The following is a 126786-nucleotide window of genomic DNA, read 5'->3' as shown; positions in this document are numbered from 1 at the left end:
AACCCATATTTTAAGCCTTGATATCTTAATGACTACTTCCAGACTACAAAGTAAATTAAATGTCTAAGGATGCTGAGAATGTTTTATTATAACAGTCTTTTTAATGCTTTCCATTTTGAGATAGCAAATCAAAACAAAGTGGTGGTTGTGGGCAGACACAATGGACTGAGGTATCCAAGTACTCCACCAACCTGGGAGCTGTGCATTCAGGTGTGCGAGCTGTGGATTAGTCATAGATATCATCGACTGCTCTGTGCCCTGGCTCACCTGAGGGTGTTTGGCTTGACAAGAGTGTGTTTCCTAGAGAAAAGAATGGATCTTCATGGTGACTTGGCTTTCTAGCAGAAAGCAGTGGACACCCAGAAAGAGGCATGAAGCTCTATGGTTTATATGGGGGATGAACTTGGAGTTCTTCTGATGAAAACTGATGGCTTTTCAAAAGAAAAGCATGAGATGAGGCTGTGTGACTAGAAACCAATGGGAATAAATTGTGAGTCATGTGAGCTGCCAGTATTCGGTCCCTGGTCATGAGCAGATGCTCTTGAGAACAAGAAAAACAGTAAGCATTTCAAATAACTCAAATAAGGTAGAAAATGAATGCTTTTCATATACAAGAATTGCTGTATATTTGATCATTAATACATACATTGCTGTACTTCAGCCATATTTTTATAGCACCAAGGTTCTATCTATAACAGGAAAGGTCACAGTCTTCCAAAGTTAGCCTGTTAGATACTGCTATATGGCTTCTCAGTGATCAAGCTGAAGTAATGTTGTCCTATAGTAGCAATTAGATCAAGATGGATCTTCAGCTTTTTTGCAATGAAGTTTTACAGGACAATTTGATTTACAGGAGATTTGATAGGAAAATTCTTTTTCCTTCTTTTCACGCTTAATGTGCAAGGGGTTTTTGCTCTCTCTTTGGCTGTGGATATGAGAAGGAGGTTTGGGGTTTTTTTAGTTTCTATGTGATGGTATGCATCTAATTCAAATGTATAAAGCCAGAAAGAGTTGCCCTGGCAAGCCTAGTTCATCCACCCATGGCAATGTGTACCTTAGACCACAGTTCAAAGAAAGGTGAATCTATATAAAAATTTGTCAGCAATACTTACATGAGCAAGAGCCTTTGATTATTTCCTTTATAAAGCTCCAAATGTAAAGCAGTTGTGATTGTGGAATTTCAGCTTTTATCAAACCATTTCTTTTCATGGCCTACCTGCCAGCTTGTAGAATGGAAACACTGTCAGTCTCCTCCTGCTTCCAGATCACATTGCAGTTTTGTCTACGTTCCAGAATCTATGCATGGTGCTTTGAACACTTCTCTGACAAGTGCTTTAGACTGACAAGTTTGTGTACGGGTAGGAAAAAGTGAAGATGGACAGAGAAAGGTGTGTCCACCCAAGTCAGCGGTTATGGTACATACAAGTGTTTGCTCAGGTGTTGCCTCTCTGTGCACTATTCAGAGGATGAATATAGACCTAAGAATACCTATGTTCGTCATCCATAATATCTTTAGAGAATCAATTCTCTAAACTGTGGCACAGTTTTATTCTCGGAAACAGCTGTCTAAAAAGTATGTCCTGATCTGGAGTAACATTGCAGAGAAGACTCAGTCCAATATTGACATATTTCTGTATGAGCAGAGCACTTAGACATAAAAGTGCACGATTCAACCTGTCTTACCTTTCAAGTAAGGCCAATCCCCTGGTGCACATGCTATTTGCATTCCTGGAGACCAGTCCTACCTCAGCAGCGGGCATAAAAATGCATTCTGTCTGTCATAGTCTGCTGCTCCTACTAGGTGAAGCCAAATCCCCAAGTGTGCTGCTGATGTGCTTTCTTGGCACACTTATACCCTGGCCTGTCTCTGGTATTGGTGCAGAGATCATCCTCTGTACATCACCTTTGAAGTCTTTTCCACTGATAATGCTGGCTTTCGCTTCCTGTGTAGGGGATTGTTTTGAGCTTTTTAATATGGGGACTCTCATTTATCTTGACTATCAAAATCCCCAAATTTGAACCTTTTAGCCAGTCTAGTACTTTCCTTAAATAATAATCTCTGTGGGTAGCCACGATCCACTTCTCTAACTTATTGAAATCCTGGAATAAGACACACAAAATCCCTGTGTCTTTTTTTGTGTGCTTTGTAGAGCCCTGTATGGCAGTCCCCTTCCAGTGTAACTGCATGAAAGCTAAACAGCCAGGAATTAGATTCAGGGTCTATGACCCGACTACTTTTAGGGAAAGAAAAAGACATAGATTACATAAAGCTGTAATCCATTGCAGCTGAAGTTAGGTGACATATAAAATTGGGGGAAGTTTCATACCTGTTCAACTGAGCAACTGACCTTATCCATCTGCCTATGATATTTATGTCCAAATAAATCTGGATCTGAGTACTTATTCCTGGCATGTGTAGAAGCACTCCTGCACACTTGTGTAATTCTCAAACATAGCATAGAAGCCAGATGTGTCCAGCAAGTATTTCTAATACTTGCTGCCCACTTTCTGGGACACTGATAACAGGATTTTGGAAGCCAGCCCTGGCAACTAGTACATTAACGAATATGTCAAATAAGACTACATAGGAAAACTTTACTTGCAGGAATGCAGAAGTCCTCGGAGGCATGTGTAAACTCCCTGGCTGACTTGGGATATAAACAAATCCTGATCATGGTTTAGGACTAACTGTAGGGCTGGTTGGTATTGTGGATTAATTATCCTAGAGCATATGAGAAAAAGAGGGGGAATTAGAGAAAGTAAAACAGGAGCTGATGAACAGAGCCACTATAGCTCTGGCTGTTCTTTCCTGGACTTTGAGTTGCAGTCCTCCCAGATTAACACTGAGATGAGTAATGGGAAAAGACTATAAAGGAATTTTGATATCTTTTTTCCTATGTTTCTCCTAGTCAACAGCAACATTAACTTTTACAGTAGGCCGTCAGCATGGGCAGCCCTGCACTTTAGTTTGCCTCGGGTCGTTTTGCGGTTTGAGCACAGGCTGTTAAATAGCCTTTTCCATGCCACCTTCTGAGAAGCATAGATTAATTTAGAATATTTCATATCCAGCTACATAATTAGTGTTTTAGAACCTTGCTGGAAGGCCTCTTCAGTATAGGAAAACAAAATGTATGTTATTTTTTTGCTCTATTTCCTTGAGGGTCTGCTGCTGGCCTCCTGGCCTTTAAAGAGCCCTGCTCTTTTCAGTTTTCTTTAAGTCAGGTGAGCAGTATTTCTTTTACTCACATATGCCTGGTTCAGAGCTGCTGTGTTTGCTCTGGTGATGTGGCCTTCCTGGATGCTAATGAGTCCAACCTGTCTGCTGAGGTATCTGGTACCAGCCAGTATTGCAAATGCCAATGCTAATCCCAAAAAAGCATATTGTATGGATTTGGCTGATGCCAACAGTAAAACGAAAATGCCCAGCAGTTGCCTTTCTGCAGAGTTAAGGTGTATATAAAAGACCCAGTACAGGAGGCCAGTAACGTTATTCAGATGCTGGCCTAGAATGCAGTCTCCTGCTCCTGCCACCGCCCCTGGGCACTTGCCACTACTGATTTGTGTGAACATGAAAAAGGAACTTGCTCCTCTCATTTCCCACAAAGACATTGCTGTCTAGTGCATAGTTGTGCAGTGTACCACATACCCTATTTTTCTAAACCCATTCTCTATCTCAGAGTTGGATTGGGTGAGTCTGAGCCAAAGGTAAGTGGAAATTTGACTCTGCAAACATTTTCTACATCAAAGTTTTTTGCTCTCAGGGCTTTGTGTGGTTGCTACTCTGTATGCTAGGCCTTCATACATATGCCTTTCTATGCATGAAGTGAGCTACTGGTGACTTGTGAGTTAATCAAAGCCATTTAAGCTGTATATGCTAGACCTAAAAAGAATTCAACCAACTGGGCAGCAAATGAGTGTCCTGTGTCCCCTGTACGTAGCCACGCTACAGAACTTGCCTCTGAATACAATGACTGCCATCAAATTGTATTCGTCATTAGGCTGACAGAAGCCTGGAGAGCCTGTTTGACTTCTCGGGAGTTTCTTCATGCAGGCTGCAGTGCATGAAATAACTCTCACTCCCTCTCACATGGATGACATTTGTTGTTGAGGGTGCACAGTCACAGCCTGGGAGGCTGAACGTGCTGGCCCTTCTCCACAAGAGCGAGAACACAGTATCTTTCAGGCTCTGGCATTAATACCTGCAAGGTATTAAGGAGCATTCATTTTGTCAATGCTGTCCTGGGACGATGATAGACATGTGATATAACTATAGAAATCACCAGGGTTTATTAAAGAAAAGCCACGTGCTTTTCTTGTATAAATATGCATGTTTGTTGTATTGAAAGTGACCTGACCTTAGCTAGTATGTTTTGAGAGTCTATTCTCATCTTCTGTGAAAGGACAGGAAATTCAGTGGTGCTGCTTGATTTACAGCTGGAGTATTGTGATGATATCACTGTATCATGGATAGTTTGAACCTTGCCTTCATTTATTTGAACAAAGAAAAGAAAATTAATGAATCAGAATTAAGGGACAGTTTAATTCCTCTTCTCTGTATGGTTTATTCTTCATTTGAAAACGAGATGTCCTTGAGACAGGCTACAATAATAGCTCCTATTATAATTATTTTGTAATGAAAATATCAGGGAGCTCTACTGAATATCAGGAATCCATTATTATGTATCTTTATTCATAAAACACATGGGTTTGCATAATTGCTTTTTATAAAATGTAGATTTTGTTGACATCTATATCTGTGTACTGTATTTCAGTTGTGTTTCAATTAATTGTTCAATTACTTGTCAAGATTAAATGACTTTGCTTTGCTTAGAGATTTAAATCTGCTTTGCATTTTCACCTTTTTTTTTTTTAATACAGTTTTTTTATTCCTACTGACAAGGGCGCTTTAAACTGATACTGAATACTGGGTCTGGAAGGAAAGATGTATTTAATGTTTTTCTCCTTTAAATACTCCTCCAGAATAAACTATTGGTATGCCTAAAATGCTTTGCATTTTCCAAATGTTCTTGTGACTCTTCTGCATCAGTGTCTTAACATTTAAACTCTGAGTATGAGGTGTCTAAATTAGCTTCTTGCAAAGTGTGTATGGAAGAGAGGAGTAGGACAGGATCTACTGATATCTAAGACCCCTTTAATTTTAAAAACATAGACACTATAGGCTGACTTTACCTTTCTCTGTAAGTCTGCCATGAGGGTCTTCTGTGCACCAAGCGATCATACTTGTTTCTTGAACTAAGAATGCTGATTCTCAGGCCTTATTTCTCATCATGAACTCACATTCTTGTGATAAAATCAGGAATAGAACCTAAAAATAGTTCCTAAAATTCTGTCGGTATCTTAGAATTTCTTATGCAACTCTGTGGAGAAACATCCTGTGTCTCTCAGTACCTAAGCCATTCAGATGCAGGCTACTGCTTCTGGCAGTTACTCGTCTCTCTCAAGATGTAAAAATACAGAAGAGAGATGTAATTTGCTGCTCAATATAATTAACAAGGGCTTGAAAATGAACATTGATATTACTGCACATCTACCTGCAGATTGCCTCAGCTAGAGACATCTGGCTTGCCTTTGAATAAGAGTTGGCACCATTAAACATGACAGCAAAAAGGGTTCATTCTAATGATTCAGATACATCTGATGTTGGGAGAATTGAGAGCAACAGAGTATAGAGTGAGTTTTGTTTTGTGTGCTTTGAATGAACCCGAACAGGACTACAGATCAGGCCATGCCAAGTGCCTGCTTTTTGGGAAGGCACGTAGTTGTGGCAGATGAGCACAAAGAGGAAGTTCCCTCTTTACACGCTATTTTCAGCAAGGACTCTGCCATCTGAAGTTGAGTTCACATAATATTTGCTTCTAGATCCCATTTCTTACTGACTGTAGAAAATTAGCAGAGGTCATGCAAATGAAATTGCATTAAGAGCAGAATTTTGTGCTGAGGCTTGGATTCAGCATCAGGGAAAATAATTTGTAGTAACAGCTGCAGGTTTCACTCTATGACCAACCAAGACAACAATATGCATCAATAGCAACTATTGCTATCATAAATAACAATACTGCTGCTTCTTGCTGATCATACATGATAACCTAACCATGGTTATCTTGGTCTAGCTGAAAAGGGATCATCCAGCAGTTGATAACGGGACTTAGGTGGCAATACTGTTCCCGAGCCATTAACCTTCATATGACCTTATGTCTGCCCTGTTCTATTTATGCATGGACTGAATACAGTCTTTGTGATCAGATCCACACCTCCCTCGGTGTACAGGATGAACAGGATGTTTTTCAAGCAAGATTGTTACCTTCCTTTTTATCTTTGGTGTTTCATATAAGGCACTATTGTTTGATGCAGATGCTATATATGCTGTGCTGAATATAGATTGGTGTTCACACTAGCAGGAATCAATGCAGCTATAAAAAAAACAGTGGCCTATGAAAAAGGCTGGTATGTTATTTCCATTTAAAGATAGGTTGCAAAAAATTGCAAAGGATCCACTGATGACTGGATGCTCAGCTTAAAAAAACTTGCCTTTAATCTTTTTATTTCTTTTCAAGTTTAGAGCAGCTAGACTAGCATGCTTATTTGCAGTGGATCCTAAATGTTGAAGTAGGAACCCTGGCAGTCATACTAAGTTAAGGGTCATCTGAAAAACGTGATGTAAATGGATTTGCTCATACATACACGTACACACACACTCACACAATAAATATATAAATATTAATATGAAAGTGGTGGAGCGAGGATAAAGATCTCCTGGTACACAGTCCACTGTTAATTACAAAGCCATTCCAGCATCATTTGTTATATACCTGTTAGTTCCTACAAAAAATGATGTAGGTGCCCTACAAATCTACTTTCTTCTTTTTAGGAGTGTTAGTCTGTTTTGTTACTAATTTATCATTTTTAGAGCAAAGATGTGGGAAAAAGATCTATTTCCTACTGTGAGGAGTGGCTGTTTTATAGAGGCTTATGCACAGTAAGTTACACTAAAAAGTTGTATCAGTCTCTTGCCTGTATTTTCTTTTACAGTTGGAATCACTTAAAATGAAGGATTTGCTGTCCTTAAAGTAGGCTTACTTTACTTCAGTCAGTAGACTGACTTAAGTGCAGAGTGACTGTAGGGAACCAGCCCACAGAACTGAGTATCTGAACCAGAGAATGATTTGGGCTGGAAGGGATCTTTGGAGGCTGTCTAATTCAACATCCCACTGAAAACAGGGTTAACTTCAGGGTTGGATAAGGTTGCTCAGGGCCTTGTCCAGCTGAGACTAGGCAGTCTCTGCGGTTGAGGAATCCAAAGCCTCTTTGGACCACCTATTCCAGTCTTTAACCAATCTGTTCCAGTGGTTAGTCAAATCTGATAGTATAGAGTCATACAATGAAATGAATGAATTCAAGGTTTGCATTCCACTGTGGGATTAATAGTGCTATGCTATTTTTTAAGTTTCTCAGCATTATGAGAGTTAATACTATTATTTTTAAAATGTTTTAATATTTTTTCTTCAGTTTTTCTGAATATTTATATTACTACTGGTAAATGATGTCATATTTTATAAAGCTGCATTATTTTATGTTGTTACTATGTAGTGACTTATGGCTAAGCTCTTTCATGATTCCTTTTGACAGCTAAGCTTTTTGAGAGCTTTTGCAAAGTCAGTACTGTACATTATATTTTGAAAACCCTGACAACTACTGTGTAAAAAGATGTCGTCTTGACCTGACAATTTTTAGTCTAATAATCAGCATCAGCCAGCTGAAATATTAATTCACCCCACCCCCAAAAAACCAAAAATATTAACAACATGCTTTGGGGTTGATCATCCCACATTATCCTAGTTGTAAAGAAAAAATTGAAAACAGGTAGAAAAATTACCACTGCATGCAAACAAGGTGTTGCTTCACATTGTTTTTGACATATCATAAGATGGAGCCAGAGATAGCTGTCACATAAATAGAATTTAAAACAAATTGCATTCTATATTTAGTTTAGTCAACAGCTGAAATAAATTGATTTGGGGAGTTCAGAATCAGATTTCATCATAAGTCTGTTGACAGAAAATGCATTAGGATTTAATCAGTCTCTCCTTACATGCCTCATTTAAGACTGTTTAAGTTTTCACATGTTATATCAAGTGCTGGTGCTTGATACAAGTTCTCAGATCACCTAGATTAATTACTTCAGTACACATACAAGTGTGTGTAAAATGCAAGCTGAAAAAAAGCTCTTTAGATCCAAGTGTGTATGTGGTGACTAGACCCATGTTGTGCAAACATGTCATTGCTGAGAGAAACTTTGTGCTCCATTGAGTGGCTTCAAGATGCATTCTGGTGTCAGATTGTTGGCAGTGTGAAAAACACAGTAGTTTTTTCATTGTTTATAGACTAAAAATAATTTTTTTTTAGTGAACTGTTCCCATGTGCTAACAGACTTTAGGGCCAATTTTTAAAGTTTGTGATAGACATTTTAAGAAAGAATAGAAATGTGCCTAACTTCTGAGACTAATATTAAACATCATTTTACTACAGGAACTTCAAATCTGGAACTAAATGTGGAAGTTCTCTTGCATTTATTTGGAAAGAAACGTGTGCTGTGATGGAAATTCTTAGACTGAGACTTTTGCCATTGAAATCATGGTAGAAATCCTTCTCTTGGTTTCAAAAGAGAAATGATTTGAACTTTGGATTAAAGGAGAGACCCTAAACCAAGGTGTTTTGGTAAAAATGTCATGGGTAAGGAAGCCAGTGTATGATTTTCAGTAATGGTGTTCCCTCTGCAGTTTCAGCTGGTGGAGTTTACTGATGTACTTGTGCCATGGTTTAACCCCAGCTGGCAACTAAGCACCACACAGCCACTCACTCACTCCCCCCACAATGGGATGGGGGAGACAATCAGAAGAGTAAAAGTGAGAACACTCATGGGTTGAGATAAAGACCATTTAATAGGTAAAACAAAAGCCGTGGCTGCAAGCAAAGCAAACCAAGGAATTCATTCACTACTCCCCATCAGCAGGCAGGTTCAGCCATCTCCGGGACAGGAGAGCTGCGTAATGCATAACAGTTACTTGGGAAGACAAATGCCATCACTCTGAACATGCCCCCCTTCCTTCTTCTTCCTCCCAGCTTTATATGCTGAGCATCACGTCATATGGCATGGAATACCCCTTTGGTCAGTTGGGGTCAGCTGTCCCAGCTGTGTCCCCTCCCAATGACTTGTACCCCCCAGCCCACTCGCTGGTGGGGTGGGGTGAGAGGCAGAAAAGGCCTTGACTCTGTGTCAGTGATGCTCAGCAGTAACTAGAACATCCCTCTGGTATCAACACTGTTTTCAGCACAAATCCAAAACATAGTCCCATACAAGCTGCTGTGAAGAAAATTAAAGCTATCCCAGCCAAAACCAGCACAGCTTGCATCATTTCGTGTCCTAAACAGATTTGTTTCTGCTTTAGAATGTCTAGAAGTTGTTGCTTTCCTTACTAATGATGGAAGAATTTAATTTCAATAATGTTTGTATCTTGTCCATTCCTTTACCAGCCCTATGTTAGGAAACCATTATGCGAGGACATTTCCAAATCAAATTTCCATGAATAAATGTATTGCAGCCCTAGTTGCTGTCTGCATTGTGAAAATTACATGTTAATTGTCTTTCCAATAGAGTGCCTGATTCTTTCAGTGCCCAGAATGAATGTTTACCAAATGAATACAATTCCTATGATTATCAAGGTGTAATTTATCTTGCAGAAACAAGACAAATTAATGTCTGTAATATTTAATTTCATACACATATAATTGTTTTATTTTCATTTCAACTATTGTAGTTTATCAGTCAGTACTAAAAGAAAATATATGGATTTGTATTTACCAAGTTTAGAATAAAACTTGCTTTTAAAATGGTTACAGTATTGGATGATGCTTCAACATAGGACATGATTTTAATTAAAAAATGCATTTTTTTCTCTTCAAACCATGTTGGCTAAAACATTTTGAAATTGTCAGAGTTTTTGGAGGTACAGCATAATGTAGTTGAGGCTTGTTGCTCTTTAGTTCATAATTTTCCAGCACCTTCATATGAAGATATCTCCTTCTGTGACCGTACCCTGTATGTGCTCCCATCTTGTATTTCCCAGACTCTTCTGTGTTGAGGAGAGATGTGAAGAAATCAATAACTATTATTCAGTGCCATTTTCTTAACCTTAATTGGTTCCTTTGCTCTTGATGATGCAGTAGACCTACTGTTTATTGTCAAGGCTTCCTACTTCTAATGTTACTTTAAAAAAATAATCATGTCTCTATTGTTGATTTAATATCTTAGTCCTTTAAAATTTCTTAATAACTTGCATCTTATGTGTTGGCTGATATGGTACAAAATCTCTCATTAAATTTGCCATTTTCTGAAGGAGAATTAACTCAAATAGTGTTTGAGTTTGCAATGTTGTCTTTTTTCCTTGACTTCTTATTTTTATTCAGTAGTGAACAGGCCTTTGTGATCCGTAGTGTTTGCCTCAGTGCTATTAAATAGTAGCAGGTAATTGTCATTACTTTCTCTCATAAATATGTTTCTTAGCTTTGCAAAATATTATTTTCAGACATTGTGTTCTCATAATAGACTGAGACCTTTTCATCCCCGAGGATGTTGAAATTAATGTTGTCACTGTTGCTCATCTGTTTCATATTATATAATTACTACTTGAACCAGCTACTCTGTATTACCTAGGACTTAACAGAGAATAATCCCTCATCTTGTGTGCTCTGGAATTAGCTGTTCCAAGAGCATTTGTTTAAGAAATCACTTCTTTAAGCCTTGTTCCATTTAGCAGAACATGAGATACATTGTAAATATATTTACAGTGTGCTAGGAAGTACATAATCTTACAAGTATGTGTTGTGAGACATTAAAATACCACTTATTTGATTTTATTTAGAGAAGTGGTGTAGTTGTGTCACTGTATACTGAGGAAGCATTAATTTGCAGTGATGTACCTGACATCATAGGAAAGGTATAAAACCCATCGTAGGCAGCTGAGGCAAACCAGCTAAACACCACGTTTTACTTGTAAAATACCTTACTGGCAGCACATAAAATGTCTTATTTGGCTAAAAGCTCTTTTATTTCCCACTAGAACCATAGTCTGACAAAGCATACCTGTCCTCTCCCCGGGCATAGCGCCTGGCCTCCCGGGCGCCGCCCGGCGCGGAGATCAGCACCGCGGACAGCGCCCCGCCCGCCGGCCCGGCCCGCCGCGCGCACCCCGCGGGGGCGGCGGGAGCTCGGGGGCCGCAGGCCCCGGCGGGGCGGGAGGCGGTCTGGGTGCCCAGCAAGGCAGAGAGCGGCGGCGGCGGCCTGGTCTGAGTCTCGCTCTGCATGTGCAGCCGCTACAAGGGCATAACGCTGACGGGGGGACGTCCTCGGTGCCGGTGGCTCCCGAAGCGACGACGGCCCGGTACCAGTGGTGCTGCGTGGGGACGTCCAGGCTGAGAGAGGCCAAAGGAATTATGCGTGTCAGAGCTGAGTGGGAGCGCTAGACCCTAGAGTAAGGCTAGAGGAAGAGGTTGTGATACTACACTGCTTCCTGTTCCTGGCAAAAATAGATGCTGAGTGTGTGAAATTTCACTTGCACCCCTTACGCATAGACATAAGATCAGCAACCTACGACAATGAATAGTTTTCCTCTCGGAATTTTCTCTCAGGCATTGCCTTATCTTAAAGATGGTAATCAATTCCGGAACAATCAAAAGGAAATATTGGCTGTTTGTGTGGTGTGTGACATGCAGCTGTGCCCACCCTCCTTGCACTGCATTTTTCTGACCACCTTTTTTGGTTCTGCCATTCATTACAGGAAATATGATCTGTGACTTCCTGTCAGAGCCAGTGTCATTACATATTAAAGTTTCTTCCTGACTGCTGTTTTCACTTTTCAGTTTTAGCAACAGTGGTTTTGGAACAAGTGGCTGAAAACAGCCTATCCACTTTCACTAACCAAATTCTCTCTTGTTCTAATTTCTGAGTTGTGAGAAGGACCACAAGATTAAAACTTTAGCTCCATTGAAGTTAATACCACACATTAGTACTGATCTCAAAAGGTCCAGAATTTCACTTTAAGAAATAACCCAACAAAATTATATATTTATACAGAGTAGGAGAAAGTAGAGACACCATAATTATGTATTTTTCGACATTGGTTTTTAAATATGCAATAAATGTGCAGTAAAGAGAAAATTAATATATTCTTAACTTATACCACAGAAATACTCCCACTTTCAAATGAGCTTTTACAACAGCAGAAGTCAAATATGTATCAAATGCCTATGCTGCTGATCATCCAATTAACATTTAAAAGCTTGAAACAAGTTTTTCAGTCATCAGGAACATTCAGTATTTTTCGAACCTACTTTCTCATAACCTTTGGCTTATGAAGGGAACAGTCTTGCAGTTGTAATCTTATTTTTAGCCTCCTTATATTTGTAACTTGATGGAACTGCACAAAAGCTTACTAGCAGTTTGATTAAATGTATATCGACATTCAAAACATTCTGTGGAATTCAAGGGGAATCAATGCAGAAATGCAAATGTTTTCAGGTTTTGTTTTTCAAAACCCAGTGTTCATTTCTGTTCCATATTATTTCTAGTAAAAGACTCAGCATCATTGTTATAGACTTTTTCTGTAAACACCTTTCCCATGAAAAAAGCTGGGATAGCAACACAGAACAGCCATGCAGAGTTAACATCAATATTAGGGAGAATAATACCTTTTGCACTTTTAAGACGAGCTAGTTGGGAATTTTCCAGCCTGCTTCCCTGGCTAGTTGCCCATCTTGGGGACTCCTGGAAAACTGCGGCTACCCAAGTTCCAAGGTGCTCTGGCTGTTTAGGAAGCAAACAGAAGGGAAAAAGACTGTTTATGCTTTCTATGGAAGTAACATTTGCTTGATCTGTTGGTGAATATGTTCAACTCTTTGTCCTGATTAGGGATAAAAGCCCTTTTCTTTCTTTCAAAAAAATTTAAATTTTTCATGGAAGGTGAAGTTTCCCTGGCTGTATATTTGAGTTCAGTTTCAGGCTGCATGAATCTCTCTGCAGACTTCTGTAGGTGCCTTGTGTTGTTTTCAGAGAATGTGTGGGGCTGAAAGCTGCATCTGATCCTGGTGTCATGAAAATCGTGACTGTCAGAGCTTGAGAAAAATACCGTCTCTCAGCATTCCAGATGGTGAAAGTAAGTTAATATAAAGCTAATTTACTAGAATGCTTAAATGCATGTTTTTACAAAAGAATTATTTTTCTAAAACAATGAAGGGAATAATATAAGTTTACTCAAGAAAGATTTAAGAGGAAAAACTCCCACTAATTAAAACATAAATAGAGTAGCATGGAAAAATGTCTCCAACATGAAGTAACTAGATAGAAGTAAATGTTTTGTGGAAGAAATGTAAATATGACTAATGAAATAGTAGAAGAGAAATAGAAGTTAAAGAAATGGATATTGAAAAGTAAATCCTGACAAAATACATACACTTGGAAAGCCAAATCTGCGCTGAAAGTAATTGGAAAATGTTAATGTCTTATTTTCAATTATCAAACCAGGCTAGTTGTCCAGGAGCTTTTAGAAGTATTCAAGTTTATAGTGCAAAACTGTTTGCATGATAGTGTAATGTACATTTGTTTAGCCAGCTAGGTAGTCTATAGTGTGACAAAGCTGGGAAGAGGCATGTTCTGACCAAAATGTTCCCCTGCACCGCTGCTTCCTGCAGCACAGAGAAATCACTTCCCATCGTGAAACTGGAAAATGGTGACTTCCCCATGTAAAACGCTTTGAGATCTAAGGATGAAAAGTTGTGTCACGCGGAAACCAAGGCATGGATGGGGAAGTGACTTTTCTGTGGTGTATGAGGCAGGCGGTGGGGTTAAAGGGTTTGATATTAGTCACACACACACACGCGGCTGAGAAGGGACTCCTCCGGCCCCAGCGGCTGCCGAGAACCGGGCGCAGTCCGGGCTGGCGGAGAGGCAGGGCACCGCCGGTGTATTCCCCGACGGGCACTAAAAAGATAAAGCTACACTTGGGACGGGTGAGAAAACGCAGTCTCCCTTAAAATGAAAAAAAAAAAAAAAGGGGGGGGGGAAAGGGGGAGAAAATTGTAAATAAAATAAAAAAAGAAGGCGCGCCGGTGATGCCCGCTCCCCCCTGCCCGCCCGCTCCCCGCGGCGCCTCGCCGCTCGCGCCCTTCCCGCCGCCAGCCGCGCAGGCCCGCCCCGCCGCCTGACGGCGCTGCCCCTGGCGCAGGCGCAGGCCGGGGGACGGGGGAGGGGGTGGGGCTGGAGCGGCGCAGCGCCGCACCCTCGCGCCGCGTCCCGGGCGGTGTCTCAGTGCAGCCATGTCTGGCGGCGCGAGGCGGCGGGGCGGGCTCGGTCGGCGGCGCCCTCTGTGAGGCGGCGGCGGACGAGCGGCGGCGGCGGGCATTCATGTCGGCGGCCAGGGATTAGCGCGGCGGACACCGAGCCGAGGGAGGGGGCGGCCGACCCGTCGCCCCTTTCCCGCGGGGTCTCCGGCGGGAGAGAGCCGTACCCGGCTGACGGGGGCGGGGGGACATGGCTGACCGGAGCGCGCCGAGCTGCCACCTGCGGCTGGAGTGGGTCTACGGTTACCGGGGTCACCAGTGCCGCAACAACCTCTACTACACCGCGGCCAAGGAGATCGTCTACTTCGTTGCTGGGGTCGGCGTGGTCTACAGCCCCCGGGAGCACCGGCAGAAATTCTACCTGGGGCACCAGGACGACATCATCAGGTACCGCCGCGGGCTGCCGGGCCGCATCCCGCCGCCCCGGCCCCAGCCCGGCTCGTCCCCCGTCCGCTGCTCCTGCCCCGCTGCAGCGGGACACCAGGACCACCCCACCTCCCCACCCCCCCCGCCGCCTGCCCCACTGCCGTCCCAGCCTGCGCCGGCCGCCCGCGCCCGGTGCGCGCTGTGGTGAGCCGGGGAGCGGACGGAACGCATCAAAGGCAGCAGCGCTTCCTCGCCCCCACCCCCGGCCCCCGGCCGGCCTTCGCCAGGGGTAGAAACAGCCTGGAAACGGCCTTTGGCTGCCGGGTTTAATGGGCCGTGCTGTCGGGCCGCCGGTGCGCAGTGCCGAAACTTACACGGGCGTTTGTGCGCCGGGCGGGCGGCGCTCGGCTCGGCTCGGCTCGGCACGGCAGGGCAGCCTGAGGCGCGCTGCTCGGTCCTCGGCCGCCCGGGAATGTCAGAGGGCCGGCGGGAGGAGAAGGAGTAATCTCGTGTGCGCCCTGGAACGCTTGGGCAGCGGAGGAGGTTAATCTGCCGCAGGTAGACGTTCTGCACACGTTTAAAAGGGGACGATTATGCGGGGAATTAGTGGCCTGCCTGTAACTCGTGCAACTTTTAGGGTGATCTTAAAAGATCAGGCTTTCTTGCAAAATTGAGGCTTCTCCTGTAGCTCAGCAGTTCACTTGGCAGTGAATGTTATCAGGTGCTGAAGTTCATATAAAAAAATTACGAACTGATGTTGCGGAAGAAATGTGCTGGTGTTATTTCTTAAATATATTTTCACTCTAAGGATTCTTCTATAAGCCTAGTCGTGTTGTGAGATTCATGAGAGAATTTGGGGAGTATGAAGGGCAGATGTGAGCCTGAGTCATCAGTCCATTCCCTTCCAGTAGGTGTCATTGCGGATGGATTTTAAATTCTGATTTCCTTTGCTCTTCCTGTTGGGATGAGAGCTAGAAGTAGGCAATTTACAGAACAAAACTTGTTCTGATGATGCTTAGTGCTGCAAGACATACCTTCTGTATGCGTTACTCACAGGAGTAACAGGTATTGTGGAGAGCAGAATAGATTTATGTAATTGATTTAAGCTTTTAGACACAGTAGAAAACTTGCTCATAATGGCCACTTTTTTTTGCTTTGTTCAAACCTTCATCTTGAAGAAATTTAAGTAGTTTTGAAGTATGGCAGTGAATGTCCCTTGGAAGTGTGTCATGTCTATAGTGTATTTCTCCTTGGTGCTGAAAACGTGAAGACAAAAGTAGACAGACAATGTACCATTATAGACCATTGTACTACAGGTGGTGAATCAGAAGTTTGAATCACTGTTATTTGCATCATTTACATTCTCATTTTAATCGAGGAAGGAGTGTTTCTTAAGAACTGCTAGCTGTGTCTGATGTCAGGTGTTGTGGGAAATCCAGATCCATAACTTCCCATCGTGCTGAGGAAGCAGTGGTTTATTGCTTGTTTGAATCTAAGGTCTGAGGTTGCTGTAGTGTAACATTACATATTTAATACCATGTATTTATGAGTGCTTCGGAATGACACCGTTTGTTTCAGTAGGACTTTTTATACTATAATAATTATGTGGTTTGAGCTACAACTGGGGAAGCTGTTTACGTTTTCCTGGGGTAACAGTATTTTGCTCACTCTTTCTCAGTTTTGGTACATTGTGCTACATTTGTCTAAAATGTGACAGAAATCATTATTCAGAATAGTATTAAGCCAAAAAAAAATCTGTCAAAGGTCAGCAAACCAGAGAGAAAAAATATAACGACTTTACCTGATTTCTATGGGGATGTACTTTGATTTGTATGGGACCGTGACCTGGCATGCTGGAGTTTCTCCTGCTTTGAATTGTGCTGATGTTGAGGGAATATAAATCTAAATATGTTAAAGGATTGCTGTTTTACACGGTTAGAATTTTGCATGCCTCTTAAATGCAAAAGCTATACAGAAATGTTAGTTCGCTTAAAGAAGAATGCTCCATTTTAAAAGCAACATGGCTATTTCTAATAGTAAGATTAGACTTGCAGTGATCAGTGTTTCACTTGCTGCTTTTTCTAAAAGCAACATGGTACCATTTAAATGTCATAATCCTGTACTTTTCCTGACTAAACTTGGGTACCTAGACATGTTAGTTCTCAATATTTAAAGCAGTCATGTTAGGAAGGTCAAGTATGAAGAAAATGGATCTTTAAAATACCAGAAAACAGGTGCAAAAATGGGATTATATAATACAGTAATTGGTGTTACTAAATTTTCTCTCTGAAGATTGCAAACTCAACTCTTGTATTGCAAAAAAAAATCATATGTTTTGTGTTTTAATAGCCTCAGCAAGTACCATCCAAATGCTGAGGCATTTGTGATGTTTTAGCAAACGCAATGGGAAGATCGAGTGTCTTTTTACAAGTATGGGATCTCATTTGTGAAAACAAGTCTGGTGTCTGAAAATCGTACATATTTAAAGAACCAAAATTCCGTGAGCACAGCTCCATAGCTACAAAGACTAAGTGGTATATATTGCATGCTACATGGTGATATTATTAGTACTCTTCATTATGGGAACTTTTATATCATTAGCATGCTTTGGATAACATTCTAATTTTAAGCATCAGTCAGGAAGAGGGGAATTGTAATTCTTAAGTCAGAGACCAGTTCTTTATCTTTAATAACAGAAAACAGTATTAGATTAACAGACAGCTAGAGGATATTCTCCTTTGGAAAATTCTTTCTAGCACTAGAAGTTAGTTTGCTGTCTGCTGTGAAATTTTACCTCCTTTTATTAAACAAAAACCTATATTATATTATTTTAAAACCCTATAAACCTGCTGTAAGGTTGTTGATACGATTAGATATTTCAACATAATTTATTTCCAGTATAAATGTCTAGTCTTAATTTTAATCAGCGTCCACTGCCCGCCCCCCCAAGCCTCAGTTAACTGTGCACTGAAAGTATGAGAGCTCTGTTTCAGTGTTTTGTCCCTCAGCTCTATCGAACAGCCTTTTGGAATGGATGAGGGTAATTAGGATCACTTGGGGCCTCTTCTATTAGTCTGGTTTTTGAATTGAGCAATCTCAGTCATTCAGCTTCGGTCTGTCTCTAAAAAGGACTTCTCTTGCTTTCTGGTAAGCTTTTGTTTTTTATCTTTTGGTTTTTCTCTCTTCTGAGAATTATTTGCCAGAAATTAACCCACTATTCTGGAGCATAGAGAGTATGATGTTTTCAATCTTATTTATCTCCCGTTTCTTATGCATCTGCATGTTTTTATTGTTGAGGTCCTGGGTGTGTGTGGGCACTTGTGGAACATGTCATTTAAATGCAGAAGTGCTTTGGAAATTTGAGTCTTTTGTGGGTGCTGATAACTAAGTTTTTTTTCTTACGATTTTAGGAGTGAACAGGGAGGAAAATCTTGTATGTGAAATCTTGGGTGACTTGCTTTGGTAGTGCTATCCATTGCCAGCAGCATAACTTGGACATCTGCTGTGTTTGCAGAAGATAAGATGCCCTATCTAGCCTGGGCTGTGTATATCTAGGAGATACTAATTTTGAATTAACGTGTGAATTATTCCTGCAAAGTTACTGATTTAAGATGTGTGTTCTGTAGGATTTCATAAATCACCAAACTAGCTTCTGAGGTGTAGATTGGTTTGCTTTATGGTAGAGGAGGAAGAAGCAATGTCTTGGTGTGTTTAGGTTAGATCTTTCCTTTGATCTTTCTCTCTTCATAATATTAGTGGTTTAGAGAAACATGGGTTATTTAATGTACACTGCCCTTCCCTTGTCTGAGGGGGAGACCTTGGGGGGATTATATTTAATCCTGATCTGTACAAAAATTTCAGAAGATGCCCCCTCAGAGTATTAACTGGTCATACTGGAAGCTGATGCTCATGTCGAGGCTCCTTATTTGTCTAGGCTAGCTAAAGCGTGTTTGTGTACTTACTTTCTCTGATGGAAGGTGAGAAAATGGGAAACCCTGAACTCATCCACCTTTTTAAATGGTTGTCTGCTTGCAAAAGCCTTTGATGTTACCAGGACTATTCTGTGCTGATATGCTTCACAGAGACTTTTAGAATAATGTTTCCTTTTGATGCATTTTTTCCCTTTTTTTTTTTCTTTCTTCTTTTTCTGAGACCATGTTTTTTCTGAGCTTCAAATTTTACTGGGAATTAACTTTTCACCTGGCATTGATGATGCTACTGAAAAGCAAAACCTAAGGTCAGACAAGTGCATCTTTTTGAAGTCTTCAGTAGATTGGGCAAAAATGCATATTTTGCTTTCCATGACGTCTGTTCTTCAGTTCAAACTTTAGCACTCATTTATAGGTCTGTTCTTGTGCGCCATTATCTCTGTGCTGGTGTAAAACAACCGCACAGCCATGCAGGTCAAGTAAAGAAGAGGAACTGTGTTTCTCTGTCACAGGGAGACAAATTAGGAAGAGTCGTTATCCCTCTCCTACTTTTTTAGCATCCATCATCTGAGTTAGCTGGCAAATAGTGCTGCTGTATATTCTTCCTAGAACATGATCACCAGTAAACCGTGACTACTTAACTAAGATGCCTGTGATACATTTAGGCTTTGTAGCTAAAGGTAGCTAAAGCTAGAAAAAACACTTCAATTTCTGTTGATAATGCCACCTCTAGCGCTGAAGAGCAACCACAGTCTGTGTCTAATAGTTCATTTCCCTACTTGTCTAGAAATCTATGTATCTTTCCTTGTATCAGACTAAGTTGGGGGAAAGAAATCATGCATTGTCTGCCCTAGGACTCATGTGGAGTTCTGTTTTTTAGGGCAGACATAACCTAAAACTTATTCACAAAACACTAAAATTCTTACTGATAGGAGTTCTAGTACCAGAAACTAACATCCCCTGCTGCAAAGACAGAGGAGAAAGAAATTGGTACTACCTTCAGTTTGTTTAAAAGCATCTGGTTCTTTCCTGCTTTGTGCCCCTATGTATCCAAGACTGTAGAGAGGTAAACTGCATGCCTGTAGAAAGCAGAGGTCTGTGCAGGACAGGTAGAAAGAATGACAAAGCATTTCTTCATATTCTGACAGAGATGGGGTTTGGCCGTTGTCAACAAAATAGTTTACTTGTCTAAATCACAGCTTTTGTTAAGACAATTTTTCCTATTTGTTGCTGTGATCTCTATAGAAATCATCTTGGACTTTGTTTCATAAGCAACAAAAAGCAGCAGCCAAAACTCTGGCCACTCTGAATGGTGGTCTTTCTGGGAGCTTTATTTAGGACTGTCATCTTCTTAAGTTTCAGAATTTGGCTCAACCTACAAGAGATTGCCCTGCCTGAGATTCTGTGATCTTGCTCCTGTATTCCAAGGCAAAATAAACCATTTCTTTCTACTGTCAACATTTCTGAGGTTCTAGTGAAAATCAAAATCACTAAAATAATGTCTGCTTCCTGGTGTTCATGCTGTCCACCAGCTCTGTTTGAAGTAGATTTTTCTACCTATTGTTGCACCCTCAACATTAGTCTTAGATGCTGATGGTTAGAAATTGTTGGACTCTCAGCTGCTTTCTAAGACTGCTATTAGATAATGCTCTCCAGGGGCAGGTCCAGGCTTCCTCTGTGTGGCTGTCAGCTGTGGTTTGCAAACAGAAGTTCTAGCAATGTAGTCATTAGTCAGTTTTGAATGACAACTCTGATCTTTTCCTCATCCTATCTTTTTGTTAACTGTGCATTGCTATGACTTTGGATGACTAGCAGTTGGACTTTTTCTGGAAAGATGCTGTGTATTTCTACCACCTCTTTGTATCATTCCGCCTCTGTTCCCTTTTCATTAGATCCATGCCGTGAGAAAACCTTATGAAAGAAAAGAATTTATTTTCTCAGAAAAAGAGCCAAACAGAAGGTTTTTCAAGAATGTAGAGGGAAATTATTTTACTTCCATCTTCTCTATTCCTTCAGTAGGCTGGCACCCTAAGATCTGTCCTAGTTTTCAAAAACCTCAACAACTAATTCAAGTAATTGAAGGTTAGGGTATCTGCTGTCAGGTTTATTATCTTGTTCTTTTTTGGAATAAATGGTGTATGTCTCTGACCTAACTCCAGGTGACAGTCAAGCACAAATGTTAAGCAATAGATATTATGTATGGCTACAAAACTTTATCAGGCGTAATTCTGTCAGTTAGTTTGGCAATGATCTATGAAGTTTCACCAGGAATTTCATGGTTAGTTGTGTTTTTTGGATTCCAGGGAATGTAACTGAACGAATACCACAGTTGCCACGTAAGGAGAATTTTCTTAATTATCCATTACATGTGCAACCTCTTCCGTCTTTTGAATTACTAATGTCAGAGAGGAAAACAAGCTTCAGCGTGTTCTGGTGAGGAATTCTTTGTATGCCCTTGAATTCTATGTAGTTGAGATCTTTCTTTCTAGACGAGAACTTGGTTGGTTTTTTATTTGCAGAAATGTAATCTCCCAAATTATTTCAACAATCATAGCCTTTGAAGAAGGCCAGTTATCCCCTTTGGAGCCTTTAAAAACTTTACTGGCGGAAAACAGGAGTAAAATCCACCCTACAGTTATCCCTCAAATGCATAGAAACACCTCAAATGTTGCTTGTGTAAGATTTTAACTTCAAAATCAAGTCTTCTCTTTAGTTTATTCTTAGGCTTATATGGTGCCATGTTTGTTTTGTTTATACCAAAGATAAGTCCATCTACTCACACTTTGTCACCTCCAGATATTCTATAAGGGCATAATCAGTTAATTTCCTTCCATTAAAGAACTCATGACTTAATGGGACCTAAATTATGTCATAATTAAACAAATCAGTCCTCCTATGAGCCTCTACCTCAAGTATCTTTTGACTGTCTATCAGTCAAAATGGCATTTCTTGCAGCAGAAGTAATTGCTAGGACAAGGAGTGAGGCAATTGTTCTGCTGACCTGTCCATTTTATGCTATGGTTCACAAGGACAAAGTCCCAGTTAAGCTCTGTTAAGCTTTTCATGTTGAGTGATCTCAAATTGTAAAATGTGTAAAAGTCTAGAGGGAATAGTTGTGTTCATGTCATAAACAAATTAGAGGGAGAGAGAATTATGTACTTTTTCCTTGAGGAAACCAAGTTTTTGGTGTACTTCTAGAGCTGTTCTGGAACACATGTTGTAGCAGGCTGCAAGATATTCTTTGAGGAATTTATTGTTGAATCTCATTACAAGTTCCCTCCACCCGCCCTGACAGCTTTGTGTGTCTTCTTTTTAAAACATCTTTTGCTTAGACTTGGCTTGATAAAATGAAAATATTTTAGGAATACAGAATAAAGTATTTCCTGGATTAATTTTTGCAATGGGACTAGAGTGCGCCTGTTGTTTATTATGCCTGCATACCATTGAAAAATTTATTTTTGCTAATTAAAACTATGTGAATAGAAATACCAAAGATATCCAGCCAGAATTGCATGTCTAAAACCTACTAGAGGTTGACTAAGGTAGATCGACACAGCAAGGAGCTACAGGCTTACGAGCTTGCCTTCATGCATCATGCTTTTCATAGCCAGCAGTCACATCACCTTCTGATCTGATTCTGTCAGCACTCACAGGCAGGGTCAGATCAGGTCAATACTTAAATGAGAAAGCATCTTGGTGCTGTAGAAAATGCTTTTCTTGATTTGGTAGTTGGCTCTTTTTGTCAAAACTAACGCAACAACATGAGGCTCTGGGGCAATGTCAGAGAAGAACAGGAAATATAATCAAAGGCTTAATAATGTTTGATCAGTACAAATTTTAAGGGATTTTCTGCAGAAATTTTGAGGTCTGCCCTAATCTTTCAGCTTTTCGAAATTGCAGTCAAAGAAATTACATTTCTGTTTACCTGTGTTTTCGATGTTTTAATTTGTCAGTCATCCTCTTGATATAGGAAGGAAAGCAGATTATATGTTCCCGGCTGATTTTTTTTTAACAGCATTATGAAGTTAACTTATTACTGTGTTCACAATGTTATTGTGATGGTGACAGGCAGTAGCTTATTATTTTTGAATAAAATAATTGTTTTAAGGGTTTGTATGAAGTCAAATGTTTGGGTTTTTTAATGTAAAATTTAAAGTTTCCATTAAGACATAAAATAAACTTCAGTTAATTATTTAAGAGTCAACTTATTCCCCCCCGTAAGTGTTTTAGATTGAAAAACATAGTATGCTAGTTCTGTCTGACATATCAAAAAATGAGTTCAGGTTTTACTGTAATTATTAACAAAAGCACTGTAGGCTTTTTAAAAAACATACATCACTTGAAATAAAACCTCCCCCAAACAACAAAAATTATCAAAAGTTATTTCTAGTTTTATGTTATCTACAATTTTGGGTTTTTAAAGTTTAAGCTGACATTGACATAATGCTAAAAAAGCCAGAGTTTAGTTTTACATTTTATAATATCTCGAGGGATTTTTTTACTTCAAAATATAGTTTACCCAGTTCTTCAAAATATTATTATATCACTCAGTTACGTTTGTTATTTAGGATAGCGCTTTTGTCTAGCATCAAGGACTTTCAAAGAAAAATAATTCATTATTCATAAAAGTGGCAAAGCTGTCTAATCTGGACTGATAAGGATCAGTCATATGCTCAATTTAAAATTTAGATTTCTTAAGATACACTTAGAATTATAATGCTGTTATAGTATTATCGAGGAAATTGGTTTATTCACAGTATATTTATTTGACTTGGAATAATGTGTTGCTTTTGGTACTTTGACACGGTAGGCAAAGTTACTGAGCACTCAAAATAACTTGAAAAGAAAAATAAAGTTATAATAGTCCTTGAACTTGGGTGGCAGAGTGTGGAAGTTCCCCTGGTCATCTTAATAATTCAGTTGAATGTTTAATCTAGATGCTAGTGAATGTTCTCTTCAAAATACAGTCAGGATTTTCTACACAGTGAGATTCTGGTGTGAGTGCCATCTGGTGCAGTACGAATTTGCCATGAGGCATCAGTGAAGCACCTTACAGATTGTTATAGATACATACAAATTAACTCGCATTAGGGCACAGATCACACTGATTACTCCAGTGGCTACAAAAGACCATTTCTGTGAGAAATAACCAATATAATTATTTGTATTGCTGTTGTAGCTGTTGCAATAGCAATAGGCTTTCAAAATGCAGTGCTTGATTTGCATAAAAAAGGTTAGAGTCGGCCGAGATTACCTTAACTCTTGGTAGCAAAGGATATGATTGATTTTTTTAAGCTGGGCTTATGATACCAATCAGTTATATATTGCAAAAGGTGGAAACTGCAAAGAATTCCAGGGTGAACACCATCTCATGATAAAAGCCTGGAATGTTTTTGGTGTTGACCACCTTTACTTTCAAGTTTTTGTCTTTCTGCTTCAGTTTTGGTCATGAAAATGCAAAAGTGATGTCCTCTTTCTTAGTAATGCTGACAACTTTGATATTCATTAGTAGCTGATACCCGAGTTGAGCAAAATCACTTTTGGATACATCTTCATCAGCCTGTGAATTCAAAGAAAATCTGACCTTTGAAGGCCCCATCCTGACATACTTATTACTTTGGTGATAGGTGAGATATTCCACTTCTACCCTGCATTTAGAGCAAGATGTCTTTGTGTGACCATTTCTGCTAGGAAAGCAGTTTTTCTTGTTATTTTACCTAGCTGCTAGAGGATACCTGTATTATTAAATCTCTAGAGAAATATTACATCTCTTCTTCAGAATAGTTTTCCTCAGCCTAGTGGGAAAAAATCCTTATTACTGTTGAGAGGCTTTCTGGTAGACTCCTCTTCTTTTGAATAGATTCTCTAAGATGGTGCCTGATGCTTATCCTTCTGTGAAAGCCCTGGGTATTTAGATATTACTTCAGAAGACACAGTGGACAGTCCTTCCAGCTGTTTTTCACAGTTTTCTAGTTTCACGTCACTGCTTGATCTTCCGAGCTTTTTCAGGGGAGTTATCCTTATACTGCCTATTGCTTTGGCCTGCAGACAGGATGGCTCAAGGCCCATATCTGTATGCCCAGATCAGACTGATTCTTTTGCTTTAAAAACACATTACTTCCTCTCATTTTAGCCAGCCACCCCTGCCCTTATTTTAACTCCCATCCTAACAGCGATGTCCAACTTCTTATTGCTTAAATATTCATGGAGTCATCTTTGACAAATATTTTGGGGGGCTCACTTTTTTGTAGGTATCTTGGTATGTTTATCTGTGGATTAGCATTGTTTTGCATGAGAATGATGTTCCTATGCTGAAAAGCAGTGGATTCATACAGTGGGAGTAATAACTCCTCCTGAGCTGTGAATTGAAATGCCTTTTTTTCTGAGCTGCGGTAAGCCAGTTTGTTCACAGGATTTTTTTTACTTTAGACCATGCAAATATAAACAGAATTAGTAGGTTTTCATATAGGTATGTGGAAATAAATGAATCTTAAACATATGCTTTAGATCAGTTCCATGAGATTTCTCTGCAGTAGATTCAGTTAACAAACTGCTGGGATGCATGTCCAGTCTCAGAACCAGGACCATACGCATCATTTTCGAACAACCTGTGCCTCATCAGTGGATAGCGGGTAGGGTTTCTGGCTGGCACAGGAGGACGCCTGAGCAGACCCTGGCATTCTGTTTAGATTTTAAATCTCCTGCTTCACAAGGATTGCTGTGACTTGCTGTGGATATTTCTTGGGAGTTTGAATTCAAGAGCCAAGAGAAATGTGTCTGAAGAGTTAGTGCCGTAGCTTTGGAGAGAATAATGTAATTTTGAACAAAGTGATCAGCTTTATAGGTACCACAAGTGGTAGTGCCACTGATGACATACAGGAAATTTTTTATTTGCCTTTTACATTGTGTTGGCTATAGGATGGATTACAATTTGAACTTCCTTTGGCTTCGTACAAGGTGTATTGATTAGATATTTGACATAAAATTATATGTAAATAAAATGCTTGGTTTAAGTGAAGAATTCAGCTGAACAGAAGAGAAACAAAACTGAGGCAAAGGACCAGACCTAATAGCAGAGCAAATGTGTCCAGGCTGAAAATTATGCTCATGAAGTGCTCATAGTTATAGTAGAGTCATTATATTCTCACCTCTACTCGCACTTTTCACTCCTGATTACTTATTGTATGTTTTTCTTTACCAGAACTGGAGAACAAAACTTGTAGATGTGACGTAGTTTTATAGCAATGCTCTAAAAGACTAGATGAAAAGAATTGTTTTACTGCTTTGCTTCTTTCTATTTATGTGGTACATATCCAACTAGATTTAGTCACAAGAAATAATGTTAAAAATAACAGTAACCCTTCAATTTTCTGAATTATAGGGTAGCTTGTTTGAACAATAAAGCTCCTGAAAATAATGTCAGACTGCGATGTAGGTGCATGCAAACATTATACATACATACAATTGGGAAAAAAACCCCAAACATACTTAATGGTCGAAGTCACTTAAAAACATTTATGCGTTTTAGTCATTTAAGGTGAGTAGTGGTGAGATGTCTCCATTTTATCGAGACAGAATGTACACAGAATGAGTGGATTAATTCTGTGTTTTGGTTAGCTGACAACTGTATAAACCTTCTCCTGACTTTTAGAACTCTGTTAATCCTTCTCCCCTGCTTTTAATCCCTCTGCAAGAGCAAGCAAGGTGAATGATGCTTTATCTTAGATCAAGACAAGTTATCTGAAAGCATTTGGAAATTTCCTGAAGATTTATTGTGGTGAGTGTGACATTTTAAGCTAAATAGTCTTCCAGAGTACTTGGGGAAATAACAGGAAAGTTTGAAGAACTGGTAAATGTTTGATTTGCTGGGTTTTTTTTAGATAGAGGTTGCATTTAGATGATATTTGCATTTTTAGTTACAGGTTTCTCTTTTACTTACTGCTTTACCTATTGCTGTTTCCTCTACCATAGAAATTAATACCATAAAAATGAATAGCAGTTAGAATGCTATTCAGTAATAAATTTATAAATAATTGTGATGTTACCTTTTTCAGGTTGCAGCATATGCTTATGATAATGAGTATACATTATATTACCTGATGGGGAATAGTCAACTACATCAGCATTCTTGAGATAAACATAATTTTAGAGCAGAAGAGTTGTATTTTCTTGAAAGTGTTGCTCATGAATTCTCATAATCCATCTTCTCCTTTTTAGTGTTTTTTTAGTAATTAAGTTTGTAGGCCTACATGTACAACAGCTTCCATTGCTTACCAATTACTTGGTAAGTATTCTTGCATTTTCCTATGCTGCTTTTCTGTTCTGTTCAGGTTTCTGGTACATGTGGGTGTTTTGTTTGTTTTAGCAGACAGTCGTTCATTTAAATGCTTCTCTTCTGTGGCCTCTGTCACATTTTAATAGTTTCTTTACATGGTGATTCAGATGATGTCTCAAGTTTAAGTGGTATCTTGGCTCATTTCACCTTTCTGGGCATGAAGTTAGATGTTGGGATGGTAAATTTGAGACAAGTGTTACAGATGTCCTTGGCCTTTCCTTTTCCGTAGGAAAACTCATCTGACTAACACCTACAGAACATGTGTAGGGCTGGTGTTCTCAAGAGCTCCAGAAGAAATATAATGTATCTGCAGTCTGTAGGGTTGGCAAGATAAAGATTGTCTTAGTGCTCTCTTCTGCTCTAAACCTTCTTTGGTTGGTAATGAAATACAGCCCATTGACGCACAGAATATTGTGCTTATCTCAGCTTATTTCACTAGCAGCTCTGCCGCTGCCTTCTTCCCACCATTCCTTATTTTAAGGCAACTGCTAATTTTATCAGGGTGACCTTTTTGTATAAAAGAAAAACCTTTCAAAAGTTGTCACTAATTATTCTGTGACTCCACTCTTGAATATTCAGATGATAAATTCTCACATATTCAGATAAGTTTTTTCATAATATATGCCATAGGAGAAGACTGAATTGCTGTTTAATCTACTTGTTCAGAAATATGAAAGAAAATTACACAATCTGTGATTTTTTTCAATGTAATACTTAGAAGACCTAGCATAAATTTCAAAAATATAGAGGGAAGATTAATCTAGTAGTTAAAAACTGCTGTAAATCTCTTATGGAGAAGCAGCAAACGGTAATGAGTGGACGAAGGGTTGTTTGAAGGATTTTACCGTGATAGTAAAAGACTTAGAAACAAGAAAATTTTGTACCTCAAGCAAGTTTATTTAGTTAACTTGTGAGGTTAGAAGCACCCAAAATAACCTTTTTCTGGAAAGAAATTTTTGAAATTTTCCTGGCTAAAAGATTTGGAGTAAATGCTTCTTTGACCTTAAATAATTTATTCTGTATATTTCTAATTCAGCAAACAGTGCAATGAGTGTTCATGCACTGAAATATGAGAGTGATTATAACTGTTACAAGAATTTTTGTCATTCAGTTTCCCTTTCTAGCCTGTATTTCATTGCAAACTTGATTTGAAATTAAATCTGTTCTGATTTTATAGCCATACTTTTCTCAGTGTCCACATAATTGTCTACAGCATAGTAATCTTCACTTATGCTAATGTAATGCTAAAGTAGTTTCTTTAGTTTATAAACTGGTTAGAATGAGAAATCAGTATTTCCACTTTAATTTTAGGCTGCCTCAGTTTTTTAATCTATTATGTCTCTGTAGGTTTGTATACTTTTCACTTGTATACAGGAGTGAAGAACTGGTTTGTAACTTTGTGACAGACAGATCCTAACCAAATCACTTAACAGTACTGAGTTGTTAAGAGACCTCTTGGGTCATCAAATGTAATGACCCAAAGGAGCTGAATAGCTGGACTGCCTCTCTCAAGTTATTGACAGCAGATAGCAGTACCTCCTCTTTCAGCAGATCTTGCTTTTCTGTATTTTTTTCCCTTTTTTTTCCTGCCTTTTTTTTTTTCCTACTGGTACTGGGGGGGTTATATTTGACAGCTTATATCTAATAATGGTTTAAAGAATGAATCTTAAGTCCTTGCATTGTCTCTTGAGGAAAGATGGAAGTTGAATATTTTTTAGGTGGGATTCCATTCCTTGGTTACCTTCAGGCTTTAGTATGTCACATTATTGTACCACCAGTTATTATAATCAGAATTACTTCTTTCATATGTATAGCTAGTAAAAGATAATAGGACATTGTCTTAACAAATTTATCTCCAGATCATTTTGGAGTATATGATATTTCTGACTTTTCTGTGAGAAGAAATTTCTGCTAGGAAAATGCAAGTAATTTTGCTGCCGCCTTCTTCAAGGGGCACGTTAGAAAAGAAACTTTCCTCAGATAGTCAAAACCTGGTGATGAAAGTGTCAAGATTATGTAGAATTTGGAAAAAAAACAGCACCCCCCACTCAGTCAAAACATGAGTTCTCCAACTGGTGCAGTAAAAATCATTCCTATTTGAAAAGGGGAATATCTTTATTTTTAATCTCTTTTCCAGAGATGACAACTCTTTTACTAGAAAGCTTAAGCCAATCCCTCCCTTAGCAGTGGAGGACGTGACACTGCAAGGCAAAAGTGGGCATCTGTGTAAAGTTGCGTATAGTTCCCAGAATTTTTCCTGAGTTTTCATATTTGATGAGTTGGGAACTTTTTGCATCAGTGTTACTGTACACAGGCTTTAACTCTTCCCTTCTCTTTGAAGTTTGTCTGGATTTTTTTTTTCCCTCCTTCTTCTGAGTGTTGGAACAGATAGGAGCCCAAAGTGATTTTTAGGATTCTCTAGTTGCTTATAAGCATTTCTTGTTAATCTAAAAACATTCAGATTCGAGAGGGGAGAATATGGAATGGTAATGAGATAAACTGCAACCGGGAAAAATCAATGTACAGTTTTCGTCCACCCTCCATGTCTCCACTTCAGACTCTTACTTTGAAGTTGGATGCTTGTACAATTTAAGGGATCTTCAGAAAGCTATATTTGACATTACTGGTGTTACAACAATAACTCTATGGGAGACCCAGCAGTGATGCTCCAAGATGAGTACTGCTTTGTTTTGTCTATGGGAAGTAAGTGTGCTCTGACTTGATCTGAGAGGTGTTTGCTGATCACATCTTTTTCTGCTTTAACAACTTAAATAGTGTGACACAAATGGTATGTAATTTCTCCTGTCATTCTTTCTCGGGAAATATGGATAAATGGCAGCAAATACGAAAATATCCACAACTATGTAAAATGTCTGTAAACATACAGTGAAAATATTTTCTGTATTTACTCATAGAAACAATTTCACACTTGAAATTAACTCTTAATTAATAGATAACTGAGATGTTATTTTACTGCAGTATTATTTTGTGCATTTTTACTGGTGCCCTAGTTTTGTGAAGCTCAGGAGTAGTCACATGAATATATTCTTGGGTTTTCATCCAATATTGTTGCTAAGGAAACATCATCTTTAATACTGTATCCTTGTCTGCAGCTTGTCTGTATTAATCAATGCCTGTTAACACTCAGCACAAACCATGTAAAGATGGAAACATCTTAATTTCTTTTTTTAATAGAATAGTTTATTATAGACTGTTCTCCTTCAGGATCCTCTGCCACTGTAAACCTCACACTAATTGGAGGGTCACATCCATGTCTCTATCATCCCAAACAGACACAGTATGGATATGGGTATTGTACAGTGTGTGGATCTGGTCAAAATGGTAGGAATGCTTACATGCTGCTTTAAAAGGGAGAAAGAACTTGGATATGCTAAACTGAGAAACATAACCCTTTTCAGTTATGCTGTTAAAATGGTGATACTGTATTTCAGCCTGCTTTGAATATTTCCCTAGGAAAAGACCTGTCAGAGAGATCAGTGGAAGTTTCAGTTCTCTACATGTTCAGCTATTTTGTTTTGTTGGAATAGTGACAGGCAGGTTTTTCAGATTTTCTACTTCTGAACACTTCTGAGAAGAATCAAATTTTATAGACAATTTGGAAATTAATTTGACTTAGCAGAAATTAGGCTAACAAACCGCTATGTTTCATGGTCACAAATTGCCTTTTGGACATTTTCCTTAATATCTGCCTCTTCAGAGACACTATGTTAGATCTAACATCTGTTCTTGAAAAGCTCATGTCAGAAAGGCCAGAGACAAGCAGGAAGGCCTGAAGAACTTGTCTTGTTAGGAATATTTGTTTCCTTTTTTGGACAAACAGCGATATCTCATTCATCAGCTTAGTCATCCTTCAAGGAAGAGGAAAGAAATCAGGCACAAGTTTACAGTCTAGCTGTGTGGGCTAGATACAAGCACAGTTTTAGCAGTCTAACCTGGATAGGTCATCCCAGCTTTCATTACCAGGGTGTTAAAAGGAACACGAGTTCTCTCCTTCTGAATGCAGAGCTTCTCATTTGACTAAGCAATCTCTTCCCTAGGAGAAAAAATGCAAGAAAATCTGTGTGAGGGGTCAATGTGCTTAAGTCCACAGAGCCCACACCAACAGTTCTAGAAGCTGTCTTAAGAGCTGAGCGAAACTCATGCTTTTCTGCCTGTGGTCAGGAACTGACTGGACAGCAAGCAGCTACTTCAAATACTATCCCAGTAATTGTACACTAGTAACACCTCTGTAGAGGGGACTTGGAGATCTTACCTGTGGTATCCAGAGGCAACTCACACTCATTTGATCCTGTTTACTGCATCATGCCCATGAGTCAACATAGTCCCTGTATAGCAAATGTTTATGGTTATCCATTTACAGGCATCCGTTTTAGTAATATTTTTTCTTTCTGAACTAAGAAGCTATTTATTGCTCAGGACTGTTTTAATAATGAAAGTTCCTGAATGTGTGAGTTGTATCAATGCTTTTACTCTAGAGGTTAGACCGAGATACTATATTTTTTGTATTAATTGCTATGCCTGTAAGGATTGGATTGCTTAATCACTCATAGTCCAATGAGAGAACTGAAAATGGTCTCCACATTGCATAAAACTGGAGTCTAATTCTTGAGTTTTGAGGTTCAAAATGTAAAATCTGGAATTCTGCATGGTGCCCCATGGGTGTAATAATAGCCAAGACTTGAATATTAAGGAAAAACATATTCTTATCATTCATGGTTCATATGAAAATCATGTAAATAAGCGAGGCAGTTCCTTTTCTTAGTGTTGGTAAGAGAAGTAGCAGTCCCTTGACTCTTTCCATGCTTCCTTTTTCCATCTGTCCTGGTAGCCAGTGAGATAAAATACATGCAAGTAGTACTTTAACCTATCCTTCACTCCTTGGTCTGGAAGAAATGGTGGGGGAAGGTGTTTCCAAGTAAGTATTTCTTCAGCAACTGCCAACAGCTCTGCTGCTCAGTTTCCCTGAAATCCTTTCGTATTGCCATTTTTAGTGAAAGCTTGTTGTTTTAAAATATTTATTGTATATTTATTTCCTTCTGCTTTCAATGACTGTCTAGAAAGGTTGTTAGCAATATACTATAGAGACTGAAGTGATAGGGGAAGGACCTTAGTAACTCCACAGTGTTGTCTATTGTGATTAAAATACAGGCTGTGGATCATAATTTGTGCTGCATTATTCCATATCAAGGCAGAATTTGAGCTCAGTTGCTTAAGCTAATATTTTATATCATGTAATAGAAGGAACTAACACTGTGAGATTACTATTAGTTATTATTTGCCATTTACTAATTGGATAGAGGGGAAACATTCTCTATATTAACCTAATATGCTTTGAGTGGAATTAGTTGGCACACCTGGGCTAGAATGATGTTCTCTTGGCCCTTGGTAGTGCCTTTACCATTGTCCTGTCTCTGATGCGTTGCATTTGTCGCTTCTGTCTTTAGTTAAAAACATGCGAAGCTAATTTTTGGTTGCTGGAAAGTGTTTTGTAAGGTGCGGTGTGGGGATGCTTTTGTGTGTGTGTGTGTCCAGGGGTGTGCCTGAGCATTTTTCAGAGTTGCAGTTGTTGGGTGATTCTCACTTGCCTGAACCTGCACAATGCACTAATAGCAGAGCTAAGTACGGGATTCAAGAGGTTGTGAATTAGTCAGGCTGCTGTGTTTTTACTTTTGCTCTTAGTCTCTGTCTTCCCCCCTTCCTCCACCCTTGCTTATTCGTTTTCTTTCTCTTCTTGAATTTCATTATTGTCCATGTGATCTTATCTCTCTCTCCCTCTCTATGGTGTCATTGTAAAAATTAGATAATTTCAAATGCAGCGTTTTCTCCCCTCCAGATGCTTTTCCTTTTTCCCCATGCATACACCATCTGCCTGTGTGTGCTCTGGGAGATGTGCAGGTGTTGGTCAGGATTAGGTGGCAGAACTCAAGTGAAATGTGATAAGTTTTGCCTGCCAGCTCCTTTCTGCATAGTTTTTTAAATTATGAAGTTGCTCTGTCAAATAAAGAAGGAAGGGAAGAACCAGAGAAATAACTCTGGAATTGAAGAGAAGCAAAGTGGGGAAATGTTGGTTGCTTGACCCTGGTGCTGAGGATAAAGTGGAGTAGCAAGGAAGAGGAATTCCCTTAGAAAAGTTGAAAGGTACAGAGGCTTTTTCCCTTTTGTAGAAACTTTGAAGTTAAAGGTTCCTCTCAGAGTTGCACATGTAGAACTTGTCAAGCAATATCAACCAACTGAAATGCTATATTAAAATAGAAAAAAATACATAAGTGTATCATCAGTAGTGTAGTATGACTTCATGAAATATTAACTTCTAACTTCCAACTTCTAACATGGTTTTCTCTTTCTCTCTTTGTACATAGAAAATGTATACATTTTTTGAGTTAGATCTTTTTTTCTGGTGCCTTCCTGATTAGCTTTATCCTGGCATTTCTTCTATGTTTATAGACTCCTCTTGTCCCCACCCTTTGAACTTCATTTATCAAAATCTGTGTTCAGGTGTACTCAGCTTTTTCCTCTTTTCAAGTGATGTTGAGAACATAAATACATTTAGTATATGTTGTTAGTGGTTCTGTCCACCAGCCTCTCAAGATCATTACTCTATGATTAGTTAGGGGAGGAATTTTTTCAGCCAAATTAAATAGCCAACTTTGAAATTTTATCTTCCTGACTCCCATGTGGTATTTCTCACATCATAGTGGACTGTCTGTGTAGAATGTCATCAGGTAGCTTGTTTGGGTTTCTATTAAATATGTTCTTTCTTTTCTGTACTATTGAATAGACTCTTCAGACCTCATGTCCTCCCTTGCAGCTTGCTTTCATAAACAAACCAAACTATCTTGCTGACTAGCATGCTTTCTAGCTTGGTCCCAGATTTGGCCAAACAGTTGTGACAATCCTCTGTGGACTTTGAAGGACTCTGAAATAGGAACTACAAGAAATTCTCTGCAATGTTAGAAATGTGGAAAGTTAAGAATTATTTAAAATCAGCTGTTCCAAATTGTTCTATATTAAAATTTACATGTAAGATAATCTTTGTCTCTCTTCAGTTTAGTCATCTGAAGTCTAGTCATAACATCTAGTCTAAGCTAGTCATGCTTTGGCTTGCTGTACGATCAGCGGAGAGATAGCTTCAGAAGGTTATTCAATCCTCTCATAAAAAGGAAGTCAAATAGTACATGGAATGAAGTACTTCTGGAGATGCGTATCTACATTGATGATAGATGTGTAGTTAGCGAAACACTAACACTTTTTGTCCATCCTTTGTGTTTTTAAATGTTAAGAAATAGAAAGAAAGGGAAAAACAGGTATTTTTTTTAGTGCATGAAAATCTGACCTCATTTAATAAACGCTGTATTTTGGAACAGAAGATTAATGACTCTTCTACAGTTAGTTTAATTGGAGAAGGCTTGAAGGTTCAAATTCAAGAATGGTGATGGCACGTATTGTACAAAGGGGATTTTACAGTTATTGTGGAATCTGTGATACAAAAATGACTTGTTAATATCTATCAGTGGAAAAACAATGTAAAGTAATTTTTAAGGAAAAATATTAATGCAACCAAATAGGCAAATGTAAAAGTTTCACCCAAAAATATTTTATCTTTTTCTTTGGCAGCCTTGCTTTGCATCCTGAACGTGTGTTGGTGGCAACAGGTCAAGTTGGAAAAGAACCATACATCTGCGTGTGGGACTCGTACACTGTGCAAACTGTATCTGTTCTGAAAGATGTTCACACGCATGGTATAGCTTGCTTGGCTTTTGATTTAGATGGTCAGGTATGTAATTAGTATTCTTTTTTCAAACACTTGATTTGTTTATCTGTCAGAAAACTTGTTATGTAGCTTTTTGGTTTTTTAAGGAAGTGTATTGACTCAGGTATTATCTGCTTATTCTGAAGTTGAGGAAAAAAAGTTGGCATTAGTAGTGACTGACCAATATACACATTTGGCAAGAAAAGTGCAAATTCGAAATAATTCTGAATGAAGATGAAGTGGTAGGGAGGTTCTTGTGGACTATGGGCCACACTAGGGTTCAGAGTTACACCAAATGGTTGGAGATAGTGGACCTTCCCTGTGCGGGGGCGTTTTGTGCACAAAGTGATGGCAATCCCATTGTGTTACTCATCTGGGACTCTGAATGTCTTCAGGCAGTATCTCCTTCTCTGTCACCCATTTTACATGCATTGGTGTGTCTCCACATTTTGATTGATTGTTCAAATTCATGTATCCTGTATCTAAAAGTCAAGAGAGAGGTTTTATTGGATTATAATTTTGTTACTTTAAAGCATTAACTCAGTAGCAAATTGGTTCTCAGAGCTGCTGCTTACAAAGGAGATAATATTTATCAGACGCTGCTCCTGTGAGTGAAGAGGCTTTCTTGATTGATGTATTAGAAATAAAAAATACACATTAGGTAGCAGCAGAAGAGGTAATAGCCATGAAAGTCCTTTCTGCAGTTGTGGTTTCCTGGTCTTATGCAGCACTTCTTCCCTTCCTACTTAGCCTTGCAATGTGATATTCAGGTTTAGTTATATTCTCAGTTCCTTTTACTTGCTAAAAAGGTCAATATCTGTTACTTACCTCTACTTTCTCAAGTTAGGATGTGTTGTAGAGACCAGTTGCTGTCCTTATTAAGACAATATCAAATGAAGGTCTATTGAACGTAAATAGAGGAAAGCCTAGCTGTAGCTTGTTTCTGTTAAAACATGCTGTAATTGTTGTAGGGAGGTTTTGAGTTTGTTGGAAGGATCTACAGATTTGATCATTTAGGTTTCTCATTGCTTAGAAAGTCAACTTCTTGAGTCAGCTTTTTTCTAGAACATCATTTTTACCTGACAACAATATATTTTCTCTGTGTTGTTCTTGTCTGTGTAAACTCATGCCACTTACTATGTCTTACTAATATAAGGTCAAAATGTGTTTAATTAGGATTAAGGTCCCCTAACTCTTTTTTAGAGTGTGGTTATGCATCCCCTGTGTGTATTGGAGAGATTTGAATGTAGATCTGTGATTTGTTCTAGGAGTACCCAGTACTGATTCATATGTTTAAATCCATAAACAGTCAGAATTTAGATTGTCTACTTTTCTCAGCATTTCCATATGATCACCTTTTTCGTGGCATTTTTTATAATTCTGTGGTCTCCGAAGGAAAGTTGGATACAGGTTTTTCAAGATCTGCGTCTCCAGAATTGTCTCCATATGGAAATATAGTAAAACACAAATCCAGTTCAGAAAGATCTGCAAAATATGTTTGTTTACATCTTGCCTATCCTTTTAAATTCAAATTTGTCAGGGTCCCTGACCAGATTCTTTTAGAGCATTTAACGTTGGATATTAAACCAATTATTTATGTATTTGGTGTTATATGGGGTTTTGATTTAGTAGAGTGATACAGCAGTATACTGAAATCACAGCACAAGCAATTGCAATATGTAGATGAATCACAAGAAAAACCTGGTTCCTATTAGTGGTCTCTGTATGGTCACTGTCATGATGCTGGGCATCTGCAGTCACTGGGAAGGAATATGCAGGTTGAGGTGAGGTCAAGCCCATTGCCCTCTTCAATGTTTGTTTTATTAGTTGTTCAGTTTTTATACTTTGTGTTGGGCTGTGCCACATACACACTGTCCTCCCCACCCCCAACTGGTCTGGCTAGCTTGGGAAGACTTTACTTATCCTTTGTGTATTATCCTTTGTTAATTGTCTTGGTGAACTTGACGATTCACTGGTGCAGCTGTGTTACCTAAAAGCAAGGTTACCCTCCAGTCTCCCTGGAGTTGAGAGAAGTTCAGCTTGCTTTATGGTATATTCTTCCCTGAGCTTGCTGGATTTTTTGTTGTTCTTCTGCAAAGCTTTCATTTATCAAAATTAAGATGTCACAATTCATACATAAACTGAACAAAAAAACCTCATTTTCTGTAAAAGCAAAACTTGGAGTCACTTTAATTTTATCCAATCTTTAATACTGTTAGCCTTTCTGATGAGAATTTCTATAGGAAAAATAACATTTTGACTGGTTAACAGATGTAGTAAAATTGGACTGTTGGCTAATATGGTCAATGATATGCGTCAAGAAATCTGTGCAGAGTATCTTTATGGTTGAAGACAAGACAGGCTGGGGACCATAGGAGGCTCTCAAACTTTTCTGTATATTCTTGGAACAATCTTTATGTCCTTCCTGGTCTTAAAATTTAACAGGCGTCAGACTCTTTCTGCATATTAAAGACTTAATGAAATTTGTATGCTCAGAGTCTTGTTGGAATCTGGTTTGAGAAAGGATTCAGAAAGGAATAGTTACTCATGCATGTTTTGAAGAATCAGACAAAAGACTCTTAAAGCTTTTAACTGTTTGTAATCTTTTGTTTGTTTCAAAGAAGACTGAAGAAAATATTTTTTCTTTGTATCTCTTGAACTTGTAAAACAAATATTTAAATTCTGCAAGTTATATGTAATTAAAGGTAACCACATGTAGTTTCATTAACTTCAGTGAGACTATTCCTTTTTGCATATACCTCCTGACTGCTGCTTGCCATGTGTGCTACATATGGTTATATATATATTAAACATTATAAGTCAGAAATATGTTGTTATCCAAGAAGATCTTACTTTTTCATGATCATGATGTTGTAACTGAAGAGACGCATCCGTGGAAGCTTTAGCATAGGATGTTGTATCTTTAGTTTTCTTCTATATTGAACTGTAGCTAATGCTTCTAACTCAAATATCTTAGGAATTTGTTATTATTCAAAATGATTACTCTAGCTTTCATTAATATATTAAGTTATTTTTCTTTCTTTAATTTGGACACTTTTAGCGTTTGGTCTCGGTTGGTTTGGATTCGAAAAACACAGTTTGTGTATGGGACTGGAGAAGAGGAAAATTGTTATCAATGGCTCCTGGTCATACAGACAGAGTAAGTATGACTAAAGACTCTTAGTGTCAGTGTAATTTTACTCTGTTAAACCTTGTCCGTGTGTACATACTAGAGCTATGTCTGGACAAAAACCACTGTTTTAGAAATTGAATTTGCATAAAGCTTGGATATGTATTAAGATATGTGAAGGTATTTAAGATATGTACATCTGTTTCTAAAATACACTGTGTAACTCACAGTTTACTTGTGTATGGTTTGTTGAGACTGTAAGCATGTAGGGGAAGTACAGAATTAACACACGTCCTAGACCCTAATCCCCATATGGGAAATCAAAATGCAAATAATCCCTTAAATTTTTCTAGTCTGTAAATGAACCTTTATTTTGTTTTATCAAGTGTTGTACTTACTCTAAGAAGAAAACCTGGACAGAACTAATAATGAGCTCTAGATTGCAATTTCAATATTAAATGAGGGGATAAAAAAGTAATTCCAATAGTTCAATTTAAAGCATTTCAGACTCTCTGTTAATTTGCTACAAGTTTTTACTGTTTTAACTGTCTCATGCTAGAAAGGCCATCTCTCCTGACATTCTGTGGGTTTTTTTTTATGCAGATATTTGATATTTCTTGGGATTTGTACCAGCCAAACAAGCTCGTCAGCTGTGGCGTAAAACACATCAAGGTAATGAAATAAATGTTAATTCATAAAATATTTCAGCTGCAGTAGTTTATATACTATTAAATATATAAAAATAGAATCTAAAAGGAATATATAATTGTAATATGAAAGGTGCTCTGTAAGAATGATATTACTTCTTAGGAACTGCAATCACGGATCACGCCTAACTGCAGTAGGCATTTTACAAGATATATATAGCGGGAAACAGCATCTCTGCTGTAAAGAGTTCATGCCCTGACAGGAGGAATGCAGAAGCAATGAAACAGTTGTCAGTAGCATTGTATGTAATGATTGTAATATAATTTAAAATTTAGGTTGTCTAAAACATACTATTTGTAATCCTGGGTAGTGTTAAGACAGGATGACAGGATTAAGGTGAGTCCAGGTACTCAAGTTTCTGATTCTTGTACAATTAATGAATTGTTACACTGAACAGTTGAAATGAGTTGAAAAACCATTTCTTACCATTGGAAAGAGTATGGGGATACAGTGGAAAGAGAAAGGAAAATGCTTGATCTTTCTTTTAATTCTTTTCTTTTCCCTGCTGTTATTCCTACCTTTGTCATTTTGAACACTCTGTACCTGTTACAGGATTCATAATTTGGACAGTTCATGTCTTTTTCAAGCAGAGTTTCTATGAAACACTCTGCTTTGATCCATGTATGAACTGCCACGCAGAAACAGCTTCTTTTTCAGGTTTAACTCTGTCAGAAGGATTATCAATGCTTGACTGCCATCAAATACGTTTCCTAAAGTTACTGCCTTCTCCCATCTCTGTCTTCTGTGTTACCGCGTAACAGCAGTAGATGGCAGCTTGGAAGTTCTGTATTGCTCTTATGTGTAGGTTCCTATGGTGGGAAAAATGTGTTGCTTTCTATGCAGTGAACTTCTAGATTAATACATTTTAATGGTTTATTGGAAAAAGTGTTCAATGTGTTGGCTAGATTGCATATGTATTTGATTTAGCATAGTGTTTAGCATGTCATTTACAGCATGAGCTTGATTAATAATGAACTCTCTTCTACTTTAAGATCTAAAAGGACCGTTATGTCTGTAGTGAGCCAATATCTGCCAGCAGTGATTTAGTATATTTAAGGTGGCTTTATGATGTCAAAATGTATCTATTTAGATAGCAAAAATTTGTGAGCAACTTTTAAGGCTCTTTGAAGCCTTTTAAAATAACAATAGCATTTTAAAAATAATAGGTGTTTCCTTTGAGAAAACATGAACAAAAAATCTGAGTCCCAGATATTTATAGGCATTTGGATCAGGCAAGAGATTTTTGTTCATGTGTGTTTTTCTTAAACCATCCCTTCTTGTTCTTTCAGATACCAGCAATTACTTCCATGTTTGTAATTTTATCATATTTTTTCCTTACCTAATATCTTATGCAAATCATAATACTACTTAAGTTATGTAGATAATTCCAGGTGAACTAGTATTAGCAATTACTTTTCTGAGATATGTTACCTACTTCCATATTGGAGCAAGGCATTTGATTTATGCAGTGATTGTGCTGTTACTTCTCAAGCAACAACATAATCTGTGACCTGTGTACTTAGGTTAAAGAAATACTAATTAAGATACTGGGATTTGTCTAATCAGTATATGGTTAATTCTTAATTACAGTATTGCTGGTACAAAAATCTGTTCATTGTAGCTGCTTCCATTATCTTGTATTACTTGAAGTCTCTGCTCAGAATTTTGAATAGATTATTGGTAACAGAGACACCTGCTGTGAAATACAGTTTTTGTAAACATGTATACAGGGAACATGCTGAAACAATATAAGAGTAACCTGTCAGCAGCGATGAAATAAATGCTTTCACATTTTGCACTGGATTACTCCAGCAGCTTGTTGACTTTCCAGTGTACATTTACATGTTTGGCCAGGAGGGTTTGAAGGGAATATGTGAGTGCTGCTTGTTTGCAGAGATCTCGGAAACTAGAGTGTAGCTGGAGATTTTGTCAGCAAGTGTTGTCCTCTGACAAAAGACTTTGCGTGTCTTTTAGTTTAGAATCCATTAGTACATGTTGGATCACCTAGGAGGAAATTCACTCTCATGTGATTGCTGTAATCGCGTGCTAAGGGTCTATTAGAAAGTTCTCAAAAATGTCCGCCTTAGATGGCTGCTTTGTGTGATCAGTGGTTCTGATGAGAAGTGGTAACCAGCTGCTTTCAGAGCAAATGGCAACCTTATCAGAAATGTATATGCTTAGACTGCATCTTTACATGTCTAAAGGGACATAAAGTGCAAAGGCAGCATTTGCAAAGTGGAAGTCTTACATCAAAGAAAGATCAGATAATTCTGTTTATAAAACCTTTTCCAAAAATGACTGAAAATACAACTGACTTACAAATAATAATTTGAAAGAATTTCAGTTTTATTTGATACTGATACCCCAAAACTCCTTCCCAACTGGTCTGTTATGCTGATTTTATAGAAAGATAAAGTTGGTTAATAAGATAAAAAGTTGTTAACCAACTGGAGAACTAAAGCAGAGAAAAAGATACGAATGGTGATGTCTTTTGGACGTAAGGTACTTCTCTTTCAGATGTATGTATTGAATTCTAGGATATTAGCGAAATATCCATATTTCCAAACCACTTTATGTTGCAGTTCTGGAGCTTGTGTGGCAATTCATTGACACCAAAACGTGGTGTTTTTGGCAAAACTGGTGATCTCCAAACTATATTGTGCCTAGCCTGTGCAAGGGATGAAGTGACATATTCTGGTGCACTGAATGGAGATATATATGTATGGAAAGGAATCAACCTTGTACGGACAATACAGGGAGCGCATGCTGTGAGTATATCTCTTTAAAGTAATATAAAATGTTAAATAGATATTTGGAGAGCTGGAAAGAGCAGTGCAAGATCACCTGGACCGTGTTCCTAAATAATTTCAATGATAGAGATAAAGTATGTCTAATTTGAAAATACTTCTTTTTCCTCTCCTTTCTTTCTGTTGCTTAAGATTGCTGCTATGGTAGAAAGTGAATACCAGATTGAGAAATACATTTAGGTGTCTATTTATGTCCTGTCTCCCATTATCATTGATGGGGGACTTAGTAATGAATAGAGCCTGGAATGCATGTAAGTTTACCCTTAAGTAGACGCGTATTACTCTGTTCAGTTACCTATGCATGGGTGTATATATAGGGACATTTATATACTGGAGTTGAGTATATAGCTAGCTCTCCCAAAGAATATGGATCTGCTTTATTTGACTTTCTTTTGTGGATGTCTCATAAATCCAAAAGCGTCTCAGAAGGCCTGGACTCCTATATTTCGGCAATTGGTGTTGAAACGAAAAAACAAGTTCCCAGAGGGGCTGAGGAGTCTCCATCCACAACTCTGTCCATTTGGAGGTACAACACGGCTGGACGCAGCCCTGGACAACCTGCTATTTTCGGACCCTGCTTTGAGCAGGTGTTTGGACTAGGGTCTCTGCCAAGTTTTCCCCCAACATCAGCTATCCTGTCATTCTGTGAATTGAGTCCTACTGGCTGGTTGTCTGATAGCTTTCTAGAGTCCATTGATTCTATGAACTGTAATGTAAGACCAAACACCTAGATCGCTTTGTAGACGTGTATGTTTAGTCGTTTCAGCCTGAATTTTCCTTGTCCTATGTTGCTGCCTTTTTACTGTATTCTTTCAGCTTTTTAGAACAGTGTACAGCTTTGAAAAGTGAACATGTATCAGTGAAAGTTTAAAATTTTTCGAAAGTGCTTGGTAAGGTTTTCTTTTAATCAAAATGTGTAATATGAATATGAAGTGATATTTTTGCAATATAAGTTTTCATTCTATTTTCCATATTCTTTGAACGCATCTGGTTTTATGATTATAGCAAGCAGCAAAAAACCACTTAGTGGTTTGCAATTGAATTTGTGCCAAGCTATGAAAGTCCTCATTTCCTTTCATGGTACTAAGTCATATACAGTAATATAATGCAAGATTCAACTTCTGACTTTGTTTAAAAACAAAGCAGATCAATTTCTGGTTGTTTTAACCTATGAGGCTTGAAACCGCTACAGTAATTTTATGAAGCTATATTTGCTGGTGGAAGGTTCATTTTCATTTCAGAAAGCATTGTACTTTCTAGATAGTATATTAAGTTCACTTATTAACATTTTAAAATAGTGTGAAAATACAAGCGTATGAGTTCCTATGTTTCAGCATTGAAATTCTAGGTAAAAATCAGTATCAGTTAATTAATCTTTCTTATGTTTGTTTTAACTGGCAGTATGGGACTGGGTGGGATGATGTATGTAACTGAAGTATTAATATAACTTTTTATCATTTTATCAGGTAGAACGGAGGAGACAAAGTGATGAATGATATATATGTGGGAGAGGTTGCAGTCAGTCTGTAGTAAGGAGACTCTTGGTTTGCTGATGATTTGGAAATGTACATTCAGGACGGTTGCAGCTTGTTGAATTAACTAATAGTTTAAAAGTGATTGGACTGCTTATTCAGACAGCTGTATAGTGACAGTGTATCTGATTATGAACAAAAACAAAATTATGAAGAGCATAAGTGTGGAAAAGATAGACTATATTTTGCATTTGATATTTCTTTATTTGGGTATAAGTGTATGTATATAAAAAAAATAAAAATGTATATGCACATACCTTCCTGTATACTTCTTGGTTTATAATTTGGGCCTTCTTGAATACATTTGACATTTCTGTAGAAGTATGAGGATATATTTTAGCCTTCAGATATTCCCTGATTCTTACTCAATACCTTCAAATCTGGTTTTAGTGTTCATATTTAGTGTTCAATAGTGTTCTGTTCTATTTTGTATTTTCCTAAGGTGATGTAAACATTTACTTTTTGATGTTGAAGTTAGTGAAATGAAAGTTCTAAAATGCTTATATTGCATATGCAGACCTGGATTCCCAGAGGAAAGAGTGCACTTTGTCTCCTGTCCAACACTGATCAGGAAAATACCCTCCCATTCTGTTTGGTGCTGTAGGAGACACCTGTCCTGTATATTCACATATTTGTTGCTTGGAGTATTTAGAATTGCAACAGTTTATTTCTCAGAATAATGCAGTGCTTTTCAGCTGTTCCAGCATGAAATGGCACAACTGATAAACGTAGGATGGTGAGAGCTTACTGCTCCATTACCTTATGTGCTGTGTTAGTTCTTTGTTGACCACAAGATCAAATTAGAAGTGTTCTTCTCCTTATCTTTAGTAGTGTCAGTGGATGGAGCTCAGGTGACCTTGGAGTAGGTCTCATCTAGTCTTCTGTTTTTGGTTCTGTCCTTTAGGCTCAATGGAATTGTACTTTGCAGTACTGAAAATTAAGTAGGGGCACTAGTCCATGGTTTTGGAATTAATTTTCACAAGAGATTAGAGTCACTACAAATCTCACCAATTTCAGGGGAAAAATGACCCAATAAAATGTCTTCTGGAAGCTTGCTTTCCAATAAAATGAAACCTTGTTTTTCAATAAAATACTACCTTAAAGGATAATATTGTCAGACTACTGTAAGCACAATATAGAGCATCTTGGAATAAGAGTGCCTCTTCAGCCACACAAAACTATTACCATGATGTTTTACAGTTATTTTGTACTTAAAGTTACAAATTATGTCCTCATCCATTGTTTAAAAAGAAAATGCAAGTATAAAAGATAACATTTCTGATGTGCATATGTTGTTAAAAGCCCAGTGTGCACGTAGTAGGGAATTGATATAAATTTCCATTCAGTATGCTAGTGTTAGGATTGTCATCCCTGCGTGCCTGTTTATCATCCCACATCGTTACTTCTCAACAAGCTTGAATTAAACTGAAAATTTATTCAAGGAAAACATGTCTCATTATTTGCATAAGGTGCCATGTATTCCTTTCTTGCAGTATAAACAGTAGGTATCAGAGATGCAGGAAAATATTTTCTAAAGCACATTAGTGATGTGGGGATGTAGCCCATCTAGCTGGCAGTGGTATGCATTAATACAGAAAACAGGTTCTTTTCAAAGGTTGACTGTCTTTGTTACAGTTACCCTAGCTGAAAAGACATTTTTATTTTAAGAGTACTTCAATGTGAAAAATAAACCATGCAGTCCCAGTATAAGCAACCGAGGAAACAGATAGTAACTTTAACACTAGCAAGCAAAATAAGAATTCACAGCTAAGCCAGATTGTCGTCTTTCACAGCAATACTAAGAACTGTAGACAGCGGAAAGAAAAGTTTCTGGCAAATTGAGTAGAAACAAAAAGTTGAAAGCAAATATGTTTGGATGACTTGAGAATTAGTTGGAAGAGGACTGGAGAGTTCACTTAATGTAGAACTAGGAATGAAAAGTAGGAAAAGATGGAAATGAGCAGGGATTAAAAGCACAGACTTCATGTGCAGAGAACACTGGATGGCACTAGGAAACTAAAATTCTAGTTCTGCTGATCTTTCCTAAATAACACTAATAATGAAAGTTTTAAATGGAAGAAAGAAAAGAGCAACATGAAAGCATATGTATGTTCACTGGCACTGGTAGTACTTCAGGAGGTTATTTGTAGGCAGTGCATCTGATTCTGGAAAACTTTCATTAACATTAACTAATGTATACCTTGACTAAAAAAAAAAGAAAAATGTTTTAAGTGTCTCATTTTTGTACCAGTGCAAAGAACAGGCTAGACTCTTCTATTATTTTATCCTCTTACATGTTCTAAATTCAAGGTAGACTATGACTTTTAACATATATATATACAAGATACTGCCCAGGAATTAAAATAAAATAGTACGCTTATTTGTTTTACTGTAGGTTTTAGAGATTCTTGTGTGCTATGGCTTTGCCTTGCATAGTAAATATACATAAGATGCTCTCTCAGCAGCTGAATAATTTATTTTGAGGTAGTCTTTCAGAGGTACACATTAAAGTTGTGCGGATTGATGTCAGAAACTGAGGTTAAATAACAGGCTTGAGGTTAAATAACAGGCACTCTGTTAAAACCATTGCATGCCTATGTTAGTTGGCTTGAATACTAATTAAATATAGATGGAAACAATATAATGAACTTAAATGAATGGTGTTAAGCTGGTGTCATGTAGCAACACATTAAGTCATGCAGTATTTTTCTCTTACTGCTTAGACTAGTCATGGATTTGAAAGTTAACTGTCCATTTATTTCAGCCAATGAAAGGCATATAGGCAGCTGTTGTAATTTTTTTTTAATTGTAATATGCTCTTTTTTTTTAACTGTTCTATGGGTGATTTGTTAGGGAGATTGAATTGCACAGTAGTGGCTCTCCGCTCTAAACTTAGTGACACCAACCTTAAACGTCTGCAATCCATTTCTTTGCTATGCAGTATATATTGAGAGAGACGGTATCTTAGAATAAGTGCCCAACATGTGTGTTGCTTTACATGTTAGCATCTATATCCTCAATTGTATCTAGGAGTAAAGAGGAGGGACTGGAGATCTTACTGAAACTGGTATGTCTCTCTTCTCCATATTGGTCAGTAGTAGTCAGTTGCTTCTGAAGTTTCCATATGATCTTTCAAGTTTGGTCCTAATTATAGTTAACTGCAGTCATGTGTTTTAGGAATTGCATAGTCAGAGTTAGTGTTGTGGATTTTATATTAACAACTGCATTCAGATAAATTAACACTAGATTTTTGTCCATTGGAGGCAAGATAGGTCCAGCAGCAATAGGAAACCTGAGACTACCTTGCTATTGGAAGCTTCTTGGATACAAGCAGTAGCAAAATATTCATGTAGTAGAGACCATCTTTATCAAGTTCTTCCTGTACTTCTCCAGCTTTTAACTATCATTTCTGGCAGATCTGGGCATTTATTTCTTTATCTGCTCTCATTCAACTGTTGGTTTTTTTTTTTCCCCCAAATTTGAAGGAACACAGATGTGACACCAGCTGGTTATAGTGGAAAAATAAGAAATATTCTGCATTCTGAGAAGACTGCTGATCAGTTTGAGATGTTATTTCCAGAATTTTCCGATTCATTAGGAAGTCTAATGAAAAGCTGTAATAGAAGAATGCAGTCCGTATGCCAAACTTCGTAACTTTTAAAATGGAAGAGTTTGATCTGCACCTTTTATTTTGATTCGGGAACACAGTCTTTGTTGCTCACATTATTGACTTGATTCAAACAGTCGATGCAATTGTTCGTGTCTCATTACTGCTAGAAGGTTACTGACCATCAAGAATCAAATTATGTTAATGACAGTTTCAGGCTGAAGGATTAAGAGAAGCAAGAGGACTCCAAAGTTGATTTGCCTTAACAGTGTTGACAGTTTCTAAAAGGAAAGAATTACAACTGGCCAAGCTACCAGGGTAAAGAATCTGTCTTTTCCCCGTTAAGCGTGGGCCTAACAATTAAATGAAGAGTAGCTAAGCTGAGCTTCTTCCATTAGGTACTTAGTCCCCATTAATAAGGGACCTTTTTTCTAGTTTTCATCTAATTCTTCTGTTCCAGTGGCACATAGACTGAAATGAGAATGTCCTGTTGCATTTCAAGAAATTGAGCAAGCACATCTGCCAAATCTCCTTGGCAACCAGTATGTCCTTTTCAAGATAAGGATATTCTGTGAAATGGAAAACAGATTAATCCTGGATCCACTTGATCTTATCTTCAGAACATTCAGCCAGCTTCCCACATCGCCAAATGTCTGATTCTTTTTTTAATACTGACTAATTAAATCATGGATTTCGGAAGGAGTTAATTAGAGAAAAGAGAATAATTGTATTATCATGGTTACACTCCAAAAAGAGCTTTAAAAGATATAAATATGCCAGAACTTGGGGAGAATTCAGTATATGGTACAAAATGAGCCAAAATTCCTCTAGCCTCTTATTTGCTCAATGATGGTAAAAGGTTAATGCAGTAAGACAGACAGACACACACAGAGAGAAACAAATACAGTTTGGGTTGTATTTTCAAAAGTCTCTAGACTCCTAAAGAAACAGAAGGAGGATTTTCAGGATGTTAGAGATAATGGGAGTTAGCCTTCTAATCTGCTTATGACTTAAAAATTCCACTACATTTCTGGTTAGGCACGTACTACTGAAAATATGGCTTGTCTTAGAAGTCTATATCCTGAGGATGGACAGGACACGTTGAAAAATTTGAGTTCTCTCACCCTGGTCTTTCAGTTTTGATTGTCATTTGACATTCTAGTAATACTATGCTTTTTTGGTGAAAGCTGAGAGATTTCTTTTTTTTCTCAAGTTGAAAAATGATATCGTTGTTACCTGATGGTAGAAAAGCAAACACAGTCCATATTTCATTATGATCAGTCCATTATGATATTTTTCTCAGTTATAGTTTAAGAAGAAAAAAACCAGCTTGGTAGGAGAGAATAGTCATAAGTACCTGGGAATTCTCAGAAGCCACAACACTGGATGCTGATTTGTTCTGTAAGTGCATAGCTTTATTTTCCCCCCAAATTGCTTTCACGTTTGGGGTTAATGTACTTCATTACTGTAAAGCCCAGACCCCCAACCAAGGAAACTGTTGGAACTTTACATTTTACTTCTTTACAAAACTGAAATTACAGAACAATATTATAGACAATATATATGTCCGTTATTGGCTGTTCTACGTTCTTTTGGACGGGAGTTAGAGGCAGATTTTCCCTTCCATTGTTTTTAATGCTCTCCTGTTTACTTTTCTCATAGGTGAATGTTAAATATTTTCGATAAATATAGAACAGTTCTTTTTCACTTCTCATGGCCTTATTAGCCAAAGTTGCCCTGTCAGTAGCTTTGCTTACTGAAATGGGTGAGCTACTTCTGAAAAGACGACCAATGAGTTATGTATTTAAATAATGCTTTTTTTTTTAAATACCTAATGTATCATGTTTACATCAAATAGAGTGGCTATGTGAATACAGTATACTTATTTTAATAACAGGCATATCATCTTTGCCTCTTTGTTTTCCTGAAGAAAACATGTATCAAATAAGTTAAAATATTTTAGGTTTTGTTTCCTGATGTCGACCTTTAAAATAAGAGCTTATATTATGTATTTTCAAATGGTGTAAAGTGATAAATGTTTTTCTTGTATTTTGGTTCTAAACTTAAATTTTAAATCAATCTTCCTTGGCTCAGAATGTTAAAATATCCCAGATGCTTTTTGCCTGGTTGCATGGAAGCTGAGTAATAGCAACAAAGGCCCTGAATGAAGCCTAATGGAGATCTGTGGAAATCTTTCTGCTGATGTTTGTGAGAGTTGGACCAGGCCCTAAGGCAGGAGGATATGAAACTGAACTCTTTCTAGGGATAAGAAGCAGCATCACTGTGATCATCATCAGGATGAAAGCAGTATTGCAACAGTTCTTACTTCACTGTTTGTCACAGAACGTGAATTCTGCTCGCTTTGAGTTTGTTTCCATTTCTGACTTTCATATTTAAAGCATGTATTAGTTGCATATGTTTATATGATTTTCAACAGTGTAACAGGTAGGAAGACAGGAAGACAATCAATACTGGCAGGGACAAGAGTTCCACTTTCCATATTGGTATCTCTAATCTGTGTATATTGTTAAAAATACCTTTCTTCTCTCTTTAGGCAGGAATTTTCAGCATGAATGCATGTGAAGAGGGATTTGCCACTGGTGGCAGGGATGGCTGTGTTCGCTTGTGGGACTTAAATTTTAAACCAATTACTGTGATTGATCTCAGGGAAACAGACCAGGGATATAAAGGTAAAAAGAAGTTTGACACTTTTGATATACCAATAAAGTAGGAAAATTACCAGTGTTTTGAACAAGAGACTTAAAATAATTAGAAAGGTTGTTTCACGTATGTCACTGTGAACTATTTGCTGGAAAAGAAGTTTGATCATGCCCATCAGTATGAAGGTCATGTATTCCTTCAAACATCCTGTAAAACATACTATGAAGTCATAGACAGAGATTTAACTTTTTTTCTTTTAAACTAACAAAATGCACATCTTTTCTATAGCACAGAAGTTTTTAACAAGGAACAATAATGCTTTAAGAGAACTTAGAAGAGTAAGTGATATCTACAACATAAAACAGTGGAGTACAGAAATTGCATTTGCTGGTTATCCAAATTTTCATAAAAACTATCTGGAAGTAATCTACAGTTTCGTAGTAATTAGAAGACTGCTTACGTATACCTGTGACTTCAGTTACAGTTTATGTCATGCTAAGATTTTACATCTAGCAGTCTATAGTATGTTTTGTCAGTGTTTTAGGTATTGGTGCTGTAGTAATTCAAGAAAAGAATACAAATGTATGCTGAAGCATGAATGTCACAATATTGCTTTTGCTGGCATTTGGTTTTCTTTGCCCCCAGTCACTTTGTTACTTTCTGATATCTTGCCAAGAATTTGACAATGTGGTAGAACGTCTGATGGCAATCAGATACTCAGGGTCAGTAAATAACTGATTACAAATTAAATCTTTGTATTCTATAATTGACTTGGCATTCCCACCAAGGTTGTGAAATATTGCAACAAGATGGAATCCATTTTAAATGCCCTGTGGTACAGCAACTGTTATAAATTTAAATTTACTCAGCTGCTGTTTCTCAGCTCTGTTGCATCTAGTTGAAAGCTATATTTCATTCCCCATTCCATTCTTTCAAACTTGTTCTCCACCCCAGATGGCCTCTGTTTCTTTTGATGGAACAGACTCTTGCTATGAACTCTTTTGGTTCTCTTGATCACTTGCATTAACTCCATCCTCATCTTTTTGACTTGTCAAATACCTATGATAGAGCTAATAGCTTTTTAAAAATCCTATCTTTAACACAGTCAGTTTCCTTAATCTTTTCCCTTCAGTCTTTTTCTCACTGTATCCTTTTGAGGATTGTCTTTATGACCTGTCCTTCCACTCGTTTTCTTAATTGCATTTTCTGCTGCTCCTATACCTCACCTCTTGGTAATTCTATCTGTGAACACAAACTTAAGTTCTGTATCCCTGTGAATGGCTTGCAGAGCAATTAGTTGACTCTAGATATATCTCGAAGTAGTTAAAATGTTTTTCAAAATATCTCTCTCCACTGTAAGAAGTTCCAAATTACTAAAACAGATGTCTTAATTATCCTTCATCAAAGATTCTGGTTGGTTTTTTCCTTATTTTTTAATCACTGTAGGCAATATAGCCATATAATGCCTAGATTATAGGGCTGAACGGTAAGGTTAACTAGTGCAGCACAGTAGGAACAAATCTGTGAAGGAAAACAGGTGGCGTGGAGGGCTGAAGTAGCACTGTAGATATGTGTTTTGAGGGGTGTTTGGGAGGCATTAGCTCTAGTCTGGTTCAGTGGACTGAACATTGTATTGCAGTTGGAGTCCACTGAGTGCACTCCTGGAGCACATCTTTCAGTTCTGTTTCATATGGATGGAGTGTTATTTGTGCTTCTGAAGCCTATCATGTAATGCAAAGCATGGTAAGTAGGCACGATCAGGAGCTTTGCTTTGAAAGCTAGCTTTGTCAGAATTAAAACATCAGTGCAGATGCACCAGACTGGCGTGCCAACCCACCTGTTCATTGTTTCCAAGTCTTGCAGTATTTTTCCCCAATGTAAATTTAATAACATAAGGCTCCTCTTTTCCCTCTAGATAGTTAAAAATACGTTTCAGAAGCACAGCAACTTATACCATTACAATATTCCATTCTCTCATCTGATAGATACAATTTTATATCACATGTTAATTCAGAGTAGTTCTCACAGATCATTCTTGAGCTATTCTCTAAAAGTCAGCAGTTAGGCAGAGTGAATTAAGTTAGGCATCACCACCATCTGGTTACCTACACCTGAAACTGGCAAAATTGAGTTGCACTGTCAGAATGTAGTAAACACAGCTGTTTTAAAGGGTGCGTATTCTTAAAATTGGGCACCTAAGACAGGGAGGGTTCTCAGTGTACAATTGTCCCGACTTGCATTTTGTTATTCCCAACCTTATCTACAAACAAGTGCAGCCTGTGAGTGCTCACCTCTACTGTAAGCCTCGAAACGAATTCAGTTGCTAGAAATGCATGTTAAATTCCATCATAAACCCTTTTAATCACTTTATATGTTGATTCAGTTTGATTTATTTTTATCTTCTATTTAGTGGGAAAAATACTCCCAGACACTATTAAGATGATACAAAGATTTGCTTTAGGGGGAACATCTCAGAAACAAGCTGGGAAGAACTCTTTGACTGTCTTAGATATAATGCATGTTCCACTGATGCTTCTTTCACTTATATAATTTAGGTTCATCTAGCTAGTACTAAGGTCCATGGTTTGATCAGAAATTGTGATTTATATTGTCTGCTACCTTTATGGAAATTTAAAGACGTTAAATGCATAATTTCAGATGCAAATGTCAGAATTACCTTTCTCTGTCAGAGAGCTTGTAATACAATTGGCTATGTGTCCTTTGTTAAAATAAGACTCGTATTTTATTTTAGAATTTTTGTAATACTAAGCTTGAAAAGTTAACGTTGCAATATGTGTTACATGGAATAGCTGAAAAGAGTAAATGGAGGAATAAGAGAAGGTATATGGATACTTCTTGATGTTTTCTTGCTTTTATGTTTTGTCAAGTGCTACATTACCTTTGTTTCACAAATTCTCAGGATGTATCTCTCAGTAACAATCTCTTCTACAGGTCTGTCTGTAAGAAGTGTTTGCTGGAGAGGAGACCATATACTCGTCGGGACACAAGATAGTGAAATTTTTGAAATTGTAGTGCATGAGCGTAATAAGCCTTTCCTGATAATGCAGGGGCACTGTGAAGGAGAGCTGTGGGCTTTGGCTGTCCATCCTACAAAACCACTAGCAATGACTGGAAGTGATGATCGATCAGTCAGGTTAAATCTTGTTTGTTTGTTTGTTTGTTTAACTGCATACAGTTTATACAAACACCTCATTTTGTAGATAACCTAATTGAAATGTATACATTATTTTAAAGGTGTTAAAATGTGGCATTAAAGTGCTTCTGAATCAGTTAAGTTATGCATGAAATTAATGCTCTCCAGTAATAAAATGTAGTGGAAACGTATATTTCATAAAAATGAAATGTACAAAATTTGAACAAATGTCATTTAGCCTAACATTAAGCACTCATACTCCAGTATCCTGTAAGTGTTTCCTTTTGAGGAGTTACGTTAGACATTCTCAGGTTACAATGAGAAAAATTGTAATAAAAACTTGAAATTTTTACTCTTGCCATATTCACTTTTTCACATGCTGCAAATTAACTTTTAGCTTGGGAGTTTCATCAAACAACACATGCGTAGTAAACAGAATCTGTTTTCTGAGAAAACTCAGTAAACCTTTTACAAGTTCATCCTTTTATGTCAAAAACACCTTTTATCTTTCTTAAATTAAATGTGTTGGCATTTTTGTTAAATATCTTCAGTGTAGTGTGGTTAAGCAAAACAGTAGTTGAATTATGAATACTAAAATAATGCTCTAAAATTCCATTTATTTAGTAAATGATAGAAGTTGTATCTTGTAGTAAAAACTTACATGTTATAATTTTATCTAGTTATATATAAGGAGTAATAATGTAATAATGACATGTTAATAGGAAAGGATATGTTTACTGAAAAAGTCTGCAATTGTTCTTTGATGATCAGCTTGGCTAAAGTGATCAACAAAATAGTGGAATTTTCAGAGTGTGGTGTAAAAGTAACTATAGTCATGTTGTCGTTCTTTTTATATTCAGAAGGTTGAACAAAACTAATCTACACCTGCATTTTGTCATTGGAGATTTTCTTGCTATTTTAAATACAAGAATATTCTACGCTGTATGCAAAATTCACACTTTTGTCTTAGATTTTCCTTGTGAAAATTATTTTAAAGTAGGACATTACCATGTCCAGCATTCTGCATAAATTGCAGGCTTCATCCTCTTTGTGACACAGCTACAAACCATTCCTTACATTTGTAATTATTACTTTATTTTAGAATTTGGAGTTTAATAGACCATGCTCTGATTGCCCGGTGCAATATGGAGGAACCCATTCGTTGTGCTGCGGTTAGTACTGATGGAATTCATCTTGCTCTTGGAATGAAGGATGGCTCTTTCACTGTGCTTCGAGTCAGGTATATTACAAAAATTAAAAATAGATACGTTATTAACTCTTTCAAGCATGTTATCTAACTGCTTTTATAAATAGTATGTATATTAACACTGTAGTGACTGTACATGAGGAAATCACTTACATTTCTCTTTTAAATTACTGATCTTGAGGGTGCTCAGATTTTGTAAATGTGTGCACTACATGTGTTCAGGTTGTTCCATAACAACGCATTTGAAAAAGTATATTGGTCTATTTGCAAAGAATGGCAGTGTTCTAGGAAGTGTTTTACTTTAGGCTTTAGCTTTACGTTTAGGCTTTAGCTTTATTAAGAAGAGAAGACTGAGGGGGTGATCTTATCAATACCTATAAATATCTAAAGGATGGGTGTCAAGAGGATGGTGCCAGACATTTCAGTGGTGCCCAACAGTAGGACAAGGGGCAATGGGCACAAGTTGGAACAGGAGGTTCCACCTCAATATGAGAGAAATATTCTTTCCTGTGAGGGTGCCAGAGCAGTGGAACAGGCTGCCCAGAGAGGTTGTGGAGTCCCTTCCCTGGAGACATTCAAAACCCACCTGGACGTTGTCCTGTGCCCCCTGCTGTAGATGTAGCTGCTCAAGCAGGAGGGTTAGACAAGATGATCTCCAGAGGCCCCTTCCAACTTCTACCATCCTGTGATTCTGTGAATTATTAAGAAATAAGTTTTCATTACTTCCTAAATCATTTATATGTGTTGGAATGCTGCTGCAAGTACATCATGCATATAAAACCAGTGCTGCCTTGTTGGTGTGATCCCACAGTTTTAAAGGGAAAATGAGATCTGTGTCTCATGTCAGTGAAGTTTTTTTCCCTGAGTGAATAAAGACCTGATAATCTGCCCAACTAATTTTGTTATGTGGACCCAGCTTGAACAGTTCCTTTTGTTCGCTCTTCCTCAGCCCAGGGCAGCACCTTCTTGTGTCACTGTTCCCTTCTCTTTTTTTTTGGCCATGAAGCCCTCCCCAACGCTAAAAATAGCAGTGTTGTATTTGCACATCTGGTAGTAAAGATCACTTCATCATTTCACAATTTTGTCTGTTTTTTTAAAACTGGTAACTTGGCAGTATGATAAGGCTCCTCTATATTTATGACGTGCTTTCTTTCATACTACAGAGATATGACTGAGGTTGTTCATATCAAAGACAGGAAAGAAGCTATTCATGAACTGAAATATTCACCAGATGGGAATTTCCTAGCTGTTGGTTCCAATGACAGCTCTGTGGATATATATGGTGTTGTTCAGCGATACAAGAAAGTTGGGGAATGTATCGGATCATTAAGTTTCATCACCCATATGGATTGGTCTTCAGACAGTAAATACTTACAGACCAATGATGGCAATGGGAAAAGACTTTTTTACAGGATGCCAAGTAAGATTCTGAGTTGCCTTTATGATATTTGTTACTTATAACAGAAAGAATGTATAGTAGTTTTGTAAAAACATCCAAATATAGGTCCTGGTTCAAAGCATTGGGTAATAGAGAATTTTTTTTTCTAAGTTCATATAAATATTGGCTATATTTGAACAAGTACAGCATTTTCTGGCAAAGCTGGTTAAATATATTTATCCTTATGATTACTCTGATTTATAAGGTATCTTTTCATGGTAGAGATGCTGGCATATAATTTATTTCTCAAAACAAAATCTTTGATCCTACTTTTTTAGAAAAAGAAAAATGTTGCATTCCAATTCAATTTTGCAATAGCTTAAAGGCTTTGTACTTATCGAGCTTGGATATTAAATGGATTATTATTTGCTTGCACTGTATGTTTTTCAAAATTGTGTGGAAAAATCGGTATGTTGCATCTCAGAAGAGTCATCTAATTTTCTAGAACTATGTTTGCAGCAGAGCTGAGGAATTTAACTTAAAAGAGCTTTTACAGTGAGAAATTTGTAATAGAAACAACCAGAATGCAAAGGAATTTGGAAGTATAATGGGATTAGGTAACTGCAGAGAAAATAAAAGTACCTGATATAAGGATGCCAGAATGTTAGGAATTACTGGAAACAAAAGAAATATTGAAGCTGTGATACCTATGATTCAGTCATGCAACCTTCAACATGAATAAAAATATCAAAATGAAATGTAGCTGTGCAGTCTACTAATAACGCAAGCTCAAATGTGTCTTTTCTCTTTTATGGCAGGGGACTATTAAAGAAAATTAGTATATTAAATAATATTAATAATATAGTTTTCAGATTCAACGTTTGTGACAACCCCATTATTGTAAATATTTTCGAGACAACACTGTCTTGAAAACTTGACTGAACTGTCCCATACTCTTGACACAATTTTCATCAAGACAATTCCCTCTGCAGAGGACATGTGCTCATAGTACGTATATCTTAAAGCTTCAAATTTAAGTAGTCCTGATTACAGTGTGTCAAGGGCAGTGTTTGTCACAAGGTTTGACTTTTCTTCTGTGTGTATATACTTCACATAATATCACTATATTTTTCCCACTCATTGTATTTGTAGTAAGTATTTATTATCATCACCACTTACTATATTGTCCCTTCATTTGTTATACAATATTTATGCTTTTCAGTGTACATTATTCATAGTTCCATGGAGCTTTTTGTGACTCTGCTGAAGCATCTAATTCATTCTATGCACAAATATGATTTTGTGCACTGAGACAGAAGATACCTAAGAAAAGATAGTAAGTGAGAATTTAATTAGAGTCTAACAGGAGGAGCAATTTGATGTTAGATGGGCAGCCTTCAGCTTCGAGTTCCTTGCTATATTAGATTGTGGGATTGTGAAAGCTTGTTCTTGAGAGAAGTCAGTGAAGTTAGAAGAATCTCCTAGATATTTTAAAATAATGATCAGAATCACACTTGAAACACTTGAAATTCCACTGTAAATGAGTAAGGAACTTAACAGTTGCCTAATACAAGATCTGTAGGACTTAGTCTTGGATATAACCAGTATTAGTAGTCATCATTTACATGGATTAGCGATTGAAAGAGATTACAAGGTAAACCTTGTCAAAGGGTGCAGTTATTCCATCAGAGCTGAAGGATATTCAAACTGGCCACCTGAGTTCCTTTCCAGTTTTTGGAGGGGTATATAGTAGTTGAACTTTTCCGGGAGTATTGGGTTTTTGGTGGTTTTGTTGGTTGATTTTTGGGGGGGGCGGGGTGTTTGGTGTTTTTTGGGTTGGTTTTTTTGTGGGTGGGTTTTTTTTTTTTTTTTTGAAATATTCTTTCAGATTTATTTGCCATTTTGCTTTATCTTTTCTCTGTGGCTGTTCTTTACTCTGTTTATCCCAGTCCAGTTGAGTTCTCCCTTGCCTCTATTGAAAACTTACCTCCTCATAGTACCTGAGGCTGCTCCCTGCTAAATCCCCTCCCCTCCCACTAGTCAGAATCCTATTAACAATAAGAAAACGGGGAAAAAAAAAACCAGCCCAGTTGCCTTTGATTTTGTTCCCACTGAAGGCTGAGAGGTGAATTGTTGGCAGTGTCCTGCTCAGGTTCTGCAGTTGCGCACTCAGTCTGACTCACAACTTTTACATTTGCTTGCATTGTTCTTGTGTTGCTCCTGCACTCTGCTTCTGGCCGTTCCTGAAGACACAGTATTTATTAAATGGGCCTTTGGTCTGACTCAGTACTTAAGCTCTTGTGTGAAACTCTGTGAGACTGGAACATTCTTATTACAGATAGAACTTGATGTGAAATAATGTAGCAGGGATCTAAGCATAAAATTGGTATTTTCAGTAATTTACATTGGCCAGGTCTAAGTGAGTTCTTCAGTTTTTGCTCTGAATAATCTAGGCTTCTAGAATAGTTAAGCCATAGAATTTTTCCAAACTTTATCTTAGAATGGCTACATGTATTTTTTTGCTAAGCACTTAAAAATAACACAGTCTCAAGCAGATATCAAGAAATAATAAAAACTGTAAAGTACCAAATCCGTGATCTTCTGTTAAGTAGCCTCGAGAAGCCTTGCTACTGATACTGTTGGTCATAATAGAGAATATTAGATCAGGACAGTTTTAGAAGTCAGTTTTTAATTCTGACTCACTTGGATTTGATCTCTGGAGAATTTTTTAAAAATTTACATTCTTTAAAATTGCATAAGTGGATATTGAAATGTAGCTTTTTATTTTTGTTCCTAGGTGGAAAAGAAGTAACAAACAAGGAGGAATTAAAAGGCGTTCAGTGGGCATCATGGACCTGTGTTTCTGGCCTTGAAGTCAATGGAATCTGGCCCAAATATTCAGATGTAAATGATATAAATTCTGTGGATGCAAATTTTATTGGGCAAGTTATGGTTACAGCTGATGATTATGGAATAGTAAAGCTCTTTCGATACCCGTGTCTAAGGAAAGGTAGTACCTCTTAAGTTCAATTACAAATGTATTCAGAATAATTCAAAACGTATTAAATTCAAAAAATTGAATTCTGGTTATTCAAGAAAAAGGTTTTAGAAAACTGGCTTTTTGAAAATTATATAAACGGCCAAAATGGCCAATATTTATTCTTAGAAGTTTAGTTTTGGCTTAAAGGTGGAAAACAGTAACAGGATGGTGTGTTGACAACTGTAATAGTAACAGTATTTTATTTGCATTTGGAATAGGATAGCCAAAACTTTTACATATATTTTATTTTGTAAAGTAGTTCCCTTTGTTTTTTGTTACTTTTTGATAGAATTTCATGAGGTGATGCGATATGTACCCTTTTATAAGATAAATATATTTAAGTATTATGCCTTGATCTTCAAGGAGTTTTCTTCCTCTGGATCTGTGATGGAGATTTGGGCTAGGAACTAGATACTAAATGATGAGAGGCAATAAATAAGTGAACAGCAAATTGGTCCTGTAATCAGACCACTGTATGTTATGTGAAGTTTAAAAACTCTTCCAACACATTTTCCTTAAAATTTTACTAGCAATAATGACAAATTTCATGTGAAATTTTTAAAACCAGAGCCTAAAGTGAGGTATAGAGTTTTCAAGTTTACTGTTCACGACTGAGTGAACAGAGTGGAGATGAGAAATGCTTCATTTTTTCACAGCTGTTTGAAGAACTCTATTCTAGACACCATTCAAGTTGAACTATAACAAATAATCAACAGCAGAATCTCTGTCTTCAGGCTGGTAACATGATGGTGTTCAGAGAAAGCCTGTGAAATGTTCCCTAGCCTTTAAGAAGAGTCCTCTTAGCCTAAAAAGTTTGCCTGGGACCTAGATCACGTCTCTGCGTTTTCAAAGGGGAAACAAAAAGTTGCACCGTTGCATCATTGCAATTTGCAGCATTGAATGTTTAATGCTGGCCACAACCACATGATCCTCGTGATGGTTCTTAGGGTATGTCTTCAAGCAATATGTGCTTGAAGAAATGAGGTGGTTTGGTAGCTGGTTTTTTGTTGTTGTTGGTTTATTTTTTTGGTGGTGTTTTTTGGGTTTTGTGTTTTCTGGTTTTTTAATGACTGATATACCCCTGTAGTTTTTTCAACTCTTTGTAAAAGGTGATACGAAAAAGCATTTCATCTCAATCTTTCCAATTTTATTTTTAAAGTGATAAGGCTTTTAATGGTACTTGAGGTAATCCAGAAATATGTTCTTGAAAACAGTCTTCTGTCCATTTGAAGGGAGCTGAATTTTGATCCCTGTTTATCCCCTATTTTGCACTAGAATTACAAAACCAAAGAAAAGGCACAAGAATCTGTTTAATGGAATGCTGTTAGGAACTTCTTTTTAGTAACTGATCCAATGATTGTTTTGTAATTATGTAGTAGTCAGTAAGTGTTAACTTAATGTAGTTATGCTGCCGATAAAGGAGCGAGGATATGAATTGCTAGAAGTGCTTAGCACTCAGATTGCACAAAGAGCGGGAACCAGTGCTGTGAGCACACGTATGGGGGTGTTCTCACAGAGTGAAATATACATCATTTAACACTTAAATAACTCCATCTTTTCAACGTAGCAATAATAATTGGCAAAATCTTTGTTTGTGAAAAGTAAAATTAATACAGTAAGATTTTTTAAAATCTTCCTTTAATACACCTTATCCAGCTCATATGTCTTCTCTCTGTGTTTGACTTGTTAAAGATGATATATCCTGGAATCCAAATTTTAAAATTTATCTTAAAGACATTAAAATTTGGGACTGCTGCAGAAAGGTGCTGCCATTAATTGAAACATCACTAGTAATTAGAATATCTTAATTAAACTGTTACTTTTCATAAAAGTTCCTTGATATGTTTTCCTAAGGTGCTTCTGAAACATTTATTGCATATACATTGAAATAGATTCTTATTCTTGTCCTAGGGGCCAAGTTTAAAAAATACCTTGGTCATTCTGCTCACGTGACAAATGTCAGATGGTCGCACGATCACCAGTGGGTTGTTTCCATTGGGGGAGCTGATCATTCTGTCTTTCAGTGGAAGTTTGTTCCTGACCGGAAGTTGAAGGATTCACTTCATATAGCACCCCAAGGCAAGTAACTTTTTTTTAAAAAAATAAAGGGTGGGAGGAGGGGAGGGTAAAAGAGAAGTAAAATTGTTTGCAAGTATAGAAATAAATATTCAGAATTGTCAGTCTGCACAAAATTAACGTTCTTTAAACTCTGCAGCTGCTTGCGGTACCTGATAGCATTGCCTAAGATTTGCCTGTACCTTGTATACTCAGTCTATCAAGACTGTGAAAAAAATTCATCACTGTTCCCTGTGCAAAGGGAAAATTTACAAGTTCAGATCATAGATATGAATCTACGAATTCTGTACATAGTCCTTTACTAAATTGACAAGTGGATGCCTAGATGTCACTGAAAAAAAAAAGATATATGTACTCATTTGATTAAAATTTTGAAGTATTTAGATGATAATTTAAGCATTATAATTGCCTTTTTTTTTTAAAAAAGTGCAGACTATAGGCATTTAATATTTGGGAAAAAATGTAGATCATGTTACCACCAGTGACTAGTATAGCAATTTTTCTCATGACTGAGTTTCTCAAAATCAAACAATTAACCAAGTGCCTCACTTGGAAATTCCTAAAGGAATTTAGCGAGTCCTTTGGGGAAATAAGTATATAGAGTTACAATTAAATAGGCTGTTTCACCCTTTAATTGTTAAGATCAGATGAAGATGTATCAGGGTGGACCCAGCTAATAGGTAGATGAATGCTGATTCAGTGCCGGCCTTGTCAGCGCCAAATGCAGAAAGAAGCAATAGTTCTGTTCATCTTTGTGATGAAGCCTCCAAAAAAGCTTTTAACTGGTTTGATCCTTCATGGTATGAATTCATTTTCAACTAATTATTTCTCATGACCCAAATGTCTCATTAGCTACTCCTTCCCAAAATAAAATTTCTATATATTAAGTGTTGTTTAGATTCCTTGTTCCTGGATATATAACTTGTGGCTATCTGACAGTATGTGCAACATACATCTGTTTTGTCACACTATTGATAATTGTCCTGTTAATGGCTTTTCTAACTCTGTAATCTGCTGTCTTTATCGGTATCAATATTGTTTTTCTCTAGATCACTGATAAAAATGTTAAATAGTACAGCTCCAAAGATTGCTTTTTATTGCATATTTCTAGAAACATTTCTTACTGAGTGGTGATTCTCTTTGCAATTACATTTTGGATTTTTTTTTTTTTAAATGCATTTGTGTTCTAGACTGATTTTGTGTCTGGTTTCTTAATCAAAAAATGTGCAATGTTCAATCAAAGGCTGCAGAAAGATCCAAATATGTCATCATTTATCAGACAGTCCATTCTTTTCAGTTTGTGTTGGAATGAAGCTCTGTGCTACAACATTATCTGGCTTTCCCTAAATGTAAAACAGAAACATTAAATGACCATTCTCCACAGTACCAAAAATTTTACCGCTTCCTTCACATGTATGATTTTTTTTTTTTCTTCTTCCTAATCTACATGAAGAATTGCTACTTACCTCAATGGCTCACCTAATTATAACCTTCTCTTTGGAGCCCTTTTCTTCTCTTGTTAGTTCTCTGCAAGTCTTTGTTCCTGCTTTATACTTATTACTTCATTCTCTTTTTTCTTCCCTTCCTCCTAGCATTAATGGTGATGAAATAATTCTAGTGAATGAAAACTAACTTGCTACAAAAAACAAACAAAAATTATCATACTTACACAAGTTGAGTTATTTCTACTGTATCAGCAGAATTGATCCTGTCAGCCTGTCAATTATTAGCAGTTTATGTTTTATGTTTATTAGCAGCATTGATTATCAAATCAGAAACATTAAGCAGTTACTTTAAACACTTTCTGGTTTGTAGTTTAGGTTGCTTCATTTTCTGTTTCTGTTTTCTTGGTGGCAGAGAGTCTGGTTGATTCTAATAGCGATGAATCAGATTCAGATCAGTCTGATGTTCCAGAGCTGGACTCTGAAATTGAACAAGAGACACAGATCACCTATCGTCGACAGGTAAAGATTTTAGTTTTAATAGCAATTGGAATGCTTCCCAGTGTTTAAGTTGGACTTTTATGAAGACCTGTTGAAATCTGAAAAATGGGGAGACTGAGAGCTGAGCAGGAACTGACCAAAGCCTTTAGAATTGTTACTATCTGATGCATTCAAAATATTAAGATGAAATAGAGGGGAAAAAAAGTGATTACATGTATTCCTAGTATGTTCATTAGAGTTTGGTTGTAACTTGAAACCAAATTATACTACACAATAACCAGCTACAGTTATTGGAGATATTTTTTGATGAGGTCAGTATAACATTTTTGTGGGTGATAACTGGCTGATTTCTCAGAAACACGCTTTTCTTATGAGTCTCTTAACTTATAAGTGTGCCCTTTCTTAAAGGTTTACAAAGAAGATCTACCTCAACTTAAAGAGCAATGCAAAGAAAAAAGAAGAAGTGCAGCTTCTAAGCGACGAGAGCGAGCTCCAGGGAACAGTATAAGATTACATTTTGTTCACGGGTATGAAACCTAAGACTCTTTAAAATATACAAGACGACTGTTTTGTTTTGTAGATTGGTGTTAATAATTTAATTATATGATTAAAGTCTTTTAGGTCAGTTGCTTTGTGATTTACTGTTCTTGTTTCTTTCTGTAAAACTAAATTTACACTACAATTAATAGAAAGCTTTGATGCCAAGCTAGACTAGTTCTGAACATGAATTCTGAAGGGAATTTGCACTGAAACGTTAGCTGATACTTATTATTTGGATAGAGTTGACTAAATATAATATTTGGCTATCACCCATATTTTTCAGTATCTGGAAAGTGAGAGTTCTCTTTGGTGTGTTATTTTGGAAGCTGCAACAGAAACTTGGTGTATACGAAGATGACTGGGTTCTGTACTAAGTAGTGTTTTATAAACTGTGCCTAATCTGAAAAAATTTACATGTTCCTCTTTTAGTTAGGAGTTAAATTTAATTCTTAATAGGTCCTGAGTTAAAATTCAGTTTCATTTTGGTGCTAGTTTGGGTAACAAAATGACTCTCTCATGCATCCCTGAAATCTTAGGAGTTTGTTTTTAGGATTGGTAGCCTCCTGTAACTCTTCATAAGTGAAGACTTTTTCATCAGGATGAAGATGCGGCATTTTAAAGCCAACTGGCAGTAGAAGTTACTAAATTAGAATAATGATCAGAAATATAAATTCCCTTGATACAAAGCAAACCCAAAGCCTTTATTAAATTAAGGCTTTGGAAATCAAGTAATATTGTGTTTTCTTTTCAAAAGATACCTCTTGCAGGAATACAGCTTCTTTTTAGAGATAACTAAATGCACAGATAAGTTACCGATACTGTCTATCTTTGTAATGACACTTAAACAGTTTTAGAAGGGCTCTACATGGAAAGCTTAATAAATTAATTGGCTAAGAACAGTTAATCATTCAACTCAGCAATTTTGTCTGTAGAAGACATAGAGTCTGAAGAATAGCTTGGGAATAATGACAACTGGGAAGCTTGGTACAGAGCTGGGTTTTTATTTCTATTTTTGGTGCTCCAGAATTCTCAGTTGAAGATTTTTATATCTGTGTAGAAAATGCATTAAGGTGGGTAGTTGTACGTAGTCTTTAAAATTTGGTCTAAGAATCAAACCAAATGATCCTGAAGAAGATGTAGCAGAAGCAAGGGCCCTGGATCTTTGGGATTATTGTTATTTCCTTCACAACAGAAGTGAAGCTTGACCAGAATATCCAGGAATGACCAGAAGTAGAATGTCCAGTTGAGTTCTGTCTGGTTACCCAATGGGCATCAAGGAAACTAATGAAGAATCCATGCTGAACAACAGATTTTTCTCAATGTCCAGGCTGTTAACTTTAAAGTGACCCACATCCAAGTGAGTAATAGGCATATTCTCTGATTCAGGAAGTCTGCTTTGCTTCATCTTTCTTTAGCTGCAATGGAAATGTCTTGGATGTTCCTTGAAAGTGTAAAAAGTGGTGCTTTTTTGACCCTGGGGAATAAGAAACTAATTTTCCTTTCTTTGTTTTTGAGCACGTTGGGTTTGTGTTTTAAATTTGTCAACTGCCTTGATAGATGAACTTTTAAAAATCTCTTCGTATCCAGTAAAAAATCTTCTAAACCTCTGGTTACTTCCTGTCTTGGAAGGGAATAAAAGCAATAATGCTGAGTATGTGAGCCAGCCACTGACTAATACAGATGAGAAAGCAACTTCTGTTAACAGGTTAATCTTTAAGTACATCTTTCTCTAAGAGATCTGATGCGGTCATGATTAGAAACATGTTATTAAAGTGGTGTACTAGTTTGGCCTCTTTTTGACTGTTCGTCTTTTCTTTCTTCCACTTTCTGTCTTTGACAGTGGTGGTGGTTCAGAAACATAAAAAGGATATGTGCCTTTTGAGATATTCAGAGGAACCCCTTTCTCAGACTCAATGCTTATAATACCTTCTTTTTGCTGGCAGGGTATAAGGATGCGAATATACTTACGTCATGTATTCTTTTAAAGCTATGCTATTGATCTCACGAGAATGATAAGGGGTTTTTAATATTCAAAGGGTTTAAACAAAATCTAGTTTGAGTGTCAGGATATTCATTAAACTGACCTTATCATAAGATGAAATTTGGTTACGGTTTCAAGATGACGTGGGATTTCTTATGCTCTTAAATGAGAGTTTTATGACACCTTGCATGGATTCCTACCAGAGAGCTACAAATACCTACAAATAACATCTGAAGGGAGTAGGCTGTGAGTGGGTCCTGTTGAGAAAACACCGCTGCCATGCAAAAAATCACATGTAGTGTGGTTTGTTGGTGTTTTTTTTTTTTCCATTAAATTTAAAAAAAATATTTCTACCTTTGTGCTAAAGACTCTGACCTCAACCGTATTTATTTTGACATTTGGTTCTTCTGGACATTTTTGGGGGATGGCTGCACTACATTCCGAAATTTCCAATGTATACTTTGAAGGGTAACATATGGATTTTGAAACACAGTATCAGACTATAGACATTGACTCTTTTCCCAGAGCGGATGCTGCTTGTGATTTTGCCCCTTAGTTGGCTGTAGATGTGTAACTTGCAACTGTGGGTAGGATCCATCTTCGGGTTAAAGAATTTACAGTTGTGTGCCTAAAAGTAGGTGGGTTTATGTGTGTATCTAAACTTCCATTGTAGTCAATGAAGATCCAGTCAGTAGTCTGTGGGGCGTAAGAAGTGATTTGGCTCAAGTAAAATTAAATGCTGACTGGTTGGTCAGCTGAGTAGCTGTGCAGGTTCCATTGACTGTATTGACTAGAACACCGTTGATTAAAATACAGGTGTTAATATCTCTACTACACATGTGAACACCTATTTTTACATGTGTTAATCTCAAACTGAATCCAGTCCCTGCTCTTCATTACCTTGGTAATGGCAAAATTTTTTTCCTACATAGTATTGAGGTAGCTATCTTTCCTTCTGAAAGTTACTGTCACATTAATTTGAATCAGTCCTAGACTGATGGCTTGATTAGCTGTTGCTGAAGGCCACTTGAAAACGTCAACTACTGCAAATGCAGTGTTACGTTTGTTCTACCTTGTTATATATTATCCAGTAACTACAATACAAAATTTCTTTCATTATTATTTAGTTTCCAGTTGCTAGTCAAGATGCTTTGGAAATTACTTCTGTGTTTTGTTTTTCTCCACGTGAAAAATTGTTTCTCTTCGTGCGTCTTCTGAGATTATTAGCTAATAATCTCAGTTCTAAATTGGTTTAATAACATGGAGATACAAGTATTATGGAACTGTGTGGTATGTTCTCAGGGAATGACCTTGTGCACTGAAACATGATTCTTTTCATCTCTGCTTGGACTGTCTAAGCCCATCACTTTATCATTCTGGTGAAAAGTACCTGTACAGTCAGGGAGTTAGTAAACTGGCATGTGGAAAGACCAGATGTGTTTAACTGGGTTACAAAATGTCTTTGTTTGCAGTGCTTGGTATTTTGGCAAAATACATCTTGTTTTATTTGTAAACAACTGATTATACACCTTTTGGTTTTTGTTTTTAAATAACTGGAGGAAGTGAACTAAAATCCAAACTTCTCATCATAAAAAGTTATGGGTGTGAGTAGTAAAAATTATTTTTCCTGCACCCTAGATATATTTTGGATGTTTTGGGTAATCCTGTGATATATGACATTAATGTACTTGGTTTCACTGTGCTTAACTTAGGGTAAACAGGCAATTGTTGTGACAAGAGCTGGGAAAATTCTAAACTTCTGGGTTGCATGTAGAAGGATCTGAGGCCCTTTTGCTGTCTTAACGTTTTTTACCTTTATTAGGTGACTGCTAAGCTTGTAAGATATCGCTGAATGTCCAGTATTTCTAAAGCATTATTTCTTTCAGCATACCTATTTTCGTAGATGCTTTTAAAAATATTCTCATTTAGCGTGCGTATTCAGCTTTTTTTGGTTGTTGTTATTCTGCGCTTACAAAAGAAATCCAGTATTTTTAACAGAGCACAGTGCAGAGTGAAACACAGAAAAATGATGGCTGAGCAAGGATAGGTCCAGGCGTCGTCTTTGGCACCGTGCCTGCCTTTGTAATCCCTGCCCGTCACTGAATGTTGTCAAGTCCTTAAAATGTTGATGTTGCATATTGTGATAGGTTATTTTTGTTTTCTTTCTTCATAGTTGCTATAGGTGATTGTATATTATGTTCCTTTAAAAACCAGTGGCTGGGCATGAAAGAAGGGTGCAGCCAGGGAGGGCAAGCAGGCAGCGCTTTGGATCAGGCAGAAATCAGCTTTATAACTTCCAAGTGAAAGCAGACTGTGGCCTGCACTCTGCTGCCAGAGGGACTGAGAAAAATGCATTAGCAATATCAGTTGTGGCATACCACCTGGCTGCCTTTGACTCCAGTTCGTATTGAAGTTCTAGCATGTCTGGCACAGCAGCACTCAACGGCAGAGTGACTTCATTCAGGCCACGATAGTCTACTGTTAGCCTCCACTCTCCATTAGACTTCCGCACTGGCCATACGGGACTGTTAAAGGGTGAGTGGGTCTTACTGATGACTCCTTGGCTCTCCAGTCGGTGAATGAGCTCATGGATGGGAATCAGAGAGTCTCAGTTGGTGCGGTATTGCCGCTGGTGCACTGTTGTGGTGGCGATCAGCACCTTTGTTCTTTGACCCTCAGCAACCCCCAAGCAGAACCCCTGCTTCTTCGAGACCAGGTGAAGTAGGGAGCTGTTTAATTTCCTCTGTCTCCAAGGCAGCTGTACCAAAAGCCCACTGGTACCCTTTTCACAGAATCGCAGGATGCCACGGGTTGGAAGGGATTTCTGGAGATCATCTTGTCCTGCTTGAGCAGGTAAACCTAGAGCAGGGTGCACAGGACTGTGTCCAGGTGGGTTTTGAATGTTTCCAGGGAAAAGGAACCTTTTGGGTCCTTGAAATACCCTCTCCTGAGACAGTCTATGCCAAGGATGCACAGAGCCTCGGGGCCAGTCACGATGGGGTGCTTTTGCCACTCATTCCCGGTTAGGCTCGCTTTGGCCTCCAATACAGTTAGCTCTTGGGATCCCCCTGTCACTCCACCAACGCTGATGGGTTCTGCCCCTGTATAGCTTGATGGCATTAGGGTGCACTGTGCACCGGTGTCCACTAGAGCTTTATACTCGTGTGGGTCAGATGTGCCAGGCCGTCGGATCCACACAGTCCAGTAAACCTGGTTATCCCTTTCCTCCACCTGGCTGGAGGCAGGGCCCCTCTAGTCCTGATCACGGCATTCACAACTCACTTCTTATAAATAATGAATCAGAAGTCTCTTCATTAAGATCAGGAATAAGATTAGCCTTTCTACTCTGTCTGGGGAACTGCCCACTGGAAACTGGAGCAGCAATTTTCCTGGAAGGACCCCCTTTTGTGATTGTTTTTCATTGCAACTCACATACCTGTGCCTCTAGGGTCGAGGTCCACGTTCTTGAGGAAACTTTTGATGCCTGATTTTTGAGCAGTAGGAGAGAGAAAATGTCCGAAGTATTAGTTTTAGCTATTTAATTTAATTACACGTTGCATCCCCAAATTTTACATGTGGTCTGGAAAAATTACTAGCTATTACTTCCTCTTCTAAACTAGTTGTGGAGAGTAACTATGAAATAGCACTTTCAAACTAACGCTAGTAATACTGATGTCTGAGTAGTAAATGGAATTTATAAATCAGTATTCCTTTGTGAAAATATGTTAATAATCTTAAAACACCAAAAGAGTAATTGGTAAGTGACCTGAGTTTTTACATGTGCAAAATGCATCTTGCATAATTTTATCTCAAAGTTTAAGTATATGTGGTTATGACCTTGATGAAAAAACTTCTTTTCTTTAGTTACAGAGGTTACGACTGCCGAAGCAATTTATTTTACACTCAGACGGGTGAAATTGTATACCATGTTGCAGCGGTGGGAGTGGTGTACAATCGACAGCAGAACACACAGCACTTTTATCTAGGTCATGATGATGACATTCTTTGCCTTGCTATTCATCCCTTAAAGGACTATGTGGCAACAGGCCAGGTAGGATGCGTGTTTATCTGCAATAAGAATCTGAAGTTATTACTACTGAATTTAGAAAAGTCTGTTTTGGAGGAAGGACATCCAGTCTTCATTTATTCAGGTGAAGGACTGCATTCTGTTGCAGATGGAATCATGTTAAAAAACTGCAACAAAATTGTTTTTTCCAGTTCTTTATATTAATTCTGGTAAGACTTTTTAGTTGATAGGTTTTTTTGAACCTTTTTTAAAATTCAAGAATAGATTTATATTTTTTATCCAGCGTTATGTTGCTTCTTTGTAACAAGTGGAGGAAATGTGCAATTAAAATATATATTTTTAGTATCTTAGTTGTGAAGTTAGCTGTGTTATTATTACATTTAGGTATTGTCACATAACATGAAGGTAGCAGTTATTATTACATTCTGGCCTTTGTTTCATGCATTATGTTTTTGTCTGTCACCTGTAGCCAAACTGTTCACTGTCTGTACATGCAACACAGGTATGCATGTTGCTAAAATATTTGTAATAGTTAAAATTGCTGTCTGGCAAAAGATAAAAATTGGGTACATTTTTCCACTCATGTTTTCTGACAAACATAATTTGCCATAAATGTTAATACACCAGGACTTGAAGGTTTGATTTGACGTTTCCGGGGTTGTGGTTTTTTTTGTTGTTGTTGTTATTATTATATAAATTAGAGAACCTGTGAACTGACATTTTTAACAGAAATAAATTTTGTTTATAAGGACCTTAATTTGTGTAAAAATGTTCGAGATTAACATAAATTAGCAGGTCAGTTTTGAGATTAAAGCCCTAAATATGAGAATTGATCATATTTGATTTTGGAGTAGTAAAGGCTATGAATAAAACTGTGCCTGGATACTATACTTTAAAATACCTTATGCTATCAACAGAAAGATATACTCCAGTATATACTGTTTAATATATACACATTATAGATTGTTGTATTCTACATTAACTGCATATTTTAGATAATGCAGTAATAAAATTCCCCATGCAAACCTGGTTCAGATTTTCATGATAGCGGATGTTACAAAAAGCTTTGCAAACTTGACATGTTAAGTTTGTGGCAAAACCAGAAATTGATCGTAGTTTTCTTGAGTCCTGCCCCTGTTCTTAAACACAGGAGAGTGTTCTGGTTTTGCAGACCTCTTTTGTGTACTGAGGTGCAAAACCTTTGGAATAGGATATGTTCTTGTAAATACTGACTAATAATGCTTGTACATAGTTGAAAAGGATAAGCTATATTCCATTCCTTACCAAGTTCTAGTTACGTGCATTACTGCCATTGCAGCTGAGATGACTCCGCAGGTATCAGTGCATTAGAATCTGACTCGTAGGCACTAGTAATGACACCAGAAAGCTACGGAAGTCACCTTGATTCCTCAGCCATAGAGTAGCTTACATACTAGCAATAAAAATAACCTGTTATTTTTAGACAGGGACTGATTAATAGAGAATTGATGGAATAAATATGCTACAGTGCAATCAATGAAGAGCTTTTTTCTGCCCCAGCTCTGCCAAGGGGACTCTACTTAATTGTGATTAATGCATCTAAGTTCTTTGGAGGGGAAAAAAGAGCCAGCTAGGTAGTGGTATTCGTAAAGCAGAAGAAGGAATTATATACTGCTAGCCAGACAGAAGAAATACCAAGAGAATTTTATCACGAAATGTTTTCAAATACTTTTAAAAGCATTTGACAATAGTATACATCTAAACTACTGTGTGCGATAACGGAGAAATGAAAAAAAAAAAGGTAATAAATATGTATACTTTCAGGTTGGTCGAGATTCCTCAGTACACATTTGGGATACAGAAACAGTAAAACCACTCTCAGTATTAAAGGGCTATCACCAGTACGGTGTTTGTGCTGTTGATTTTTCAGGTAATAAGTATTTATTTATTTATTTATTTATATACAGTTTTCCTTTTCTGTATGAAAATACAAGCTAATCAGTTGTAATGAGGAATTGGGAATTCCTTTACACTGAAGATTTTGTATTAAAAATATTCTCCAGTGATGAATGTTAAATGAGAGAGGCTGTCTTAAAATGATCATTCATTCAAAAGAGCTCCTGCGGAGTCTTGCACATCAGGAAGAGCGAGATCAGGTTCTGTGCCGTTTAATAGCTGAGCTGATCACTTTGGAATTTCTTTTGGTTTTATGAGGCAGGTGCACAGACCTCGAGTGTTGCGCCGGTGTTACAACTGTGTAAGCCAATGTTTGAGCAAATTGATCAGGTGTGTACTTTTTAAATTTAGGTTCTGCAAGCCAGTTGGGTACAACACTGATAAATTCAGAAAGTCCAGTTATGGAGTTCTGGGCAGAAACCCAGCTTCTTTCTCCACCTTTTAGTAACATAAGAGACTATCAGTTAAGTCTTTTGAGATTTTTTGCACTCCATACATTGAATTCATGTACCAAAGTTAATTTTCCTCTTCTCTACTGGCTTCTATTCATTCTTTAATGGTTTGGATTTACTAGGTAGGATTTCCAACCTCATGGTGAAGACGTGTGATCACAAAGATGAGTAGTTTGGGATCTTTGATGCTTCTTACCTTTCTTTGGTTCTCCTTTTTCAAGACAAATCTCATTTCCCAAATTCTGGCATGGATGCATAGCGATTTCAAACATGGATACGTGTCAGAAAGTCGTTGATCACACATGAGCACAAATAACTTCTTTCTTGGAGATTAATGTGGGATATATGTGTCAGAGCTTCTCAAAGACTTCCCACTATTACTAAGTTTTGTAAACTTCATGATGTTGCTTGAATGCTTTCCTGTTTAGAAATGAACAAGGATTTTCAGAGTGAATGGAAGATCTCACAGTGCAGCCTGTGATGAAGGTTTTTGTGCAACTGTGTCAGCAACTAGCTGAACAAAGGATTTAATACAGAGGATCTAAGTGCAGTTTTTAGACAGAGCAACTTAAAAGTCCTAAACTCCATCCAACTGGCTAATGAAGTTTAAAAGCAAACGGATGAGAGACATGCCTCTAAGCACACATCCTATCTTTATTTACCTGTTTTTTGTACATTCTTATAATATTTGTGAAGTTATAATATTCTTTAATATGGTTTCTTATTGTTGCAATGTAATGTTATCTATCTACTCTCTTAATCATAAATGTATATTTCTAGCGGATGGGAAACGATTAGCTTCTGTTGGAATAGATGACAATCACACTATTGTACTCTGGGATTGGAAGAAAGGAGAAAAGCTTTCAGCAGTAAGGTAGGAATTTAACTTTGTTTTAAAACTTGTACCTAGATTTACTCTCACATTACAGTAAGCGAACTATATTTGTTAAAGAATAATAGTTTTCTAATAAATGAGCAGTTTCTATCAATTAAATTATGTAAGTGATAACATTTAGCACAGCCTTAAAACTTTATTTGGAAGAAAATACTGAAGCTCTGATAAAGTCAAGAAGAACTATTAGAATGACAGCTCAACTGGTGAAGAAAGACGACATAGAAGAATAAACATAAACTTTTTTGATGTGTTCTGAAATAATTTCATGTATGCTCTGATTTTCAGATCTTTTTCATCAGAGGTCATGTCTGTCTTGGGATAGTAATTTGCAGTTGTTTTGCTCAGTTCTCTTCTTCAAGGTTCTTTCCTTTTCCTTTCTGAGTCCTGACCAGCCTGATCTAACTTTGAAGTTAGCTGTGTTTTGAATAGGAAGTTAGACTAAATAACCTCCAAAGGTTAAATATTTTGGAAGTTTCTTTGATTCTGCGCAGGTTATTTCATACATTTTTATTAATTAGGGTTTTGATCTACAAGATATAATCTTATTTCTAATGCTAAGTAATGTTTTGGAAACCTTTGTTTCTCAGGACCTGTTGCTTTAAACAGAGCAGTAGTGTGAGTGGGTTTTCCCCCACCCTGTCTGGATTCAGTATGTACGCTCTAAATATTGTTTTAGGTAGGTTTGAAAGGGATTTATTATTCTCTGCAGATACAACTTGAAAAGTATCAACTTCCATTTTATCCAGTAAGTTCATTATTGCTCTTCAGTGCATTTGCTCTCGTTTTCTTTTTAAACACACTTTGAGTTTCTTATCCACTGAGGAATGAAAATCCTGAATAGATGATGTGGATAAAGAAGAGTACTCCCTTTTCGGTTATTTGTCAGAAGCCCAGTTAGCTTGGCTTCTCTGAAGATACTAGTTTGGGTATTTCCTTTTGCTTTTTATGTTTGGTGGTTTGAGGGTTTTTTGGGTGTGGGTCCCGTCCCGTCCCCCCAGTTGCCCCTACTCTCTGAACCTGGCAACCTCACTTAATTTTTTTTTTTTTTTTTTTAATCAAACTTCAAACAGTTTATACTGGATTTAGTTTCTGATATGTTTTCCTTCTTACCTACTCAGAGGAGCTGGATAGAGTTTTTGAGATCATTGCCTATACTTTGAAGATTACAGTGTGAGTTTGGGAAGAAACTGGTTCATGCTTTTTGCAGCTAGTTTATTTTCTAGTCTGAAATAACAGAAGGTAAAAGATAATTGCCACCCTTGAACAGGGAGCAAAAAATTAGGGATTAGAGGCTCTTTGGCATTTTAAAGAAAAAAAACCTACTAATAAGCATTTGCTTTCCTTGTGTAGGTAGCAAATATAGTTGAAAGCTGTTAGTCAAACTGTATGACTGAAGGAAAGCATTGGTTTTATAGAAGCATAGTAAGATATCTAAAACACACAACAGGTTTTACTGTTTTTAGGAGCAACTGAAATTTCCATTAAAAATTAATATAGCAGCATATGTTTTATTCTAATAAGAAAAATAGAAGAATCAATTAAAAGATGGATGAGAATGGGAGTTTATTTTCAAAACAAGAGACTTCTAAATACCATTTACAACCTTACACCTTTAGGTTTCATTATGAGCTGTCAGAGGTCTAAATGCCATATACCTAAACTTAATGCTATCTGGACTTCTCCAAGGCCTTTGATACGGTCCCCCACAGTCTCCTCCTGGAAAAATTGACACGTTATGGCCTAGGCAAGGGGTCTGTGCAGTGGGTGGGGAACTGGCTGACAGGCCGCACCCAAAGGGTGGTGGTAAATAGCTCTTTCTCAAACTGGCAGCCTGTCACTAGTGGAGCTCCCCAGGGATCGATATTGGGCCCAATGTTATTCAATATCTTTATAAACGATCTGGATAACGGCATCAAGTGTAGCCTGATGAAGTTTGCTGATGACACCAAGTTGAGTGGGGAAGTAGGCACTCCAGAAGGGAGAGCTGCTCTGCAGGGAGATCTGGATAGGCTGGAAGAGTGGGCCAGCAAGAACCTTATGAAGTTCAACAAGGAGAAGTGTAAGATCTTGCACCTGGTAAAACATAATCCGGGAGTGCAGCACAGACTGGGATCCACCTGGCTGGAGAGCAGCTCTGTGGAAAGGGACCGGGGGGTGCTGGTGGACAGAAAGCTCAACATGAGCGAACAGCGTGCTGCTGCAGCCAAGAAGGCCAACAGGATGCTGGGTTGCATCAAAAAGGCCATCGCCAGCAGAGATAAAGCAGTCATTATCCCGCTCTACTCAGCGCTTGTCAGGCCACACCTGGCGGACTGTGTACAGTTCTGGTCCCCGCTATACGAAAAGGATGTGGACAGGCTGGAAGGGGTCCAGAGAAGGGCCACCAAGATGATCCAAGGACTGGGAAGCCTGGCATATGAGGATAGGCTGGGAGAGCTGGGTTTGTTCAGCCTTGAGAAAAGGAGGCTCAGAGGGGATCTCATCACCATGTACCAGACCTTAAGGGGTAGCTACAAAGAAGATGGAGACTCCCTTTTTACAAGGAGTCACATGGAGAGGACAAGGGGGAATGGACACAAGTTGCTCTTGGGGAGATTCCGATTGGACACGAGAGGGAAATTTTTCACAGTGAGGACAGTCACCCATTGGAATAATCTCCCCAGGGAAGTGGTTGACTCGGCCACGTTGGACACCTTCAAGAGTCGCCTGGTCAGGGTGCTGGGCCATCTTGTCTAGACTGTGCTCTTCCCAGAAAGGTTGGACTAGATGATCCCTGAGGTCCCTTCCAACCTGAGATTCTGTGATTCTGTGATACGTTCTTTTGCAAAGAAAATGCCACCTATTGGATTTCTGAAGTAACATAATTACTTACCTGTTTGGAAACTGAAGCGTAATGAAGATAGAACAGGACTCTGTATGTTAGCTCTTTAGCTTTCTTCCTCCTCATAATAAATTATTTTTAGTGATTTGGAAGTAAATGTTTGCATGATAGAGATGGTAGACATTAGCCAAAATAACCCTCCATACCAAAACCTACGTAAAAATATAAATAGTTATGTTTTTATTTAAAATATTTTGCTTTGCATTTCAGGGGAAGCAAAGATAAGATTTTTGTTGTTAAGATTAATCCTTATATGCCCGATAAATTGATTACAGTTGGAATTAAACACATGAAATTCTGGCGTAGAGCAGGTAAGAAAACTTCTCAGGATTATAGCATTTTCTGTTCCTTAAAGTATAAACGTTGCATTTCTTATAGTATGTTTCATACATGAAAGGCAAACATTTTTTCTGTATGTCTCTCTACGTTAGCTTTGCCCTAGTAGAAATAATGTTAATTGGCATTGTGGCAGTAGTGGGAATTCCTTTTAAAATCAATTTGCCATGGAGCTAGAGCTACACAAGTAGACAGGACCCTGGATTTCCTAATGTCTGTTTCTATATTTAATAATAATACAGCACATCTGGAAATGTTACAGAACTGCTTTAAAATCATAGAACAGTTTTTGGAAGAAGTACCTTTAGAACATATATGTTATAAAGAGTCACAACTATAAATAAATGTAAGGTTATAAAAATCCACATACAAAAATTCAGAAGAAGTACTTGAAGAGGATACGTGTGCCACTTGAGACCTGTTCATTTAGGTACCTCTGTTGAACTTGACAATTGAAACCCAAGGTAAAGCAGCCTGCTTTATCTGCTTGAAAAATTTTGAAGAGTGAAAAATCCATTCCCTGATATTAGTGTGAACTTAATTGTTTCAAACATCAAAATGTATATAAAGACATATGTGCTACAGAACACTAGCTTATCTGCTAAGAATGTTCTAACTATTCATGCAGAATTTGTGCATATCAACTCACATGAGTCCCTGATAAAGATCAATGTGGAGGCAAAAGTCTGTGACTAAAAAAAAATTACACTAGTTTTCTCAGTTCTGACTGCAGCAGAAATTAATCAAGATTGCCTGAGAGCAAGCTGTTGAAGTCTATATAAATTATTAATTTTAACAATTGTGCTTGCTATCTATAGAAAGACAAAAGTGTGTCAGAATATTTACTGAATGAATGACTATAAATTCTTTAGAAACAAATCTTAACTATGATAAAAACCTGGAGATAGTGATCTTGAATAAAGAAATGAGGTTGTTTAAAATGCATCTCTTCTCTGGCATTGCTGAGTCAGCAGGAATCTAATTTCTCTAATGCTACAGCCCATCTGTGCAAAACTGCAATGGCACACTGGCAAAGCAGTCACCGTGAAACACACGTAGTAGTGTTAATGTGAGGAGCAGGGTATCAGTGCACCTTAAAAAATGCCAAGTCTCTGAAATCTGCACTAAAGCAGGTGCACTTGGTGTGACAAGTGAGAGCCAAGTAGATGTTTTGGACTAAATTTCCATCAGTGCCAAGTGATGGTGGAGATGTTCTGAGGCCTTGCCTCTCTAACATGAGAACAATATGATGAGTCAGATTCTGAGAGGCTTCTGTGTTACACCACATGGAGATTCTGAGAGGGCTGTGAAAATATGAATCTGACTTTCTAGGAAAAACTTACTACATATTATACCAGTCAAATTATTTTAGGTATGGTATTTTAAAGAATTTCAAAGATTTATCTAGCTGCAACATTTCTATTATCCAGAGGCCAACGTACCAAACCTCAAAAATAAAATCAGAAACCCTGTCACTGAAAACATGTCGTGAAAAGGATGGGACGTCAAGATTGAAAGTTCTTGTTAATTTCATTGGGAATTTCTATGAACTGTGTGGTAGATGTTTTTTGTGTAGATGCAAGTTTACAAATGCACTTTCTCTTTGCATATCTATGTGGGTATATGTACATATTCAAATCCAGATTCAGGTAGTAAGTTAAAAGTAAGGGTTGGGGTCGGGGGTTTGCCTTTTTTTTTCCCTTGAAAGATGCCAAATAGTACAAAGATTTTATTTTGTGAGAACTCTTCTCAGGCTCAGTTTTTTGGGGAGCATGGGTGAAACAGAAGAAAAGGACTTGTTGTTCTGGGTATAGTTTTCGGAAAATAATTCTAAGCAAATATCTGATGACTTATTTTTGGTTTGAACCAGGTGGAGGACTAATTGGGAGAAAGGGCTGCATAGGTGCACTGGGAAGAACTGATACAATGATGTGTGCAGTGTATGGCTGGACTGAAGAGATGGCGTTCTCTGGAACTTCCACAGGGGATGTGTGTATTTGGAGAGATGTGTTTCTCATAAAAACTGTCAAAGCACATGATGGTCCTGTGTTCAGCATGCACGCATTGGAAAAAGTAAATAAACTGCTCATTGTTTTTTGATGTCTGGACAAAAAACTCTTAAGTTAGGCCTTTCCCAAACTCAGGAATCCGTGTCTTTATTTCCATTACAGAAAAGCCTTGTGAGGTCCAGATTCAAAATAGTCTTTTGTGCATGTCTGTAATTCTTGTTATGTAGCATGCTGTTTCTCAAACCCTTGTGGTCCAGTGACATCGTATTCAGTAATTTTCATGACCTCTTACTAAAGAAATAACAGTAACTTATGATAAGTGAAAGTATTTTTTTGATTTAAGCATTCATAAGTTTAATGGAATATGTGAGCTTTTGAGAGAGGAAGATGATCTTATTCTTACTATTTTGGGCTGTAATTATAATCTACTAGTAGGAGCATTCAATCTGTAGATTGCTAAGTACTCTGTCCTGATTGTCAACTTCCTCTGACTCAGGGAAGTCTTTAAGCATGTGCTTAAATGTGAATGGGTGTGCCAGTTAGATTACTTGTATGTTTGAAGTTATGTATATGTTTGTGTTTTGCTAGGTCAGACCAAGTTAGTCCACCTTCTAATATTTGAGTTTCAGTATAGTAGCTTCGGACAAAGCATGTTATTCATATTGCAAGAACTAAGGTCTCCAAAGGAAGGTACTAATGATTTCAGTATTAAGTATACCTGTTGCTTCATTAAATAGCTGTAAATAATTTTTGAAGACAAAATGGCACAAATATGCATATATTTTAAGAAATTAAGCACTAATCAAATTTTTGAGTGGTACTGTTTGGCTTGGAGTAATGAGGTGAAATGCCAAAGGAATATTGAAGCTAAATACCATGAAAATCATTTCAGTATGTCAGTTAAATTATTTGAATTATTTTTTTTAGTATGGTAGAAGCTTATTGGTTAGAACTTTTAGATCCAGCCTGTGTGTGTGGACTGTACAGAACTGTGCTGCTTTCATCAGGAGGAGAATTAAATCATGTTGTTGCTCCTGATCTGTAGTTCTGTGCATTACAGTGTTGTATATAATCCATTTGCAGTATTGGCAGAAATCACTGAAAATTAAGGAAAGATAATAATTGACTATAACTCGTGATTTCCTCCTCCTGCCCAGGGATTTGTCACTGGAGGAAAGGACGGGGTAGTAGCTCTCTGGGATGATACCTTTGAACGCTGTCTCAAAACCTATGCCATCAAAAGGGCTGCTTTGGCCCCTGGGTCTAAAGGTAACACAGACTTCATCCTATTTTGTATTCTATTTAAAATAACTTTTTTTAGAAATTTTTTTCTGTGGAACTGCTTTCCCCAATAGAGGGAAATCTGCATTTGACACAATGAATACTAAAAAAAAATTATTTTTTTTAAGCTTTATTGTTTCTAAATAAGTTACTTTTCCATTGGGAGGGAATGGTGTTTTGCAGTGTCTGTGTGCACATTTGGTGGGTGCAGATGATATTTACCTTATTACATGCCTGAATTAATTGATTTAACCTTGAGTCTCTTGCCATGCAGGTGATTTTTTTTTTTTTTTCTTTAAAGTGGTAAGCAAAAATCCTATAATATTTCTAATCATGAAGTATCTTGTCTGATCTTTTTTGTTTTGCTGGAGGAATGGAATTCAGAATTGTGGTTAGTTTTGCAAGGTATTAGTACATTTTATGACTTAATTTTCTGTAAATGCATATATCTTTTGAAATTATTTAATAACATTTTCATTCCTGTTATCCCTATTTCTTCCATTTTTTTTTTTTCTTGATCTTAGTGCTGATTTTACAATTTTCCCTGACATTCTGGATAGCCTTCCCCACTGGCCCTCGGCCTTCAAATTACATTTGAAGTGTTCTAATATATATGGTTTGATTTTCAAAAATCACTAATGGAAACACCCATTAACTAAAACATTCTGCTACAGTATCTCATTCTCATATCTGTTTAATAAAAAGCTATATTTGAAGGTACCATAAATGCTATCAATATAGTGTATAGTTGATACTTCCCATGCACGTGTTTGCACTAAGATGCCAGTAAGTCAGTTTGATTAAGCTTCAGAGATACTCACTTGAGAAGAAGGATTAGTGTCAGTTGGGTAATTGCTAAATACTCCCAAATAATTCCAAACATGTAAGTTCTTCCATGCAGGAATATGTTTTTCTTGTTTACTACTGAGTATCTTTTTCTACAGTGAAAGTGTAATGTGTATATGTGTGAAAAATCCTCTTTAAGGCATACTTGAGAATCTTCTGTCTTCTAACATTTTAATGTTCTAGGTCTCCTCTTAGAAGATAATCCTTCTATACGTGCCATATCTTTAGGACATGGTCATATTTTAGTGGGCACGAAGAATGGTGAAATATTGGAGGTGGATAAAAGTGGACCTATAACTCTGCTGGTTCAGGTACAAGTTAAATGTCAGTCAAATATTCCATACCACAAACACCCTTTTGTTTTTCAGGTAAAGACTGTTGTGAAATAACAAGCGTTTCAATTACTACTGAAGTTAGTGAATTACTATCACTTCGTAGATTGTTTTTTAATGCTAGGCTAGACTGTTATGACTCTTCAATGAGCAAAATAGATCACAGAATTTCATGTACTAAATTGTTCAACAAGTTTGTCCTTTCAAACAGGCCAAGATTATATTTCTGTTTAAAAAAAAGAAAAAAAGTGTGTGAAACAGTGGATCCTCCACGAAATTCCTTATTAACTTCTTCTGAGTACTAATTACTCTTCTTATTTTCAAAAGTTGTCTCCTTGAGGTTTATTTTTAGATTTTTTTTATTTATGTAAAAAAACATTTCAGTTTTCTTTGCCATGCCAAACAGGCTGCATTTCTTCAAGCCTGACTACAAAACAGATTTCTTACATCGTATCATCATATGATTTACTTAAATAAAAATCTGTGGATCTTTAACTCACACTTCTGAGTGGCTAATGCAATATGTAAAGAACTAGACTTTTTAAAGAATACATTAGAACCTAAGGTAAATTAAAAACCTAGATCACAGAATCATAGAATAGTTTGGGTAGGAAGGGACCTTTTAAAGGTCATCCAGTCCAAACCCCCCCTGCAACAAGCAGGGACAGCTTCAACTAGATCAGGTTGCTCAGAGCCCCATCCAACCTGACTTTGATGTTTTCAGGGACAGGGCATCTACCACCTCTCTGGGCAACCTGTGCCAGTGCTCCACCACCCTCATCGCAAAAAATGTCTACCTTATATCTTGTCTGAACCTACCCTCCTTTATTTTAAAACTCTTACCCCTTGTCCTATCACAACACGCCCTGCCAAGAAGTTTGTCCTCATCTTTCTTATAAGCCCCCTTTAGGTACTGAAAGGCTGCAATAAGGTCTCCCCACAGCCTTCTGTTCTCCAGGCTGAACAACCCCAACTCCCTCAGCCTGTCTCGTAGGAGAGGTGCTCCAGCCCTCGGATCATTTTTGTGGCCTCCTCTGGACCCGGTCTGACAGGTCCCTGTCTTTCCTGTACTGAGGACTCCAGAGCTGGACACAGCGCTCCAGTTTGGGTCTCACCAGAGCAGAGTAGAGGGGCAGAATCACCTCCCTTGACCTGCTGGCCATGCTTCTTTTTGATGCAGCCCAGGATACAGCTGGCTTTCTGGGCTGTGAGTGTACCTTGTTGGCTCATGTCCAGCTTTTCATTGACCAGTACCCCCAAGTCCTCCTCAGCAGGGCTGCTCTCAATCCCTTTGTCCCCCAGCCTGTATTGATATTGGGGGTTACCCCAACCCAGGTGCATGACCTTGCATGAGGTTCACATGGGCCCACTTCTCAAGTTTGTCCAGGTCCCTCTGGATGACATCCCGTCCCTTAGCTGTGTCAACTGCACCTCTCAGCTTGGTGTCATCTGCAAACCTGGTGAGGGTGCACTCGATCCCACTGTCTGTCATTGACATAGATGTGTGAGGATTACTTCTCAGCGAGAATTTTTCTCTAGTACTAATTAGTATGATTTGCACTTTTACTGTAAGCGGCAGGGTGAGGTTTTTTCAGGTGTTCTCTGTTTCTATTCAGATCTTTCTTATCCTCTACAGATATATATGTTCTCTCTGTTGTTTTTTTTTTTAACTTAAATATATTATCCGTATTTCAGTTTTAAATACAAAGTAACGTGATTCATTGTGTTTTTTTCAGGGTCACATGGAGGGCGAAGTTTGGGGTCTAGCTACTCACCCTCATTTACCTATTTGTGCCACTGTAAGTGATGACAAAACCTTAAGAATATGGGATTTATCTCCTAGCCATTGTATGTTAGCTGTTCGCAAATTGAAGAAGGGTAAGATGTTTAGTATGAAAAAATATTTAACTGAATTCAGTCAACACGTACTAGCTTTGTGAATCTTTCAAAAGCAAGACTGAATAAATTCCTTTGCTCAAATTATTTTATTGATGCTATGTTCACAAGTTATGTAGCCCTTAAGCTAATGCACCTGTACAAAAGATTTCTGTGTAATACTGTTCTGAAGATAATTTGCACTTGTAACACATTTAAGTCAGTGAATTTACAATAAAAGTTGAGCCAATTACATAAATCTGCCATGTTGTTTATAATATTGCAAGCTTTTTTGAACAATGGAGGACTTTGAATCTAGAAATTTTTGGAATAAATCTTAGAAGTAATGTTGATTTTTCTCTGTGAACAGTAGAAGAATTTGGAATGTCAAAGAAAGAGAAGAGTCATAAAATTCTTACTCCTTGTATACTATGTAACTAGATTCAATGTTGACAGATGGAAAATCAATTGTAAGTGACATCATATTAGGAGACTTCTTTTAGGATTAAACCAGACTGGCCTCAAAAAGCTTTTAATGATACTTATGCTTCGCTAGACACAGGAATACAGTAGCCTTTATCTGTTTGGCGTTCACAAAGCATTTTGATCAAACCTTGTAGGAAGCTTAGTTCAAGATGATTGGGATCGATAAAGTAAATGTAGGAAGAGTAGTGAGCTGGCACAAGCAGGAATTAAAGTTTCAAGTTGGTGAAGACTGCTCAAGTCTTCAAGCTGATATTTCCTAATATCTTTAAGAGTAGTTTTGGCAGAAAAATAAGGACTGATGATGAGACACACTTTGAGATGCTTTGACGATCTTAAAAAGCAACTGCGTACTGTACTGCAGAGCTGGATGCTTCTACAGACTGCAGTAATGGAAATGAGATAATACTTGGTAATTTAAAAAGGCAGGACTTGATGACTGTATAAAAAATGTCTACGTAGCTGGGGAGTAACTGAGGAGCAGAAGGCTTAGGATGTTCTAGCTGATTACAGGATGACAATTATGTGTGATAGTGTGGTATTTTTCCCAGGACATATTGAATTGTTCATGTAATTTATGAGGGACTAATCAGAATATTTTTGGTGTACACTTGTCATCTGTGTTCAGCTGAATGAAATTAAACTGAAGATTGAGTATGCAGAAAGAGGAGCTATAGGATAATGAATGAGAAGCTTTGTGGTAGTCACCTAAATAAAGGATTACTGCCTACAAGTTAATCAGAGGAACAAATAGTAGGGAAAAATATTTACGCTAATGGAAAATTCTGGCATGGAAACAAATCTATATAAGCTGACTATAAATAAATTTAGACTGGAAAATAAACTGTTTTTCAAATGAAACTTGACATGCATGTTTATTAAAAAGATTATATGAGATAGTGAGCATTATAGCAGACAACTGGATTCTGTGAGTCCAGGTCTTCTCCAGCTGTGTTCTCCTTACCAGAGCAAATGGTAGCAAACAGCTGGCACCAGATACTAAGGAGGAGAGCAAATTAAAAATATAGAGACAATAGTGATTAATCTGTATTACTGTTATAGCACATATGTCAATTAATATGCAAATGTAATCTAAGATTCTGGGGTTGTATACTTGTCAGTTTGTCAGTAGCTTCTGTGTGCTGTCACAGAAGTAGAGCTTGGAAATTATCTTGGCAGCACCTAAAAAAATCAATTAGACTATATACTATAGGATTAGCTTTCCTTTACTACTGGAAAAATAAATCTGAAGGAGCGATTATGCACTGTAAATGTACCTGAATGCCATTTCTGTATTCCTCATAGGAGGTAGATGTTGCTGCTTTTCTCCTGATGGAAAAGCATTAGCCGTCGGTCTCAACGATGGAAGTTTTTTGATAGTTAATGCAGATACTCTGGAGGATCTAGTCTCTTTCCAGCACAGGAAAGATGTTATTTCGGAGATCCGATTTTCTCCTGGTAAGTAATTTGAAATGAAGATTTTTATATCAAGGCTGTTCCAGCAAGCTTTATAACCTTTAAAAGATGAAAGAAGTAGAGATTTGTAGTACTCTTTTACATGTAACAAGTCAGCAAGACTAATATTAACATTTTGAAAAATACTGGGTGTGAAGTCCTGTGTTGCTTATTTAAGAATGAGATTATTGGAACAGGTTTGCTCATAGTAACCTCCTGAATGCAACAGTCAGTTTTAAATCAAGAACATCCAGCATCCTCCCTAGGTCCGTACGGTTCCGCTTTACAAGCTGTGTAAGTTTGGCTCTTCACTGAGGTTACCGTTAGCTAATGAGAATTTGACACATCACTTTCAAGCAAACTTCTGGTGTCATCGCTTTTCCTCTTCCCCCCCGCCCCCCAGCTTAGCATGCCCAGTGAGGCTAGTGTTTTGGTTTGGTGTTTGGTTTGGTTTTTGTTTTTTCTTGTTTTAAACTGTATAGCTCTTAGAAACTCAAACATATGGCCTAAACTACTGATATCTGATACCATTTCTCATGCAACATTGCTTTCTGGTTACCTAAGCCATACCACTCTCTGAATGCAATAAATATTTAAAAGTTCATCAAATGGTTTTTATTGATTGAAGATGTAATGCTGCAATGGTTGTATATTTCATATTAATTCTGATTATGTGATATGAACATTAGTCTGTAGGGGACTATGTATAAATCAGCAAGCTCATTTCAAAGAAATCTGAGTTGCGTATAGCTAAATTCCAGAATGTACTTGTGTACTACAGAACACTACAATTTTTCAAAATGTCGTGTGCTTCTACTGGTGTGTTTTAGGGGCTGGAAAGTACCTAGCTGTGGCATCCTGTGACAACTTTGTAGATATTTACAATGTGATGAGCAGTAAACGAGTAGGAATCTGCAAGGGAGCCTCCAGCTATATCACACACATGGACTGGGACATAAGAGGTAAGTAACATTCATTCTAAAAAGCTACTGGAAGACTGATTACATTATAGACAAAATACAGTACATCTACAGTATGAATTTATGGCTTCACTGACAGATTTGTTCAGTTTTTGAATATGCTCACAGCATCTGAATAAATATACAAACATTTTAACTATCATTTATGTATTTAGAAGTTGTGCAATTTGAAGTAATATACATAGTCTCTATAGATTGGTTTGTTTGGGTGGGTTTTTTTACATCTTCTGTGTTTATTCTTTGACTTCTACTTCTTGGATAATGTACTGCATAATGCAGTTGCATCTGTAGCTCAGGAATATGTATCCTTGTCAAAAATAGCAGAAAGATTGGATTTCCTGTCTTCCTGGATCATAACATGTGATTAATCTAAATACTAACTTTAGTCCTGTTTCATACAAAACAAAGGCAACGCAATTTTGCAGTCTCTTAGTTCCTGCTGTTATTCCTCTACATAATCACTTTTGAAACGGTCCAATTTAATTTGAGAGTTTTATAAGTTAGCTTCCTCTGAGAATTTTGAAAACAAGAAGAGGACAGAAACATTAATGAGAATTTCCCTCAGAAAAGTAGTAGTGTAAAGGCAAGCAGAAGTCAGCTGCTTGGAAGCGGCCATTGGCCAGGCAGCATAAATGCTTCTCAGTCCCAGAAGCACACACATATGGTCAGCCAGTTGTCACAAACAAGCTCTGAATTAGACCCAGTACATTTTGTCTACCATCTGATGGGACAACCATAAACAGGAGTGAAAAGTGATGCATTCTTACAGTTTTCAAAGAGCAGAGGGAGGACTGTGAATTTAAGGGGTCAAAGGAGTCAGATATTCAGAAGCCTGTACTTCCAGATGCACTGTTTATGTATGCAGCTTTGTCTGATGGAAACACATGATCTGTGTAATGCTGTTAGCAACAAAAATTTTAAAAAATTATTTTTTTTCTAAAATGGAATCTTTCATTTATTTAATATTAACATACAATATGTAATATGTTTTATAGGGAAGCTCTTGCAAGTCAACACTGGTGCTAAAGAGCAGTTGTTTTTTGAAGCTCCTCGTGGGAAAAAACAAACAATTCCTAGCTTGGAGGTGAGGAAATAGACTGTCATCTTAACTTGTTTGCAAATTAGAGTTATGATACAACTGTGTATACCACCTAAGAGGGAATGATGTATAAAACTACAATTTTAACTGGTCTGTTGAAAAAGCTTCTGTTTAGGCATTTGCTGTCCTTTATCCTTTTTTGCAGCCTGTTCAATTAGGTAATGTAATCAGAATGATAAAATACACAGGGGATATCCCATTTGTCTCTTCTGTTAAGAAATGAACATTTGGCTGACTTACATACTCATGAAAATCTCACTGCACTTCTGTATGCCTCTTTTGGTACCTAAACACCTTTCAAAACCCATTGCAGACTACTTAGCCCTAACCTTGCTGTGGAAGACCTCATGTCTGTCTTTATATAACAACTCAATATAGTATACATAATGTACGTAGGCAAGTGTAGTATGTTGTATCTATAATATTGTTTTGTTTTCTCAGGCATAGAGCATTGTCATAGGGCAGAGAGTGAAAATGGATAATTTTCAAATAATATTTTCTATGAGATTTGAAAGGCAGTGTTGAAAAATGTAATTTGTTTTCTCTAGCCTGGAAGGGCAGGTAAGGTCAAAATTTTTTAAGTACTTCTAGAGATTTTGGAGGTGGAAGTTAATAGAAGTAAAATTAAGGGTCTCATGAAATCCAGAATAGTCACAAAATACACGGTTATATGTTAAAATATTACCTTTTAGATGTGACATATCTTTCAGTGCAAGGACTTATTGAAATCAGGTATGGAATAAACTTCCTGGGAAGAAGCACGCTCTGTCTCAAACAGGTTGTTTTTGTAGGTAGAAAAGATTGGCTGGGCATCATGGACAAGTGTTTTGGGTTCTTGCTGTGAAGGAATCTGGCCAATAATTGGTGAAGTCACGGATGTAACTGCTTCATGCCTCACTAGTGATAGTAAAGTATTAGCCACAGGAGATGATTTTGGATTTGTGAAACTGTTTCGATACCCTGCTAAGGTAAGTAATTACCAGCTGCTCATGGAGAAGATTGATTAATAAAACTGCCTTTTTGAAACTGTAAAAATTAATCACTCGAAACAAAATAGTGCTTTTGTACTTTTGTCCTTACAATCAAAGGAGGCATTCAATATTACACTGCAATTTGCACTGCATTAAACTTTCAGTTAGAATGACCATTCCAGGTCAGACTAAAGAGCCATCTCATGTAGTGTCCTATCACTGACAGTGGCAAATGCATAGGAAAAATTGTAAGAGTGGGAATGGCACTGTCTAATAATATCTTAGGCATTAATATCCTCAGTGTGGTTTTAATCTGTGTCATTTTTAGCCTCTTAAGCTCTTGTTTTGTAAGAAAACGTTTCTTCCTCACCTTCATTTCTTCATGACTTTATAGATCTTCATTCTGTCCAACCTCAGTCATTCTTCTCTAAGATGAAAAACATTATTTTTTAATCATTTATCATAGAAAGCCATTCCAGAAGCACATTATATTTTTCCTACTCTTCTAGAACCTTCCTAGTTTTCCTGTATATTTATCAGTAAATATGTTTTTTATTTTTAATATTTTGCCATGCTAGGGATGATAACAATGCACAACTATTGACTCAAAATATTCTATGTGCATTTTATTCTTAACCTGTTAGATTATTTACTCCCTTAGGAAAAATGATCCAGTGTTTATTGTGGGAATCTGTTCATAAAGAAATCCTTTCACGCTTGGTATGGAAATACGATGTAGCAGACTGGTTAAATTTGATATGTGTCTTTTTCTTCTCTGTTCTTAGGGAAAGTTTGGAAAATTTAAGAGGTATGTTGCTCACAGTACCCATGTAACAAATGTCCGTTGGACCTATGACGACAGTTTGTTGGTCACTGTTGGAGGAGCGGACACCTCTTTAATGCTGTGGACTTACGAGATGGAAGGACATCGGGATAGCAGGCAGTGTGACAGTGAAGAGTCTGATCTAGATTCTGAAGAAGATGGAGGTCAGTAATAATTTATAAAACTAGCTGGATTACGCCATCTCAAGAGAACTTTATTAATGGAAAATTGCTAATTTAGAAATAATCAAGTTTTATATATGATTGCTTTAAGTAGTGAAGATGCTTCAAAAACGTTAAGTAAAGTGTCTTTTTGGGGAAAGGACTGATACACTGTTGTGAAGAAAATGATAATGAAGTGTTTGACTTACTGCTTTGAGTCAGAGTATATAAAGAGACTCTTGATAACTTTTAAATTAAAAAATACTAAGTGCCAAATATAGGTAACTTCCAAAAATCTGTTTAGAAAAATACATTCATCACAGTTTAGATTTGGGCACTAATTCTAATGGAATTATGTTGAAATCTGTATAATGTGAGATCATAGTTATCTCAGTATTACAGCATCTGTGTCCATAATGTGAAAGCATAGTAGACTGAGGTTAGACTGATGTTCATATATGGAACAATCTATTGCAAGATCATAATGTCAATAGGTATAAACTGTTAATTACATTTTGTAGAACTAACTTCCATTGGTTTTGCCATACTTAATGTTTTCCTTTTCATGTTATAATTCCAAGGGGTCATGAGCCTCCAAACTTGTTCTGTCTTGCTTCCATGTGCAATTTTTGCTCCTTGTCAATTCCTCAGTCTTTAAGCATTTTTAAACTCACTGCTACTCTTTAAACAGTTCTGTGTAATAAATGAACTTCAGTTTTCACTAAAATCTAAATGACCAAAGAGACACTTCAAGTATGAGAGGCATATTAAACATTCATTGGAAAAGAATTTTTATACACTGTCTTTTCTGCTTAAAAATATTGAAGACTACATCTGCGAAGTAATTTAATTGCCTACAGGGGGACTTGGTCAACTTCAGCTTTCCGAATTAAAAATTGCAATCTTCAGAGTTTTTGTTCAGCTTCTACCTGTAACCTGTTAGCATGTCTTTGCCCAGTAACCTTCCCTGGGCTCTGGTGATTTACACAGAACCCTCTTAAGCAACATGTTAAAAAATACCCTAAAAAAAAGAGGTCTGTTAAGCTTTACAAGAAAAGACATTGACATCTTTTCCCACAAAAGTTTTTCTTGATCGGGTCCTATTAATTTTAGTTAGAGTTAAGAACTATTCATAAAGTTGGGATTAGCAGTTTTGATCTTTGAAAGAAGTGGAGGGTCAGTAACAACCCTGTCACTGTTTAGCGTTTTTGCCATGTTTACTATAGTAAACATCATCTTGATGTGCCTGACTGCCCTAACCATTGCGTAGGAACCCAGTACAGACTGATAGATTCCATCCTAATGGATGGATCCTGAAATTGAGAACAACCTGGCGCTAAATCTTCCAGAACTTAATGGCAGGTGTCATGGAGCGAGGTCCTTTGGCCTTAACTCAGGGTCACTAACAACCAAGCAGAAATGGGGTAGTTTTGACTGTCCCTTGAATCTTTGTTAGTAGTTTTTTTCCACAAAGTTAATGTAGAGATTTTTTTTCTTAGAATGTCTTTTATTAACAATGTTCATTATTCCCAGCTACTTTCTTTCCGTTGTATATTTATGTTACTAATAATACATGGTATAATTGTTCTTGTAGTTCACTACATTGTTGAAAGCTGTACAAATTATGATTTAAATTTTTTCCTGGTATATTATTTTGATACTGTTCACTCTGACTTTGTTAGGTTATGACAGTGATGTGACAAGGGAAAATGAAATTAATTACACCATCAAAGCCTTATCAACAAACATTAGACCAATGTTTGGAATTAAGCCTCATCTGCAACAAAAGGAGCCAACCTTAGATGAAAGGTAATTGCTAAATTACAATTCTAGCCAAGGAAGCAATTTGAAAAGATGATTAATAGTAAAACACCATTGTATTGGAATATATCTACATCTTAAAAGGGTATGTATAAGAAAAGTGGAAATATTTCTTTGGAGAAAAAAAAAAGCCCACAACTTAAGAAAAGTCTTGCTTAAGGACTAGGCTTGCACCTCTTTTTCAGAAAGCACAAAAGATTACAAATTATGTATGCATATTATTAGGTTTGGGGAGTTTCTTGAGATAACTGAGTTATTTGTTGTTGTTTGATAATATGTTCTTTTTGAAACTTAAATACTGAGTGGTATCTAGTGATGGCACTATAGACATGAACCTGTACAATTGTTTTATTAAAAGACAGCTTTGAATTTTTTGTTTTTGACAACAAAGTAATCTGACTAATTCAGTTGTAATTTCTCCTTGCATTGTTTCTGTCTCCAGAGAGCTTCTACCTTTCTTTGAAAAATTCTGTCCACAGTGGTTCTGCAGACTGTATTAATGAGTCTTGGAAAATGAAGTTGACTGCTTTGCTGTGTTAGTTGCATTGCTTGGTCCAGTGTCATACGCTTTAGAACAGATGGGGGTGGGGAGCAGAGTAGAATAAGACCAGCAGGTAAAGTAGATGTGAAATAAGAAAAAGAATTTATAATCACTAGAACATTATCTGTTGTTGAATCTGCAGCTGAGCACAGGTCCCTGAAAGTTGTTGTTTGCTGTCAGCAAAATCGATATGGGTGGTGTGTGTGAGGGAGAAGGAAGGAGGGATTCCTAACATGATGCAGTGGCGATTGAGGAATGCTAGTATTAGAGAAGGTAGTGAGGAAAGCACAACACAGTATAATTAGGAGTAAGTATAGAGAGAAATAGCAGACTGGAAACTTCCTGCAGGAATGTGAGGAGTTATGTTACAATGCACATTCCTCTTTCCCCAGTGAAGCTGACGGATGTGTGATACCCTTGTTGAGGAATGCAGCCTCACGTTTGTGGGAGTTTTGGTGTTGTCTTTTGTTTTCAAGTTGTGTTGCTGAAGGAGAGAATGGATGCCTACAGAGAAAGCGGTGGCTCCCTGTCTTGCATTTAAACTGGAAAATGGTCTTTCTGTTTATTAATCAGATGTATTTTGATGTGGAAATCTAAAAGAATTGAAGTGCATGGTGTCAGTATTTTGGATTTATATTTACTCTTGTTAATGAAAGCTGTGATTGAAGATATTTTTTTTCAATGAAATTTTAAACCTCTTCTATTTCTTTCCATAATTGTTTCTGGAAGCTGAGTTGTGTTTTTCCGTTTCAAACAAAATACTACAGAATTAATTTAATTTAATAAGGTAACTAGGTTCTGATTTAAAATGCATGAAAATTCATGGAAGGATTCAATTGTCTGCATTGTTTAAAAGTTGGGGGCCCTAAAACTTCAGAGAGAAGTTTTTTGTGAAGAACAAAAACAATATGGTTACTGTATGCATTTTAACTTCTGTTCTGCTGAAGTGAATATAGTGTAAGATTGATAAATGTTTTAGTAAGTCTGCTTTCATAGATATTAATTTTTATTTTATCTTTCTTTCCCTTTCCTTTTGCTTCCTGTGAAGGCAGGGGGTAGTGAGGTAAGTTAATTTACACAAAGTCCAGGATCAAACGCATTTTAATAACTTAAGCTGCTTGGGAAAGTAGTTATACTTTGAGATAGAACTGAAGGCTTTAACTCTTTACTATTAAGTGGTAGCTTGTTAATTGGTAGAAAAGGGATAAGGGACAAAGAATAAGCCCAGTTCTCAGTCTGAAGAGAGATTTGTGGGTGCTAAATAAAGTATTTGGCAGAAGATGATCAAATCTCATCCTCTTGTCCTCAGTACTTCTGAGTGCCTAAGGAATGGCTTGACTTAAGCAGTTATAGTCAGAGAGCTTGCCTAACTGCAACAGGGTATTTGGGTGTACTGCTCAGAGTGTAGGTAGTACACCTGTGACATTCCATGTTATACATAGGCTTGTTATATTGACTGCCAACCGTTTCTTATAGTAACACTTTATTGGAATCTGTGTATTCTCAGGATCACAGGTGCACACCAGTGTAGAATGTGATTCTGAGAACATCTTTCAAGTAATTTTGATTTTGTGTATAAAGCAGATTCCTTATTGGAAAGTATCTCAACCTGTTTTACTCTTGAGCATAGGAAGAGTTTAATTCTCTGTGGGAGAAGATGGAGATAAATACTACCAGATAATTGACCTCTAAGGCTATGAGGAAAAACTTTAAAGACCATACCGAAAATGTACTTACTACTTAACATTTTTGACCTGACAGCTGAAGTTGAATTCATAAACCGTAGCTGAGTAGTGAAGTTCCCTCAGTGTAGAAAGAATATGATTTTTAGTATCCAGAGTATTAAATGAGGTAAACAATAAGAGAACACTAAAGGAAGAAGCATATCTGAAGTCTCATCTGTTTCCTACTTCACACAAAAGCATATTTGCAAGGCCAGGAGTTGTAGTCTGACACCGTGGCTTGGATATAGAGTCAGAAATTACTCAACTGGGTACCAGAAATTGAATTATTTTGATTCTAATGTTATTAGAAAGGTTAAGTTGATCTCACCTTTTATGCTGTAATTAGTAGGATGACATAGGAGACCAGAGTTTTAGGGCATTTAGTCTACCAGAAATTCAAATACACATCCCCAGGTGAGTCGAAAGAGTGTCACTCCATTTTGCTAAAGCTCTGCAGAAAGGAATGAAAAAGTCCCTTGGGTCAGAGAGGGAGAATAAGCAAAAGAGGCTGCAAAGCACTTGCAGTCTGGTGGGTAGGTAACTTCTCTGTGAAGTATGGAACATGGGATTCTGCTTCTGTTGTGGAATAATCATTTTCTAAATGTACAGTTGAAGAAAATACATGTTGTAAAGAAGGATTTAGAATTGAATGGAAGAAATAGTTTGCTGCACACAAAATGACAGCTTTCAGGCATAACTGTGTGCTGTTTTATTGCATAATTCCCATAATTAAAAAGCAGCTGGTTTAGTGGGCTCTAGTAGTAGAGAACACACATGACCAGAAGATGCAAGCTATAAAAGAATACAGCTGGCAGTAAGTTATTCCAATATGTCCCACTGATGCTGAGAAAGAAGGGAAATGGTAGCATGGTCCTGGTAGTGTTCAATCTTTGTTTTGGGACAGTAAGGAGAAATGAAGACCTACAAGACTGCATTAACTTCAAAGCTATTTCAGCTTGCTTTTGATTGTGTATTTGAAAACCATTATTTTTATTTGCTCTTGTAGGTTCCCATACAGGAATCTTCATGTTTTTTGGTAGTTCTGAAATTAAAATGAGATTGCTTTAGACACTTTCTTTTGAAATCTTAACTCAGCATTACCTCCATTACATGATATAATCATTTGAAAACATCAGCAGACAGTTGGCTACAGTTAATAAGTCTGAATGTTACCTTTAGCTTTCTTTTAGAAGTTAGTGGGACAGGTATTTTTTGAATATAAGAGGTGCTAGTGCTGTAAAAGTTGAATTATGTTAAAACCTTAAATTTCAGGTATGTGTTTTGAAAAACTATGGATGCTAGAACTCAAGATTTGATTCAGATTCAATTGGTTTAAGGTCTGCTTGCAGTGTAGTTTAAGGCTACTCCTACTAATGATATGCCATTCTCTAGTAGTAAAATTACTATAATATATCCTTGACGCTAGAATACTTATTTTAACTTCTGTTGAAAACACAAAATTGCATTGGCTGTGAAGTAGCACGTACGTCTGTAATTTAAAATATTTATAAGTCCTGAATAATAATGTAAAAATATAATATTTTAATGTGAAAAGATGTCTACTGTGTGTCTAATAGGATTGAGTAATATCTTTATGATATTCAGCAGCACAAAATAAATTGGAGAACTGCTTCCATCCTTTACTAAAAGTTCTCTACTAGTATGTGTTTGTGCTAGGTAAATGGCTTGGAAGAAAAATCCATCATGGATGGTTAATTTTGAAAACACTTCTGGCTCAGCTACTCCCTGAACTGCAAATCACTGGAGGTTGAGAGAATAATCTGGAGAATATTCCTCCATTCTTACTCTGTTCTTATACTCCCTGAAGAGTTCACTATTGTCACTGTCAGAGGGAGGATGCTGTGATTAATGTACCTTAGATAAGAATGGCTGTACCAAGAGATCTCAAAACTAAACAACCAGGAATACTGGTTTAATTTTTCACCATAAATTTACCACACTAAAGATCTGCAAGCAACTAAAACCTCTGAAGGAGTCTGACTCTCATAGTCACTGTACTGTTTTCTTAATACACATCATTACTCAGTCCATGTGCTGAGGCCTCTTGGACGGGAAGATCCCAATGTTTTATACCTCTTGAAAAATCTTCAGATGCTCTGCATCTACTCCCAGATGCAATTAAAAAACAGACATTGTGGCAAAATTGCTTTCAGTTTTTTATTTGGTCTTGAGGAATTTGTGTGTGTGTAGGACATATGCAAAAATACATAATCTGTTTTAGATCCTTGTGTATTCATAATAGGAAGGGAACTAACAAACTATTTACAAACTAGTCCTTTACTGACCCAGAAGTGAAGAATTTTTTTTACCTGATACAGACAGTAAATAAACTTAAATTGTACTTCCAAGGGGGTAAGAGACAGAGGAAGCTACTAAAATGAGGCTTCCTGTATCTGAACCTCACAATTATCACCTTGTAATTGCCACTGAAATTCAAATATTTTATACAAACTTATTCCATATGATTTGGATAAATTGATGGAATGCAATTATGTTTTTCTGCTTGCCAGTCTAGTGATTTGTGATATGAGTGTAAACAGCGCAAATTCAAAGTTGTTCTTGTAAAAAATCATCTTTGTCTTCTCCTTTAGTGCTGTCAACTTGCGTGATCTGGGAGAGGGGAGAAGCCAGGAATCAAAATGAAAAAATTAAAGCAAGGGGCTTCCTATTAGCAGCTGCTTCTTCTCTCTGTTCACCCTGTTTGCAGAATAAATTAGGTGACAGGAAAGTTTGAATTCTGACTTAATTTTTTTTTAACAGTTTCAGCAGAAGTAGGTCTTTTTGAAGCTCACCATTCTGTGAATCAGTTTCTGCACATTGGAGTGTACATTAGTGCAGTGCATTAACCTTCAGATTTAAACCCCTGAAATTTTTGGAGATTTCATTGGTCAGAAGCAAGAAGTTCATTATCATTAGTTACTTGTATTACTGTGTCTCTGAGCCCTAGTGATAGATTAGAACAACATTACGGTAAGGAATGGTCTCCCTTTACCAGATGGAGGTAATTATTTTTTCCTTCCAAAGCTGACCTGACTCATGTCTTTGAGGAAATCAAAAAGCCAATTACTGAAGTAACAACATGTCATGGTTCAGCCTTAGTCAGCAACTAAACACCACGCAGCCGCTCGCTCACTCCCCCCACCCCTGTGGGACGGGGGAGAGAATTGGAAGAGCAAAAGAACTTGTGGGTTGAGATAAGCACAGTTTAATAATTACAATAAGAATAATAATTATAATAATAATGATTATGATAATAATAAAAATAATTATGGTATAATAAAATGGAAAAGGGAAAAGAAAAAAAAAAAACCAGAAACATAAGTGATACAACCGCTCACCACCCGCCAACCAATGCTGCCCGTCCCCGAGCTGCGATTGCTTCCTCCCTCCCCTGGCCAGCCCCTCCCAGGTAACATACTCGGCATGACGCTACATGATATGGAATATCCCTTTGGCCAGTTTGAATCCGCTCTCTTAGCTGTGCCCCCTCCCCTCCCGGCTTCTTGTGCACCTGGCAGAGCATGGGAAGCTAGAAAAGTCCTTGACTCTAGTACAAGCGCTACCCAGCAACAACTAAAACATCGTAGTGTTATCAACATTGTTTTCATACTAAGTCCGAAGCACAGCACTATGCCAGCTGCAGTGAAGACAATTAACTCTATCCCAGCTAAAACCATGACACAAGGTTTACCAAATCATCTCGGGTTTTGAATGCAAAGAAAAAAACCCTATTTATTTAGTAACTAAGATAATCAGATACAACCAGGAAAGAAATGTCTAGAGTAACGATTGCATGGGCTAGCAATGAATGTTGCAAGATTTATATTTGGGTTATGATCTGTGTAGACTGACTTTACCAACAGAAGCTAAAAAGTTATGTGAGCAATATGTATTTATTGAAGATCTCAAGAAAAGGGTAACTGAAACACAGGCATATTGCTAGATAGGCTGAATACAGCTCCAGAAGTCTTGCGTATTTCAGAGATGAAGACAGAACAAAAGCCTTTTATGAAATCTGCTTTGTACCAATTAGGCATCCCATAGTATCTCCATGTATGTAAATATTTACCAGCTAACAGCTGGATACGTCACATGTGATCCATGTGGAAGATCTTGTTCCCTACTGAAATAATGAGATTTAAAAAATAGAACTGGAGACTAAAGAATTGAAACTGCCAAATGAAAGCTAAAAATTTTCCTCTGACTGTATGAATGTTTGGTTCGGCATACTCAGGAAAACTGTAAGAGAAAACTGCTCCATTCCTGGAGAAACTCCCATTTCCTCTACATAGTACTTATTCTGAAAAATAGCTGAAGATATTTGAATTCTGTAGTCCTTGAAGAGTGATGTATTACTGACTGTAACACCTGCTCGTGGTGCATTTGAATTTTATTGGGAGAAATGTTTTGGCTGTTGCCTGTATGAAGAAATAGTGCATCAGTGTTGCATTGCAGAATAAAGTTGGAACTACTTAGAAGAGCTTTAGTAAAACAAATCATTTTCATTGGGGGGAAAAATCCATTTGTAAGTTGGTAACACTGCTTTCTTAATTTTCTGGAAAGTTTTCCCTAACAGATGAGGGAAAGATAGTTTTGTTTCACCTATAAGTGAAAAAGACCGATAACTAGTGTCTTTGCAGTGGAATGGCTTGGTAGTTCTTAAAAGAAAAGCAAATCAAACCAAAGAAAGTAGATCTCCTGATCAGACTAATGTAAAGTGCCCATGCATAGTACAAATATTAGGAAGTAATCTCTACATGCCCATATATTCTGATGGTTAATAATAATTTTTTTGATAGTCAAAGTACAGGAGTATGCATCATACGTGACTAGAAAACCGATCCAGTGAAATGAAGTTGTGAAACAGAGGCCCAAGTATTTTCAGTCAACTTTATCTGAGTTAAATTATCATGAAAAAACAGTATATATCAGCAGTGCTCAGTACCCCACACGTTTTGACTAGCTGAGGTAATTGTATTTTAGTATAACAGTGTATTTTTATTAGTGAACTTGAACACTTCTACAGAGAGTTGACTGTTCTAGCCATCAGCTCATTTTGGGACATTAAACCTGCAAAACCTTTCTTTGAGTAATTCAGGTGGTGTGTTTGCCAGCTCTTTAAACACTTGACATACTTAAGAGGTTTTTGGGTCTGCTTCTCCTTTCTTTGTTTACAGTAGGAATCACTCCTAAGAATTATATTCTCATGCCAACACATGTTTATAGTTCCCATTTAAGTGAATGGGAGTTTTCTGAACAAATACTAGATCTACATAGCCCATGAAGTTGTGAATAATGCCCTTGTTGTAAAAAAACAAAACAGTCAATAATTCTTTGTACGAATAATTCACTGATACCTAACTTTCAGCAAAACTTGTATAAGTAATCCTTTTCTCTTTCCCGCCTGCTGCTGAAAAGAGGTTCCAGGTAATGCTTTTACTTTGCTATCTAGTCCATATTTTACTGTCATCTACCATTTTCCTTAAAAAGCCATCTGTCACGTTGGGTGCTATACCATGCTCCTCTCACTCTTCAGAATATTGCTGTATTACAAATTTTAAACTTACGTGTGTTCACTGTATTTCTGTTCCCTACAATAAGCTAGAAATTTATTTGCCTACCAATATAAAATTAACTACATGGACCATTAAACTTGCCTGTGTTTTACAAGTAATATAGACAATAATATTCATGAAATTATAGGGACTAACACTCTTTCCTGTCCCTAGTGGACAGCTGTCTGCCTCAGAGGTGGATTGTTTTGCATTTGATGGGACAGTTACACTTGATATGTCAAGGTGTATGTGTTGCTAAATTATTTAGGTATTAGATGGCCTATATCCACATTAGTGCATACAAAGTGGCACTTACTACTTATTGGACATGTGAAAATAATTATGACTAGTCATTGTCAAGAAGCAGTATTTAAAAACAACTAGGTTTCATTATCTTCTAATGGAAATCAAACCTCTAAAGTTTCACAAGTGACTGAAAATCTTACCAAGAATGAATGGAAATAACTCCTCCTTACTTTTAAAATTAATTCTCTACTTCATGCTTGCCAGCACCTTTTGGGTAGAGCAGTGAAAGGTGCTTCATGCTGAAGGCTAGTGCAACAGCAACTGCTAAGTTCTCTGCAAGTCCCCCAAAGTATGAGGTGCAGCTGTGGTGACCCTCACAGGAAGGGACATTGTCTTTTGTACCAACAGCTATAATTTGCTGTATGAAATCATGTCCAAAGTAACATCTGAATTTTTAAAACAGAAATAAAATATTATCATTGACATCGTCATAAGTTACCATGGAACTCAAAGAATTGTCGGCAGTTTATATTAACCACAGAAGACCATCCCTGGTTCTGTTAATAACTTTAGAAACTCAGTAGAAGTAATAAAATAGGGACCGAAATACAACATCATACAAGACAACATGGATAAGAGTATCAGTAATATTGAAACTATATCTAAAACAATGAAAAAGGGATTTATTTGTTTCAAAAACTACTTCTGAATGCTTGTATTCCATTTTTATGGTCTCATGACAAGAAATAATAAAATATATATACCGATTGGACTTGATGATCCTAGAGGTCTGTTCCAACCTTAATGATTCTATGATTCTATTTTCATGTTGAAAATTAAGTGCCAATATTAAGGTATTTATTTCCCCTGTGATAGATGGCTGGAACCTTCCTTCCACATGTTCAAACCGACCCCATCTATATGTACATTCACCCCAAAATGTTATTCATGCTTTCCTTCCCATCTTTTGCACACAGTTTTTGAGCATGCAGGCAGTGATCCATGCAGGTGTATGACCACTGAGTTGTATATGCCATTAGTCGCTTTCCTGCACATTAAACAGCAAATGAAAAATATCTTCAGCTTTTGTACATTTAAAAAAAAAAGCACTTGGAAAATGTATTCTGGTGTCCCTCAACATTCCTGCTTTTAAATGCACAAGTTGTTGTCTTGAAACATAATTGGGAAAAAATACATGCATGCTTGTAATTTGCATTCCCGTTCCACTGCTCTGAATCAATGCAGAGTTAGTCTGTCATAAATGAGTACTTGTATAAACTGTTTAGGTGAGCTGTGAGATAAAATAACTTAGTATAAATTGTCAAGAAGTTTTATTGACCAATGTACAGTCACTTTATTCTTTTGTATGCTAATGTACAAACGTAAATGTACTCTAATGATGGCCTAAGGATGGATATCAACCTATATTTGTACCTGTTTATCTGTACAGCCTTTAAATATGGATGGTCTTTTCAAATGGTTGTATAATGTGAGTTTGTTTTACCTCTTCTCCCATTCTGTCACAAGGATTAGGAAAGAGTAAATGTTATACGAATGCCACATTGTACATCTAAGCAGCAGAGAAATCTTCACTTCCAGTCGGTTCAGTTAACATAAACCTGTGTCAGCACCATGTCCTTTCAAGTTTTTACTGCTTTCATGAAACTTTAGAGCAGGAGAACATATCTGATTAATTTTTCCACTTTTCTTCCTCTTTCAGGTACATAAATGAAATAAGGGAGGGGGAGGGGAGGGAGAAAAGCTAGCTTGTGTGTTCTGTGATAAATGCGAGGGTGGTGAGTAGAAGAAGGGCTCTTTATGCTGTGTTTTATCAGTTTCTAGAGCAACAGTAATAACACTGTTGCTGGATTGTCCACAAGTCTGAAATTAAAAATATGACATCTTTGGAAGCATTATGGAGTGAGCAGGGTGGGGATTGGGCAGTTTTGCCTAATCTTCCCCTACCACCATCTGTAAAGCAGAACTGACATCCAGTGATGGAGCCTACAGCCCTTGCATGCTGCCTGCATGCTCAGCACTGGTGTTCTCACCCACTTCTACTCCAGAGCTGCCTGGATACCTGTGGTCATCAAGTTTCCTACTGCTGTTAAGCTTGGTTTTGGCCTTTTTTTTTTTTCTTTTCTTCTTCCAGGGAAAAACCTGTTGAACTTACTTTTCATTTTCTTTACCTCAAATATGTAACTACAGGGTTTTCCTCTGCTGTTTTAGATGTATCCTTTTTATTTCCTTGAATCTCCCCTGACCTATGCAGTCCTTTCTGTCTCTGATTTTTATGTATCTTTGCAACAGCAGTCAAACAGCAGTAGCCTCTGACATCTGGGAAATGTACACTGTTCCTCCTAAATAACAGTGTTTCTGGGAATGCCTGTTTTTTTTCTTAGAAACTCTAAATTGAGATGGGCGTAAAAATATTCTTATGGATAGATTGTTAGGAATTGTCCTAAGAGAATTGGACTCAGTTCCGTACAGTTTGGAGTTCTTGCTTTAGATCAGGTGGGTTTTTCTGTTGGTAATGCATAGTAGTCTCTTGCCTTGGATCCAAAATCTTAATTTCCGCTTCACAGATTTTTTTTTTTTTTTTAAAGTGGCATTAGTTACTGATATGCTGCTTACTCTGCTGTTCAAGGGAGTAGAGAAATTTATGCAAAATTACTAGATCTAGAATCTGACATTCTTGTTGCATGTGCTGGCTGCAATGTAGCCTAAAGGAAGCTACACTTAAAGATTTCCTTGCTATCTGAAAAACCATCAAAAATTATGCTTCTTTCTCAGCTAGGATGACTCTTTGGAACTGTAAGAGGAGTGTATCTTTTTCTACTTTCCTTTCTTCAAGAAGGTTAGGATTTTTCTGCTGGTGTGTGTGTGTAGGCTGGCAGTCATATCTTGGGTGTTGGTACTTCACAGCTGAGGAAGGTAGCATTGTGATTTCCTTTTTAGTCCTTATATGTCATTGACAGCTGGATTTCTTTTCCTCCAGAAGCCTTTTGAGTTCTACAACATGCCAGTAGAAGCAGCATGCACAACAAACAGCATGCCAGTCTCACATTTCTCCAATACTCTCTACTGGACTTGCTGTTTGATTTTAACAGCTGCTGCATGGGATGAGAGAAGAAGTAACATGACAGTGGAAAACTCATGAACATTGATACTCTTTATTATAGGTTCCTCTTTTTTTCCCCCCTCTCTGATTCTCAGGGAAGCTAATGTTTAGGACCAACAGAATCCCTGGTATACAATCTTTCAACTTCCAGCATTTCAGCATTGTTCCTGGTTTCCATGTTTAAAAAGAGAAAGGTGTATGTTGTGTTTGCTTAATTTAAAAAGGGATTAAAGTCAACATTCTGTAAGTGTTTTTTAAGGAACCACTTTTATATAAGTGTTTTTTGAGGTGGTACTTGCATTTATAAGTGTGCTCCTAGTTACCTAATAAATGAGCAGCAATTATGGAGCTATCAAAGGAATTAAGGAACTTAGTTTATTACTTTGAATTATAATCAATGGGTTGGAAAACGTTGGTTAGCAACTCTTAATGTCATTAACCTGTAACACAAATCAGGTATTAAATGTATTTCAATAACTATAATTCTTAGCCATAAAATAACAGAATATGTAGAATCATGAGTACGTGCAATTCATTTGTTAACCCTGTTCATTCTTCAAAGACTTTTGATTGCACAGGCAGAGAACTGGTTGTTATTTCGCCATTTAACTTCAGAGATTGTAAGTACTAGAATCTGTTCAATTTTAAGCAGTACTTATATTCATATTAAAAAACAATCAAACAAACAAAGCTTTATTTGTTAATATTTTGGGAGGTCAGTGGTGAGTGTGACCATTTTGAAAAAGATACTGGAAAAAAAAGTTCTTCTATATGAGAGAAATCTTCATGTAAATTTACCTCAGATATTTGATGAAGCTGTCTGATTCCTGCTCTTCACCCCCCAGCAAATTTTAATTGAATCCAGGCTGTATTATTTTCTCTCTTTCTGTCTCTTCATTTACTTGAAAGAATAGGGCAGGTTTTTATTGTCTGTATCACTGAAGTGCTTTCAGAAAGCCCATTCCCCAAGTTGAATATGTGCCTTTCAATTTTTGTTCATGAATTTCAGTAGTTTTACTTGATTGAATTTGATTCAATTTGAGTAGCACACAGTGATAAGCAGGTTTATATGGCACTGGGAGATACCTGTTACCTCTTGATCAGTGAATTTGTGGCTGAAATTGCTCATCTACTATGAAGGTAGGGAACAAATATGGTGAAAGATTATTTTCCTTTGCAAAACTTTAGATGACCTCCATATATACTTAATATGATAAACTTTAAACTTTGTGGCCTATTGGGAGCATTTTATGTTGAAACTTCTAAATAAAAGTGTAGTTTCTTTATTTTTTTTAAATTAAAAATGATAATTTTATTGTACTTAGTGATACTATTGTAATATGACAGGCTAGATGGGAGGATGCTAGGAGTCAGTGATGATAGGGCAGAAGAGAAGAAAGGACTTGGAAAATAGCTGGGAAGGCTGGGAATTTCGCATCCAGTATAAGACCTGGGAAGAGCTGGTTGAGAGACAGTAGTAATTCAACAGTGGTCCTGAAATGGGATGTTGGGATTGTTGACAGAAATCAGGTGTATTCCTTGCTTCCTGTACTGGCCAACACACATGTGTAGATAATGAGGGCAGCCCAGACCATGCTTGCTTTGCTTTTCTTCCTCTTTTCCAAATGTTAGGAGAACACTCTTTCACCTTCACAGACTAAGGGGCAGGATGCTATGGCTGTGAGCTAGGTTCAGGCTATAACTGAAAAAGAAATTCAAATGCCTTGCTTTCCTGTCTCGAGGTAATGTGAATTCCTTCTAACCAGGGACCTCAGAGAGGAAAAAAAGATCTGTAACTGAGGACCTTTGAGACTGAAGTCTGGGGGTACATTCCTACCAGACATATCTCAAGCAGGACTGAAAGAGTATATTTAAATGTTGCAGTCTTTTAATATCTGTCTCTGAACAAGGTGACCTTTAGTGAATATCCACATTGGACTCCTTTTCTGACTGCATTGCTATATATGCTAGCTGTCCCCAGATTTTGCCTTTACTGCTGGTTTACTTGAAGTCTGTTTTCCAAGACTAAGAATTTTAGAGTAGCAAAAAACAAGTGTTAGACTAGCATTCTTTGTGAAATTATACAAGTCTTTCTCCATACTTTAATTAGTGTTCTCTGTTTTAATTAGCACTTATTTATGAATGAATATGAAATATGAGCCTTAGTTATTTTCCTTCATGCCTTGAATTTTCTGTTTAACTTTATTATTGCATACTTTGGTAAGGATTTGTTTAATACAGCCCATATTCCCTCCCTGTAAAAAGACTCATTAACTATCCAATGTAAAGTAGCAATATTTCTTTTTAGAACTGGATTTGGATTTTCGGTTGTAAAGATTTTACATTTCGTAAATGTACAAATCTTTTGGTGATGGGACATTAAATTGTACTAAAATTAGGCAAGGAAAATGGAGGAATAAAGCTCAGAAGATGGTATTTTATTTTAATAACTGAAAAAATACTTTCAAATGTAGTTCAAAATATACAGCATACAAACGAATCATATTCTATTCATCTTAGAAAAGACACGGTGATTATTTTACATCAAAATCATCATTTAAGAGCAGAGACGGCATTAAAAAGTACTTCATACTAAAAAGGGAATATGAAAGAGAGCTCACCTGTTGCTTTATGTGTAATATTAGTTTGTCATGCTACCTACTGTATTAAATAATCTGGACTTCATTGAATCAGGATGCAGTATTTATTTTTAAATGAATCGTACATCTTACGGGTCAAACCTACGGATTTCTTTTTGTGGCCACATATGCTGTGTATACAGAATCAATAACCAATGCTCCTGCAAATTCCTGAAAATAACTGCATAATTTTGATAAACAAAATATATTTGTTTATATTTTTCTTTATGTATGAACAATTGAACATGGTCTGAAAGATAGGTTACAGGTCCTTATCAAACACATCTAGTTGAGATTTCTTAAATCTGGACTATTCAGAGCAGTGGAACATAAGTTATAGCTAACATTCATGCATTTGCATGGTGCTGGTTTACTTCCAACTAAGTGCTGATCAATAACCTGTTTCTGTTGATGTGAGAGTGAATGGGCAGGAGTGCCTGGGATTCTTCACAAACTATTACAAAAATAAGAAAAGGTAGGGCCTGCTGAAGGCATTTGGGAACAGGAATTGTTGTCTCAAGTATTTAGGTTAATCAGGTATGCCTTTAAAGTTTATCCAATAAAAATTGCTACAGAGAAGAAGAAAGTACTTTAACAATGTAACATGAAAAAGCTGAGAATATTATATCAGTGGTCATTAGTTGTAAAACAAGCTTTTGCATTAACCTCATTGATTTTTGAAGAATTGTTGGAAAACCTAATGTGTTAAACAAAGGTGGGGTTTTTGGTATGTGTGTTTTGGTTTTTTTTCCTTTTATAGAGTTATTTTATAGATGAATACAAATGCCAGTTAAGCAGGATAGGGCTATGTTTTCCGTATGCAGTACAGGTTGGAAGGTACTGTGTTAGTATGGAATGGGTGACGGACAGCCTTCTCTTATTCACAGTTCTTTATTTCAGACCACCAGTTAGTAGGGCATTGCCACAGCCTGAGAAACTTCAGACAAATAATGTTGGGAAAAAAAAGAGACCTATAGAGGTAAGACAAACACTGATCTCCCCTTCTTCTCCTAGAATTTTTTTTTGGCAAGAAATTGACACAGTTGTGGGCACACTAAATGTTTGTTTCATTTTAAATGTATGAAAGTTGGAAATATTGAATAGTGAGTAAATAGACATGCAAAAGAAGTGGAAATTTTTTTTCATAAATCTAAAAAAGCCTCATATTACTTTTACCTGCAAATTAAATGGAACACAACTTAATTCTTATTAATAATAAATGTTTTTAAATGCAGTGTGTAGAAAGCATTATGTCCTGTTTAGATAACTGGATTGTTAATGGGTGTATTATCGCTAATAAAACTAAACACCTTTTGCTGCAAATCTTTTTAAAATTTCTTTTAAATCTTAATTTAAAATTCACCATTGTTAACAGTCTTAAATGCAATAATTTTTAAAAGTCTGTTAATGATGCCTTTAGCTTGGGCACGGGGTGGGGGTGGGGGTCATTACATGGCCAAAGCAAATAAATATACTCACTTTTGATTAATCTGAAATGGAAATTTCCTCTGATATGAAACAAAATGTTTGGTATAGCATAATAAACAGCCTTTTGCCATCAGTGTTCTAGAAGTTTTAGACTGTAATTCAGCTTTCTTAATTGCCAGCTGGTATTAAATTGTAGACCAATGTTTGTAATTCTTTGTTTCTTAGTATCTTCTGCATCAGAAGAGCTGTATTCTTCTTGGCTCACTTTTTGATTTATATGCATGTGTATGAGTATTTCTTTCTGTGTATATATACACGTGTGTGTGTCTATACACATATAAATCTTGTACAGCATCCACCGAACAGAGATGGTAGCATGGCATGACTGTGTACGGCAAGAATGAGCACCAATGTAAGCTGACAGGGAAGACAGGATTTCAGTTTCTGTTGGTCTGAGACATCATTAAACTCCTTTTCCTTTTCCTTTACTGCATGAGGACATATTTGAAAAATAAAATCCAGGAAAAGATTGTGAAGTTCCTAATTGCTTTAAGGTTTTGAGCATCTAATAGATGTAAATATCTTTTTTAGGACCTAATTTTGGAGCTGGTATTTGGGTATCGAGGCAAGGACTGCAGAAACAATGTGCACTATTTGAATGATGGTGCTGATGTAATATATCATACCGCGTCTATTGGGATCTTGTATAATGTGGCAACAGGTAGGAGAATACCCACTTGAGAAAAAATGTTTCTTCACATATATGGAGTTACAGTTTATGAAGTAACTGGTATGCTTCAAATCATATAAGGATATGGGAAAATTGTTATTATTTGTTGCTGAAAATTCAGTCTGTAGAGATGATTCATAATAGTTGCATAAGCAAACTAAATATATTGGAAATGTTTCTGGTGACTGAATTTTGAAGGATGTAAAGAGTATTTTGCTATTAACTTTCTGAAATTTGCTTTTTAAAATTATCACAGAAACTAAAATGGCCGAACAATGGGGTCATTGTAGTTGCCTATTGTTTTTTCTAAGGATAAGCTAATAATTTTTTATTTGGTTGACTTTTCAGTGTTCCATATCACATACGTTCATTCCCAGAAACCAATTTAGTTTAGATAACTCAGACCTTTTAAAGAGTAACACAATGCCATTTGTTTCTGTGATATTTAAGCAACTTGGTGTAGAAAACTTGAGAGAGTAGTTGGAGTTACTGAGTGCTATGTGTTAAAATCAAGATAATAAATCGGGAGTTTCTGTTTCCTGGTTTTAAGCTCCAAACTGCAACATCACCGTGATGCTGTTTTCTAACAAATATTATTAAATTTCCAAACATTAACCACGTCTATATGTGTATAAAAGTTTTAAAGCTGGACTTCTTAATATTTTTTTTAGGCTCTCAGTCTTTTTACCAGGAACACAATGATGATATTTTGTGCCTCACTGTAAATCAGCACCCCAAGTTTACCAACATAGTGGCAACTGGGCAAGTAGGTATGTTTGTATTTTTGTAAAAAAAAAATTAACATCAGAGCATGCAATTAGGGCCTTGTGAGTTCATGATAAATCACAAAAATAGTTGATTATGCTATCTCCGTTTGTATGAGTGTTACTCAGTTACCTGTCCTCTTTATATGTTTCTTTGAGTGTAATTTAATAAAGTTGAACAAAAAACATTGAGGCATGAGAGAAGATTACGCTTATCTTTTGTTTGGAGTGTTATAAAAAATATTTTTTTAGAAATCTTAAGCCCCATGAAATTAGTCTGGTTTTATTTAACTATCCGTTTGCGTTTGGCCTTCCAAAGAGTCATAGCCCTTGCAAAGAAGCTTAACTGAACTAGCCTTCATTTCTATATGGACTAAACCCAGAATTCTTAAAACAGATGTCACTCTGTGTAGGTTTTATCTCATCAGGCAGATTTATAGTATCTACTTGGTGTTTTGATAATACATAGTTGTAATATTCTAGGCAGAACCAAAACCCTAATGGTGTTTCCCTACAGATAAATTTAGATCTAGGGGGAAAACATATATGTTTCATAGTAACGTTAAGATTGATCTTTGAACTAACCAGATTAAAAGAAGAAAAGAAAAAGAAGAAGAAAAAAAAACATTGTGCATCTGCATAGCTGAACTAATACTGCTGTTCCTAAATTTTGCAGAGTAGTGTAATTTTTGTAGTCCAACAACCCAATTGCAGTTTTCATACCTTCAGTTGTTTCTCAGCAGATTCAAACCCACGTTATTTTCTTTAGTTCATAGAATACAAAAAAAACCCTTAGTTTATTTTAGCCAGAATAGCTTGCTTTTTTTGGTGTGTGTGTGGATTTTTTAGATGTTTCATCTAAATATGGTCAGTTTGTCAGAGTTTATTAGCTTGCTTCCCTCTGTAGTTCAGATTTCTAGGTGCATGTCTCATGAAAATTGACTTGTTGATAGTAGTAACTGCTTAGCTAAAATAGCTGCATTTCTTGGTGAGTTTCTTGCCTGACATCAATTTAAAGAAAGCATTAATGGAAATTATTTAAATGGAAGAAAATATCAGCAGATTTTTGCCTATGGTATGATTGCAAAGAACATTTGCAGGAATACAGACCTTTCATTGTCCTTAGGAATTTCCTTTGTCAGCATATTTCTTAATCTGGCCACATGTGCCTTTTCATACGATAGAATATATGGCAAGAATGTAGTCGTAATGTGAAAATTTGTTCTTTGCATGGATTTTTTTCCATGTTTGTCTTAACCAAGAAGGCACACAGGACCCTTAATGCCTTTTTCTTTCATAATCATTTCTATATCAACTAGCAGTAGAGCAATTTTAACTGTTTTGTGATGTGGATTAAGGCATACAAATCAGGAGCGGATGACGCTTAAAAATTAAATTACAAAGCATACTATTTTTAAGGAGAGAATTAAATCTGAAAAATGAGCTTGAAGCAAAATATCTTTAAACAACAGTTACTTTTAGATTCTGAACAGATGTTAAGGATTACCTACTCCTTAAAGAACGTACTTGACTGCTGCTCCTTTTCCTACTGATATGCCTGGCACAAACATAGTTTCACCATCATGATTTAAATCTTGAAAAGATTTACAGAAACATTATTTTCAAGTATTTTTAAACTGTAATGTTGTTATGCAGTCTCAGTAATATTTCCCAGTACCTGAACCTTTATAATCCTGATTTCTGAATGCTCCTGTAGAAGAACATTGGGTGTATTTGCCACTTGTCAAGATCAGACTCAAACATTACTTCTTAGCAGAATAGCAATCAGCATTTTTGTCCCCACTTAATTTGTTAAAATATCAGTAACGTGTAAAATAAGTTTTTTATTTAGTTTGACAGAGAGAGACCTAACATACACCAGAACGAAATTTTTGTCTTATAAATCAAAATTGAAATAAAAATACATTAATTCTATGAATTTTTATTTCTGATGTGACTTCCTTTTATAAGTAAATGTTAATCTTTAACACTAAAAGCAGTATTGGTGCTGCAATGCAAAGAGATGGCATCAAGGTGTGTGTTAAGAAATTACACTAAATGTGGCATATATTTTCTTCAGCACTTATCGTATTTCTGATCTAATTATTTTTCTGCTGCTTTTCCATTACAGGAGACTCAGCAGATATGTCAGGTAAGGGAAATAAAATTCTAACATCTTCAGGTGTAGTTAGCCTATCTAGTAGCCATCTGCAGCTTTATAGAGCAGTAAGTGACGTGAATTTATTTTTAGTTTATTAAAACCCTGTATTAGCATATTACTGTCAGCACTGAAGATAAAACACAACATCTCAGCAAAGTGTAAATACAGAAACAATTAAAATGTTAAACACTCTTAAAAACTACTTTTGTTGCACCATACTCCCTTCTTGCTGCCCAGTGATTAGTGAGTACTTACACATAGTGCTACAGTAGCATTCCTATGTGCGCTTGCAGGTTTTATAGACATGTTGGGGCTGACAATTAACATTTGTTTTAGACACTCAATTGAGTATAATTTTAAATATGCATTTCTAAAGTAAATTCCATTGAGGAGGCCTAGGTGACTGAGTGAAAAAAATAATCACCTTTCACGCATATGTATGGTTGTCATGCAGTTATTACCACTGATCCCAAATGCTTGTTATGATGTCAGTTTAATTTTTTCTGTATCGTTTTGGGTCTTTGACAGTTTGAAAGTCTTGACTGAGCTATTTTTTATTAATGTTTTTTCAACTGTAATCTTAAAAATTCATCATCATCATGTGTGGGTGAGTTCATTGTTGAGCAGCCATAACTGTCTTGTGACACATCTTCAGAGATGCATAAACGTGTGTTCATGTGTACCTAGAAAGTATAATAATCTTCATGTGGAGCTAAAGCTTATTCTGTAAAGAACAAATGTACAATGGCATTTTTAATGTGTGTTGACTTCTTTTAAATATGCCAAATTGTCCTTGCTCTAAGGATGGGTGGAAGAATATAGGTACCTTTTCCCACACTTTTAAACTGTAAAAAAGAAGCAGTGATGATATGGTTGTTGATATGAAAGAACATGTCTAGTCCTGCATATAATGCCTGGAGACTTTCTCTCTCTTACTGGCCTTCTTCCTACTGCAACTTCAGTTTAAGTTTGTGTATATTACTAAATTCAGTTGGCACTGCCTGAAAACAGCACTTTTTATTTTACTTTTATTTTTTTCCTTCTTTGTGGAGCGGTTATTCTGGAATCCAACCTGCTGCCTGCCTTCATGAGAAAGTTGCATAGTTTCACTTAAATTTTTTGGTGGCTATTTAGTACCTTTTTTACCGACAACTTTTGCTTTTCTTGTTCCAATTATCTGTTGTCTACAGTGCTGCAGGGGTTCTAGAAGCAGTGACATTTGTTATAGGCTGGGATGGCAAATTAAGTTTCATAATGACTTGGTATAGATTTTCTTCATCTTACTGAAGATATTTTTTGTCCTGCCAGCCCATGGTAGCTTTATATAACTTCTACCAGAAGGAGATGACACCTTACAAAATCAGTCTTGTGAGAATAGATGTTGAGCAGCTGGAGTACTCCACAGGCAGGATGCAAAGTCAGGACAGAGACTTTCAGAAGAACACCATGAAATAGGAGGACTTTGAGAGTCCATGTTCTCTGTTCTGCAAAGCTCGCTCTGAAAGATTTTGACAGTTGTTACCCATGAGACCTAGGCGAAGGTTTCTGTCTGCCACCCAAAAGAAAAATTTCGTCCATGGTTATAGGGGAGGTGCCCAGGTCAATATAGAGTTTTACCGAGGAGAGTGCTGAAGAGCAAAAAACAGTTCAGAGCCATAATAAAGCTTTCCCCTCTGTCAACTTTTCGTGAGGACAGCAAGGAGTTTGCTGAAAATTTTGAGATGTGCCAGTTGTTGCCAAACCCTACCCTTTCTGTTTTAATGACCTGTCTATATTATTCTGTAGTACCTCTCAAAAGGTGATGATAGTGGCATGTTGGTGCCATGAGAGGAAATTCCAATGGGAAACAGAAGAAATTAGGAAGATTGTTCTAAAGAATGTTTTGGAACAGCTGTGGAATTGTGCTCAAAAACTTAGTTTCATGTGGCTAAAATTTTACCTAGGTCCCTGTGCCTGCTGCTTCCCATCATATGTGTGCCTCTGAGGGACTAGATCTAGCTGATTAGAAACACAAAGTGTGGAGCTGAAATAGAATTTTGTTTATGTGAGTCTGGGTCTACAACAATAACCTGTAACCTCCAGTCTGCAGTCAGACTTACTAGAGATCAGAAGCAAAGAAGTTCTTAGAGAGAATCTTATGGTCCTGGAAATGCCTTAGATGCTCTTCAGAGATTGCAAACTGTACATGGATTGCAAGATCTTTGGAGAAGGCATTGCATTTGGAAAAAAAACTAGATGTCATCATAATAGTAATAATCATTTACATTAGTAGCACGGAAAGGATGTTCTTACTACAAAGAGCTTGCAGTCTAAACAACGCAAACTAAATTAAATACCCTAGTTGTTCTACCTCAGTGAGCAAGCTGAGTGTTCAGCTGATATTCTCCTAAGAGAGCATGCAATTCAGACAGGTGGCCATTTTGTAGGAAAGGAGGTTTTGGGCTTGCACTGTAAACTAATTTCTCTGTAACTATCAGATGTCCAAAAGCCCCATATAGAAATTACATTCTTGATTATCTGCACAATACTTAGGAAGGTTTTTGAGTTAGCATGCTGAGCTAAGTTTCACCAGGAGAAGACAGCTTGCTTTCAGAACTTCTGTGGTGCTTCAGAAGACCAGTGACACAGGTGAAGCAAAGTTTTCAACGCCAGTAGTGTAATGAGGCCAACTTCTTTGTCCTACTTAATGATCTTGTGTGCCATGCATGGGTTTCCAAAGGGAGGCCAAAAACTTCTTTCCCCTCCATCTGACCAGAACAATTTTGTTGTATTGAAAAATATTAACTGCTTCAATAAGCAAACCATTAGACATTTTCAAAACATCTACTAATTGCATGTTTTATATTTGTGTAGCTACAGCTCCTTCTATTCATGTGTGGGATGCAATGAACAAGCAGACACTGTCGGTACTGCGGTGCTACCATTCAAAGGGCGTTTGCTCAGTCAGTTTCAGTGCCACTGGCAAACTGCTGCTGTCCATAGGGCTGGATCCTGAGCATACCATTACCATTTGGAAGTGGCAGGAAGGTAGGAAAGTGACTGTTTTTGTAGAATGTGTTTATATTGTTAGAGGTATTTTGGCTTGAGTCAAGAGCAATTGTAACATAAACATATCAGCAGATCAAAAATTATTACAATAAATGCTGTGCGCTATGCACTGTACAAGAAGAGGGAAAATAAATTGTACTTACCCGTTCTAGTAAATGCAAAATATATCTTCTTTGGAACTGTTGTGTGACGATCAAGATAGTTCCCTGATTTCCAGTTAGAATAATTAAAGAAAATTGTAGTCTTCATTCTTTGTTTTTTTTTCCCCGTTATTTCTTTGCTGCTTGGTAAAAACTCTTCGTAGAATCTCTTTTGCTCCTAGAAGAAATTTTCTATTCTTCTCTGTTCTTGTTCTTCTCTAAAGTCTGATTACTGGCTAGGCTGTTCTATGCCTAAAACTGTCACCCAAAAATTGCAAATTGCGGAAATGCGATGCCAGTATAGCTCCTCAATGCAGCTATGTAATTGGTAATTCTTAAGCTTTACTACATGTTTTCAGAATGGCTTTGATCTGAGTTCAGGATTTAGGCTAAAGTGATTTGGTCAGCTCCTTTCCTCATCTCCATTCTGTCTGACAAAGCCATGCCCAGATTATGAAACTGATTCTCTAGTCTTAGGGGTTTCCTTCCTCTCTCTTTGGAGATTTCTGTTGATCAACTAGTATCTCTCAGAAGTTTAAAGATCAGCTATCAGGTTAATAAAAAGTGATCCTTTGCAGCTTGTCTGCTAGATCCTGTGGAGCTGGATGCAATGTCAAATGTGTATGTATACAATTTTAAGTAGCATGAAGGATGTGTGGTAAAATCCCCTGCAGCAATTCACTGCCTTTTCAGTCAGAACATGCCAGTGCTCGTTCTTAAGAGTCAGTACAGATTCAACGTGGCAGCTAAGGATCCAGATTGAGGAATGTTCATATGGGTCAAAATGTCTGATGTTAACACCTCTGAAGAGACTGGAAAAGCATTACCTTTGAATCTAAGACAGTATGTAACAAAGTCAGTTTCTGCATTTTCTGCAGAAACAAGAAAGTTTTCTAACTTTCGACAAAATTTGCAGAGAAGTAATTCATTAGTCTCTTGTAATTTGTCCAGAGTTTGGGGTTTTCAGAGCTGTTGGAATTTAAGAGGAGATGGAAACTTACTTGGATGTGAGCTCTTAACTCTCTTATATTCCTGCGGAAATTTAAGATTATAAGTAGATGGCACCTTCATTAGGTGCTACGTTTTGCTACTGGGTGTTATTGAATATTTTTTTTTTAATCAGCATCTTAATTTAGTTTTAATTTAGGAGCAGTTTGTGCTTTTCTTCAGTACCTGCGTGGTCTTGGGTGACTCATCATTCTCCATAATTTTTAACCATAAATATATTTTTTTCTCAGCAAATTTAAAATGTCCATTTTTTTTCTGCCAGGTGCCAAAGTTGCTAGCCGAGCTGGTCATAACCAGCGTATATTTGTAGCAGAGTTCAGACCAGATTCAGATACCCAGTTTGTTTCTGTGGGAGTAAAACACGTGAGGTTCTGGACACTGGCTGGAAGAGCTCTTCTCAGTAAAAAAGGGCTGCTGAGCTCCATAGAAGATGCCCGAATGCAAACGATGCTATCGGTAGCTTTTGGAGCGGTACGTACCTTAACAAACTATTTTAAAATGCATACAAACAAAAATTGGGTTTGCTTCTATGTCTTTATTCAGTTCAATGAGACTTTTCTGACCTGCTCGTGAGTATGTCAGGTCTTTTGTTAAACTCAGATTAGCATTTCTAATATTTGTCTGCTAGTTAGAACTAATACCAGCTTTCTTTCGAGCAGAAAAGAAAAAAGATTATGGATTTAATGTTTTCAAAAGAAACAAGCATAGGTGCTTTGGACTGGTAATACGCTGCTTGCTACGCAATCTAAGTAAAACAAAGCTGCCTCTAAGACTGTAGGACCCAAACAATAGAAATGAGGTTAATTTTATCCCCACCTGGGGGTGATTGTATTATAATCTGTATGCATTACTACCTATCTGTGATCTGAGAGCAGCATTGTCCTGGGGCATTTGTTGGGCATTTGTTAACATCTATGACTGTTAGACGACCACAGTAGGGTTTGTTTTGCTTTGGGTTTTTTTTTCACAGACACGGCCCTTGTTGCTAACTTCCACATCCTTGCCATTTCAGGAGTTGCTCTGTATCAGCAGCACTCATCTTGTCAGCTGGGCAGATAGCCATAGATTTCTTTGTGGAGTGGTGCTTCTCTTTTGTTGCGTGCGTTACTGTCCTGCTTGTTGATTTGCCTGTTGGGTCCAGACTGAATTTATACTATTGATTTTGATTTTTGAAACTGTAACTGGCCTGTGGTTTCATTTTTCATTAGACTATCTTTTCCAGAGTGTCCTCTCTCTCAGGTGCCTCTGATTTAAGAGAGTCCTACAATGCAATAAGATATTTTCCAAATAATAACTGTTAGAGCTGCACGGCCCGGGCATTAGTCTGGGGTTTGGAAAAACTCTGTCAACTTTCTTATGGAGGGGCAGATTCTTAGCATGAAAGGCAGGCTGTATGCTGAATGTCCTGGAGTATGGTATGAGGTGGTTTGAGGGTGCAAAGCTTGCGAGGGTTTTGTAATAAAGGTATTGAATAAAGGCAAACCTGGAGGGAAGAGCAGTTCTGGGAGTGCTTTTTTTTCCTTGATTTTGTCTCAGAAGGAGCTAGTTCAGGTGCTCCTAAAGAGGGTTGGAAACAGCTGAACAGTTATGCTGGAAGGATGATCAGAGGATCTGCTCCCAGGTTCACTTCCAGACCTCTTTTATTTACTCATGTATTAGGGCACCCACACACACACCCCTTAAAAAAAAAAAAAAAAAAAAAAAAAAGGCTGAAGAACATCAACCCACCTCAGTCAAGGGGTGTTCTTGCCAAATCTATAGATGCGTACTGGTACTCTAAAATACTACACATGATACTGAATTTGAGGATTGTTCACCTAAGTTAGTAAAACAGTTTTGCTCAATAACCAGTTCCTGTTGGTTTTAAGTGTATCCTAATAAATTGCCTATAAATTTCAGAGGTAGTTAAATTTATTACCTTTCAAAAACAGGAAGCGGAAGTAAAGAAAAACAAGCAGCTTTAGTTCTGAGTTAAGTCAGACCATTTTCTTCATAAACTAAAGGTCACTGTAATTCAGTGAGTACCTTCACCTAACAAAAATGAATGCAAGCATAATGTATATAGCAAGGGGGTGCAAAATGCCTTTGTGTGAAATGTCAAAACTGTTCTTGGCATTCTACTTTTTTGCCACAGTTGGCACACCTCATAGGCTGAAAATACAGATAACCCTATGGCCAAAGCTTAAGTCATTGCATTTCTTATTGCAGTGCAGAGCCTATTAGCTACAAGGAAGCGTCTTTCAGACTTCAAGAAAGAATATAGTAGCTCATTGTTTTGTCCCTACAGGTTCTTACTACCCCTTCCACAATTTGCTCTTCTACAGCAGCAAATAAAAGCAGTCTACCCTAAAAGCAAATGCTGATGATCTTTATTTCTGAATGTTTTCTTCCTGCCTTACTCAGAATCAGATGATGAGTATATTTTTCCCCTTTTCAGAATAACTTGACATTTACAGGTACTATCAGTGGAGATGTTTGTGTTTGGAAAGATCACGTGTTGATACGAATTGTGGCCAAAGCTCACAATGGACCTGTTTTTACAATGTATACCACGTTGAGGGATGGTTTGATCGTTACAGGAGGCAAAGAAAGGCCGTGAGTCTTCTCTCTTCTTTTTTTTTCAACCCCCTGCATACACATCTATTTTTTACAAATGGTTTGGATTCATCCCATCTAACACTAGGCAGTTGAGACATCAAAGCTAGAAGAGCAGTCACTTTCGAAAACCTGAAATAGTTGGTAGAAATAAAGTAGCCACCACCTCCAAAGTACAGGTAAGCCCACATGAGTTTTTTTATCCATTGATTATAAGAGAAGGCCTGGAGTGGCTGGGATCCTGGCCTGGGCGCCTTCCTTGAGTACCTAAAGTCAAGGGAGATGAATCAGAATCTAAATGTTATTAAGAACAGGTAGTTCTTATTAGTTTTAATTTCTAGGTAACACTCATCTTTCTAAAGCACATCTGCAAACTTCTTCAGGCACTTTATGATGACTTTACATTATTTTGGTTAAAAATAATAGACAAGTGTAAAATGCACCGTGAATGAATTATCAATTATATTGCATTATCAATTATACTGCATTACATCAGTAAGGTAGTGTTTCTCCAACTACAAATACATGAATTATCAAAGAGATGATACAGTTCTCCCTCCTTAAGCTGAAAAGGGCTATTTATTACAGCAGTATTATTTTTGACAGAAGGCAAAACCATGTACTTTGAAATATAGCTTTAAGCATTAAAAAGTTACCTAGTGCTTGGCGGTTACTCCTTTTTCTGAAGTTGAACTGAGGTTGTTAATGCAAGTAATTTGCACAGCTGTGATTAAATAAACGAATGATAAATATTGTAACAGCATAATGCACAGCGTCTTTTAAAGGAAGAATCTGTTTAGTTATGATGGCAGAGGCAAACTGTCTTCTCTAAAATCTAAGGTACAGCAACATCCTTTGTTTCTGGGTTGTAAGAAAAATATCTCTTCAAGCATTTAAATTTGTTCTTAGCGCCTTGCTAATGATAAAATAAAAAAAAGTGCTGCAGCTGTAATGCAGTCCATCTGATGGCCTGATAGTGCCCTGTTTTGCCACTTACAGGCCACTTACTACCTTTTCCTTAAAGATCCTTGTTGATATCCAGACCCAGCTGAAAACTTTTTTATTCCTGCGCTTGAAATATTTTCTTCCAGTATTTATAAAACATCATAATGATTTTATTTGGATAATGTTCTCTCTACTACTTAGCTTCAAAGCCTCTTAATAGTTAGTGTTTGATCTGAAAGAAACAGTGAAGAATAACAGTAAGAAAGAATAATTAATCTCCTGTGGGAAAATGGAGTATTGAAAGTATTCAAAACAAATGCTACATTTAGGAAAATTACATGTTTGCTTCTGCCTTGGCATTTGTAATTGCAGTTCACCAGCCTCTTGTGATAAAATCGTTTTGCTGAGGATGATGACCAATCGTCATATGTCAAAACAGCACTATTGGGAAGCAAAGAATATTGCACTGCAAGGACTAGCAATTTATAATTTATTACAGTTGTTTTAGTAATAATAGTGCAGAAGCAGTAATTGTGATTAAACATTCTGGAGTTCTTTGTCAGGGTTCATTCAGTAAACAAATCGGTAATGCTGGCAGCTCAGTACTGTGGAACATTATATTTTCTTTTCTGTTGGGGGAGATTCTTTTCTCTTTGCAAAAGATAAAACTTATGTCCCAGCCTAACTGGAAATGCCAGATTTACAACTGTTTCATCAATCATTATCTTTTTTTAGAAACTTTTTTTATTCTAATATGTTCTTTACTGAAATACCAGTTCTCTTGAAAGTGGGTGGGAAATACTTAGTGCTTTCATGATTAATGCGTTTTAGTATCTTGTGCAATTAACATTGTGTGATTCCGCCCCCCCCCCCCCCCCCCCCGTATCTTTGCCACTTATCCACTTATTTCACAGGAATGAAAACCATGAAATTTTCACAAAAGTGAAAAACTGTTGTAATTTATTTCACAGGAGTAAAATACAAGTCTTTCCTGCTTCCCTCAACTATATTTTGATAATCTCTGTCTTAATAATAAGGTGGTAATTTGTTCACACACTTAACTGTTTCTTTGACTAGACGGATTTGCTAAGAGCTACTAATTCAGACCAAGCTTAGCAGTGATGAGCTTTCAACTTGTTCTGTAAAGCAGTGCAACGAGGACTTTGAATCACTGTTTCTTGCTTAGCTGGGAGGCTCGGAATATTAATATCATTTAATATTTAATATTTAATTATTTAAAACATACTTAAATGCCACATTTACAATACATTACATTAAAAAATATAGTTATTTCACACATTGTCTTTTCTGTGCCAGCCATTATACTTATGGTTGTTCCTGATTTCCTGATAGATCAAAGGAGGGAGGAGCAGTTAAGCTATGGGATCAAGAGCTGAAACGATGTCGTGCCTTTAGACTAGAGACAGGACAAATGACAGACTGTGTTCGCTCTGTTTGTAGAGGCAAGGTAAAGAAAGCATCATGTCTTTAAAATAAAGCTTATAATTTGTGGGTTGATCTATAACATATGATAAATTGTATCCTTCCTCTTTCTCTTATAATTAGTAATTGAAATTCAACATTGAGCTAGACAGCAGGAAAAAATTGTACTTCTGGAGATCTTAGTCTTACGAAAATATTCTGCATGTATTTTTATTAAAGACTAACTAAGGATTTGTATATTTTCACACTTCAGATGTCTGACAAGTAAGAACTCAACTAGCATCATGATTTATATACAGCTTTGTACTTCAATAAATCATAGATGAGTTTAAAAAATAACTTATTTTTTGTTTACTTGATTTCAGCAAACCTTCTTGACAGAACTATAGCTGTAGATTATATATCCATTACAGTTCATCATGAGTAGTTAATGTATGATATCAGAGATAATTCTTTCACTTTTGTTCAAGGGGAAAATTCTCGTTGGGACAAGAAATGCCGAAATAATTGAAGTTGGAGAGAAAAATGCTGCATGTAACATTCTAATTAATGGTCATATGGATGGACCAATCTGGGGCCTTGCAACGCATCCTTCCAGAGATTTTTTCCTTTCTGCTGCGGAAGATGGCACAGTAAGACTCTGGGATATTGCTGAAAGGGTAGGTGTTGGAGAACAGTTGTTTCAGAAAAAGAAAAAACCTAGACTTGTGGTGGTGTTGAGGACTTGAAACTTATTTTTAATGTCCACCTACACTGTCAAACTGTTAGCCTAAGTTGTTTTTTAAATATGAACAAATAGAAACATTCACTCTTCTGGGTTTTTATTTCTTCACAGAAGATGCTGAACAAAGTCAGCTTAGGACATGCAGCTCGTACTGTTTGCTACAGCCCAGAAGGTGATATGGTAGCTATTGGCATGAAAAATGGAGAATTTATTATTTTGCTTGTGACATCTCTAAAAATTTGGGGGAAAAAAAGGGACAGAAGATCAGCTATTCAAGATATCAGGTCAGAAAATAAATGCCTTTGTCTGTTGTAGTATTCTAGGAATCTGTATTATTTTGGTTTTTAAAAACACAGTTTTATGTTCTGAGGAGCATTGCAGTGATACTTCAGAGATCAATGAATGAAGTGTGGAGTTAGTGTGGTTACTCTGATACCAGGAAGGAGGAGGTACAGGAAGATGAGAGATAGCAATCAGTCAAAAAAACAGGCAGTACCATGGGTCAGTGTCAGACGATATTGCCACGGGTTAGTTAAAATGAAGGGTGAATGGAGAAGTCAATGGACAATAGGAACAGGCCATCCTAATCAGGGGAGGGGGCAGATGAGAAGGTGTGAAAAGGAGCTGGGTGGGTTGATGTGTAGGTGGTAAAATGAGATCAGAAGTTTACAGATGAAGACTGGATTGTGAGAGATGCTGGAAATGTCTGTTAGTTTGCTCTTTAATGTGTTTTGTTAGAAAGGAGTTAGCAGAAGTACAATTTTGCTTCTGTTTCCTGAATGGAGGACAAGGACGTTTCTTCTGTGAGATAAATTGATCGTGATCAGCTCAGGGAAGCTTCTGAAGAACAGAGTGGGGTGAGTGGGAGAAATACGAGCAAACAGGGACCTTGCTGCAGGAAGGCAGGAGAGCCCCGCTTGGAGTCAGGGGGTTGCTGGAATCAGAAAGCTGTCCCAAGGTATGTCTTGGAGATAATAGAAATAAAGAAACTTCCCTAGTAACGCAAAAGGGGCTGTAAGGAATTTGGTCAGCTCAGGAAGCTACTGAGTTTCAAGACTAGAGAGGAAAACTGGAGGAAAGAAACCACTGTGCAAAAATACATTGGGCAGACGAAAGATCTGATTTCACATCTTTCTATTCAGTTCATTTCATCCAGAAGGTCTGGCTTTTCTTCATTTACAGTGTTTCATTTTTCTAGTTGGTAGCCATGTAAATACAGTGTTAGAGAGTCAAAGTCATTAGGGGCATGCCACAAAGTTGTGAAAGTAATGAGATCAGATAATGAATGAGTTATTCCAGAGATGTTCCTGGTTCATCTCTATGTGACAGCTGTACTGAAATTATTGCCTCCTTCTACTGCATGTACGTTCCCTGAAAATTTTGTTTCTAAAGTTATTCTGCTTAGCAGGCGAACTACTTTGCCTCCCTCTTTAGTTCTGGATAGCAGATACTTGAAATACAAATTCACCTGTGCTTCTCAAATATTAGAATCTGTTCTAAGTGCCAACGTGTGTTCATAAAACCCTTTTCTCTGTTCAGGTTTAGCCCAGATTCCCGTTACTTAGCAGTTGGTTCCAGTGAGAATGCAGTGGATTTTTATGATCTGACTTTGGGTCCCACACTAAATCGAGTCAGCTATTGCAAAGACATCCCAAGTTTTGTGATCCAGATGGACTTCTCTGCAGATAGCTCTTATCTCCAGGTATCAGTCATTAATTGTTCAAGATGCTAAAAGGAAAACATACTCAGGATAGATACTCTGCAAGTATTCCTCTTCGCAACTGCTAAGTTTTGTAATGACATGTAGTAGTTTACTATCACTGGACTATTACTTTGTTGTAGTGCTAAATGGATGATGAAAATAGTTATTCTGGATATTAAATACAAGAAATAAACATAGAAAGGAGAAACAGATTTCAAAATCACTGGAATGTGTCACCCTGCTGTTTTATCTCTGTGATGCTGATAGGCTATCTTAAAAGGGGAAGGGGTACGGTCTGTCATTCTGTAAGCCCCAGGGACCTGTGAATTCTTCATATCCCTGGCCAGAAGGTAGCATTACAGGTGCTAACCTTCATGGAGCATCACCAAAATCATGGTGTTACAACTCCCAGCCCCAGGGCTCAAAACATTTCTTAAAATAAAGTAGGCATACCTTGCTTTCTATGTTTTTTTCACACCTGAGAGGAGGAATAAGCTTCTCTTACTATCAGATCAACATCTGCAGGCTGAGAGTAATACCTTTGTGTCTGTTTAAAGATAGGAGTTTATTTTGCCTTATTTATACACACATACAAAACAACACAATATATATAGAGAATTAATATTATGTGCACAATGGGAGATGTTTCCATTTTTTTATTCATTACATTTTAAAATTGAACATTTCGTATGCTTTCTCATTGTTGCTTTACACTTGTATAGATTTTTGAGAATTTTCAACTCATTGAGCAAGTTTCATTGATAGATAAGTTACTTAGAGAGTAGAAGGTAACTGTCAAGAAAATGCTTTTCAAAGCCCTTTAGAATTACATCTTCATCTTTTCAAACAAATTAATGTATTCTAAATTCTCTGTGGTCATCTCAAAGGTCTCTACTGGGTCTTACAAAAGGCAAGTCTATGAAGTGCCTTCAGGAAAACAGCTTGTGGACCAGGCTGTGATTGACAGAATAACGTGGGCTACTTGGACAAGGTAAATGAGTCACACGTTTATACCTGTTAGAACACTTGTAACTTCCAGGAGAAGCACCTACTGTTTAAAAGCATATTTCATCCCTTCATTCAGTCAGATAGTTCCTTTTAGTTCACCCATCTGCTCTGGCAACAGATCAGGTAAGTGCAGTACAGCAGAAGAAGTACGTAGCACACGAGCTGTTTGACTGGTGAGGGTATCTGGTAAAAACTGATCTCTCTGTGTGCCTTTCTATTCGTTGTGTATCTCTAGCTTCCTTTGAGGTATCTCTAGCAGCCTCAGTAGTTTTTCATTGCATTGTGCAAGTTACCTGGAATACAGCAATATTTACTTCAAAATAGTGCTTTGGGGATAAGAGAGAGCACAGGGAATATTGAAACATATCAAAACGTGAAACAATAATACAAGACTGATAATTCAAATTTTATTTACGGTATTACACTAATTACAGCTGTATTTTAAAGTTGCTATTAACATTTACATATTAAAAGATACCTTAAGATCTGAAAGATTTTAAATACCTTAAAGTTGTTATATTTCATTCAAAATAGACTTAGAAATTACTTGAAGAATGGTACCATAATTTATTTTTATTTCACATTTAAATAATGGATTTTATATTCTGTGTGAGACTGATTTCCTGTGCCTTATTTCAGGCTCCTTTGCCTGCTTTCAATTATTGTCCTCTGATTAACACTCAGACAAAACTGAGAATAAATACTTGAAAATTGTCTACATATGAACCACTGTAAACAATAGTAATCCCGACTATTTTGCTGCAAGGCATGTCTAAATCTACAGGTTTTTCAGAGGGCTCTGAAAACTCTTTTTGCTAGCTTTCTGTTTTCTGCTCGGGTAATCCATTTTTGTCACCTCTTTAATACGAAACAAGAAACCTGTGTTTTCTGACTCAGTTCGGTATGGCTAAAGTAAATAATTCCTTTTTGAATGTAATGTACTGTGCTCTGATTTGGGGGAGAGGATCACAGAAAAATTCCCAAATCATTCACATATTAAGACATGATGAAGTGCTTGTTTCTGTGCATTCTTGGAAGTCTGCGTATACATTTTAAGCACAGCTGAATAAAAAGCAACTTTTCACAAGGCTTTGCAGAGGAAATTTTCTATAAACGTCTGTTTTGGAGTCTTACGATAATTATGTTTTCTGTTTAGGACAATCTCTCTCTGCCTCTTTCTCTGATTTTAATGAAGAATCTTCACTGGACTCGACACTTTTCATCTAATTGATATGAAAATGTTACAGAATCAACAAAACATAGCTATAATGAGAATACACATATTTTTATTTTCCAACAGCCGAAACTTATTCATCTAATGCTTACACTATGACATTCTGTTTTTAATTGTCCTTTCTTTATTCTTTTATATTTTTTTTTTGGCAAATGTCTCACTGGACAATATTACTACTGTTGATTTCACCTCTGTCCTTAGTGTTGTCATGGGCCACATTATTTTGGGAATTGTATCACTATTGATTTCAGAAGCAGTTATGGAATAATGTAAAAAATTACAGAGTAAAACAAGATGCATATGTTTAAGTATAAAATGTAAAAATTAAGTTTTTATAAAACCAGTCACAATACAAAAGCTGTTTACTATTTCCTCACTCTGTTGGTTTTGCTGTGGTTTTCAAAATAATCTCTTGCTCTTCTGTTTCAGTGTTCTAGGGGACGAAGTAATTGGAATTTGGTCCAGGCATGCTGAAAAAGCTGATGTAAACTGTGCCTGTGTTTCTCATTCGGGAATCAATCTTGTAACAGGCGATGATTTTGGCATGGTCAAGCTGTTTGACTTCCCGTGTCCTGAAAAATTCGTAAGAACTTGTTTTTGATTCGTTACAACAAAAAGTGCTGTTGATATTATGGTCTTGTATTGCTTCTCTAGAAGATGTATGATGGAAATGTCTCCTATTCTGAATTTGTAGCTGCTTTTATGCATCTCTTTAACTTTAGCTCTATACTCTCAGAAGGATGCTTCACCTCGAAAGTTTTCCTGACATTTTGTGCAATAGCTCTTGCTATAAACTCTTGTAGGTGTTAATATTGTCTGCTGGTCTGCATTAGCATAGTGCCTTCATACTGAAAATCTCAGAGCCCTTGGTTTTATTTATCCACATCTCCAATCTCAATTTGACAGGTGAGGAAGACAGCTGGTAATTTCAGTCCCATCTGTGTATTTACATGGATGAAGAGTTTACAGATTTTTTGCTAACATTAGTACTGTTAATTTTCAGGATTTGAGACTGCACAGCATAAACTGCTTGCACACTTACAATGAAAATATTGTTTTCAGTGTTAGGAATTTTACACAAAATTTAGAGGTTAATCATGTGACAAGATATATTTCATTTATTGTGTTACCTTGAGCATTGCACCCAGTTTGCAGCTGCCGTCTCATCTGGTGACAATCGAATCTGTGTTGCAGCTCAATAGTAGTTCTTCAGGAGGGCTTTCACGTTTGAAAACCTATATAGCATTCTGAACAATATAAATACATCATGCAATAAAAAGGTAGATAAAAACATGCATGTCTCCCTTGATTTAGGATGACACAGAGTATTTAGATTTATTGTTTTTCTTTTCAGGCAAAACACAAACGATTTTTAGGTCACTCTGCCCACTTGACTAATATTCGATTTACAAGTGGAGATAGATACGTGGTCAGTGCTGGAGGGGATGACTGCAGGTATGTATCCTTGCCATTGTTGTCAAAAAGTACAACAGCAGTGGACGTGGACAGTCCATAACAATATAAAGCTCAAGTTCAGAGTCTTCATCTTTCTATCCACTTGCTTGCTTTTCTGTTTGTATACAAAGAAATGGATATTCGCAAGAAAATAAATAGCCCAGATGTTAATATGAACAGTTAAGTTTTAATAAATTGCATTTACATCAGTATTCAGAGCATCATACTTCTAGCTGAAATGTTTCTTTTAACTGTTATTAGGCATTTCTTTTAACAATATTTTAGCCTTTCATATCTCATATTTAATATCTTTTTGAAAATACAGCTTATTTGTTTGGAAATGTGTGCATATGCCTCATTGAAAGAGACGTGGAGACTTGCAATGAGGACACTGCATGAAGTACCAGGCATGAGATACCCAGGATTGCAATGTGACATTCTACTGTGCCCTGCATGTGTTAGAAATGGTGCTGATCCAAGACACAGAGCAATCTGTGTCTCAGACAAGTATCTGGTGCCTGTCAGGAGGATGGACTGTAACAAATATGCTGAGGCCGTTAGATCTGCTGCAGTATTGGATAATCTGGGTTTGTATTTCACTCACTGCCAGATGTTGAAATGAAATACGTGGGCAAAGTGAAAAAATGAATTGTTAATCAATGTACAGTTTCACAGTAAGATCCTGGGGTTTCAATCAAGAGATGTTATTTCGGACCTAGTGCTGTACATTGATCTATTTTCAGCATGAATATTTCTCCTTTAAATTTTGGGGTCTGAATATCATTGAAAAAAAAGAGTATTCCATATTTTATTACCAAAAGAAACCATATATTATCTCTTAAATATATAGTATTTTAATAAATGTTTAATTATTATAATGGAAATGATATTTCTATGACTGGTCAAAAGGAAGCATCATCTGGTGAAGCAGAAAATAAGGGAGCTGATTCCTTAGGACTTAAATATTTCTGCATTTAGAGGCCTGGGTCACAGTCATGTCTGGTGAAAGCCGTTGGATATGCATGATCTTCATGGCTAATTTAGTGTTTTTGTTGCACTTAAACATTAAATTAGTTCTGTGAGCAAAAATAGATTTGCTCACTTTGCGAGTGCCTTGCCCACAACCTAGAAGTCTAACTCCAATTTTTGCCTTGTGAATAAAAGTATTCTCAGTGGAAGAGAGATTATTGCTGTGTTACTGGACTGGGCTTTTAGCCTGTGTGCTGGAAAAGTGGACTAGGGTGAAAATTTTATAGACTTCATAACTGATAAAGCTTGGGATGTCAGCAGTTGCAAAAATAGAATTTCATAGCAATATGAATTGATTTTATTTTCTCAGCATCATAGGGGGGACTCAGAGAGAATATTAACTTTCCAAACATTATATTTTGTACATTTGAACTTTTTAACAGAGTTAGGATTAGCTGGGAGAGGTCTCTACTCAGATTTCTCTCCTGATTGTAAAAAAGTGTCCAATCATAGCTTCTTTCAATGGACCTGCTGTCACCTCTAGCATAAGTGCGTTTATTCTATCTTGCAACATAACTGAGACACTAAGTTGAAAAAGAACATTTCAGTCATAATGAAAACCTGAACAAAGCTATGTTTTGGGTACAAGTGAGGAAGATTCATCAGCTGTTTATCTAAATCATGTCATAGAGATGCATTATGGGCTGAACCTGGTTTTTAATCAGTGCAGTTAATTTTCATGCAACATGAAGGGAACAGAAGTAACTAATTATCAGCACTACTCTCATAATGACATTCTGCTGTGCACGTAAAGCTCTTTTTCTCTGTAAGCCAGCACTGCTTTAACAGTAGCATTTGTTTAGGTCAGTCAGTAGGCTTTGATATTATTCACCTCTTGCATTCTCTTATGCCAGATAAAAGTAAAAAAGAAATAAACCTCATCTCTTCTTGTAAGCATCTTGTGTGCATGGTGGTTATAGAAGGAATGGGGAGGGCTTGCATGTAGAGGAGAAGGGGGAGAAAAGTTAATGAGCCAGACTTCCTGTGCTCTCTTAGGTCCAAAAATGCTTGTTATGTGCTATACAAAGGTAGTTACCCAGTGGTCTTAGAAAATGTATTTCATGTATACAAGCTATAACCAATATTTATTTTAAAGAAGTTGATGAACTAAACTATTACCTGGTTTCTCGGCATGATGGTTCTTAGCAAAGTTTTGCCAGTCATGCAGCTGCTGCTCTACAGCAGCAAAAACTCCGTGGATTTGGTCATGAGTGTACAGGGAGATCTTGCTGGTAATGTTCTTTTACTTTAGGGGAATTGCACATGAGAACTGAGATTAGACCTGATCTGGCTCATAACCTTGTTGCCTGCCTGCCTGTTTTATATGAAAATTAGTACCTGGCATGTAAATCTTCTTTGTGCCAGAGAAATCAGTTGCAGTATGCTATAGCTGTGATTCTGTCCCTTATTAAACACATCTGTGCAGGACTTTTTGACTTGAAGTAAGATTTGTCCTGTCTCTGTTTTAAAGTTGCCTTTCATTCGGTCAAGTTGGATGGCTGTTCAGAGCTCCCTCAGAGTCTGTCCTACTCAGACTGCCAGATCAAAGTCCAAATTTTTCTGCCTCTTTGAGTTTTCCCATCAAAATCCTAGTCTTAGTGTCTCCCAGCCTCATGATCTTCTGCAGTCCTTCACCCAATGGAATGGGTATGTGGACTATCAATAGGTTTGTTCCTCGGATCCCCATCACTGGTCATGTCTTCCTTTCCTCCCTCCCTCCATCCCCTTCATTAATGCTGTGCATCTCCACTGGTCATTTGTCCATTGGTGCTTTTGCCCTGAGGAATCTCAAATGCCACTCCAGTGGTGGAGTTCCAGCGAGAAGCTGACAGGCAAATTGCAGCAAGGCTGCCCTCAGCGGTGCAAGGCTGATAGCTGCGGTGTGAAAGGCTGAACCTCCAGATTGCCCTGCTTCTTCACTCTCTTCCCAACCTCACCACTAGTCTAGGGGACTGGGATGGGAGCTGGAAGTGGAGGAGCTCTTTAATCACAGAACTAACTACCAGTCTCATTCCTCCTGTTGCAGCCAGTTTAGGCAGCTAGTATTTTTCCTGGGAAACTGCTCAGCGGTTTGCCAGGTAAAATGGTGTCAGCCAGCTGGGAGCAGTCATGAATGTTGAGGAGTGAGTACACAGCCTCAGCTGCAGCTTTCTTCCTGAGGACAATTTGGAGCATATTTTGTAGGACAAGCTGTGATCCTCTGCTGAAGAGAACAGCTGGCTGTAACCATGGCTAAAGATGGCAGCTTCACGGTTTTTTTGGATTTTTTTTCTGTGATGGTGTTTC

General features: G+C 37.1%; 1 protein-coding gene across 2 annotated transcripts; it reads left to right on the top strand.

The window, feature by feature from the left end:
• The first annotated feature begins 14395 nt into the window (after positions 1-14395).
• EML5 (EMAP like 5) lies at positions 14396-124257 on the top strand. Of its 2 annotated transcripts, XM_075103675.1 has the most exons (44): positions 14396-14799; positions 34678-34837; positions 37875-37973; positions 38547-38615; positions 41234-41419; positions 49152-49287; positions 52211-52412; positions 53515-53652; positions 54783-55039; positions 57795-58007; positions 59949-60116; positions 61971-62077; positions 62465-62583; positions 68442-68628; positions 70408-70513; positions 71772-71865; positions 74978-75078; positions 76974-77176; positions 78270-78381; positions 79423-79550; positions 81308-81449; positions 83235-83387; positions 84215-84346; positions 85360-85448; positions 86255-86431; positions 87220-87421; positions 89101-89227; positions 90829-90843; positions 103987-104065; positions 105106-105235; positions 105916-106010; positions 108140-108160; positions 109478-109586; positions 111023-111196; positions 112628-112836; positions 114803-114960; positions 117259-117373; positions 117819-118007; positions 118184-118356; positions 119612-119774; positions 120662-120765; positions 122446-122599; positions 123371-123471; positions 123797-124257. In XM_075103675.1, exons 1-44 carry the CDS (start codon positions 14603-14605, stop codon positions 123831-123833), a joined length of 6030 nt encoding a protein of 2009 aa, XP_074959776.1. In that variant the 5' UTR covers positions 14396-14602; the 3' UTR covers positions 123834-124257. The 2 variants fall into 2 exon arrangements, with proteins under 2 accessions (XP_074959776.1, XP_074959775.1); XM_075103674.1 differs by lacking the exon at positions 109478-109586 and having other exon boundaries at positions 105916-106014.
• The last annotated feature ends 2529 nt before the right edge of the window (positions 124258-126786 follow it).

Source organism: Phalacrocorax aristotelis, chromosome 9 (genome assembly GCF_949628215.1).
Source record: "Phalacrocorax aristotelis chromosome 9, bGulAri2.1, whole genome shotgun sequence".
Classification (NCBI taxonomy): domain Eukaryota; kingdom Metazoa; phylum Chordata; class Aves; order Suliformes; family Phalacrocoracidae; genus Phalacrocorax; species Phalacrocorax aristotelis.
Note: the sequence above shows the minus strand (reverse complement) of the source record. Positions and strands in the feature narration are given on the sequence as shown.

Excerpts from the sequence above, each read along its gene's own strand:
- EML5 (XM_075103675.1), top strand. The coding sequence starts at position 14,603 with ATGGCTGACCGGAGCGCGCCGAGCTGCCACCTGCGGCTGGAGTGGGTC. Across the intron at positions 79,551-81,307 it reads CTATAACTCTGCTGGTTCAG|GGTCACATGGAGGGCGAAGT; the intron begins GTACAAGTTAAA and ends TGTTTTTTTCAG. Across the intron at positions 119,775-120,661 it reads CAGATAGCTCTTATCTCCAG|GTCTCTACTGGGTCTTACAA; the intron begins GTATCAGTCATT and ends GTCATCTCAAAG.